General features: G+C 59.2%; 17 protein-coding genes and 1 non-coding gene across 23 annotated transcripts; 8 read left to right on the top strand and 10 right to left on the bottom strand.

Moving 5' to 3' along the window:
- The first annotated feature begins 562 nt into the window (after positions 1 to 562).
- Positions 563 to 634, top strand: Trnaq-uug. Its single transcript has one exon. It is a non-coding gene; the product is annotated as a tRNA-Gln (tRNA).
- A 12,076-nt stretch (positions 635 to 12,710) lies between these two features.
- On the bottom strand, positions 12,711 to 23,502 carry LOC117644079 (homeobox protein HMX3-like). Its single transcript, XM_034383312.1, is given in 5 exon segments — positions 12,711 to 12,767; positions 15,697 to 15,968; positions 16,051 to 16,538; positions 16,629 to 16,811; positions 23,354 to 23,502. Coding segments are annotated over 5 exon segments (1,149 nt in total).
- An 18,325-nt stretch (positions 23,503 to 41,827) lies between these two features.
- LOC117641189 (thioredoxin, mitochondrial) lies at positions 41,828 to 44,874 on the top strand. Of its 4 annotated transcripts, XM_034378343.1 has the most exons (4): positions 41,899 to 41,962; positions 42,409 to 42,612; positions 42,878 to 43,356; positions 43,449 to 44,874. In XM_034378343.1, exons 3-4 carry the CDS (start codon positions 43,069 to 43,071, stop codon positions 43,758 to 43,760), a joined length of 600 nt encoding a protein of 199 aa, XP_034234234.1. In that variant the 5' UTR covers positions 41,899 to 41,962; positions 42,409 to 42,612; positions 42,878 to 43,068; the 3' UTR covers positions 43,761 to 44,874. The 4 variants fall into 4 exon arrangements, with proteins under 4 accessions (XP_034234227.1, XP_034234234.1, XP_034234252.1 ...); XM_034378336.1 differs by lacking the exon at positions 42,409 to 42,612 and having other exon boundaries at positions 41,828 to 41,962; XM_034378361.1 differs by lacking the exon at positions 42,409 to 42,612 and having other exon boundaries at positions 41,952 to 42,035.
- Positions 44,875 to 44,966: 92 nt separating this feature from the next.
- On the bottom strand, positions 44,967 to 54,780 carry LOC117643976 (mucin-5AC-like). The gene is made up of 4 exons (XM_034383198.1): positions 54,775 to 54,780; positions 48,379 to 48,600; positions 47,807 to 48,297; positions 44,967 to 47,725 (listed from the first exon to the last, which is right to left on the bottom strand). The coding sequence occupies exons 1-4, from the start codon at positions 54,778 to 54,780 to the stop codon at positions 45,265 to 45,267; spliced, it is 3,180 nt and encodes a 1,059-aa protein (XP_034239089.1). The 3' UTR covers positions 44,967 to 45,264.
- A 2,784-nt stretch (positions 54,781 to 57,564) lies between these two features.
- Positions 57,565 to 61,524, top strand: LOC117639957. Its single transcript, XM_034376061.1, has 5 exons — positions 57,565 to 57,963; positions 58,342 to 59,757; positions 59,841 to 60,039; positions 60,115 to 60,426; positions 60,517 to 61,524. The coding sequence occupies exons 2-5, from the start codon at positions 58,400 to 58,402 to the stop codon at positions 60,754 to 60,756; spliced, it is 2,109 nt and encodes a 702-aa protein (XP_034231952.1). The 5' UTR covers positions 57,565 to 57,963; positions 58,342 to 58,399; the 3' UTR covers positions 60,757 to 61,524.
- A 112-nt stretch (positions 61,525 to 61,636) lies between these two features.
- On the bottom strand, positions 61,637 to 65,896 carry LOC117639948 (85/88 kDa calcium-independent phospholipase A2-like). The gene is made up of 14 exons (XM_034376048.1): positions 65,660 to 65,896; positions 65,270 to 65,547; positions 65,101 to 65,191; positions 64,896 to 65,020; positions 64,528 to 64,705; positions 64,091 to 64,456; positions 63,832 to 63,995; positions 63,400 to 63,657; positions 63,148 to 63,323; positions 62,895 to 63,045; positions 62,623 to 62,814; positions 62,372 to 62,543; positions 62,154 to 62,249; positions 61,637 to 62,069 (listed from the first exon to the last, which is right to left on the bottom strand). Exons 2-14 carry the CDS (start codon positions 65,494 to 65,496, stop codon positions 61,854 to 61,856), a joined length of 2,412 nt encoding a protein of 803 aa, XP_034231939.1. The 5' UTR covers positions 65,497 to 65,547; positions 65,660 to 65,896; the 3' UTR covers positions 61,637 to 61,853.
- A 3,853-nt stretch (positions 65,897 to 69,749) lies between these two features.
- On the top strand, positions 69,750 to 74,412 carry LOC117641770 (hyaluronidase-like). The gene is made up of 6 exons (XM_034379387.1): positions 69,750 to 69,898; positions 71,577 to 72,210; positions 72,284 to 72,532; positions 72,611 to 72,780; positions 72,865 to 73,057; positions 73,352 to 74,412. The coding sequence occupies exons 1-6, from the start codon at positions 69,816 to 69,818 to the stop codon at positions 73,646 to 73,648; spliced, it is 1,626 nt and encodes a 541-aa protein (XP_034235278.1). The 5' UTR covers positions 69,750 to 69,815; the 3' UTR covers positions 73,649 to 74,412.
- A 5,077-nt stretch (positions 74,413 to 79,489) lies between these two features.
- LOC117639287 (cuticle protein 7-like) lies at positions 79,490 to 84,549 on the top strand. Its single transcript, XM_034374822.1, has 5 exons — positions 79,490 to 79,599; positions 81,625 to 81,723; positions 83,310 to 83,534; positions 83,852 to 83,984; positions 84,059 to 84,549. The coding sequence occupies exons 1-5, from the start codon at positions 79,576 to 79,578 to the stop codon at positions 84,238 to 84,240; spliced, it is 663 nt and encodes a 220-aa protein (XP_034230713.1). The 5' UTR covers positions 79,490 to 79,575; the 3' UTR covers positions 84,241 to 84,549.
- A 969-nt stretch (positions 84,550 to 85,518) lies between these two features.
- Positions 85,519 to 86,795, top strand: LOC117643892. Its single transcript, XM_034383088.1, has 3 exons — positions 85,519 to 85,536; positions 85,603 to 86,340; positions 86,389 to 86,795. The coding sequence occupies exons 1-3, from the start codon at positions 85,519 to 85,521 to the stop codon at positions 86,614 to 86,616; spliced, it is 984 nt and encodes a 327-aa protein (XP_034238979.1). The 3' UTR covers positions 86,617 to 86,795.
- A 1,242-nt stretch (positions 86,796 to 88,037) lies between these two features.
- On the top strand, positions 88,038 to 90,093 carry LOC117643820 (cuticle protein 19-like). The gene is made up of 2 exons (XM_034382962.1): positions 88,038 to 88,202; positions 89,884 to 90,093. Exons 1-2 carry the CDS (start codon positions 88,038 to 88,040, stop codon positions 90,091 to 90,093), a joined length of 375 nt encoding a protein of 124 aa, XP_034238853.1.
- Positions 90,094 to 91,111: 1,018 nt separating this feature from the next.
- LOC117643738 (pupal cuticle protein Edg-84A-like) lies at positions 91,112 to 91,791 on the top strand. Its single transcript, XM_034382842.1, has 3 exons — positions 91,112 to 91,126; positions 91,229 to 91,303; positions 91,375 to 91,791. The coding sequence occupies exons 1-3, from the start codon at positions 91,112 to 91,114 to the stop codon at positions 91,789 to 91,791; spliced, it is 507 nt and encodes a 168-aa protein (XP_034238733.1).
- A 3,781-nt stretch (positions 91,792 to 95,572) lies between these two features.
- LOC117643670 (GATA zinc finger domain-containing protein 14-like) lies at positions 95,573 to 100,307 on the bottom strand (the record flags this gene model as incomplete). Its single annotated transcript, XM_034382726.1, has 6 exons — positions 95,573 to 95,641; positions 96,484 to 96,976; positions 97,109 to 97,189; positions 97,317 to 98,405; positions 98,508 to 99,553; positions 100,254 to 100,307. Coding segments are annotated over 6 exons (2,832 nt in total), but the record flags the coding sequence as incomplete, so codon positions are not given.
- Positions 100,308 to 104,215: 3,908 nt separating this feature from the next.
- Positions 104,216 to 105,799, bottom strand: LOC117641589 (protein takeout-like). Its single transcript, XM_034379057.1, has 6 exons — positions 105,639 to 105,799; positions 105,469 to 105,561; positions 105,015 to 105,162; positions 104,804 to 104,937; positions 104,578 to 104,727; positions 104,216 to 104,501 (listed from the first exon to the last, which is right to left on the bottom strand). Exons 1-6 carry the CDS (start codon positions 105,703 to 105,705, stop codon positions 104,350 to 104,352), a joined length of 744 nt encoding a protein of 247 aa, XP_034234948.1. The 5' UTR covers positions 105,706 to 105,799; the 3' UTR covers positions 104,216 to 104,349.
- Positions 105,800 to 106,647: 848 nt separating this feature from the next.
- LOC117643594 lies at positions 106,648 to 110,234 on the bottom strand. Its single transcript, XM_034382605.1, has 5 exons — positions 109,890 to 110,234; positions 109,615 to 109,752; positions 109,308 to 109,546; positions 107,461 to 109,239; positions 106,648 to 106,666 (listed from the first exon to the last, which is right to left on the bottom strand). The coding sequence occupies exons 1-5, from the start codon at positions 109,986 to 109,988 to the stop codon at positions 106,648 to 106,650; spliced, it is 2,274 nt and encodes a 757-aa protein (XP_034238496.1). The 5' UTR covers positions 109,989 to 110,234.
- A 2,239-nt stretch (positions 110,235 to 112,473) lies between these two features.
- LOC117641600 lies at positions 112,474 to 114,300 on the bottom strand. Its single transcript, XM_034379068.1, has 3 exons — positions 114,070 to 114,300; positions 113,681 to 113,976; positions 112,474 to 112,850 (listed from the first exon to the last, which is right to left on the bottom strand). The coding sequence occupies exons 1-3, from the start codon at positions 114,169 to 114,171 to the stop codon at positions 112,505 to 112,507; spliced, it is 744 nt and encodes a 247-aa protein (XP_034234959.1). The 5' UTR covers positions 114,172 to 114,300; the 3' UTR covers positions 112,474 to 112,504.
- A 475-nt stretch (positions 114,301 to 114,775) lies between these two features.
- Positions 114,776 to 115,995, bottom strand: LOC117641380 (39S ribosomal protein L14, mitochondrial). Of its 3 annotated transcripts, none has more exons than XM_034378647.1 (3): positions 115,770 to 115,995; positions 115,183 to 115,396; positions 114,776 to 115,088 (listed from the first exon to the last, which is right to left on the bottom strand). In XM_034378647.1, the coding sequence occupies exons 1-3, from the start codon at positions 115,803 to 115,805 to the stop codon at positions 114,835 to 114,837; spliced, it is 504 nt and encodes a 167-aa protein (XP_034234538.1). In that variant the 5' UTR covers positions 115,806 to 115,995; the 3' UTR covers positions 114,776 to 114,834. The 3 variants fall into 3 exon arrangements, with proteins under 3 accessions (XP_034234538.1, XP_034234547.1, XP_034234556.1); XM_034378656.1 differs by having other exon boundaries at positions 114,835 to 115,088; positions 115,700 to 115,992; XM_034378665.1 differs by lacking the exon at positions 115,770 to 115,995 and adding an exon at positions 115,469 to 115,624 and having other exon boundaries at positions 114,835 to 115,088.
- A 198-nt stretch (positions 115,996 to 116,193) lies between these two features.
- On the bottom strand, positions 116,194 to 121,328 carry LOC117641372 (jouberin-like). Its single transcript, XM_034378634.1, has 15 exons — positions 121,098 to 121,328; positions 120,975 to 121,027; positions 119,984 to 120,896; positions 119,738 to 119,910; positions 119,518 to 119,663; positions 119,280 to 119,434; positions 119,021 to 119,212; positions 118,744 to 118,944; positions 118,512 to 118,667; positions 118,304 to 118,432; positions 118,083 to 118,222; positions 117,827 to 117,988; positions 117,441 to 117,725; positions 117,143 to 117,327; positions 116,194 to 117,056 (listed from the first exon to the last, which is right to left on the bottom strand). The coding sequence occupies exons 1-15, from the start codon at positions 121,224 to 121,226 to the stop codon at positions 116,317 to 116,319; spliced, it is 3,759 nt and encodes a 1,252-aa protein (XP_034234525.1). The 5' UTR covers positions 121,227 to 121,328; the 3' UTR covers positions 116,194 to 116,316.
- A 316-nt stretch (positions 121,329 to 121,644) lies between these two features.
- Positions 121,645 to 131,882, bottom strand: LOC117643515 (regulatory protein zeste). Its single transcript, XM_034382481.1, has 3 exons — positions 131,859 to 131,882; positions 131,736 to 131,756; positions 121,645 to 123,126 (listed from the first exon to the last, which is right to left on the bottom strand). The coding sequence occupies exons 1-3, from the start codon at positions 131,880 to 131,882 to the stop codon at positions 121,690 to 121,692; spliced, it is 1,482 nt and encodes a 493-aa protein (XP_034238372.1). The 3' UTR covers positions 121,645 to 121,689.
- Between the last annotated feature and the right edge of the window lie 522 nt (positions 131,883 to 132,404).

Raw genomic sequence — 132,404 nt, 5'->3', positions numbered from 1 at the left:
TCGGTCTTACATGGGCTTTTAGCTCCCGATGGCCGATATGTCCGCCGCGTCCGAGCGAGGCCCGCGTCCCCGAAGCGTCGCTGTTGGCGGCGTCGCGTGTCTGGGGACTCGGCGCCGCGACGCCGCGGTCGTGGAAACTGAAAACGCGGTCCCAGGCGGCCGCCTGCCAAAACACACCCGCCGCCCCGCGCCGCCCGCCCACAGACTGGCAAATAACCTATAAAAAACTGACCACATAAAAGCCAACTTTTTTCGGACACTTTTATTTTCAAACTGTCCAGTCACACAGCTTTTTTTTCGTCCTCTTTTGCAGTTTTTGCTCTTTGCTTCATCTTCCCGTCCTTCTTCTCCTTCTTCTCGGCCTGACTAATAGAGCTCGTGACCACGGGCGCGCTACGCTAGCGACGCTGTAAGCCGGCGATAATCCACCAGGGCGTGCTCGCAGTGAGGCGCCGAGGCCCAAGGCCGCCCTGCTGCCGTGCAGCCAGAGATAAGGGACTCCGCGGCGCGGCGAGGCAGCTGTCGACATTGGCAAGCTGCTAGATACCGCTCGAGGACGGGCGGTCCCATGGTGTAATGGTTAGCACTCTGGACTTTGAATCCAGCGATCCGAGTTCAAATCTCGGTGGGACCTATGACCACCTCTAATCTTTTTTGTGCCCACTCACTGATTTTTTATGGCGTTGTGATTATCTTCGAATTTTTGATTGGTTTTTATTTCTTAAGCTTGTTAACTGTGAAATATCCTCTCAGAAGCAGCCGTCACCGGCGTGAAACGAAGTGCGTTCCAGTGTGTGCGATTAATACGCGCCGTTCCGCGTCGGGATTGCGCGAGTCGCGTCGATTAAATTTGAATAAACGCCATTAATCCCAATCATTCCGTGTTTACAATACACAAGCCGCAGTGTTAATCTGGCGCCCCGCCGCGCATCCCCCCTCCCCCTTCCCCTTCCCAACCCCCTTCGGCGAGCCTCCCGGCGCGTCGCCGAGCCCGCCTGCTTCAAAAGCACCCACCAAATTAGACCGACGGGCCGCGGGGCCGCGTCTGAGGTTTGGCCTTCCCTCTCCTCCTCTCTCTCTTTCTCACAGACACGCGGCAGCGGGAGAGAGAGAGAGAGAGAGAGAGAGAGAGAGAGAGAGAGAGAGAGAGAGAGAGAGAGAGAGAGAGAGAGAGAGAGAGAGAGAGAGAGAGAGAGAGAGCGGCGGACGCGCCCCTCGCGCAGCGCAACAACTGCTACCGGAATATGGTAATGAGCGCTGCAGAACAGGTTGCCTACCGGCCGGGGCCGCGGACTGGCACACTGCTTTCTCTCCCTCCCTTACGCCCCGTGAGTGCGAGAGAGACAGAGTCGGCTGGCAGGTGCGAACTCGGTGTGCAGTGGTGGGGAATGGCGATGGCGCGTCCTCTCCGGAAAAGCCGGGAAAAACTTTCCGCCGTGAGTTTTCCCCAGTTTCCCCGCGCAGGCACGAGGACGCGAGCGCGGGCGTGACCAGACGGTCGGTGCGCTCGCTCGTGTTTGTTGTTGATGGTATCAATGTGTGATCACTCCGATTATCCCATTATGCCGAGCCAAGAGGCTCCGAGAGGCTCGCTGGAGGGGTGCTTGGCAGTGTGCTTGGCTACGCGTCGCGTGGGGTTGAATGCATGCGGCCGTGTGGACTTGCAGTGGTGGTACTCCGTCGGGCCAAGGTCCAGAACCATCCACATTTTCGCATCTATTTTCGACAAATATTAGGTTTCCTCCTGCTCGCTGAAAACCATACGAAAGCATTTTGAGCTATTTAGTTTGTTACACGAAGAATTCATCTGTAAATTACGAAGTATTTTCTTTGTAAGCTTACATGCTCACTGAGAAAACCTTACAAACTATTTTGGGTTTTACAAAGAAAAGTAGTTTGTAAACAAAGTATTTTGAGCATACATAAGCTTACAAAGAAAATACTTCGTAATTTACAAACTACTGTATTTCTTTGTATAACAAAGTATATTAGTTTGTTTATGTATGCTCCAAATACTTACGACAAGCTTCTTTTTGTTTGTAAAGCCCTAAAATAGTTTGTGAGGCGAGTGTTGCCAAAATGCCTCTGTCCCTCCGAATCGCTTTCTCCAACAGTGCGGTAATTATTACCCCGAGAGGCAGCGACCGCGGCCCGGCCTCATGGCCCGCCCGGCGCCCGATCCTCTTTCGTCGAGCGGCCGCGAATCGGAAAGTGTTTCCAAGTTTCTCGCCAACGGCGAAAACAAAGCGAGAACCATGGGAACGGTTTCGGGCGGCTTGCTCCACCGCTCGCTCCGCTCCCCAGTTATTGTTGCCGTCTCGTCTCGAGAGCTCGAGAGGCATTGCGGGCATTGTCGACGGGGTAATGGGGTGAATTCACCGCCCTCCACATTATAATGGCAGCGCGGCCGGCACGGCACGCGGCATTTAGGGAAATGTTTCACAAGGAACGTTTGCAGGGCGGTGCTCTGCTGCGCTCCGCACCGCTCCGCACGCATCGCTTCGTTATCAAGCTTGTTTTTCTCTGATTAATAAAGTTGACGTGGTGAATGGGGGCAGCGCGCAGCGCACAGCAGCGCCATGGCCGAAGGGGAACTACTGTGTGCTAACGAGGGCGCGCGTGTCGGCTATGTGATTTAAACATTTTCCATCGTGCTGTACTTTGGACACATTGCCGCCGAGAATAACTCTTTGGGCCTTCGCTTCTTTCTGCTTCTGCTTCAGCGCAAAATTTTTTTTTGAGGGTTCATGTAATGTGCGTCCTGTGAGGGCTGGCGTCAAAACGGTGTCGGGGTCCAGATCTGGCCGGCCACGTGTCCAGAGGTAATTCCTCGAAGTGTATACACGCCCTGGGGGCGGATTGGCCGTACCCATGGCAACGCTACAGCACCTCTATTGGCCGAGACGAGACGCCGACAGCGATGCGATGTGCGGATTGCCTGACAATCGGGCGAGTCGAGGCAGGGCGGCAGGGCGATCCACACAATCGCCGTGCTGGGGGCATTGTCTGCTCCGTCCGGGCGTCCGGACCGATCCGGGCCCCTTGTCGACCGCGCAGCGCCCCAGAGCGCCCCAGCAGCGCCCGACTGACTCTACGCGGCAAATTCACCTTCTGGGCCGGGGAAGCGGCGGAAAAGTAGTTTCCGCATCAGTAATTATATGCTGCTGGATTTTCGTGCAACTTCTGTTAATTTTGACCCCATTCAGTTTCATGTCCTGCAAACGAAAAGTTGAGCAGCACAATAGCGTCCACGGGATCAAGTATAGCGCCCAATGGAAGGCGGAAAACTTGACTTGAACATCACTTCGAGATGGAAGGCGCTAGCAACTAGTGGCGCTTTCCTGCGGCTTTCAGAAGTACCAACGGATCATGGCGGGAGCCTGCGCCGGTCCGATCGGCTTTCGGAAAGCCAGCGTGAGCCAAGCCAACTTTGGATTCGAGTTTGTTTTTTGGCGCGCCGCGTTACACGCTCTGCCGGCGGCTGCGCGCTGCGCGGCCCGGCGCGTCCCGCCATAGACCATAGCACACACAATGCTGCCAACTCCAGGGCCTAAATGCCCCCGCTTGTTCGGCACCGCTCGCCTGGCAAAGTGCAGCGCTTGCTTTCGCGTCAGTTGGCAGCAATGCGGAACCGCCCAGCAATCCGCTACTCTGGTTGTTTTGCTTTTATTCCGCACTGCAGGCTTCAGGCCCGGCACAGCCCGGACGGGTGCATTTGCATTGTCTGGCTGCATGCGAGCGCGCAGGTGAACAACCGTCGCACAGTGGGCCAGAAGACCGGTGGAGGCGGCCAAAACGCTAGACGCGTTTTGAGCCCTAGAGTCGCTACATGGGGCTTGAATCGAACGTGTGACCCCACCAATGATATGCTCTCCGAACGAGGAATCCATTGGTGGGGTCACACACCCTGTTCGAGTCCCATTTAGCGGCTCTGGGGCTCAAAACGCGTCTAGAGTTTTGGCCGCCTCCATTGGTCCCCTGGCCCACTGGGCGTCGCTCTTCCAGCGCGGTCAACCATGGAGGACTCGCGTTCGGCTAGAAACACGTTCAGGCTGAAGATCAGTTTGGAGCTTCAAACCGTTGACCACTCCGAGGGATGTTCCACGTTCCGCCAGGTTCCACCGCCAGGCAGCCACCCCCGCACGGCCCGCGCGGCCCGCACCCTGCTCTGTTTCTCTGGGCCGAATATGTCTTTGTCGCTCCCCCGCTGCGAGCTCTCTGATCCTGCTGCCGCCGCCCAGCCCAGCCCAGCCCCGCGTGCCATTTGGCGTTATTACTTGTTATAATGTTAAAAGCTTTTTCATTACGTCGGGGCCGTGAACCTTCGCACGTTTGAGTCAGCTGACTCTCAGTCCGCAGCTACCTTTGACTTCAATCAGACACTCAATCGTGTTTACGACTCATTTATCGCCTCGAATTGAAAAGCAACTTTTACAACTCGTTGGCTTGGCTCGCTCGTGTCCAAATTAGAAACGAATAGTCACCTGCAGCGACTTCATCAGTCGGCTGATGGTATCGGGCGGGGTAGTCGAGCCACTTGGCTCTGGAGGCTTTAGAGCGAGAGCGAGAGCGAGAGAGAGAGAGAGAGAGAGAGAGAGAGAGAGAGAGAGAGAGAGAGAGAGAGAGAGAGAGAGAGAGAGAGAGAGAGAGAGAGAGAGCGCGCGCCAGATGGCGATGGCGAGGGTGGCGGCCTGAAGGGGTGGCTCCACCAGCTCGAATCAACAGCATTGACCTTATTGAGGGGAGCTGAGAGATGGCATCAGCAGACTCATTCCAAAGAGTCGGCTCTCGTCGCTCTGTCTCTCTCGCACCCCAACGGGACGCCCGCGAGTGCGAGAGAGACAGAGCGACTCTCCGAAATCGCCCGGCAGATTCTCTAAATTCCCGGCCACCGTGTCGTTTGACGAGATAATCCGGGCGAGCTGTGCTGTGTTTCGTTTCACTGACTTCTCTCTCTTTCTCTCGCGCTCTCCGAACTGGAGTGCGCAGATCACCCGGAGGAGGGAGGGAGAGAGGGAGGAGGGAGGGAGGGAGGGAGGGGGATGCTAATGAGATGACCGGAGCCTAGTTTGTGTTTTTTCATAAGGTGGACTCCGCTGCTGTCAATCGTCACACGCGCCTTCTCCTCTCTCCTCCGGATTCGCCTGGCGATAGCCCAACGCAGACCCGCCTCCCGAAACCGGAAGCGACCGGAAGTAGCAGCAACAAGCGGCACGCGTCGGGGTAAGAGGGTACTTCCGGAGAGCGCGGCGCAGCGGTACCCTACGGTACCCGACCCGGTACCTGGGGAGGGGAGGGGAGGGGAGGGGGTGTCGTCGTCGGGCTGCTCGACGCACTTTTCACGGTCCGCCGGCGCTGCGCTGCGTGCGCAGTGAGAAGCTGTGACACGCGCGCGTAAACACACACACACACACAGTGCCAACACGCTGTCGTGAAGGGGTGCGGCAACAGGAGTCGTCTCAAAGTTTCAAACTCGCGCGCTCCGCGCGAATCAAACCAACACGGCGCACAGCAGCAGGAATTTTGACGCGGCGCCAAGATGGGCGCTTCAGTTTCCTGCCGCGAAGCACCGCGAAGCACCGCGAACGACCGCGAAGCACCGCGAAGCACCGCGAAGCACCGCGAAGCACCGCGAAGCACCGCGAAGCACCGCGAAGCACCGCGAAGCACCGCGAAGCACCGCGAAGCACCGCGAAGCACCGCGAAGCACCGCGAAGCACCGCGAAGCACCGCGAAGCACCGCGAAGCACCGCGAAGCACCGCGAAGCACCGCGAAGCACCGCGAAGCACCGCGAAGCACCGCGAAGCACCGCGAAGCACCGCGAAGCACCGCGAAGCACCGCGAAGCACCGCGAAGCACCGCGAAGCACCGCGAAGCACCGCGAAGCACCGCGAAGCACCGCGAAGCACCGCGAAGCACCGCGAAGCACCGCGAAGCACCGCGAAGCACCGCGAAGCACCGCGAAGCACCGCGAAGCACCGCGAAGCACCGCGAAGCACCGCGAAGCACCGCGAAGCACCGCGAAGCACCGCGAAGCACCGCGAAGCACCGCGAAGCACCGCGAAGCACCGCGAAGCAGGCGCAGCGACAACAACCCCCGCGGGCCCCGCAGTGCAGGTGACGGGGGAGGAGTCTGCGCGAGGCAAGCGGCAAGGAGCCCGCCACACTGGAGGGGCGGCGTCGCGGGCTGCCGGGCCTAATGGGGCCGGGGTGGTTGGCTGCCCTGTTGCGGTGACGGTCTCTAACGCGCCGCTCGGGGAGTATAAGGGTCGTTAAGTTGGTAATGACGAAAGCTGCGCGAGCATCCGCACTCTCATCCCCTGTGCTATTAATTTTTTTTTCGTTCAAAAATGAATTTTGCGGCGAGGTTTATGCGAGGCTTTCTCCCGGCATCCTGGGTATCAACTGTGTGTGGAGGGGGGATAGAGAGAGGCTGCGCTGGTTCGCCGGGGTGTTCTCTCTCGCAGAAATTTTCTCTATCGAGTTTCGTTTCATTTCTGTTGCTCTGCACACGTTTTTGTGAAATTTAGCCAGGTTCTTCAAAGAAAGCGGACAAACGATACACCGTGCACCCTCCTCTCCCCGAAGCAGTGCGGTGCGATGCAGTGCGATGCAGTGTGTACTTACAGTGTGAGTCAACCTCGGACGACACGCTTCATGAACCGCGGAGCCACCGCGGAGGAACCTGCGAGCCAGTTGTTGGTTTTTGTGTCGCCGTCGTGGTAATAAACTCGATGGATTTTACCCCCTCCACCGCTCCTGCCCTTGCGGCATTTATTTTCGCGGGTTGAAAAGTGCAACGACCACGCATCTGGCGACGCGGAAGGAAGGTGACAGACAGGCGTGCGACACGACGGCGAGGAGAGAGAGAAAAAAGCAGCAAACGCGACAGACGCATCAAGACATAAACGTCAGGCCAGCCACTCGTTATAGAGATGAAAGGACTGGTCAGTTTGCGGTCACTCGGAACGCGGCGCGCGGCGCGCCCCACCTCGCCGTGGTCAATGGAACGCACCCCTTGCAGCATAACCGGAAGGACAACCTGAATTTTACTGCGACATGCATCGCAGCCTCCACACACCGCGGCGAGGAGAAGCAGGAGAAGAAGAAGCAGCAGACGACTATGCTCCCCCTCGGCCGCGCCCAGGACCGCCAGGACGGCGAGGACGGCATCCATCATAATGTGTCAAACGCCACGTGATTTGGTGGCGTGAGCGTGTGTGAGTGCGCCGCAGAGGGTGCGGGGAAGCACCAAACACACACACACACCAACACACACACACACGTTTGCAACACGCACGCTGGTTCGTTGACACGCGGTCGCGTGTGTGTGTGTGTGTGTGTGTTTTGTGGTGAGCGACACACGCGGGCGGCGCGAAATACGTGGAAAAATAAACAACAATCATAACGCAACTCTATTATACATCCATTTCCATTACAAGCAGGACGTGGCGTCGCTTCCAGCGTGCTTCCAGCGTGCTGCCCTTCCAGTGTGCCGCCGGAGTGACGCTTGCTGTTCACTCCGCAGCACACGGCCCCAAGTGGCGAGGCGGACTACCTTGGCGACGCGGCTATCTCGGCCCCAGCCGGTAATTGATTAGACTGCTTTGATTGGTACATCAAAGGGATTGCCTTCGTCTGCTTCGCCTTGGGCTCTGCGGGCCGCGGCCCCGCCATGGGTGCCCCGCCCAGCCCCGCCATGGGTGCCCCGCCATGGGTGCCCCGCCCAGCCCCGCCATGGGTGCCCCGCCATGGGTGCCCCGCCATGGGTGCCCCGCCATGGGTGCCCCGCCATGGGTGCCCCGCCATGGGTGCCCCGCCATGGGTGCCCCGCCATGGGTGCCCCGCCATGGGTGCCCCGCCATGGGTGCCCCGCCATGGGTGCCCCGCCATGGGTGCCCCGCCATGGGTGCCCCGCCATGGGTGCCCCGCCCAGCCCCGCCCAGCCCCGCCCAGCCATCGGCTAAAAAGACCGTATCGGCAACCGTTGCGCCGAGCACGCTGATCTGGAAACATTTCAAACGTCGCTCCTGGAGGCCCTGGAGGCCCTGGAGGTCGTCCCCTCGTTTCCCACACCACCGCCACCGTCCATGGTCCGGACCCCCTTCTCGGGAGTCCTTCCAGCTAATGCCCAGGTCGGGTTCGAGTTCATCCGACGCCTTTTCATTCTCTCCGCTTGTTTTTTTATTTTTTCTTTATTCCTACGTCGGGCTATTACCCCGTCTCTCTTTCTTTCTCTCTCTCGCGTCATTAGCGGATCAGCTCCGGATAAGCATCAGTTTTGACGCTTATATTTGGTGCGATCAAAAGGTGCGCTAAAACAACTCGGCCTGGCCCGCTGCAGGGAGGGACGCGGCGAGGACGGCGAGGAGGACCGCAATGGCCGCCGCCGTCGTTGCGACACCGAGGCCACGCCGTCATGCCGGGGTTGCCGTGCCACGCCGTGCCGAGGTGCAATTGCTTATCACAGCGAAGCGAAGCCAGCGAAGCCAGCGCACTGTATCGAACTTTTGAAGGTTCCCACACCCCGCCCCACCCCGCCGCGCCCCGCCGCGCCCCGGTTTCACGTGTCGTGTGCTCGGCCTGCTCGGCCTGCTCGGCCCCCCGGTGCGCGCCCCTCGGACGCACGCACGCCGCGCCGAGTCCGGCCAACTGCCGCGCCGCGGCCGCCGAGTTGCCGTCCTTTTCCCCCGCCAGGAAAGCTGACCCAAGTGACCCGCTGCCCTGCATGCCAGGTGAGGGCTACCTGGCCGTGCGCACGCGCATGTGTGTGTGTGTGTGCGTCTGTGTGCACATGTGTGTGTGTGCGTCTGACAGGCAGCGGAGCGGATTCAGCAGCTCTGAGGTAAAGCTTCTCTCCGATTTGAATGCCGAGCCGAATAAAGTGCCGCTCACATTGTCTGCCGGGGGCGCGTGTTCCATGGAAAGTTGTTTCGCATTGACGGATTACGGGGCCAAGTTGCGACGCGACACTGCTAGCGACGCCAGCGACGCCGCTTGTAGGGCGCGCCGCGTCCGGGGACACCCGCTGCGGAGACCCAGGAGCTCGGAGGGCCGCAGCACAGTGGGCCAGAAGGCTGGGGCAGGCGGTCGAAATCCCGGACGCGTTTTGAGCTTCAGAGTCGCCAAATGGGACTCGAACCGAACGTGTGACCCCACCAATGGACTCCTCGTTCGGAGAGCAATCCATTGGTGGGGTCACACGTTCGGTTTGGGCCCTGTTTAGTGACTCTGGAGCTCAAAACGCGTCTAGAGTTTTGGCCGCCTGCGCCAGTCTTCTGGCCCACAGTGCGGCGCAGCCATGGCGCGGCTCGCTCAAGGACGGCCAATTCGACGTTTTCCTGCCGATCGTTTTTCGTGCCGCTGCTGATCCGTTGATGACGATAATGATGATGATGACGGCGATGCTCGTCGGCGTGCTCTGAGCGCCGCGTCGGCCGCCCCCCTTGGAGCTTGCTCGCCGCGCTGCTGCGCTTGTCGGTGCGGGCCGGGATGGGACGGTCGGGACGGGACGGGATATCGACACCGCTAACTGGCCGGCCGGCACGGCTGCGCGTGATTATAATTAATGGCCGCCGATCCTCTTTGGAATGAAAGGTAAAAGGAGTGATCATCCCGGCCAGCATTGTCCACGCCGCCCGCGCCATTGTGCCTCCTCTGTCTCTCTCGCACCCCCACGCCGCGGCCCGTGAGTGCGACAGAGACGGGGCGTCGAACTCTCCGGGCAATCAGTCCGCTGGCCGGGGTTACCTGAGTGACGCTAATCACACCGTCCACGGCCTCCACGGCCTCCACGGCCTCCACGGCCTCCACGGCCAGGATCACGGCGTGCAGGGGTTGGCGGGCGGACGCGCCGTGCGCCCTCAACGCCGTCCTGGTGGGCGATACCACGAACGGTCCCAACGCGTCTGGTGCGCGCCTTATGTGGATCGCAGGTCCCCGCGGTGGCCACCCCGCCCCGCCCCGGCCCCGCACAGCACGGCGGCGCCCCTAACTCAGACAGCTTCGTGCCCTTCCTTCGCCTCCTGCTGCTGTGTGGCTGCGAACGCCTCGCGCCGCCCAAAGTGTATCGACTACTTGAGCAGAAAGAGTCACAGGAGAGTAGGAAGAGTCGGGAAGGGGAGGCGAAGGGAGGCACTACTGTATGTGTCCGTGTTTCCAACTGTCACAGGCGGTGGGGAGAGATGGGGAAGGCGTCTCAAGCCGAGCCAACTTCCTCGTTCGCATATTACGTAATACGTGCATCTCCACGGTCGGTTCGAGTCCTATTTAGCGACTCTGGAGCTCAAAATGCGTCCAGGATTTTGACCACCCGCACCGGTCTTCTGGCCCGCTGTGCGCCAGGATTTCCTTCGGCGGGAAGGCAAAGCTATCAATCGTCCAGATAGCGGCAACACACGCGGCGGCCTGGCGGGTCCGACCGACATCGGCAAGCAGTCGGGGAACAGAGAGCGATCGGCAGGCGTCGTGAGTCTCCCCGAAGTGGAACAGCTTCGGCCACCACTTCCCCCCAATCACTGGATAAGAGTTTCCGCGATTAGGGAATCATAAAGTTCCCCGGCCCCGCGAGAGAGAAAGGGAGAGAAAGGTAGGGAGGGAGAGGGGAGGAAGGGCGTGGCATCGATTACCTGCTCCCGCTATTGGCCTCCCCCTCAAGGTGCGCCTCGACGGCCTCGGGGCTGGAGAGGAAAACTCGCCGGCCGAAGTGTAGTTAATTTGGAGGACTGCATTGTGCTCGCTGCGCCGGACAAGTTCAAGTTTGGCTAGTTGGAAATGGAGATGTTTGAAACGAAGCCGAAAGTTCGGGTCGCGGCGGAAAAGAAGCTCGGTTCACTCGGGCTGCTCTGCCTTGATCGTCCCGCAAGGGACGTGAACTGAAGTGCTGCCGGTCGAGGGAAGGGCCTGCTTCGCCGCTTCGCCCCGCCCCGCCACCGCCGCGCCCCGCACGTCGCGGCGCCCCCAGCCCCCCGGAAGGCCCCCCGCGGGCGCCGTGCTCGCTCGCCAGCTTTGGCGGCGGAGTGCTGCTCGGCGCAAAGATGTCGTATTAAATATTGACGCGCCCACTCAAGACACAGCGCCAACAATTCGCCACCACTTAGGCTGCTCTGCGCCACGGCGGCAGCAGCGCGGCAGCCCGGCGCAGCCTTCCCCGAGGCCTTCCTCCCCGCCAGCACCGCGATAGGTTTACGTGGGCGTCTCCGGGGCCCTGCTAGCCCCGCCGGCCCCGCCGCCCTGCATCTGCTCCAAGGCGATGGCCTCGGCGCGGCTCCCAGGGGGACGTCTTCTGGAATCGGTACTGCGACGCCATGGCGCCGTGGCGTGCCAGCGCGAGGAAGCCCCGCTCCATCTTCGCCGTCCCTTCTTCCTCCGCCTGCGCCGGGAGTTTGGAGTGCGCCTGCCTATCAGGCCTCGGACACGATCTCGGCTCGGACCGGGAGATGCCGTGGGCCACTTTAGCCGGAGTAGTAGCGCCCGCCCCGCCCCGCGCCTCGTCTCAAACTTGTAACTTGAGACGGGCGCATCAATTTTGCACGGCAGGCAAGGAAGAGCAGTTCGACCCGGCCGGCGTTCGGTGGGCACACGGGGGTACACGGGGGTACACGGGGTAGCGGCGAAGGGGTTCTACAACAAGCGGATGCCTCAACTTTGGCGTCGTCCACCCCGCTCGACCTCTGGCGGTAAACTACACCCCTCCACCCTGGCCATGGCCTCCACTCCCCTGTGCGACAAAACCGCACGGAGCGTGGGGTGGAAAAAGGCTGGAGGCGCGGGTATTCGAACTCAGGCCCAGAGGCTGACGAGACCAATTCCGCAGCGGATGTGGCGGGGCATCACGGGGCATTTCCATATCTGAACGCGCTGCCTTTTATTCGCCTCGTTCTGCTGCTTCGCCCCCTCCCCCCCCCCCTCTCCGCCTTTTGATCCCGATTGTGCCCGGAGCGGAGTAGCGGGCCTGCCTGGCCTAGCGGTCGGAAGCCAAGCAGAGCGCGGGGCCGTTGGCCACCATCATCGGCCACCATCGGGCACCATCGGGCACCATCGGGCCCCGAGGACTCAATTTGTGCACGATCACATTGTAGCAGAACTCTTGATTGGACTCGAGTTGGCAGTGGTGTTGCCCTTCCCCGCCGCGTCTCCGCCCACTCCAAGTTGCCGTTACCGTTCCGACGCGTTCCCCGCCTGGAGCCTCGACGCACAGTGGGCCAGAAGACCGGTGGAGGCCTCCAAAATCCCAGACGCGCTTTGGAGCTCCAGAGTCGCTAAATGGGACTCGAACTGAACGCGTGACCCCACCAATGGATTGCTCTCCGAACGAGGAGTCCATTGGTGGGGTCACACGTTCGGTTCGAGACCTGTTTAGCGACTCTGGAGCTCAAAGCGCGTGTAGAGTTTTGGCCGCCTCCACCGGTCTTCTGGCCCACTGTGCGACGGGGTCGCGTCCCGGGCGAGGTCCCAGCAGGCCCCAGTCGGATCCCGATTCCCGATCCGCGACGCGCTGCTCCACCTCGAGGCTGTGGCACCGCCAGGGCCGCCAGGGCCAGGTCGCCATCGCGTACACTTAATTTAGCGAAATGGGCTTCCCTTTGAAAGCCCCGCCTAGCGGCCTCCAGGCGCTCCAGGCGCTCCAGGCCCTCCAGGCCCTCCAGGCCCTCCAGGCCCTCCAGGCCTAGCAGCTCAGCTCACGCGAGTCGGCCCGGAGTTTAATGTCTTAATTCAGCACTCAGGCTACACGGATGGGGTGCCGGATAAGTGCGACGTGTGCGGGGGGCGGGGCGGGGCGGGGCGGGGCGTCTTGGAGGGCGTCGCGAGGCGCCGCGCTACGCGGAGGGCAAGCAGCAAACAGCGCGCCGCCGAGGGGGCGAGGCGAGTGGCGGCGACACGGCAAGTAAATGAGATAAGAGCTCGCACAGTTTTGCGCACAGCGCTTCTTACTTACAAACACACAAGTTTGAAAGGCCTTGGGGGCGCGTTCTCGCGCTGCGTCGTCGCCGTCGTCCGAGGCGCTCTCTCTCTCTCTCTCTCTCTCTCTCTCTCTCTCTCTCTCTCTCTCTCTCTCTCTCTCTCGCTCTCTCTCTCTCTCTCCTCTCTCTCTCTCTCCTCTCTCTCCCTCTCTCTCTCTCTCTCTCTCCCTCTCTCTCTCTCTCTCTCTCCCTCTCCCTCTCTCTCTCTCTCTCTCTCTCTCTCTCTCTCTCTCTCTCTCTCTCTCGCTCTGTCTCTCTCTCTCCGTCTCTCCCTCTTGAGCCGCGATGCCCCGGCGCGGTGAAGTTGGGAACTTCACTCAACGTCCAGGTTACGGGCGAAGCAGCCGAGCGGGTTGCCTATGCTCGACTCTGCGGGCGCACTGGAGTCGTCCAGGAGAGATACTTGCCCCGCTACATCGACGCAGAGCACCACCAATTGCTCTAAAAAGCTGTATTGTATGACGTATAGAGTGTACAGTGTACAGTGTATGAATTGCATAGAAGATATATTGCACAATTTTTCATGAAATGAGACAAACGCAGAAATAAAAAACGACCCTGCACGAGACCTGTTTTGTTTCTACGAGGGTTTTGGTTTCCACAATGTGCCTCATAGGAGATCAAATAGGTCGGGTAGAAGGTCTTCGGCCCCCTAAACAACAAAATACAATTTCGGGGGGTTTGCTTCGAATGCCTGCTAGACGCGGTGGGGCCATGGAGTGGGCCGGTGCTCCTGGAAGCTGCCATGCCAGAAAGTGAGTAGAAAGTAGAAAGGGCTGGGATAAAATTTTAATGAGTAAATCCCAGCGGGCTCGTTCTCGTGCACTACCAACACATCTCCGTCGTTTTGTCCGCCCCGCCCCGCCGCTCCCCGCCGCGCCGCGCCACGCCACCAGACCCGGCCTCCCCGGCCTCCCCCGCCCCATCAAGGCCCTGAGTAGTTCTCTCGGCGAGTTCCAGCGGCCTGCCTCCATTTCTCCAGGGCCACCCCGCCCACCCCCACCCCGCCGTGGTTTTTATCTCTCTCTCTCTCTCTCTCTCTCTCTCTCTCTCTCTCTCTCTCTCTCTCTCTCTCTCTCTCTCTCTCTCTCTCTCTCTCTCCCTCTGCTGAATTTGAGCCCCGTGTCCTTTCACTTAGCGCTGCGACGCCCGAGGCCCGCCGGCCTGGGCTTGTCCGCGCTGCCACCTTCGCTTTTTAAGCGGCGAAGCGGCGGCCCGCTCTCCTTTTACTTTCTCATCTGCCCGGCTCGGCCCGGCTCGGCCCGGCTCGCTAATTGGAGGTAATTCCCCTCGTTACGTTCAACTCGAGCAACACCGTGCCACCGTGCCGTGCACACTCCGTTCTACTTATGTTTTCCGAGGGGGACCCAACACCGCCGCGCTATGAAAACAGACGCTACGCAGCTCGGGGTGTATAAAGTGCAGTGACGACGCGGTTCCGCGCAGCCTTGCAGAAATTGGATACCAAGCGCCGAAATGGCATACGATCATATGTGGTCTAGCCCTTAATGGTAATGGTAATGGTGGGTACGAAGCAGGCAACCCAACGTACACTTGTGCAAAACTCCCCCTGGCGCTCGGGGGGCTTGGGGCTTGGGCAGTCTGGCCCGGGTGGCCACCGCTACACTGCGCCCCCGCCCCGCCGCAGCGCCCCGCCTTTCTGGCCACGAATATCTCACTTTAACTTTAAATGGCCCACAGCGGCCAGTGCGATTTGTGCCGCTCGTAGTGGAGGGCGAGGAGGGCGAGGAGGGCGTGGGGGCGGGCAGCGCCCACTGCGGACTGCGGGCTGCGGACTGCGGTGGCGTGCAGGCCCAAAGGACCCGACTACCCTCCTCACCTCGTTCAAGGGGAGAGAGAGAGAGAGAGAGAGAGAGAGAGAGAGAGAGAGAGAGAGAGAGAGAGAGAGAGAGAGAGAGAGAGAGAGAGAGAGAGAGGAATCCTGCGGGGGAGCTTGGGGAGGCAAAGCGTACGGCACTCGTCCTGTGTGTAGCGCTCCGCAAATATAAAGACTAAAAAAAAATGAATAAAAACTTTTGGCGCTCTCATGTATTGTGCCTGAGCGGCAGTTTTACTAAATAGTTTTTGTTGACGGTGTTCTTCGGAGTGGACTGCATTAACTCGCCGTGCGTTTTGATACATTCTTTTTATTGTTCCTCCATTATAAGGCATCTTACACTCTATCCAAATCACAATAAATAACGAATCAATAATAACATAACAGGAATAAGTTTATTCGCACACAATATTGTGAGAGAGACTCTACCTATCACAGAAGAGGTGGGGCACTGAGCAAATTGAGCAAACAAAAATAGAACAAAATTACTTTTAAAATAATAAACGAACATAACAAAGCTGTAAAATGAAATAATATTTCGCCAAGAAAAGCCAGAAAAGTCTCATCTCATGCATGCACCATAATACGAACAAAGCAACGAAACTGTACTGGACTGTGCTAGGAGCCCGTGTGTTGTGTTCTTCTCTTTCTTTTCTCACAAAACGAATCGAAATAATATAACAGATAAGCGAAGTGCTTGGTAACTTAAGTAATTACAATGAATGGCATTGAAAGCACACGCTCCTACTTTCCTACACAGCGGACGTTGGCCTCGACGTCGTGCTCGAGGACGAGGTGGCCGTCCGCGGGGCCTAGCGCGCCGGAGGGCTGGCGGTCCGCGGCCCGGAGCTCGCCGACGAGGAGGTCGAAGTCGTCGCCACGGACGAGGGGATTGCCAGCGGCACGCCCTTGCCGGGCAGGTGGGTGGCCAGGTGGTGCGCGGGGAAGTACAGAGGCTGGTCGCGGGGGTCGCGGACATCCCGAGGGTCCCGGAGGTCCCGGAGGTCGCGGGGATCCCTGAGGTCGCGGGGGTCGCGGAGGTCCCGAGGGTCTCGGAGGTCCCTGGGATCGCGGGCGTCGCGGGACTCCCGGCCGTCGTCCAAGTGGGCGCCGCCGAACGACGCCGTGGGCTTCTTGGGGTGCTGGAAGGGCGACTCGTGGGGGTTTCCTGTTGGCACAGAGAAAGGAACGTTAGCGGTGGAGTGCAAAAGTAGTACAGTCTTGGTTCGGTTTGATCCAGGAGCACTCACCATAGGCGGCGGGCTCGTGGTAGAGCACGGGGACGGGCACCCTGACGAGCCTCTGCGCGGCGTGCGCGGCGTGGGCCATGTTGGCCATGTTAGCCATGTTGGCCATGTTGGCCATGTTGGCGGCCTCCAGCTCGGCGGCCAGCTGCCTCTTCCACTTGTTGCGACGGTTCTGGAACCAGATCTTGACCTGCGTCTCCGTGAGGTGCAGCGAGGCGGCCAGCCCCGCGCGCTCCGACGAGGACAAGTAGCGCTTCATGTCGAAGGTGGACTCGAGCTGGAAGACCTGCGACCGCGAGAACACGGTCCTCGTCTTCTTCTTCCTCTTGTTGGCGTTGGCGGCCGCGCTGGCCGCGGACCCTCCTTGGCCGCCGGAGCTCGCGGATCCGCCGTCCTTGGCCGCGTCGTCCTTGCCGGCGTCGTCGTCGTCATCGGCGGACTCCTCGTCCTCGATGTTGATGTCCACGTCCTCCGCGGCCGACGACGCGGGGCTGTGCGGCGCCGCGTCCAGGGCGGCGGGGGCTGGCGCTGGGGGTGGCTGGCGGGCAGGCAGCGCGGAGGCGGCGGCGGGGTTTCGGTACTGGTCCAGGTACGAGTCGTAGCCGAACAGCAGGAACGGGTTGTAGTACGGCAGCCTGACGGGGTAGGGCGGCACGGCCAGCGAGGCCGCCGACGGCGGCGCGGGCCCGTCGTCCTCGCGGGGCCGCTTGCGCCTGCCCTCGTGGTCCGAGCCGGCGGGCGACCTGGCGGGGCTGGCGGTGCCGCTGCGCGGGCTGCGGGGACTCCGCGGACTCCGCGAGCTCCTGGGGCTGCCGGGGCTGAGGCACCGCGGCGAGCCGCGCGGCGACGGCGACCCTAGGCGGGAGCCGCCCGGACTGCAGTCGTCCGGCGTGGACAGGGAGCCGCCTGCAACAGGAGGAGGAGGATCAGCACACTCTAACGGACGCGTCGACAAGCAGCAGTCATTTGTCCACTCGGCTCCCGGCTAAGACGCTGATGGCGTTCTTTATCTCCGGCCAAGCGGAGCGTGAAGCGGCAGCTCCCGTCCGCGGCCACGCAGGCCGAGGAGAAGGAGAAGCAGGCCGAGATGCTATCGCCCGCCGCAGACTGTGCCGCAGCGTCGCGCTCGCTTTATCGCGCTGCTGCTTTTTTCCTTTTCCCGAAACGCGTCTTGCACCTGATTTGGCAGCAGCCGAGCCACTCCGGAGAGCCGTTTCGTCACCCTGTCTCTCTCGCACCCCTAGGGGGACGCCCTACGAGTACGACAGAGACAGAGCGACGAAGCGAATCTTCGGGATCGGTTTGCTCTGCGCGCATCGCATTGTCGCCCCGCCCCGCCCCGCCTCGGAGATGGGCCGATAGGCCGAGGGCAGGGCGGCCGGGCCGGGGCGGCCGGGGCGCGCTGCGAAGGGGGTTGCTTGCTGCTTTGTCTCGCGACGCCACCCCGCAGCCCCAGCCCCGCCCCGCACCGCCCCGCATCGCGATAAGGGAGCGGCCCAATGATGGAATGGAGTTGTCACAACAGCCTGAGTGGCCAGATAAAACAAGGCGGGCCGGACAGGTAAGCCTCGCGCTGAGCGAGCGAGCGGCACCCTGCGTCGAGGTCACTGGCACCGCCACCGCGCCGCCACCACCCCGCCCCAGCAGACTGATTCCGAGAGTCGTCGCTCTGTCTCTCTCGCACCGATACGCGACCCTCGATGAGCGCGAGAGAGACAGAGCGACGAAAACGACTCTCGGAATCAGTCTGCAGAGGTGTGAGGCCGCCATTCTTTCGGCACACAATGCCGCGAGTAATGAACTCCCCGGTTTGTTTGGGAGTGTCACTGCGGAAGGCTGCGGCAGAGTGCGACACGGAGACACTGTGAAACACTCACACTGCAACGCCAGTAACGAGGACCAGTGCTGAGAGGCGCAGCTAGCTTCTTTTCACAAGCAGCGCAGCCTGAGAATGCCGTCTTTTCGATCCACTCGGAAAACGGGCCAAATTTTCGCTGATTTACCGTTTCTTTCTCGCGAAGATCAAAAACGAAGTGCAGATTATTCTTTTGAAAGTCTGTCAGCCACCTATGTCGGTTTTTTTCTGGCGCAAACAGCGAAGCACGGCACGTAGAGCGACCGCCACTTCAGCCCTCGGCACCTTGGCGCCCCGCTAAGCCAATTACACCCCCTCCCCTCCCCTTCCCCCTTCCCCCTCGCGCTGAAAGGCATCGCGGAAAGAGGATTTGTTTGTTCCTTCTAGTGGCCGCACTCTGGCCTTCCCTTGCTTCGGTTCGTCCCGCTGGTCAGGACGGCGCTGGGACGGCCAGCAGGGTGGGCACCAGTGGGCAAGAGGAGGGAAGAACGGGGCAACGGAACGTGTCTGTCTCGGGCTGTCCGTCCGGCCAGCCGAGTGGTCACCCTAGCCACACTGCTGCAAAACCATTGACGGGGCGTTACGCCTGGGCGGCATGAACTGGACTAGGCCGCTTCGCCGCGCTTCGTCTAGGGTGCCCGGGTGGCCCCAGGGTGCTGGCTGGCTGGTGGCTGGCTGGCGCTGGCGGTGCTTCCCCCGCGCGCCCGCCCCTTTCCACTAAGCCTAACTGTTTCTGTTTACGTGCGGCGTGAACGTGAACTCTGACGGCTTGTCGACGGAAGCCCCTTCCACAGCGCAGCGCGCGCGGCACAACACGGGGCGGGGCGGGGCGGGGCGGGGCGGGGCGAGGCGGGGCGGGGCGGGGCGGGGCGAGGCGGGGCGGGGCGGGGCGAGGCGGGGCACCCCAATCCCAATCACGCCCACGATGCGAGCCCTGCCCAAGCCGGCACCGTTTCTCCGCTTTCGCGGTCGGCCCGCACTCGGCTCGGACTCGGCGGTGACGGCGACACCGCATCGTCGGCGTCAGAGAGTGCCCTGTGCTGGACCCGGGGAGTTTCACCCCGGAAAGGGTTGCTCTAATGGGAAATCTGCCCTCCACGGGCGGCCGCCGCGGCCCCCCTCACGTGCGCGCGCGCGCGCGCGTGTGTGTGTGTGTGTGTGTGTGTGCGCGCGCGCGCGCCACGCGCCGCGTCCTGCCATTCGTGGTGTCAGTATCTGTAATTGAATCACACTGAACGCCGCTGACAGGTATCGGATTTCGACCGTACGCCCACGCCGCGCCCCGCCGCGCCCCGCCGCCGATGGCGACCGTCAAGCTGGCAGGCAGGCAGGCAGGCAGGCAGGCAGGCAGGCAGGGAGGCAACCCCCTTCCACTCGGCCGGTCGCCGAGGCAGCCGAGGCCCCACAATATCGGGCACGCTCAAGTGCTGGTCAATATGCTGCCTGCCCACGCGGCCGACGCCCGGCTGGCGAGCTAGCCGGGGGTAGCGAGGTACACTCCGACCCGAAAGCATAGCGCGGTTCGTGCGGAAGATTCGTGACAGGGCAGAAGTTCTAAATGGTCTTTTCCTCTTTCACCGCCCTCTGGTGAATCCGAGCTCGGGGCCGAGAGGTTGCCGGTGCGGGGGGATGCCGGGCGGGCATAGCGATTTCATACGTGCCAGCGTGACCCAATTCCCAGTGCGGCTGCGGGCCGCGCGCCACGGCGCCGAGGTCGCTGCGGAGGCCGCTTGGGGCGCTGCTGGCGTTGCTGGCGCCGGCTTGCAGTGCACCGCGCGCTGCTGCTGAGCCAGCAGGAGGCCATGCAAATGTCAATCGCTGCAGTGTAACCGGTGTGGCCTAGTCTGCCGGGGGCAGTGCGGCACTTGAGGCTAACCTGCCGGCCAAGCGCCTCGCAGTGCAGCGCCCTGCAGTGTAGAGCCCTGCAGCGCCCCGCACAGTGGAGCCGCTTAAAAATCCCGGAAGGGTTTTGAGCTCCAGAGTCGCTAAATGGGACTCGAACCGAACGTGTGACCCCCAATGGATTGCTCTCCGAACGAGGAATCCATTGGTGGGGTCACACCTACGGTTCAGGTCCCATTCAGCGACTCTGGGATCAAAACGCGTCTGGAGTTTTGGCCACCTCCACCGGTCTTCTGGCCCACTGTGCGTCGGCACGGCGGCGACCCAGCAACGCAGAACTGTTGTTCGCTCACCTTCTGACGTCGTCCGATGGCGGGCCGCGGGCGGCTGCTGGTGTCCGAGCCCGAGGTGGGCGCCGCCCTGGCCGCCCTGGCCGCCCTGGGGGGCGTGGGCGGCCCGCAGCCCCGGCCAGGGCAGGCCCAGGGGGTGCGGGGGCCCGGGGGCGCCTGGACGGAGCGCGGCTAGCTGCGACATGAGCCCCAACCTGCAACACAGCGGAGGGGTTTGTCAGGAGGGGCACGCCATGCGCCAAGCGCCAAGCGCGCCAAGCTGCAGCACTTGAATGACGACGCCACCGACACTTCCAGTGTGATGATCCAGCCGCACGACACTGCGCCGTGTCGCCGTGTCCGACGCCCCGTGTCCGACACGGAGACACGCTAATGGAGACAGATGGCGCGTGTGTGAGTGTGTGTTCGTGAGTTCGTATGTGTGTTTGTGTGCGTTGCCAGCTCTGCCTGGCCGCCCCAGCGACGCTAACCTGTATTAATAGCGGGGGCATCAATCGTCAGCATGTGCACCAACACACCCACGCTCCACGTCACACACACACACACACACACACACACACACACACACGAGTGAGTGTGTTGCGACGACCGCCGCTGTTAATTTTGAGCGTGTTCCACTGGCACTGCCGGCTAAAGCATCCGTTTTACGCGCGCGGCCAGCGCGGCCAGGTGAAACGACATCTGGAGGACGCTGTCCAGCCCCTCCAGAGAACTGTCCGCCGATTCATCGCGACGAAAGGGGATATGAAATGTTGACGGAAAGTCATCGCCGACTACTGGGGGATGTAGATTAATGTTGCATCGCGTCCAGGATCAAGTTGTCGTCCAGGAGGAAGGACGGGCGGGGGAGGGGAGGGGAGGGGAGGTGTCCCTGGCGCTAGGAAAGGGACTTGGTAAAAGAGCAACGGCGGGAGAGTCGCTGACGGTCCTTTCGAAAGGACGCACAAAGACAACCCTTTACTGCGCGTCGCCCCTGTCCGGGGCGACGGTGGGAGGCAGTGGCGGGGCGGGGTGGGGTGGGGAGGGTGGGGCGGGGCGGGGCGGGGTCGCGTATTGATACGATAGGGCCACTCAAGGCAGGCCGGGGCTGCCGAGGCAAGCAGACACCCTGTTTGATACAACTCCAGCGCGTGGCCGGCGCCCACCCCGCCCGTCGCCACGGCCTGGCGCAGCCTGGCGTCCTGAAAGGCCCGAAGCCTTACACCATTAACCCCCTCCCCTCCCTTCCCTAATTCTCTCGCCGCCTGTTCGGTGGCCTTACGCCCGGGGGCTGCCCGCCCCGCCCCGCCCCGCCCCGCCCCGCCCCGCCCCGCGATCTGTCCGTAAGACGAGCCGGCTGCGGTAAGTGGATCGCAAGGCAGTGATTTGGGCCGCGAGGCGCGGCGCGTCCGGCGAGGCGGCCGAGCTCTGGGCTGGGGTAGGCTGGGGGTGGCGGAGTGCGAACCCTCCCGGGGCCGAGCGACGCCGACGCCGCCAGGAGGGGGTGGCCGTGGCGCCGTGGTCGTGGCGCCGTGGCCGTCGGGGAGGCACGCCACGGCACGCCACGGCACGCCACGGCACGCCACCGCGCATGATTACCGATATCTGGCGGCGATAATTTGCGTCTCTGATTTACGGTCAAACTTGGCGGTATCGCCGGCGGGGGGGGGGGGACTCTACCTGGGGCGGCATGGCGGCACAGCGGCGCGGCGGCGCGGCGGCGCGAAGGAGGATCGAGAGCCCCCGGGGACGACGCCGTCGCCACCGCCTTGGAACTATACGCCCTCGGCCGCTGGGCGACTAGTCCCTCGGCCACGTTCGGTTTAAAGGGAGGGTCCACCCCACTGCATGCAGTGGGCCATGCCGTGATGCTGCGGGGCCATGCGATAAACAGCGACCTCTCTGCTCTCTACACGGCACGATCGGCCGCCGCGGCAAACTGGGCGGTGATTCAGCGCGCACCTTTTACCCAAATCAGCTTCCGGGCGGCGGCGCGCGCGCTACGCTCCGACTTTCCGGCAACTCTTTCGCCCGAACTAGCCGAAAAGGGCGGTCAAACGAAGCGCACTAGTCTGCCCATGCACATGCCATTTAGTTAAGTGTGAGCGTGTGTGTGCGCGCGCGCTCTAGTTTTACTATGAAAGGGCGCCAAATGCAGCAAAGCCGTGCGGGGAATAGCGAAAGACGAGAGAGAGTTGGGCCGGGCCTAGGCCGGGGGCTCCCAGCCAGGCCAGGTCGCGCGCGGTGCGCGGTGGGATTCCCTGGCCAGCCGGAGCGCCCACTACGCTACGGCCCGGCCCACCGGCACCCACACTGTGGCACCCACACTGTGGCACCCACACTGTGGCACCCACCACCGCGGGGCCGTCCGGATTTACAGCGCCGGCCGGGCAGAGGGCCGTAACCAGAGGGCCGTAACTGGCCGGCGAGCGGCGCGCACTTGCGTGGATGAGAGCGCGGGGCCGGCGGGGCGAACGGCCGGCCGAACGGCACGCAATGACTGGCCGAAGCGAGCCGATTCACAGTGTGGAGTCGAGTCGATCTCGCACCGCTTGCGCGGCTGGCACCGCTTTGCCGTGCCGTGGCGTGGCATGGCGTGGCGTGGCGTGCCGTGGCATGGCGTGGCGTGGTGTGACCACGGCGTGCTCGTCGCGGTGCGCTCGTACGCATGTACATTACACTTTCGCTCAACATGTCAGTGGCGCGGAAATACCTGGATTACCGCCTCGGGCCGCGAGGGGAAAGAGGGGCGGGGGGGGGGGGGCAAGGGGGGGCTGCGGAGCTCCGCGACCCGCTCCCCGCCGTTGTCACGCGGTGCTAATGGCAACAGAAAGATGCGCATGCACAGAAATAATTTTCCGCGTTTGTTAGCAAGTTTTGTCTGCGCGTTCCGCGCGCGCAACAAGGCCCTCCTGACGCTGAATGGCGCTGGAGGACGTGAGTCAGCGGGACGCCCTTCCCTTTCACGTGAAGGTGATGGCCGCGTGCATGTGGGCGGCCAGAGCAATTAAACCCCGGACCATTATTTCTCCCGATTGTTCACCACTTCCTCCGCGCTCCGCGTCTGCGGCGTTTTCCCCAGTGTGAGTCATGCACAGTGCCTCAGCGGCCTGGTGCTCGGAGCCCTCACCTTGACCAGACGGCGGTGGCGTCCAGGACGTCGATGGGGCCTCGCGCGGCGCCGCGCGCCACCGCGTCCCCGCGGTCGCCGTGGAGGCCGTCATCGCGAGCGTCCCTCGCGGCGCGGCCGGCCTCGGCGTCGGCGTGGTCCCTGCTGGACAGGTCCCTGGACAGGATGCTGGAGATGGAGAATGGCGAGAAGGCCGCGGCGGCGGTCTTGTCGGCCAGGGGCAGCGGCCGCAGGGGCGCCGTCAACCTGGTGAAGCCCTCCAGGGGGAACGGCTTGTTGAGCGCCTCGGGGGCGGCCATCGCTGGACGGCGTGCTCACAGCCTCATGGGGGTGGCGCGGCCCTCGCGGCCCTCGCGGCCCTCGCGGCCCTCGCGGCACGGCACGGCGACGCGGCGCGACGACGCTGCGTGCTGCGGCCTGCGCAGGCTGGCTTGCACAACGTGTTGCTGGTGGTGTGTGCGGACAGGGACTCGCCGCCGTCGCGCGCCGCCATGGCACCGCGGCGTGCAGGCCGTGCAGCCCGCGCGCGGAGGGGCGGCACCCCGCCTCCCCCACCAGCACCAGCGGGCCGCCGTCGGGGCTGGCGGTGGGGGAGGCCCGCCCCTCATTGGCCGCGGCCGCGGGGTGGGAGCCGCGGTCTGGCGGCGAGCGCGGCCGCGGGGAGGGGGAGGGGGAGGGGGAGGGGTAGGGTGGGAAATCTCGGAGTGTCGCTTCGCCTCGACCACCCCTCTGCGCGTGCTGGGCGTGCTGGGCGCTGGTCCCGGCCAGCCCGGCCCGGCAGAGGAACGCGGCCCGATCATGTCCTTCCATTCTGCCCATTCAGCCGCCGCAACACCGCAGCTTGACACCACGACACCCCCGATGCGCACAGCGCGCCGCGGCGCCGCACACAATAATGCGCACGGTTTCATGCGCCCGGGACACATGTAGTGACGCGTTGTCCTCACGGCACCAAGTCCGACGCCCGAGCAGGCCAAAGCTGCTTGCATTCATTGTTCAAACAAACATTGCACGGGGCTCAAGAATGTGTGACTGTTCCTTGGGGTCTGGGGGGGGGGGGCACAATCACCCGGCGATGATCGACCCCCCCCCCCCTTTTCCCTCCAGATGATGCATACGGTGCAGTATCGCTTCATCGGGGTCTTTCCTCGTGTGCGTGCGTGATGGCCGGGTCACGTCCGACATCTGTTTCGACTGAGGCGTCCATCCGCGGCGAGTTGGAAAAGGGGAGGGGGAGGGAGACCGCGCGTTCGGTCCGCTTTCATCAGCCTTGGCCACCTAATTGGCCGACGCCCCAACACACCCTCGGGGCAAAGCCCACTCAGGGTCCACTCAGGACCCACTCAGCGAGCCCCGGCCCCGGCCCCGGTCCCCGGCCCCAGCCTCGGCCGCACTGGCACCGCGTAGCCCGCGGCCGAGACGCCTTGCCTCTCTATGGGAGTTTTAAGAACAAAAGAGGCAAGAAAAAGAGGCAAGCCTGCGACAGCGGTGGTGGGGATCGAACCCGTGACCTTCAGAGTGGAAGCTCGAAGCGATATCGCGTGTGCCACTGAGGGGCCGTTCACGTGACCAGGTGATTTATCCGCAAAAGGGGTCGCCGAAAAGAAAATAATCCGGCCTTGGCGACTGGGTCTCTTTTGCATTGCAAGCACGATTGAGACAGATATCGCCGGAAAGGTGAAGCGGATTACTGTGCAGCCGCGCGTCGCCTCGGCGCCTGCGGTCCGTGGGAGGCAGGCCCGCCCGGCGCCGCGGTCCGCGTGTTGCCTACACTGTCTCCGCAGGCGCACTGCGAACAGCGCCCGGCCAGCCGTCACACAGAGGGCGCCGGCATCATCGCCGGCGGCCAAAACTCTAGAAGCGTTTTGAGCTCCAGAGTCGTTAAACAGGCGTATCGAACGTGTGACCCCCACCAATGGATTCCTCGATCGGAGAGCAATCCATTGGTGGGGTCACACGTTCGGTTCGAGTCCTGGTTAGCGACTCTGGAGCTCAAAACGCGTCCGGGATTTTGGCCGCCTCCACCGGTCTTCTGGCCCAACTGAGTCGGAAGGGAAGACCGCGGAGAAACGGAAAGAGCGAAGGGTTTCTCTTAGTCCGTGCGGAGCGGATTGGCAGTGGCCTTCCGCCTTCCTGCCGTGTCGCTCGATCCAGGTCCCAGGCATTGCGCTCTGAGAGGCGTTGGAGCGCGCGACCCAGGAGGACACGTTCGCTTTTTATCTCTAGTCGATCGGCACCTGTCCTGTACGTGCCGCCACGCCGAGGCGGGCCAACGCACCGAGGGCGACACTTTGCGGCTGCCGTCGGTAAGCCGGGCTCTCCGTCGAGCCACTCCCAGTCGGCGAGTCAGCCCCGCGAAGCGTCAGGCGGAAAAACGAGGCTCAGTGGCCTGAGAAGGACTCCCAAGGACTGCTCGCTTGGAAATGGACTGGTCGACAGCAATAATTAGTGCAATCCGGTGGTCCCGGGCGTCGTCCCGGCCTCGCGGCGTAGGCGCCCGTGCCACCACCCCGCCCCGCCCCGTGCCCACCAGACTGGAAGTGCTATGTGTGTGTGTGTGTTCGAGTGATGCCGGCCGTGCACGCCGGGCGGTGGGTGGTCTTTGTTGGTCATTGTTTCTGCACTATGCCGTGTATGACGGGGCATGACAGCTCTCACAATCTGTTTCACGCTCAGTTTGCGGTGTTTAGCGCGGTGGCGTGCAGACTGGCTGCTAGTACACTGCATGGCGGCGCGGTGGCGTAGCGGCGGCGGCTTCGGGGCCTGGAGGAGGGAGGCCAGAAGCAGAGGCCAGAAGGGGGATCGGGCGGTGTAGAGTGGCGTAATGTAATAGAGATCGCAGTAAACAGCGGGAAAACGGGCCCACCGGCCAGACAATCGTTGCGACCGTGTGTGTGTGTTGTGTGTGTGTGTGAGTCTGGCGCCGGGGCGGCGTGGCCAGACACAGAGGAGGCCCGCGTCTTGTATCGCATGATCCGTGTCGGAATCAGTGTGAATACGCATTACCTTTTCAAAAGATGAGATCTGATTCACCGCCTACTGCCCGTCTCGCCACCGCCGCCGCCGAAACGTTGCAAAGGTTCTCACGGTGGTTCAGCAGCGGCAGAGGGCGCTTCGCTCCGTGGTGGCTTCGGACCCAGCGCACAGTGGGCCAGAAGACCGGCGCCGGAGGCAAAAACTCGGGACGCGTTTTGAGCCCCAGAGTCGCTGAACAGGACCTCGAATCAAACGTTTAACCGGGTTCGACCCCACCAATGGCTTCCTCGTTCGGAGAGCAATCCATTGGTGGGGTCACACGTTCGGTTCGAGTCCCATTTAGCGACTCTGGAGCTCAAAACATGTCCAGGACTTTGACCGCCTCCACCGGTCTTCTGGCCCACTGTGCGACGCGGCCAGGGCCGAGGCCAGGGCTGCCTTCTCCATCTCACGGAATAAGCACATGCCGGGAAGACGCCACTGCAATCTTCGCTCCCCTTTCGCCCCGCCCCGCCCCGCCCCGCCCCGCCCCGCTCCCCTTCGGCCCCTTCGCCATTCAAATGCACATCTGCGGGGAGCAAGCATCTTTGTCGCCACCACTCAAACGTCGCGGTCTGAATGGAGCGCGCCGCGCCGCCCCTGCAGGCCGTGTCGCCCCTGGCTGCCTTGCCTGCGTGTGCCCTGCCGCGCCGTGCCGTGCCGTGCCGCGCCGCTCGCGCTCCTTGCGAAAAGAGAGCATTCTTGCAATCTCACAGAGTACCCGAGCAGCCAACCCGACCCACAGAGGCCGCCGCTGCCGCCGCACAGGCCGCCGTGGCGGCAGCCCCTGGCGGCGCGGAGCCAGCCAGCATATCAAAGAGGGCATAGCATTAATGTTTTCGAGTCTAGTCTCGTGCGACGCGCCAGCGGACAGACGCCCAAAACAAAAGCATCGCTGATTTTATAAATTGTCCTATTCCGTTTTCCAAATTTTGCAGCATTGCTTGGCTGGCTGTGCGGTTTTCGCCCGGAGGTACTTTAGGCCGCAATTCCGCAGACACGGTCGCGCATGAAGCGGCACTTCACAGGAGTCGCGCCGAGATTAAAAAGGGGGAGGGAGCGCTCTCTCTCTCTCTCTCTCTCTCTCTCTCTCTCTCTCTCTCTCTCCGAGGGGGTATGCGCTCTCTGAACCTGTGTACCGACTATTACGCTATTACGCTCTATTACGCCACAAATTAATCGGAATTTAGCTAAAAACGGCCTAAAACACACCAAAATTGATAAAATTTTGACATTTTCGGCTATTACGCGACTATTACGCGTGTTATTACGCGTGCTATTACAGATAGAGTGAACCGACTATTACGCGAGTGCATACCCCCTCGTCTCTCTCTCTCTCTCTCTCTCTCTCTCTCTCTCTCTCTCTCTCTCTCTCTCTCTCTCTCTCTCTCTCTCTCATGCCGCAGTCAAACACGGCGGGGCGAATTGGCGGAGAAGCGGCGAGGCCCCAGTGGCCGCCAGGGCGGGGGGGGGGGGGGGGGGCTGACGTCACCGCGGCCGGCGAGGGGGTATGCACTCGCGTAATAGTCGGTTCACTCTATCTGTAATAGCACGCGTAATAGTACGCGTAATAGTCGCGTAATAGCCGAAATTCTCCAATTTTTGCCAATTTTGGGGTGTGTTGGGGCCGTTTTTAGCTAAATTCTGATTATTTTGAAGCGTAATAGAGCGTAATAGCGTAATAGTCGGTTCACAGGTTTTGAGAGTGCATACCCCCTCGGCGGCCGGCCTGGCCTAGCCTGGGCGGCCATAGTGGCGCCGGCGCCGAGCCGAAAGTAGTGCATCATGTCCAAGTTTGCCAAGACACGTGGTGCCTGCTGGTCCAGTACGGCGAGGCCATCCTCGCTGGCGGCCACCAGCCACCCTCTGAGGGCTCCGCGTGGAGACCGGGGAATCACTGCAAGTGCTCCTCTGTTGGCCCGAGGTGAGGTTGAGCATTCTCTCCCTCTGTCTCTCCCTCTCCCTCTGGCGTTTTTAATACGCTCTTTCCCATTTTCCTTTCGCTGCCTTTTTGCCTTTCACCCGGCCACCCCTCATACGTTTGATCTCCACAATGAGCCGACGCTTCCCCGTCCTGCCCGTCCTCCGCGACCCCCTCGCCCTCGTCGCCGCGGTGTCGCCCGGCGCACAGTGGGCCAGAAGACCGGTGGAGGCGGCCAAAACTCTAGACGTGTTTTGAGCCCAAAAGTCGCTAAATGGGCCTCGAAACGAACGTGTGACCCCACCAATGGATTCCTCGTTCAAAGAGCAATCCATTGGTGGGGTCACACGTTTCGGTTCGAGTACACCATTTTAAGACTCAGGAAGTCAAAATGCTCCAGTTTGACCGCCTCCACTGGCCTTCTGGCCCACTGTGCGGGGAAAGCACGGCACAGCGATCCACTGCAGTGGACTACTTTGCAGTGGATAGTGCAGTACGTAGTTGGGGGCCGCGCCCGCCCTTTCATGTGCCGCGCTGCTCCGCGCTGCTCCGCGCTGCTCGGAGCCAAGCGCCACGCGAAACGCCGAGTGAAGCGCCAGCGAAGCGCCGCGTCGGCCGCCTCGCTTCGGCCTCGCTTCGGCCTCGCTGCAGAGCGCTGATTAGAAAGAAGCGCCGCGGGCCGAGTCTTTACGGAGCAGTCACATGTTAAGCTGCGCGCCGCTTTGAGCCGCACGCACACACTCACGCACATACACTCTCTCGGCCCTTAAAGAGACAGTCATCCATAACAGAAACAGAAACACACACACACACACAGAGAGAGAGAGAGAGAGAGAGAGAGAGAGAGAGAGAGAGAGAGAGAGAGAGAGAGAGAGAGAGAGAGAGAGAGAGAGAGAGAGAGAGAGAGAGAGAGAGAGAGAGAGAGAGAGAGAGAGAGAGCCATGGACCGCTTACTCGCGGACCCCCTCTAATGGCGCGTACTATCCGGGAAAAACAACAACGCTTCACCGCTGTAGCACTGTAGCCGTATAACAAGTTGGGCCAATTACGAGCCGCGCAGTGCGCTAGCGCCCTTCCCTTTTTGGATCCCATGGGTGCACATCCTCCACACGAAGACATTTTGGAACGCCACATAGCAGGCACGGCACACTTTGGGCGGCGACTGCGTTCGATCGAAGTCGGAAAAGGGCACTCCCTCTACGGGATGGTGGTCTTTGGAAAGTTCTCTGGCATGGCATGTCCTTGCTAGGGTATGCGATTCCCCGGCTTGGGGCCCAGCGATCTCCGTACTGTACACGGCCGGGACCTGGGAGGCGCTCGCCTATTTGAATGGCCCCGCTCCACTCTGCTGGCTGTGTCGGTCTGCGGTCCGAATGAGGGCTTCTGTGGCTGCCTGCCCTGCAGACTGATTCCGAGAGTCGTTCTCGTCGCTCTGCCTCTCTCGCACCTAACCGGGACGCGCCATGAGTGCGAGAGGGACAGAGCGTCGAAAGCGACTCTCGGAATCAGTCTGCTGGCCGCCAGCCCTGCCTGCCCGGCCTGCTCTAAAACGCCACCCAGATTGCTTGCGATCAGAATTAAACCGACGGGACGGCGGCAGGGCGCCCGGGTATTCACTGCTTGGAGGTTTGTAGTGATTTGGATCCAGCGCCACCACTGGAGCCCTCACTGCCCGCCCCGCCCCGCCCCGCCCCGCCCCGCCCCCGCCGTGTAATCAAGGCCCTCCCTCCCCCTCCCCGCCCTGGCCATTGGCGACCGAACGGCACTGGGGAAATCAAACACCTCCACCCGGACTTCCAGTGCCCCTTGCAGATGACAGTGCGACGCGGAGCTGAAAACCCCAAACCCCCAAACCCGCGGCCAGGCTGCCATTGTGCGCCGTGCCGTGCCGTGCCGTGCGGACGGGAAAATGGTGTGGGGAATAACCGGCCGCCCATTTTACAGCCCGTCGGTTGCGTTCGCCGTTCTGCTTTTCATTTTGATTGTTTTTTTCACGCGCATTTTTTTGTCTCCCGTTTCCGAAAAACGTCGTATTGGCCAACCGTCCGGTTGGGAGGCCATTTAAGTATTGGTCGATCGGACTTAGAGGGCTGCCTGATTATCCGTCCGGCAATATAACCCCGGGACGCTGGCGGGATGCGCGGGGAATCTGAATCCGCTCACTTCGCATCACGAGCATGAGTGCTCCATCTTTTTTTTTTCCTGGTCCAGTCAGTAGTCAGCCGGTATCGGCAGATTGTCCGATGATTGGTCAAGCAGAGTCCACCTTTGGAGTGGCCAGTGCCCCGGCAAGGGCCGCGGCAGGGCGCTAGGCCTGGGGCAGCCTGGGGCAGGGCGAGGGCCTGGAGACTCGATTTACCAACAAATAACAGGGCAGGCGGCAGCGGGCTTCATCCATGGTCCATCATGGAGGCCCTCGTTCACTTTGGCAAACTGCGTCCAACATAGCGGGCGCGTCTTCACACAGCAGGGCGGAAGAATAAAAAAAAAACTCGTGAGTTCTGAAAAGTTTTGAACGTTGACCAAAATCTGAATAGCCAGAAAACTTGAACGCTGATATCATGTCCCATTGTCCCTCAAGTGGTCTCGGCGGCCCCGCCGCCGCCGGCCGCCGCCGGGACAGTACACAATAAATAATTTCTCGAAAATAAAACGGCGCGGCGTCTTTGTTCTCATTGTGCAGTGGCGGACAATCGCGCTCGAAATTGACTCAACTTGCTAAACTGGCGTATCGCGTTTCCGCCGCGTTCGCGTTGCGTTCGCGTTGCCGCCGCGGGGATGCGCTGCCGGCGACGTGAAGTGAGTGATCGTCTGACAGAACAACGTATCTTCATAGGGAATCCCACGGTAGATACACTGTTATGTACGAAGGCCACGCAAGTGTGGAGTGGTGTGGAGGCTGCACAGGCTGCCCCCGCGCGCTCCGGATTTGGTTTCTGGACTGGTCGCGCCGCCGCGCCCGGTTTAGTATTTCCGCTTGTCTCTATCGCAGTGCAGCAGCACTTCGATCCTTGCGTTCGGTGCAACGCCGTAGTGGAGCGGACCGCTTGTTTTAATTACTTAGAACTGGGGTCCATAGAAACCAAGCGCGTGTCCTGGTAATATTGTGCATAGAAGGAAAAGGATACTTTTTCAACTCCCACGGACTAGTTTTGATGTCCCGCAGACTATTTTTGGTGTTCCACAGACAAGATATCCCACAGACTACATACCCCACAGACTCTATTGTTCGTTCAAAATGATCTCGGTGGACACTTGGAACGTAGCGAATGCAACGCATCATCCACTTTTTTCATCCCCATATTTTTATACGTCTGCTCTGATAAACTTCATCCAACAGCTTCATCGCGTTTTTCATCCCCTCCATCATAGCGACTAATTTCTGATATCGGCGCGGCCCGCGCGCACTCCTCGCAGATGATTGGATGCACCTCACACACACACATGCACACACGCACACACACTGGCCGGTCTGCGCGGGGAGCTCTCGGCCGGCGGGGCTCCTTGCCTCTCATGCGTAATCTTTTATTAGCCGCACAAAGATTCAGCGTGGCTCGAGCGGGCCGGGGGAGGGGGAAGGGGAGGGGGAAGGGGTGGGTAGCCGCACACAGAGGTAAATAACAGAGGCCCTGGCCGAGGCTAGCCCGGGGCTACCGGGGTAGCGGGGGCCCTAATCCACTTTGTGCGTGTATATCTATACGTCGCGAGTGTGTGTACGTGTGCGCTATCGTGTGTGCGTGTGTGTGTGTGTGTGTGTGTGTGTGTGTGTGTGTGTGTGTGTGAGGATCCTTCATGAACCCACAAGAGAAGCGCGACGCTCTTTGATCCGATTTTCAGATCTGTGCCGCAGAAAGCCAAGCAGACCGAGATGACGTCTTACTCTCCGCCGTTTAGTGGCGGAGCAGCGACTCTTGTTGTTGTTTTTCTTATTTGTTGTCGCTGTTTGCATGGGAACATCAATCCAAACATGAGGCCTTCTCGACGTATCCATGACCGCGCCACGTGGATGCCGCCAATGCCGCCGCGGACTCCGATACGATCGCGGCGTGGCGGTGGGCGGGCAGGGCCGCGCAGGGCAGGGGGATGGGAAATAGCAAAAATGTAATCGTGGGTTTTGGGTTTCACAAAACGTTTTGTGTGGTGCACCCCCTCTTTGGAATTCCCCCTCTTGGTTTCCGCGTGCACGTGACTCAACTTACTCAGTGGATTCGCGAGATTTTCTTTTTCATGCAGAGATTTAGGAAGGTCTTTAAAAGTCCTGGATAAACACGGCTGGAAATTGAATACTTTGACTTTTGTCAATTAGTCTTTTACAGTCAAGGGTTGCAAGACTTTCCTTTTCGTGGGACACAAAATCGGCCCCTAATTTCGTCTACGACACCACGAAGCGGCTCGCTTTCCCCTCACATCAGACCTGATTTCCGAAACAACAGTGGTTTTCGTCGCATGGACTGTCTCTCTCGCACCCAAGGCGCGATCCGAGCGGGGTGCGAGAGAGACGGAGCGGGCCACGTGCCGGGCGGTCCGCTCGCGGTGGGAAGTCGCGGCCAAATTATCCTCAGCTCGTCTAATTGTGCGGCTCTTTTCAGGGCGAGTCGCTATCGGGCATCGGGCCGCCGGGCCGCCACAAAGAATGTAATCAGCGCGATGCGAGCGGAGCACAGCGGAGCGCGGGGCGGCCGCCTGGAGCCGCCTGGAGCCGCCTGGAGCCGCCTGGAGCCGCCTGGAGCCGCCTGGAGCCGCCAGGGCTGTGCCAGCTCGGTAACTCGAGCCAGCAAGCTAGCGCAATCTAGCGAAAGCTAAGCGCAATCTAGCGAGGCCATTTCTTTGTCGAGTCGGTCTGGGCCGTCCAGCCACCCAGCTCGCGGGGGTGGTGGACGGGACAGCCGCGCGCTGCCTGGAACCGTCGTGCAGCGCGGACAGGATGTTGCAGGATCCCTGCAGCACCTCCAAATTACCGAGGCACCTCTTGAATGGCCTGCGGACCGCCGTCCGGGCCAATGAGGTTCTAAATGAGGGCCTCATCGGGCTGCTGCAAGCGGAGCTCGGACAACTGAAATCGCGGTAATTTGCCGAAAGATTTGCAACAGTGTACTGAATTGTACCATATGTAGTTGGGAGGAAGGCTTCTCTCTGAAAGTCGGAGTATTCGGAAATTTTCGAGATTGTTAGACAAGAACTGCAGCCGGTAGAGCGTCCCCGTGTCAGCTTCCTTCGTTCCAGATTCCAGACACAAGTGCACCCGCAGAGTGAACAGAGCACACACCATCACGCGATTAGATTCAAAATGGTGAAAATGTCACGCGGATTCCCCACCGTATAATCAGGCCTCGCGAACGGATGAAAGCCCCGCGGAGGTGGCGGGAAAAGAATTTGATGGGCAGCGGGGAGAGAGAGAGAAAGACAGAGCAGAACCGCTGTCCCTCCAGCGGGCGAAGCGAGTCGGTGGGAGAGAGCGCGGCTCTCTTTTGCTTGCTTTGCTTGCTTTGCTTCTGCTGGTGGTTCGCGCGTCTCGCCATTTCACCGGAGCCAGACACCACTCTATCGCCTTGGATGGTGCTGTTGTTGATGCGGGGCTCAGGACTTCGCGGAGCTGCGCAGGGCTGCGCAGGGCTGCGCAGGGCTGCTCCCCAACAAGATGAAAGGCACGAGGAAGGCGCGCTGCCTCTCGCTGTGGTGCCCTGTGGTGGCGGATGGCTCGCCCAGGGTGCGAACGGCGGTTGGGCGGATAACAGGAAGGGGGGTTCAAGCCCGACCGTGTTTTCGGAGCAGCATTATTCGCACTTGAGCCCGGCCAGTAGTTGGAATGAGAGGAGCAGCCTCGCACTCCGGCCCTTTCTTTTTGCCCTCTCTCTCTCTCTCTCTCTCTCTCTCTCTCTCTCTCTCTCTCTCTCTCTCTCTCTCTCTCTCTCTCTCTCTCTCTTTCATTTTGTCTGCGCTTCTCTGTCTTGCCTTTTCGCGCGGCCTGGAAAATGCAGTCATACTTTTGGCGCCTTTGCCGGGGGAAAAAGGCAGCGCGGCAAACAATTGAGGTGAAAATGAAGAGAGCCGCGGCGCCATCTGCTGAGTGCGGCGGGAACACCGCCACAGGGATGAAGCAAGCGAAGCCAGGCGGAGCTTCTTCGCGCCAAAAATTAGAGACGCGCGGGAAATTGGGAAATTTTAAGTTTCTCGTCACCAAATGGGACGAAACAAAGGAGTGTGGACGAAATGTGATATTTGGTGCGTGTGGTGACGTACCCACACATCGCCTAATCTCGGCCCGTTCCGCGCCTCAAAGGTTCCCGGGTTCAACCCCCGCCGCCGCGGCCGTCTGTTTTTCCGAGTGACAACAGCGGCGCCTCTACGGACGTGCTCCGGTTTATGATATTGCTTTCTCTCTCCTCCCCGGCTGGCTGCTCGCAGCCCTCGCCGCCCCTCTCCCTTTGCCTCACTCGTTTTCTCCTTTTACGTTTATGCCATTTCAGTTTCCATTTCATTTGGCGGCTGAGCCCCGCAAGGCCCGCAAGCCGAGCACCGCCACATTGTCTCGCCTCGCCGCCCCTGTGGCCCCGCAGCTCTTGCGGCGGCCCTGTGGCGGCCCGCGTCCCACGGGCCCCGCAGAAAGGGCCCAAGTCACAGGGCGCGGCGGCGCGGCGAAGGCGGCGGCGGATCACAGAGGCTTCAAGTCCTGCCGGACACCGCGCGGCCCTCCTTGTGGCCTCGTTGTTGGCGCGGAGCATAATGGCGAACGCGCCGCCACTCGGCTTGACACCAACGAGGCCGTCGTCGTCTCATCACAAACGGATCCGCGCCGAGGTACGCCGACCCCCGCAAAAAATCACAACAATCTCGAAAATGAAAAGGTTTTCGGGGTGCTTGAGAAATCTGCCGGCAGCTCATCCTGTTTGCGCACTCTGATGACGGGACCCCTGCGGTGGCGCTGCGACTACTACAGTACACTGGGCAGCGCGGCGCGGCGCGGCGGCACTGCAGGGGCCGCGCTGCAAGGGCCGCACTCCAAGGGCGCTCTAAGCCGATAGGATAACAAGCCGGCTCGACAACAATTACCTTTATCAAAACGACTCGCGCAGCCACCGCGTCTCGCAGCCGCGTGCCGCCCCCTCCCTCCCCCACCCAGCCCCGCTGATTTCCCAGCGAGGTGCCTGCTTTCCTGTTTGCCGGCGCATACTACGTAGGGAGTGCAGAGACACATTGCTATTCTGCGCGCGATGCGCCTCGGGGTGTCGTCGGGGTGCACGCGCGCTGCACCGGCAGCCCCCAGGTGTCTGATGACGCCGTGACGCGCCGTGACACGCTGTCGTGACACGGCCGTGACACGCCATACGATACGTGACTAGCGGCCAATCATGCCGCCGTGTCAGAGGACGCGTCGTCTGCAGTGGCGGGAAAGAGAAACAAAAACAAAGCTGTCGCATTCGGGCTCCTTTTTCCGGCCACTTTTTCCCTCCAGGCCGAGCAGCTCGCCGAGCAGGGCCTCGGCGTTGCCGCCCGGCCAGGCCCGGCCCCCAACCCTTTTTCGTGCCCGCCCGCCGTTTGCTGGGCCTCCCTGGCGGGGCGGGGCGGGGCGGGGTGAGGTGAGGTGCCCCGCTGCCTAATTTAGTTATCAAAGAGTTCCCGAAAATCGTCGTTTGCGCGCGAGAATCGGACCCCGAGCCGGCAGGGCAGGGCGGCACGGCGCGGCGACCATTTCATTAGGGTAATTAACTAATGAACGGAAAAGTAGAGGTCGTCGTCGCGCGGAGTTTGCGCGTCGCGATAACGAAACGAAACGCTCTTTGACGTTTTCTCCCTCCTGGCTGCCGGCGTACTTGTTGTCGAGGGGAGAGAGAGGGGGGGGAGGGAGAGAGAAGGGTTGCCACCTCGAGTTCCCCCGTCGCCGCTCCGCCGCTTCGCCATTGTTCACCTGTTAATTGTACAATGACGCCGTTGCGTTCCTCAAAACACGTCCCTGCTAATCGGGCGCTGCGGGGGCCGAAAAAAAAGGAAGGGAAAAACGGCGAGCAGCTGGGCAGGCCTTTATTTTGACACGTCGCACATCGCCCGGCTCCTAGAAGACGACAAGACGGCCGGGCCCTCGCCGCCGCCGTGGCCGCCACGCCCCGCCACGCCCCGCCGCCAGACAAGCCAAGCCCTTGCCCTTTTTTTCGTGCTCGACGAAGGGCTTCGTAAGTCGCTTCCCACCCCTCCCCTCCCCCGCTTTTCTGCGGCACCTTCCCCCCTCCCCTCCCCTCCCCTCGCGCCGCCGACGTGAATTCATCCTTGGGTCCGCGCGCATCGGCCGCATCGCGCGCATTGAAGCCCGCCCGCTCGCCCCCCGTTAAATAATCCCCTGCGAGCTCAGCTTAAACCCCTTCGCCTCCAAGTGGCGCTCCTCGCACAGGCGTCTTATTTTCTTATAACCCGCGCTGATTAAGCTTGGCGGCCTCATTGCCCATTTCACGGGTGGCCGCGTCCCGGCGGGTGGCGCCGCACCGCGCCGAGCTGAACCACCTCGCTGTTCCAGACAACCTCTTCCACCGCCCGGCGCTGCACGCTTCGCGAGCTCTGCAATGGGAGGAGAGAAAGAGAGAGTGTGTGTCCAGGAGCGCCCTTTACCCCTGTCGGCCCGCTGCGTGCAAATGCCGCTTGTGTCGGTGGAAGCGTTCGCCGCGGAGCCCAGCTGCCCTGCACAGTGCCCTGCACAGTGCCCTCCTGCATGCAGGATGCAGGGCACTTCAAGTAAACAAACATGACGCGCGCCGGGTCGAATCACTACACAATAAAACGCGTGCAAACCGGCGAGGAAACACGACAAAGCGGCGGGTTTTTTCGCTCCTCCATTTGAAACGCATCGCGCGCGGCTGGCGCGCCCGGCAGATAGGCAACGCGACTGCAGCTCGGCGCCTGGGTTGCCTACCGTGGGCCGTAAGGCGCTCTCCGGCCGCGGGTAGCCGCGGGGCCGCAGCTGCAGTCGAGCGGAGGCTGGCGGCTGGCTCCACCGGGCACCGCGCCGTCGCACAGTGGGCCAGAAGACCGGCGCCGGCGTCCAAAACTCTAGACGTGTCTTGACGTCCAGAGTCGCTTAAACATCACTCAAACCAAGCGTGTGGCCCCAGCAATGGATTCATCGTTCGGAGACCAATCCATTGGTGGGGTCACACGTTCGGTTCGCGTCCCGTTAAGCGTCTCTGGAGCTCAAAACGCGTCTAGTGTTTTGGCCGCCTCCACCGGTCTTCTGGCCCACTGTGCGTCGTCGGACAGCCCCGACGTCCCGACGAGAGGAAGCACAAATTGGTAGGTGTAAAGTTTTCCCGGCTCGGCAGCCCTCCCCTCGGCGGGGCTCGGCACGGCCCGGCACGGTCGTCTCGCACGACGAGCCGGCTAGTCTTCAAAAGAGCCAATCTCTTGCTTCTCTGCGCTGCTCCGTCCGCTCCGCTCCGCCCCAAGCTCCACCACGTCGCCTTGCAGGCCCGGGGCCCTTTCCTCCTCAACTCGTTTTTGGGCCCCAGGAGAAAGGCCCTAGATCCTAGATAGTGGGCAGGGGCGGCAGGGGCGTGGTCTAGCCTTGGCTGGCCGAGCCCGTGTCGGCCCGACCGACGGGCTGCGACTTACAATGTCCAGCTGTAAATCTCAAGCGCGGATCGGGCAGGGCGGCAGGGCTCTGATTAGGAGAGGAACTTTTGCTGCCGCCCGCGTCCGGCGGCGGCACGTCGTCTGGCATCTTGCACAACATCTGTCCTTGTGTGTTACCTTCTTTTTACAATGCCAATTTATCTCATTTTTTTTGCACAGTACTTTTTGGAAATGAAAACAATCCACCCTAAACTGGAACCGATGGTCATTTTTGCTTACACGCACTAGCCCATCAAATTCCCGGTATAGATACACGCTAGCCCTAGCCAGTAGTGTGTGGATCGCGCACGATCCACTAGCATAGCACGCGCACAAACGCACTCACGCACTATCACACACACACACACACACACACACACACACACACACACGGCATGTTCTTTTCGGGCCGTGGGTGGCCCGCAGAGGGCGCGGCCGCGCGGCTCGCAGTGCCTTTGAGGGGGAGGTGTACGCCAGGCTCGCGCTGCTCGCGCTGCGCGTTATACCAAAGGGGCGTTTCCCCGGGGAGCCATGTCGTGGGGAGGGGGAGGCGGGGAGGGCAGGGGCGGGCGGCTCAAGAATTAGATTGAGGCAAAAGCAGCCAAAGGAAATGCGGTGAGGCGCTGCGCTGCGAGGCGGGCCGTGCCCTGCCGTGCCGTGGCGTGGCGTGGCGTGGCGTGGCGTGCCGTGCCGTGCCGTGGCGTGCCGTGCTGGGCAGGGCTTGTTGTTCCGAGCCACGCCTCGCCCCGCCTTGGCTTGGCTGCCTTAGGGTGGATGAGGCCTTCTCATAGCGCTGCGGGAGCTGAGGGCGGATCAAGGCGTTAATGGTGGCCCAGTCTCGGTTTGGCGCCGCCCGCCCGAGCAGCCAGGCAGCCAGCAGCGCGGTGGAACTCGCGGCTCTGAAACAAAGACCCAATAGAATTCCCTGCTTCCATTTGGCCTGCCCTGCGCGCTGCCCTGCGCGCTGCCGTGCGCGCTGCCCTGCCCAATGGCCCTGCCCTTCCCGCCCCAGCAGTTCCCCCGTCCGACCGACGGCCGACGGCCGCGGGGCCTAACTGCGTTTTGCACCCTCTTCGCCGGGTTCTTGCTGATTTGTTCCGTCGTCCTTTCGGAGCCCTGGCGCCCGGTCCTTTCCACGCTCGCGCGAGTGCTCGCTAAACTAGTACGAGAGAAGTGTAACTGGTACTGTCTTGACGAGGCCGCCATCATTTTATTCGATGCTTAATTTTACTGAAACCTTCCCCGCGGCTGAGTGGCCAGTGTACGCGCTTCCTCTGTGTGGATTTGTGTGTGTGCGCGCAGTGTCACGCAAGCGTGTGTGTGTGTGTGAGTCGTAAAATAGGAAGCCCGTACTACAATCCCGGACAGGCCGTGGAATCCGTGAAATCCAGCGGTGGCGGCCCGGCGGCCCGGCGGCCTGGCGGGTGCGGCGGGGCCGTCCTCCCGCACGCAGGGCACGCAGGTCATGGCGTGCTCGGGGCGCGTAAAGGGCGTAAAGGCCGGGTGACGACCTGAATTACTTTGCGCGAGATACTGGCGTGCCCCTGCTGGCTGATTCCGCACTCCGCACCGCAGGCCCCGTCGGTCTGTCTCCGTCGCACCCACGCGGGGCGTGCCGTGGGTGTGAGAGAGAGAGAGAGAGAGAGAGAGAGAGAGAGAGAGAGAGAGAGAGAGAGAGAGAGAGAGAGAGAGAGAGAGAGAGAGAGAGAGAGAGAGAGAGGCCTGCTCGCACTCGGAATGACTTTGGCCGCGCGTCCAGCTGCGGCCCGCGCTGCGCTGCGCTCCCCAGGGCCGCGGTGCGGTGCGGTGCGCACGCCGCCTCGCCGCCGGTATGCAGGCCACTATCTCCGGAAGGACGAAATAAACAACCGACTTCTCGCCGGTAATCCTCCGGACAGCAGTTGAACGTGATACTAAACTGGAGGGCGGCGTTCCCGGCGTGCCCACACGGCGTGCCCGGCCTTCCCGGCGGGCCATCCGGTTATCACGAATATGGCCGCGCGGCCGTAGAGCCACGTAGAGCAGCGCGAGGCGCGCGGCAGGGCGGCGCTAACTGGCCTCGGCCACGACACGCCTGCCGCCCCTGCCGCCCCTGCCGCGGCATGCCGTGTGCGGGGCAAAATATTCGGCCGCCGTGGGCCCCAAATCAAGGACCTCGCGGCCTTGGCCGCCCGCCCGGCGGCGCGGCGCACGCGGCGTGAGCGATGGCTGGCCGCCTCTGGACGCGTTTTGAGCTCCAGAGTCGCTAAATGGGACACGACCCGAACGTGTGACCCCACCAATGGATTGCTCTCCGAACGAGGAATCCATTGGTGGGGTCACACGCTCTGTTCGAGTCCGGTTTAGTGACTCTGGAGCTCAAAACGCGTCTAGACTTTTGGCCGGCACCCCGCGCTCGCAAAGTGTTGCAGGTTGCAGCGGCAGTCGGAGTGCCATCCTCGCCGCGGACTTTTATCGAGAATGGCGCCGCGCTCAAGGCTCGCCGTTTACGGCGTCGTGGCCGAGGCCGCCGAGGCCGGCAGGGAGGCCGTGGCGGGGGCCATCGCCGCGCTCGGAATGGTCAGCCCGCACGGCCCGCACGCGCGGACGGCGGCCCGGACGGCCGGCGAGATGGTTAAAGACCCCCGCGGGGGCGGTGGGGCCGCGGCCGGCCGAGGCCGGTGCGCCGCGGCGGCCGTTCCCCTTTTACCTCGGCCAGACAGGCAACTCCAATCGGCCACCGTTGCGCGGCGCAGCCGACGAGGCAAACGCGAAATGGAGCCTCGGAACGACGGAACGACCTCGGCCGGCAAATGTCCCTCCCCTCTAGCCGCCCGCCGCCCTAGCAACTAAAGTGTGAATGTATGGCCGCAATGGCTGCAATGGCTGCAATGGCCGCGCAGACGCCGCGCCGCCGCCGTGAGGCCGCCCACCTCACTCGCGCCATAACGCTTTTTACTACGGCCCGACTACCGCCGACGCCACGGCACCGGGAGCAGGCCGCGCAGACCGAGCAGCGGGCCGGTCCTCGAGATGGTGATGGAGGCAATGTCGGCGAATCGGGGGCTCGAGGTAATTAATAGCAGTTTGCATTTCCTCCGTCCCCTCCTCCGTCCCCTCCTCCTTCCCCAGTCGTCCTTGCACTTGAGCCGTCATTTCCTCCTCCTCCGAAGTTCGCACCCTCCCCCCCCCCCTTCTCCTTTTCCACCCCCAGCCAACTTGCGACGCTAAAAGGGCGCGATGTGGCGCGGGCGGCGGAGAGAGGGCTTTTGCTTTTAGGCGCTAAATGAGTTTGGTGTGTGTTAACGAGCGTATAACGCGACACGGAGAGCTCCCAGCGCCGAGCCGAGCCGCTAAAGCTACAAGGGGCGGGGCAGGGAGTTGTCGGCCGGGGGGGGGGGGGGGGGGGTGCTAAGGGTTGAGCCAAGCTGCGTGGGGGCCCTTTAACGAAGTCAGCGGGGAGGGGCGGTGGGGGCAAGCGTGTGGAAAAGCAGCTGGGGAACGCAATTTGTGAAACAGCGCGCCTTTGCTTAAAAGAGTAAATTGGAGTACGGGGCGTTTAGTTTTTCACCTTTACGGGCGAACTTGCCGGGAATCTCCTCCGCTACTTCAAGACTCCAGGCAACGCCGAGGGCCCAGAATAAATCGATTCTCAATGGCCTTTGTCGACAGGGTCCTTACGTGAGAAAAGGCACAGCGAGGTTGATTTCGCTGCCCCTCTCTCAGCCCGCGCGATGGCCGCCGGCGAAGTGGGCAACCCAACTGGCGGCCACGTTGAATGGGCTGCCTACCTTCCCGGCGGCCGCCTCACTGGCACTGCCGTCCGCGATCGACTACCTTGCTGAACCAAAGTCGCGAAAATACGAAATGGAAGCATTCTTGCTTTCCAGGCAGCCAGCCATCTCAACAGGACATTTGTGCCAAACCTAGATCAACCGCAGTGGGTTATTTGAACTAAGAGCCACACGAAATGTGGAAAAAGGGTTAGCCTGAAAACAAAAAGTGTAAACATTTTTTTTTTTTTTTTTTGGCCCGCCGAAGAAACGCAGTTAGAAATTTAAGATGATTTTGTTTTGAATTTTACGATGGGCACAAAGTAACTTTTGAAAAGATTTGTAAGCTCCATTCTACAAAGAGGCTTATCTCCGCTACGGGGAGTTTCCTGTTTGACGGTTGGCTACCCTTCATTGAAAGAAAAACAAAGTTTACTACTTCTGGGTTCTGCTCCGTGGCCTTTCTGCTTATTTTTGGTAATAACTTTGTGTTTGTTTGTTGTGTGAATTGTGAACTGTGTCAGGAATTGCGCCGTACACATTCTCCTATGTTGGTTTATTTCGTGCAATGATCGCATGATAAATATGAGTGTAGCAGGTGCTTTCTTGTTTGATTTATCCTTCATTCATAATTTACGACCCACAGTTTCTTTCATTGTGACATTGGATCTCAATTTTTTTAAACCTTACCTTTTAAGTTCTCCCTTTCAAACGTTTCCCCACGCATTTCGTAACAATCTCGGGTCTACTGGCCACCCTTACATAACCTTCACTAATGGTCACTAAGCCCTCTGAGGTGTTTTTGCATATTTAATGCTAACTGACACTGACTCTAGTTCTTTGAGATGCAATAATTTTATTCGTTTTTCATCATTTAATCAAAGATTGTAGTGAAAAGTTAAGAAAATATCAATACATTTCAGGTCATGACATCGCTTGTGCTTGGCGTTGGATTCGGTCTCTTCCTCCTAGTAGGGATTTGGCTGGGTGCTTTGCTGGCTTGCTTTGTGTCGGCCCATACCCAAAAGAACTTAGGAGTTCATGCAGTTTGCCTTGCTGCACTCCTGACCCTAGTTCTCATTTTCATTCCGAGGGAATCGGAAAAACCTAATGAAGATGCAAATAAGGTAAAACAATATCTGAGAAATTGGCACCGTTTGAAAATCTCTTTCACAATGCCATTTATTTGGGACTACTAACCTAACCACCACCTTTGCACAATTTGAGTTCTTTTAACATCATATTGCAGCAACTGGTCATATATCAAACCTGTCATTTTTGTATGTTTCGCACGTTTTTATGCACATTGCTTACTGGAAAAAGTTTTTGGTATCTAAATTTCATAGACAGGGAATTTTAATTAATATTTTGATCATTTTTTTTCTTTTTCAGGTGTATGACACACTCTTTTTGTGGAGAATTGCGCTGGTGCTACTGCTTGGAATCTCTGCCGCTGGTGGTGGAGTCTTATTTTTGCTGAACCATCTTATGGAAGCTAGAATTGCCAGACCCATCAAAAGGTGGACGCTGTAGCCGTTTGTACTCTATTTCACCATTTGACTTCGTGATTCAAGAAGGCAGAAATGGCTCTCCGAAGTGTATCTACTTGTCTGCGCAACATTCGCCTGGTCCCAATCGTGGTGGACTCATGCTTGAACCCACAACCACTTCTCCACAGTACAACAGTTTCTCGTGGAGTGTTCAGAGGTCTGGCAAGCTCTAATGCATCGAGGAATGGTCAATGCACAGGTTCATTTTGTCTTCTACCGCAAAGGCTGAAGCCCAAGCCCAGTGGCCTTCGATACATATCACACTCTAGCTCTGTTTGCAAAGTATTTGAAGTATCAAACAATGACGACTTTATGGAAAAGGTGAGTCAAATTTCAGTCACTTAATTTATTTATGGAATTTTTTATTTTATTTTGTTTCTATCCCTTTTGACACCCTTTTCTTTTTTGCATAGGTCATGAACAGCAATGTTCCTGTGATAGTCAATTTCCATGCAGACTGGTGCGATCCCTGCAAGATTCTCACTCCTCAGTTACGGGCAATAGTTGAGAAGACTGAGGGGTTGGACCTCGCTATCATTGATGTTGAAGACAATGCTGAACTTGTTCATACATTTGAAGTCAAAGCAGTGCCTGCAGTGCTTGCCATTAAACATGGAAGAGTTGTAGACAAGTTCATTGGCTTGCAAGATGCTGATCAAATTGAAGGCTTGGTGGCAAAGGTTGCAAAAATGGCTGCATCCAGCACTGAAGGCGATGAAAAGTAAAGTTATAAACACTAATGAGAATTTACCCAAATTAACATTTTTGTTGTGATTCTTCTAGCTTTCAAATAGAACAATGTATGACCTGTTGTAAAGCTTACCCTCCTCTGTAATGTGAATATTAGGTGCTATACCGAATATTTCTTGTGTTAGTGAGCACAGATGTGCTAAAGACCTAGTGCAATTTTGTGAAAGTCAATTCTCATTGTTAGAAGTTTATCTTGGTGCATATGATGTGATATTAAGCCATGAACATTCCTCTACAAAGAATTAAGGCCTTCAATATGTCTTGTTAGGTTGTATAAGGGTTTAGGGAAGTTTTCTGAAGACATTAACTTTGCTTGTCAGGTATAATTAAAAGCTACCTAGGGCCTTTTTTATTATTAAAAATACTGTCAGGGAATAGTTTCAAGTAGTCCTTGCACAACTGTCTGTAGACTGCTGATCTAGTCATTCTGAACTCAGCTCAGATTTGTGCAGTGAAACTTATCAATTCATGTAGCTGTGCTACCAATTTTATATTATGGCAATATACAGAGTATTAAATTTCATCCTTGCAACTTTCACCTTTACTTTGATTTTACACTCATTGTGAAATAATTAAATCATTATTTCTTCTTGAAGAGCAATACATATTTTGTAAGTTCTAATGCAGCCAGAAAAGTCTGTTCAATTTTACTTGCATGCCCACCTGTCAAACAAAGCCAAATTTTGACAATAATTGTGTGATTTTACTCTGTACAGATGTACTTAAAAGATGCCTGTTGCCTCATGTAAATAATAATCTCTTATCTTACTTTATCCATTAACTGTCAAGATTGTTTTATAATTCATGTGTGATATCTACTTGCCTTGCTCCTTAATTTGTTTATTTTTTTGTTGTGCAAATATGTGTCTCTAATGACTTCTGATGCTCTTTGATTATCATACTTCTTTGAACTTTTCTTTCATGAAATTACTCATGCACACTGCAAGACTAAAAGAATAAAATATTGTTCAATTTTGTAGTGTGCTTTAAAATTGTTAATGAAAATTTCCTGGGGAAGTCCTCAATGGACCGTTAAGTTCGGCTGTTTTTAGCACAAGCCATGTCAATAAACGTATCAGAAAGAGCCAATCTTGTGTCTTTTCATTTTTCTCTCATTAACGATTATTGAGATGGTGTTTGATGATTTGAGGGTAAAGATTACAAAGTCACAGGTATATAAATAATATTTATTTTATGTTGTTCACATAAGATTACATCTTAAATTACTATATTTACACAAAATTTAAATAGACCCTACCATCACATTGAAGCACACTTAAACAGTGTATATTTGTAGTTGGAGAATGACTTCAGAAAATAGAGAGAGGCAAGTCACACTGCCCTTGTGTGCTGCAAGTATTACCATTTTTTATCGTTGTTTCAGACACTATGAAACGCAATGTATTTCACTCCTTTTGGTACAAAGAGGCTTTGAGAAGCCATCTGTTCAGTCAATAAAGGGCTTCAGGCTAAGGAGACTCAGGGAACTTTAACTTCTATAAATCTCTTTGGGTCACCGATGCGCGGGGCGAAGTTGAGCTTGACGGGGTTCTTGCCCTCCTCGCCCACGTTGAGGAAGGTGTTCCAGTCGAACAGGAAGTACAGGCCGTTGGGCCTGGCGGGGGGCAGCGTGTCCACGGGGGCCGCGATCTTTGGCCTGTCGCCATCCCCGCCGAACGAGGCTGCCAGGTCGTCCAGGTTGGCGGTCGGCGCCTCGGTGGTCGTGGTGGTCGTCGTCGTGGTGCTGGTGCTGGACGACATGGCGGGGGTCGTCCCCGAACTGGAGGCTGAGTCCCCCACGCTATCGCTATCACTGACTGTGGTGGGGATCTCAGCCGCATTTTCGTCGTACGCTGTTACAGCAGTGTCACTGCTTGACGACGAGGACGAGCTCGACGATGACGAGCTAGACGATGATGCGCTGCTTGACGAGCTGCTCGACGCGCTGCTGGCGGTCTGCTGGCGCTTCACTTCGTTCTTGGCGGCGTCCAGGAACAGGCGCAGCTCCTCGCTGGACAGCGGGCTGGGTCCACTGTCCTCCACCAGGCGGTGCTCGTCGTCCTGCTTCTGCGGCCGCCGGCGCCCCGACTGCTTCTTCTCCTTCTTCCTGAACCCGAACGAGGCCGTGGTGGAGGTCGCCGGCGTGGTGGCGCTGGTCGGCGCCGTGGAGGCCACCAGGTCGGCGATGATGTCCACGGGGATGATGGCGGTGCCGTTGGGCCCGATGGGCAGCACGCGGATGCTGGACAGCAGCTTAATGACCTTCTCGGCCTCGCGGCGGTCGTCCAGCTTGGCCGAGTGCGCCACTGGGTTGAACACGTGCTTCTTGCCCACGCCGTCGATGCGCTTGCCGTTTCTCGACGGCGCGGTCGCCGATGTCTGAGAGTCGCTCGTCAGCCCGAGGTTGTCCAGCGCCGCCTTCACGTCGTCCGGCAGCGACAGGCTTTCCAGCACCGTCGCGTCGGCGGCGTCGGCGGCATCCGCGGCGCCCTCGGGCAGCAGGCTGGCCGCGGTGGGCAGTGGCTCCTCGCTGCCAAGCTCGGCGTAGGACGTGTTGTCCGGGTCCGTCTCTGGTTCGGCGGGAACCACCGCGGGGGAGGCGTCCATCGCGGCATCCACCGCGGCGTCCTCCACGGCGGCGGCCTGCATCGCCTTGGCGCCACGTCGAGCCGACGACAGGTCGTCCATGTTGATGTACTCTTCGGGGCGGGACACGATGCGGGCGGACTGGATGGCCGGGACCAGGCCAAACGACGCCAGGAACTCCTGCATGTCCTCGCTGACTTGGCCGGTGGGCGCGGGCGGGCCGTCGGGGCGCTGGGAGGCGAGGGGCAGCGGCTTGAACTGCACGTAGGAGCTGGGGTCAATGGCGGGCACCACGGGCTGCGTCGTGATGACGGGGCCCTGCGACGCCGGCGTCGGCATCGCCCCCGGGACTGGCAGTGGCGGCTCGCCCTTGCGCGGCAGCAGCCCGATGGACATGAGGATCTCCTTCATCTCGGGCGTCAGCGAGTCAGCAGCGTTCGCCGCGTTGGGGTAGGGTGGCTCTGTGGTGGTCGTCGTGGTGGTCGTCGTGGTGGCCGTGGTGGGCGCCAGGGTGCTGCGCTTCGGCGCGACGCCCACGTTGATGGCGCCGGTCTTGAGGCCGATGGACGCCAGCAGTTCCTTGACGTCGTCGCGCAGGACGGGGCGCATGGTGGTGGCGGGCAGCATGGCGTTCTTCACGTCGTGCAGCGAGGGCAGCGGGGTGCCGCGTGGCGGTGCGGGCCGGGCCCCGGGCCCCTTTCGCTTGGCGTCCTTGCCCGGCTCGGCGGCCACAGGGTTCCACCCTCCGGGCGTCAGCTTCTTGACGATGTCCGCGTCGTAGTCCGGCTTGTACTTGCTGGCAGCAATGGCCTTCTTGGTGCTGGAGGGCACGGCGGGCGGCGGGGTGGTTCCTCGCCACGGCTTGACGGTGGGCTCGGTGTACACGGGCTTGTGGTTGCTGGGGATCACGGTGGGCTCCACCGTGCCTTCAGTTGGCGCCGAGGTGGTGGACGTGGTCGTGGTGGGCAAGGCCGTGGTCCTCCGCTGCCCCCGCCAGGGTCGCCCCGTGGATCCCGGGCGCCGCTTCTTGGTCGTGTAGTCCACGTCGTCCTCCTCGAAGGACGAGGCTTCCGGCGCGGGGGTCGGGGTGGCCGGCGCGCGCCACCGCTGCTGCTGGTCCGTGTACTGGGGCCGCTTCCTCTCCGGCGCCCGCACTCGCTGACTCGGCGGAGTGACGAACACCTCCTGCGCGGGGGGCGGCGCGTCGCTCTCCAGGTCCTCGATCACCTTGTAGTCGGCGAGCGACGACGCGGGGGTGGCAGGCGGCGTGGTCGTCGGGGCAGGTGTGGCCGTGGGGCGCCGGCGGTGCGGCCGCGACGACTTCCGCGGGGGCGGCCTGCTGGGGTACTCGTTGCTGCGAGCAAAGGCAAATACAGTTAGTAACAGTCGCACTTACTCGAGTTCGACTCTAAACCAATCCGAAGCCGCTACCCACCCTGGCTCGTCGCCTATGATACGCGTGAGCGGCGCCTTGGTGTACAGCTCCTTGATGTTGGTCTCGCTGAGGTTCGTGGCGCTGAACGGCAGCACCACCATGAGTTCCCTCGCGTGCTCCACGCGTCCCTTGGCGTCCGGCCCGGCCAGCCCCGGCGTCGTGGCGCTGCCGTCGGCTCCTTCCGGGTCACTGGTGGTGCTGACCACCATGGCCACGCCCCCCTCTGGCGTGGGCGTGGTCGGCTCCGTGGCGTACACCGTGTCCAGGCTGTCGGTCTGCTCGCCGCTCGCCGACCAGGTCGTCGTCAGAGAGGAGGCGGTCGTCACGGCGGCGTCCGCGAAGTCCGTCGACGACTTGGTGATGTTCTCCAGGATGGCGAGGATGTCTCCCCGGGACAGCCGCGGAAGCTTCGGGTGGCGGTCCAGGATCCTCTGCACCTCCGCGACGGTCTCCTCCGCGTCGACGGCGACACCGCGTGACTGGTTCAGTACCTGCGGCAGAAGTTCACCCGGAGCGCGTCAATAAGCAGTGCATCGAGTGGGACTTTTCGTGATTGGACCGGCCACGCTTACCTGTTCCACTGTACTGGATTGCTCGCCGCTGGAGACCAGCCCGTCGAAGTCGATGTCGTTCTCCAGGTCGCGCTTGGTGGCCGGCTGGTGGTGGGCGGGCGTCGCCTCGGTGCTGGTCGTGCTGGCGGACCGCGCGGGGACGCCCCTGGCGGTCGCGGGGTCGAGGCCCGCGCACAGCAGCAGCGCCGCCAGCAGCGCGCCGGCGGCCTCAAGGCGAACCATCTGCGGACAAACAAGTAGAACGTGAAACAGGATGTGCGCTGCGCCGACGCGCCGACGCCGAACCCGCGGCCGAACCGAACCGGCGGGCGCTGCGTGGCTGGCTGGACCAGGAGATGTAAAACAAAAATCGGAATCCTCCATAACAGTAGCCGCGTGGGCGTCGGCACGCCCTGAATGACGCCGCCACGCAACTCAGTTTTTCTCCCCGCAGCGCAGGAAGCTGCAAAATAGTTCCGCGCCTCTGCCGGCCCGGCCGGAGGCTGCCCTATGCAGCCGGCAGCCCAGCCAGCCGGCCCTGGAGACCGAGACCGAGGACGACGAAGTTACGACGGTGGCGGCACTTCCCTGCACTTGGCGCGCGGACTGTGATGACTGCCGCTGCAAGGAATAGAATAGAGTTCCGGAGGCCCGGCCCGGCGCCCGGTCCGCGGCCTGCCCGGCTGCCCGGCTGGCCGCAGGGACAAGAAGTGCATTATTACGATAATGGCCGCTGTCCCTGTCGAGGACGAGAAAGCTCCGCGGGCTGTTCGGGGAATTAACATGACATCACGGACCGCGGCACCGCGGCGTGGGAGGCGAGGTGATCGACCATCGACGTGGCCGTCGTGTCTCCGCCGCGCTCCGCCGTTCCGCGTGCGGTTACGAGGAAGGACGAGGACGAGGCGCCCTGCTCGATGAGCACGCCGATGACGGCATAAAGGAAAGGGGTGGGAAAATGTGAGCGCGTGGACTGGAGGGGGGATTGGTCAGCTGTTGACCGTGAGGTGAGCGGGCGGCGGCGCGGTGGGCGGAGAAAGTGCTCTTGGAGGCGGGAGGGGAGGGGGAGGGGGAAGGATGGGACGGACGCGGCGCGCGGAGGGGCCCAACTTGGACGCGCCAGCTTTGCTTTCCACGACGGCGGTCGGCCGGACTCGACGGGTAGGTGGACAAGGGCAGTGACACGCACACACACGCACGCGCGTGCACACACACACACGGTAGGCATATTGGCAGTCGGTCGGCGTGGCTTTTACTTTCCTCTGGGCTGGGCTGGCCATGCCCGGCGAGGCCACGCTCGAGTGGCGGTAATCCTGTAGGTAATCCGGCGGCGCATATCGCCTGCCGAGCCGTTCGGAAGGACGAGCACACGGGCCTCGCGGCCTCCCCGTGCATCGTCTGGGAAACTCACACAGCGGTCCCTCGACACGACGCGATGCAAGGCTCACGGGCGCATTCGCGGGCGGTATGACCGCCAACGGCGTACTCGCTTCCGAATCTGCCGGATGGCTGTTCACTGACCCCTGAACCGCAGGCCTTCAGCGCGGCGGGTAGGCATCCCGCACTTCATCGACCGACGCAGCGCGCACCGAGCCCCTTGAAGCAGAGCGTCCGTCACGCCGTGCTGGCTGCCTGGCTGCGTGGCTGCCTGCACGGCTGGCCGCTGCCCTAACTGCGGGTGGGCGGCGAGCTCGTAACGTTACGCACCGCGTTACCTAACGCCCTCCACGGCCACTGCAGTGCCACTGCCCCGGACAATGTCATCCATTCATCGCTGTCGATGTGCCGCTTGAAGAAGGCGCAGCAGGCCGGTGGCGGGGATTGAACCCCTGAACTCGTCTTTCACGCTGGAGTACGCGCGCCAGCGCCATCGCCATCGTTGGGCAACCTTCGCTGCTTTTTCGAGACCTAATGCATGCGGCGCGGCCCGACCCAGATTATCAAATGGATTCATGCAGGAAGGTCGCATAAAACCCGCTGCAGCAGCGTGTGAGTGCCGTGTGTGTGTGAGTGCCGTGTGTGTGTGTGTGTGTGTGTGTGTGTGTCGCTAATGATTCGTCAAGGAGAACAAGCGAGACGCGTATGCCTGGCCTGGCATTGCCTGGCATGGGTGCGGCGAAGAAAGTCGTCGCGGGGCGCAACGGCCCAACGGGGCCGCTACCTGCGCTGCGTCGCTGCGTCGCTGCGTTACAGGAGGTTTTCCTTTCCTCACGAGTCGATTCCCGCGAGCGAGGATTCAGAAGGCCTCGGCGTGAAAAAAAAAAAAAGCTCCAGGGTGGCAAATTAGAAATGGCCGTCGTACCACTTTTGCCGTTTTGCTCGTTTTCCGAGTAATGTGCTAAGCCAGCCTCCTGCCTCGGACTGCGTACTGTACCCTAGCAACTGCAGTGTGGCGCCACGCCTGCCCGCGGCGCCGTCCTAGTGGTGTCCTCGGGGCATCTCGGGGGACGCACGACGCTGCCGTCTTGGACTCTTCGACGGCTGCCCCTCAAAATAAGAAGATCCTTCCCGTGCCCGTGCAGTGGCGGTTCGGCGCGAAGCGAACGCAGCCTCAAGCAGTAGGCCACCAGCCCACCCGGTTCACCTCAGGCGCCGCGCCGCCACGCCGCGGCTGGGAACCTCTCCGGCCCGGTCCGACATGGGGCCCGGGGCCCGGGGCCTGCTGGCCCCCCACCAAACGTTTAGTTTGTGGCGACAAAAAGGCAGGCGAAGCATAAGGCGCGGCCCTCAGGCGGGTACCGCCGGGTACCGCGAGCCCCGCGAGGCGAGCGTGCGTGCAGCGTGTCACCGGCGGCGAGCCTCTGCCTACCTCACCTCACGCGTGACAGCGCGCAAGGCGCCAGGTACGCAGGCTCCAGCGGGGCACCGCGGTGCCACCGCAGAGACCCCGCGGCCCGCGGCCCTGGGACCGCGTGTCAGCGTCCCGATTCCACCGTGCTCGTGCCACAAACAACAGAACACCGCAGTGCGTTGCTAAAGGAGTCAGCCAATAGTGCACACTCAGAAACGGCGGCTCCCCTTGGAGGTAGGCCGCCGCTGGTCCGCGGAGCGCACGACGGCGTGCCCAGAATGAGGTCGCCTTTGCAGCAGCGGTGGCACTCGTCGACCTTGGCCCTGGAGCCTTTTTCGTGTGTTGTTGTAGCGGCTTTTTTTTTGGATCAAAACGTTTTTTTACATTTTGACGGTGACATGGTCGTCTGCGGTAGCTGTCGAAGGCAGTGCCTTGGGTTGAGCAAGTGTCCTTCAGAGAAAATGAACACCGATGTCCTCTCGTCTCCCTGACGCTGACACGTAGTACATCAAGCAAGCTTGCCTAATTCGCCGCTTTCACGACAGCCGCGGGTGCTGGCCTGCTGGGCCTGCTGGGCCTGCTGGCTGGCGATGACGCACTTGTTGACCTGGAAACGGAACGGGCGTCCAGCAAGCATCGCGTTCCGCGGAAACGGCCGGCCGGTGCGGGATGCGGCCCGGGGCGGGGCGCCCTCCGAACAATGATTGCAGTGGCGGCCCCGGAGGGCGGGCAACACGCCGAGCACGCCGTCGAGTCCGCCGCCGCCACACCGCCGCCGCTGTCACCGCCCAACGCGCGCGCGCGAGGACAAAGCCATTTCTAGCGGTAACTTATGACCGGCCCCTTTCTGCCGGGGCACCAATAGTACACCTGCCGGGGGACGACGACGTCAAGGGAACGCCTCGCGGGAACGAGAGGGCCGTGCAACCAAGGAGGTCACACACTCACACACACACCACGCATGGCGACGCGCTGTTGTACGTTGTGCTTCTTACGCTACCATCTTCAAATCTGGCACAGGCGTGCATACTCACGCACTCACACACACGCACCTGTCCGTCGAGGACACGCATGCAAATCATCCTTCATCTCCAACGGCGCTGTCGCGGCCGCCGCCAGGGTACGCCGGGGGGGTCCCATTCGCCCGGGTGACACAACTGAGGCTCCGCGTCGACGACAAAGAGCGCGCGGCCGGGCCGCCGATCCTCGAATCCATTTCCATTTTGGCGGCCCGGCCGCGACAGCTGATTGACTCTGACGGCGCGGCGTTTTCGGCGACGCGATTTCCCATCTCCGTAACGTGGACGCCCCGCCGCGGAGGGTGCGGCACGTGGTGCGGCCCCCGGAGCCCCCCGGAGGTACAGTCACAGTCCAAAGTCGCGCGCGTGCCGACGGAGAGATCCACGGGCATTTCCTCCGCGCGGGCAGGATTTCGACAAAGCGGCCGGTGCGGTGCCGTCTGGTCTGCATGCTGCCCGTGCAGCCCGCGTTGCCCGCGTTGCAGCGTGCCCAGCATCCCCGAGGCGTTGCCCAACGAGGCGGCCGCGCGCGTCTCGCCGAACGGAACTCGCCACTCGCGGTACAGTACAGTGTACACATTGTGCCACGGCGCCGTACCACAGTGTGCCAGAAGGCCGGTGGAGGCGGTCAATATCCCGGACGCGTTTTGAGCTCCAGAGTCACTAAATGAAACTCGAACCGAACGTGTGACCCCATCAATGGATTGCTCTCCGAACGCGGAATCCATTGGTGGGGTCACACGGTTGATTCGAGTCCTGTTTAGCGACTTTGGAGCTCAAAACGCGTCTAGAGTTTTGGCCGCCGGCGCCGCCGGTGCGACGTCAGCAGCAGCGGCGGAAACACACAGCACAACATGCTGTCCGTCCGGATCATGCTGCAATAATACTAACTAATCCTAGGAGCAGCGTGCCTGCACTGTGCCTGCACCAAATTGCTCGCGGCGCCTAATTAAAAACCCAAATCGCAGGGCCGGCCGCTCGTTGGGGCGTCGGGCTTACGAAAGCGGTTCGCTGCGAAGCAGTGCGCGGCCGAAGGTAAGCCGCGGGGGAAGCTGGAAGCACCCCAGCCAGCCAGTGATACCCGGATGGCAGCCCTGCTCGCCATTGTCAAGCCGCGGGTTCCGGCACCTTCCGCAATCATTCCCCAGCCACTATCGGCGGGAGTATCGGCAACTGATTGCCGCGTCCGGCAGTCCGGCAGGCAGTGCAGCGGCAGTGCGGCGAATTTCCCGGTGGCATTATGCCATAAAAGAGAAGGGCGTCGCCGCGTAAAAAACTGCAGACGCGGCCGCTGCTGCACTGGAAGACTCGTAGCAGAGCAATTGACACAGAAAAGTCGGACTGGGCTTCGCGCCGGGCGCTTGGCGCGGCCGGGCCTTCTCCTTCTAGGCCTTCTAGGCCTTGTCGGTAATGACGATGACGGGGCGATGGGAGCAGGGGATCTCCGGTGATAAGGGTGATGCAATGCCGGCCGGCCGCCGGGCCGGAGCCTAGCGGAGCACACCGTGGCTGGCACTATACTAGACTATGCACTCGGCGGCGCACGCGCACGCACGCAGCGGACTGCAGCGCGCCAAGCGTGCCCGCGACGTCGTGCACACCATCAAGCACACTGATTTCGTCGTTCTGCCCCTCTCGCACTCATGGGGCGTCCCGTCGTAGGGCCGAGCGACGAAAACCCTCCGTGTGTTTGCGTTTTCGTGGACTGTCATCACTGCTTACTCGGGGGAGGCGTTTGTTGGCTCTGCCGCGGGCCCTGTGGCCGCCTATGGCACTCGGACTACCATAGACGGGCTCGACTGCGCGTGTGCGCTGGGCGTGTGCACTGCCCACGCCCACCGCCACCATGCCCCCCGTGGTCCCCGTGGTGGCGTAAGTGCGCGCAAGAGGACGCTGCCCGGTTCCTGAGGCCGGCGGGCCGGCACTGCACTGCGCAAGTGGAGAAAGGGGCGGAATGGACGACACACTGTAGGCCGTCGCTCTGTCTCTCTCCCACCCACACGGGGCACGCCATGAGAGGGAGAGAGAAAGACAGCAGTGCAGACGACACCACGCTGCGGGCGACACCGAGGCCGCCTTGGCGCCTGCAAGGCCTGGAATTTGGTGGCGCTCGCGGGCAAGGCGTCAACCAGCACACTGATTCCGAGAGTCCTTTTCGTCGCTCCGTTTCTGTCGCACCTGTACTCGACGCCCCGTGAGTGCGCCAGACACGGCGACGACAGCGATTCTCGGAATCAGTCTGGTGCACCGATTCGGTCCACCGATTTGCATACAGGACCTTGCCCCACCGACAGCGCCAGCGCTAAGCCAGCGCGCCAGCCCCTGAAGACCTTTTTCTTGGCCAGTGGTCAACGTGGGGCTGGGCGTCGCTGCGCCTCACTGCGGCTCCACATGCAGTCACTGGAAAGTCACTCTATTAACCCTCTTGCCATCGGCGGCGAGCGAATTACGCACTCTGTGTCGTAATCTAGTCCAATCCGCCGTGGGAGGTGCAGAGCCGGTGCATCGTCAATCACGCCCCCAGGTTCGATCCCCTGCGCCGGCGGGTCGTTTTCCGAGGCGTTGCGTCGCGACGCCGACAACAACCTCACCCTGCACGTGTCTCACCTTCATGATGGGTGGCTGGATGGCCCCGGACTCCGGGACTCGCCGGGCGCACCCAGAGGGGCACCCAGAGGGCCGCGCCGGTCAGGGCGCGCCACCGACCACTTGCACTTTCCGCCCAGCAGTGGGTGCGAACGACAGGTGGCACTCTGGAGCACGTACACTAACAAACACACACACACGCGCGCGCGCGCACGGGCACAGCCGCGGTGCCCGTTAGTCCCCGTTACAGTTGTAGGACACTGGCGCGGCGGCGCGAGCTCGCGAGCACGTTGGCGGCGCGGACGGCGGCGCGGGCGAGCGGCGCGTGTGTCTGGAGCGCGGCGGTCTGTTTGGCGGACGACGACGACGGCGCCGTGTCGGCACTGGGTCGGTAGGGCTGGCTGAGACGAGCCGACGCCGCCAGCGGGCCGCCAGGACCCGCGTCGGGGCAGGTGGGGCCTGGTGGGGCAGGGCCTGGTGGGGCACAAACCGGGCCGGGGGAGGGGGGGCGGGGGAAATGCTGCTTTCTTCCTCTCCTTCCTTTCCTCGCCCGGATCAGGTGGTAAAGGGGGAAGGGGGGCTGACCAAGTGGCCGGGCTGCCGGGGCTGCCGGGCTATCCCACGGGACCACGCGGCACGCGGCGGCCAGCGGCGGCAAGGACGGCCGACGACCCTGCGGGCAGGCCGCCGTCGGTACTGTACCCGTAAGTGCAGCACTGCACGCCAGTGTACAGTGTACTGGTGGCCAGTACGGTACCGCGTCCAGCCTGACGGCGGTGGCGATGACCGCGGCGTGGCCCAGGCGAGGCCCCCCCGCGCGCACGTCGCGCGTCCTCCATCAGGATGTCGGCAAGACCGAGCCCCTCCCCGTCATCCTCAACGCGATTGGTGTCGTCGCAACGCATGCTGCTGTACTGTGTTCGAAACACTGTCGCAACGTTCGCTGACAAAGGGGGGAAATCAGGAAAAAAGTCCTCAGGCGCCTGGAGGCAGTGCGCAGTGCAACCGCCAGCCCCAACTCCGCCTCCAGCGCCTCCACGTCGCGCCGCGAATTCCGGCGATCCGTGAGTGACGCTGGTGACGCGCTGTTCAGTTTCCGACAAAAGCACATCTGGTCTGCAGCACTCTGCACCGGTCCGGTCCGAGGTATTGTTGCCGTGCTGCCCTCGCCTCGGCCCGGTTTTATGACTCGCTAATGAAACAAACACAGGAGCCGCCGGCTCGTCCTTGGTCCGGAGTGGCCCGGAGACACACTGCCACCGCGTCACCGCCACCGGTCGACGACATGCTCCCAGGATCTGCTAATCCCCCCAGACATCCTCGTGGCCCGAGGTGGCCCGAGCGACGCCAGGCGGACAAGGCGACGAGGCGGGGCGACGGGGCGGGCACCTCGCGCTGTCCCTTTCAAGAAATGGCTCCACTGCAGGTATGAAGGGCCGGCCGGGCATCGACATGCAAACCCCCATAACCAGTCGATAACCCCTCGGGTGGCGAGCGGCGCGCGCAGGGCGCAGACCTCCAGGCTGGCCTTCTCCGAAAGGAGACCTGAACGCGCTTCGACGGAAGGCTGCTTCGGAATTTTCCCAGCCAAACGACGCTCTCGCTCGGCGGCTTCGTGATTTTTGGCGCCCAACGTTGATGGGGCCCGAGTGCAGTTCCTACCGGAAGGCAGGACGACGCTGTCGCCGATTTCGGTTTCTCCGTCGTCACGACGGTGTGGGTGACGCGGCGTCACGATCAGTCACGACCGCCGCGGAGAGCGGCGAGGCGACGCGACACGCGCCAGGATCACTCCCATCCTCCCGTCCCAATCCATTCGCTTTACGGCGGGTCTTTCGCTTCGCGCGATTGCGCTGCGCGACAGGATCATTCCGAAGAGACGTTCCACCGCTCTGTCTCTGTCGCACTCAAGGAGTGCCCCGTATGTGTGTGTGAGACCGACAGAGCGATGAAACGAGTCCTCGGAACCCCCCGCCGCGAGTCGCGCCCGCCCTGGCCCGCCCCCGCGCCGCGGTGGAGGGCGGAGGGACCGCCACACTGCACCGCCTTCCCTTTCGGAAGCGGCTCTGAACGCGAACGCACCAACGCGGCTTGCGGTTAGCGAGCCGAGCCGAGCCAAGCCGCCGCAAGCCTGCGTTCAGGAACGCGTTTCGGAACACGCCAAAACAAAGCTCAGACCCAGGAGGAGGAGGACACACAAAGTTTGCGAAGTGGTCCTGCACCGGGAGCCATGCTTTCGTGACAGGCCCCTGCGCTGCGGGTTGCCCCCGACTCCGACTCGCAGGGCTGCTCCGGGGGTCCGCGTGCCGCTGGGTGTTTATGGCCTTTTACTGGTGGCCTGCAGCATGAGGTCTAACAGCACAGTTCGCGCGGCCTGTTCGCCCCGCCCACCCCGACCGTAACCCGTTGAAATTAGCTGAGCGATCTTCAGCGCCCGGGTCTCGGCCTCGGCCCCTTCCCAAAAGCTGAGCAGACGATTCTTCTAGAAATTTTCTCGCGACAGTATTTGGTTGGTTGGACGGACGAGTCCGGGAGGGGGAGGGGAGCGCGGAGAGGTGAGGCGATTGCGTTCGGGCGTTCGGCTCGATTCGGCATTCGGCCGATGCGTTCGGGTTCGGGTCGGGCAGTTCGGCTTCGGCGTGTCCTTCCCTCTGCTCTGCAGCCTCCGCTGCAGCCTCCTGCTGCCTGCTGCTGCTACTACTGCAGCACCGCCACCGACGTCGGCCCGGCGGCGATGCTGGCTCGGCTCGGCTCGGCAGGCCATTGTTTGGACTTACCCCTCACCCCCACCCCCACCCCTCCGGCGTGGCTGGCTGGTGCTGGTGCATGTTGTTGTGGTTGAGAGTTGTGTTGTTGTCCACCGACGAAGGCGGGGAGCAGAGCAGACCGGCGACCGGCCGTGTGTTTTGGTTTACTACAGCCCCTCGGCGCGTCGTTAGCCCGCAGTGTCCGGAACGCACTTTTCGTCTAGTTCTCGCTCATGTGGATGTGGATGGCTTATTAGATGCGATTTCTGAAAACGCCGCCAACGGCACGGCGCGGGTTCAATCCTGAGTCCGTGGTGTCTGTGGTGTCGGTGACCGTGGGAGCGACCGCCCCTTTGTGCTGATCTGAGAACTAGCCGACAACCAGGCGTCACGATTCGATGCTTTTCGAAATTGGAAGGACGTAGATTGTAGAAGTGTCTACTCGCCGATGCGTTCAATGCCGGTAAGTCCATTTGCCTCTTTGTCCTGCAGACCGATTCCGAGAGTCGTTTTCGTCGTTCTGTCCCTCTCGCACTCATGGGTTACCGCGTATAGGTGCGAGAGAGACAGGACGAAGAAAACGACTCTCGGAATCAGTCTGCTGAGTCGTTGCAATTTTTGGAAAGAGTTTGGTGTGATCCGTAGCTCAAATCTCGCACTCTGTGAATCACACGCAGCGGTAGCGGTTTCGTTGCCATGGCTTATAGACGCACCGGCATTTTCTGTGCAGTTTGAACTGTACTGGATAAGTCAGTTCTTTGGCAGTGTTGGTTTTGTCTTGGACTTGATTGCTGTTGGCTGGCGATTCTATACTATCTGTAAAACCTGTTTTTTGTTACAGGTGCTCATGTAATCTAGAGGCCAGCACAGAGTCGTCCTGCATCATAATTTTCTTGACTATGGTAGATTTGGACAGCTTAGACACGATGCCTCTCACCGGTTTGCTTGAAGAGTTTGTGACCCAAGATGCAACTCTAGATTTGAATTGCAATGTAGTTAAAAACACGACACAAGACACAACAAATATTCCAGTCATAGATCTTAGCAGCGATGATGAGGATTCGGGTCTTGAGTTAGGTTCTTGTCAAGAGACAAATAATCAAAATTTTGATGTTGACTTATCATCTCCTGTTAAAGAAACATCCCCACAATGCTCTCCCTTATCCCATAATTTGGAACCACCTGTAAGTGTGTCTTGTCATAGTGTTAAAAAAACTGACGTTAGCATCAATGTTAGCTCTCCCAATGCTTCTTTTTCGTTAAACAGTCTTCCAAGCGTATCTGAACTTTCTAGTTTAGGGGTGAAAAATGTTTTGGCTTCCTATTTAAATTATAAACCAAGTGCAGAATTGCCCACTACTACTTCTGAAAATGAATTGTCTCTATCAACAAGTACCGAATCCTATATAGACCTTGAGTTGTCCAAAACCGAAGAGCTAGAAATCCTTCAAGAATTCAAGTTCCCATGTGCCGATGAACATTCTCTATCCTCATTGGACTCTGGAATAACAGTTCCCTCTCCTGAAACTGAAGCAATTTTATTGGAAGAGTCAGAGCAGTTAAAGCCCTATGAATTATCATCTGGGTGCTTTTCAACCTGTGCTTCCTTCTTGGACTACAACAAATGTCACAAAGTTGCAACCCTTGAGGCTGAACATCTGGAATCTGATGTACCCAATTCTGTTACATCAGATGTAGAAGAGCTTGGGACTGCCTCTGCTCCCACTTGTGAAACTTCAGACTCAGCATTTGTACCATCACCTCCAGCCTGTCAGCTTTTGGAAAAGGCAGATAAAGATTGTCCTGTAGTGCTGTCTGGATCAGAGGTGACCCACCTCCCAGCAGCTTCTTCTTTGCAGTCCTTAGATGAAGAAGTCCAAATTGAGAGAATTGTGACGGCACAAGCTAAATCTTTTGTTGAAGACACTACTGAAAGTGCTGAGGATTTATTATCAAATGGTGACTTTATTCTGGATGAAGTTTTGCCCTTGCTTCTTGAAGCAGAGGCGGCCTGTTCTGTTGATGCTGATCCAGTTATTGAAAATGTTAATGATACTGAACCAGTTGAAGAAGATACTGATACATTAATATTAGACAGCTCTTATAACATTACGTTAATACCAGATAACTCTTTTGATACTGACCTAACTATTCAAGACCATTCTGCTCCAACAAGTGTTGATACTAGTGCTGATACTAGCACAGATGCTAGTACAGAAACTAGTACAGAAACTGCTCCGGAGGGAACTCAACCAAAGTATTTGTCTCTTTATTGTTATTTTATCTTATTTTAACTTAAATAGAATACAATACCACATAGTTTGCATATTTTCTTTCCAGACCATCATGGGCAGTGCCATGGATTAGTACTGACGATGCTGAAAATGCTGACAACAATGATCCAGAATGGGATCTAATGAGGAAGTTGGAAACAGATGAGGAACGGTATCGAGTAGTGAGAGAGCAATGGCGGCAGATGACCATCCCTGATCCCAGAAGAAACCTCACTTGTCATAATTTCAGAAGAATTTCATCACGGGTATGTTGATTGAGTTAAGTATCTTTTGTTTGTTTGACAACATTTCATTGAACTGGTTTTTCCCCCTTCTTTCAGCGTGCAACAACAAATAATGCTACTCAAGGACAGTCTAAGAAGAGAGCAAGATCCCATGATGATTGTAGTGATGTTGATCATCCGAGCAAACGAAGGAGAACGTATTCTTGTGTCCAGATGTTTGAAAACAAAATTAATAGTTTGCATCAACAACTGAATAAGAACTTGGAAGGAGTTCATGCTGAACACGAAAGGAAACTGTTTGCTTTAAGTGACCGTCAACTGCAGCAACAACAAAGCCTAATGAACTCCACTGCACCACATCACATTGTCAGAAGACAAATAGATGACTTGGCGTACCGTCAGGAGAAAGTAAGCTGAAGTTGTCATTGCTTGCCAAATGCTGTTTTATTCTTCACCAAGTTGCATGAATTATTTTGTTTTGCATAATTTTAATTGCAGGAAGTTGATGGTCTCCAGGCTGAATTTAATGAAGAGGTTCATCATGTAAAAAGAGACACAATGCAAACCATTAACATTCTGCAGAATGCTAGTCAGGAAGTTCTGGCTTTCAATCAATTCTACACCAATTTAGGCGACTCTGATGACAATGATCATTGCAACATTTCAGAAGAAGAGTTACAACAATTTGAGGAGATGGAGCAGATGTTTGAGGCATTCGATCAGATCTATACTGGTTAGCTCAGTGGGCCTTTGCTTTCACCACTAATCAGTATTGTCTTTAATTTGAAGACAACATCCTGTTACTTTGCTGGTGTATTTGCTTTTCTTTCAGTCAATATGTAATTCTATGACTAATGTTTCTTTATTTATCTGGAAACTACTGTATTTCTTCATCATCAGGCCATGCTATACATACAGCATGGTGTCATAGTTGAGTGCAATTGATTATCTATTGTGGCGTGGATGGTCTGAAATATTTTTCTCACTCAGGGTATTCTCAGTTTGAAGGCTGTGATACTTTTTGCCATTCATATGTACCTGTATAGCAATGGTAAGACTTGACAATAGATTGTAACTTTTTGTCATTTAAATCTAGTTATAAAAATATAAATTACATCTTTTACTTAAATTTTTCTCCAACTCCTTGGCCAAATCTTTACTGTGTTCAATTTTATGTTGCTCATAGTATAAGTTACTACTTTGATTTGTATTGTAGTACTATTCTGGAGTATACAGTAGGTTGCTGGCGGTGATGGTATGAAGTTCCTTCATTCATAAATTTACCTAGAATGGTTATTGTACAAATGTTTTGGAATCTCTCTAAAGATTTATTTCTTCTTTGATGAGCCTATTGTGGTATTTTTTGTTTTTATGCTAGGTATTTTTATTGTTTTTATTTTTCAGCTGATAAATGTTACCAAGTTTGACATGTTTTCGTGCAGTTGTTTTTAAATATCTGTGCTGTTATGAAGATATGTAGAAATATATTTACTAGTTTTAGACACATCTCTCATTGTTTCACTGCTAATCAAAATTTCCAGAATGTTAAAGTTTGCTCTGAAATTCATGGAAACTGCTATGACACTGTGGTGGACATGAAGATAGATTAGACTTGGCACACTTTTCTTGTGCTTAGAGCACATGTTTTGTATTTATTTCCATTAATTGTTAAAAATACAATAGGAATGGATAGAGATGAGCCACATATACTTTATTAAAAATTGAACAACATTAATTTCTTGGGACTACAGCTAAATGCTTAGAAAAACAAAACTGCCCTTAAATTATAACATTCCAATTATTATCAACTCTTATTTCATTAACAAAGCATTCTCTTAGCCTTTGAGCAGGGAAGCTAATTCATTGACAACGCTGCGTTGGTCGTACATATAAGCTTGACATTCCCACACCATGTTAACTAGCTTCTCGTCATTTCTTTCATTGATGTCAATCTCTTCACTCATTTTGGGTGAAAAGCGGTAATACGGAACACCTATCATTGAACACCATGAACGTGCTCTATCTACCACTCGTCCTGAGCTCTGTGTAGCCTGTGAAAAGTATGAATTAAAACTTTCTGCTGGCGCCTCACTCAAAGGATTCACAAATTACTATTTAATTTTTTTTTTACTCACTTGATCAATTATGAGAGTGCCCAATTGGGCAATCCCAAACACCAATTTAGTGGCACCCAAAAAGCTGTCTGGTCTAGTAACATCAATTTCTTTGAGCTTAAGAAGAAAAATAAAGGCAACAATCAGAATTCAGATACTTTTCCAATTGGAAGACTACATATTACACTAAGCAAAGAAAAAGGGGGGAATTTATAAAAAATGATTATTAGAATAATTACCTCGGTGACAGGAATTTCTCCGGTTCCTAGAGACACTACTAAGGTAGTGGGTACCATTTCGTACTGAGGATCCATTGCTTTCATAGCCAAATTATACTCATGAATTTCTGTTAAGCAGTCTAAAGTAGGATTATTTGCAATCAGTCCACCATCTAGAAATCGACCAAAGGCACTGCAAAGAAAAAGTTAGTGGTAAATTTCAAACTGAGGAAAAAAAGCAATTGTTAAAGAAATGGAACCAAAAAGTAAACCTGAAATATGTTGGGGCAGCACCAGAAGCTCGAGCAGCCCTCCACATCAACTGCTCCTGAAAATGAGTTGGCTTCACAAATTTACAATTTGCATATTCATCCTTTCCTAAAATTTCACTGGGAGAGGTGTAATTTCTAAAAATGTGTAGGTCCACAGGCTTCCTATCAGCTAGTAAACCTGTAATTACTAATCTGCAAAATAAAAGATTCATTTATAGAAATTGAGAGTAATCAGTTCAATTAAAAAAGGCAATTTAGTTTGGTTTTCTTACTTTGGATGACTAACATCAGCCATGACAGTGTCAGGACCATAACACTCTCTCAGCAGTTGCTCAAGCGGTTCATTGGCATAAGGCCGTTTGCCAACAAATGTGATATCTTTCATTCGAAAATATAAACAAAGACACTCATGTAATGACTTTCCTACAAAAGAAAGATGAAAATGTTAATACCAAATCAAATACACTAAAGTAGACTAAAGAATGTTACAATACACCCAATCAAAACACATCTAGGAGAACTTACCTACAGCTAAACCTAATGCAAGAATGCCACCAGTAGAAGTGCCCGACACCCAGTCAAAGCAGTGCAAAATAGGTTTCCCGACAGCTCTCTCTAAATCCATAAGCATGACAATGAGAAGAAGTCCTCTGATACCTCCACCATCTAGACACAATGCGTGACAACGTTTTCTCTTCCTACTGAAATGAAAACACATTTTACTTTTCTTTGTGTTATCTACAGAAAGACACTTTGGTTCAGGTAGAAGTTACAAACCTTCCACTACTGTGTGACGCCAAATCCATTGCATAAGTTGACAGCATTTGATCCAGAGCATCTCTAGTGCAACCTCCAGGGGGTGAAGGAGGTGGTGTACCATTTAAGGTCCCATCATAAGCACATCCTGCAGAGCAGCCTTGAGTGTCTTTGGTACATCGCTCAGCTCCAACTGCATGAAGAATGTAGAGCATTTTATTTGCCTCAGCTGAGCCATCAGCAGGTATTATATGTCTTGCTGTTGCTCCACTGTGGTTTCTGAAAACAAATGTGTCGTCAATATTCCAACCAAGAGTCTTCGCAAGAAGGACTCAAAAGTCACATAAAGATCAATTTGACTCATCAGAAACAACTTTGGTCAGAATTGTTTCAAGTCACCTTCAAAACAATCACACTTTGATATATTATGACATCCTCGACTGATTTACTTACTTGTACTGGAGATCTGCACCAAAAACAATTAATGCTTGAATTATTGGCACATTGAGATTTAGAACAGCTAAATGAAGAGGAGTGTTGCCATCACTATCACCAATGTTCATGTCTGCTCCACGACACAAAAGTGCCATCACACATTCCAGTCTGTTCCTCAGTACCTGAGGAAAACACAAGAAATATCCTTTTCCTTTTCACCCCTTCAAAATAAGGCTAAAACTTAAAATTTTATTCTTTACTGTTAACTTGCTCATACCATGATATGTAAAGCTGATCTTCCATCAAAGTTGAGGGCGTTTATGTGACAATTCATGTCTAGCAAAGAATCTATAACTTGTCTAGAACATGACCAATGTAATGGTGTGCCACCATACTTCATATCTTGCGCATAGAGTTTGTGAGAATTCTCCTCCATAAAGTTTCCTACATTGCCAGCTTGTCTGGAAGTTCTATGGGAATCCAGTAAATTTCCAGTGTCAGCTGAGATATTGCAATCAGCACCGGCCAACAAGAGAGCTTTCACACATTCTGGTTTGTCTGCTAAACAAGCCATATGGAGAGGTGTGTGGCCTTTAGAGTTACGGTAATTTAAACATTTTATCCGATCCGTTGGTGCCAAAGCCTGAAAACAAAGCCGACTTTGAATTAGCATGTTCAAAGTTCAACCATTCCATAGAAAAGAAAAATCCTTACAGAAATGACATCTTTGTTAGTGCTGGCTGCATAGTGGAAGACAGAGTTTGCCTCATGGTCCAAATGTTCCAGAGAGGCATTTTTTGAAACAAGCACTTTGATAGAAAGAAGATTTTGAGCCTGAATGGCTACAAGCAGTGGTGAGACACCAGTGTTGGGGTCTGAGGAGTTCATAAACCTGAGACAGAGAAAAAAAAAAGATTACAGGCAACAGGAAAATAAAGTAACAAAGTCCTCTCAACACTAGTATTATAAAAAGAAAAGATACGAAATATAATTACTATAAATTTTCCTACAGTGTGTGAGGTCTTATAGTTATTATTTCACAACAATACAGAGAGCAGGAGAAAATCAACTCAAATACTTACACTGAGATTTTTTCAGAATTAAATGCAGCATGTAAGTCAAAATATGCTGCCAGATGGGCAACACTCCATCCAGGGTTTAGCTCCATCACATCACACATTTTTTGTAGCATTGCTGGGTAACATGTCTGAAAATAAAATGGTAGTGTCACTCCACTCCCTCTCCCTAACGCAGTAGAAGGAAAATAATGTTGAATGATTTACCTACCTCTTTAGCAACATCTGCAATCACTGGAATTTTGTCCTTCAGCTGAATAAACTTATTTTCAGCACTTTCTAAATTGTCTGACCGAAACAAGCTGTAACAAGAAAAGCATAAATTGGAAAATTGTGTTATCTACTGGTACCCCTACAATGACGACGAGGCGGAAACTAACCTGAATGCCTTGTTCATGGACTCAGTTGTCGGGCGGTTCATCACAATCTCAAATTTATTGTCTGTCGGTCCGAACAGGACGATGCCATCTTCTCTACACCTTACAACACGGTGGCTGTAGCGGTCCTGTCTCACTTCCAAGACTTTGTTGGGGTTAGGGTCAGAATTGAGGATTGACCTCAGGATGCCCCCCGCAGTGGGGGCGAGCATGTCAAGCCACCCCGACATTTCGAAAACTGTTCCCCAACTTAATCAACTGAAAATATTCATTATTGGTGTCTGCGGGCAGTTTAAAAACATTTTAGGAAGTCGGACTTTGGCGATTCAGAACCACTCTTTTTCCAGATTATTACACTTCAGCAAAGCAAAACCGTTCTCAGTCTCCACTCACAAAAATGCGTTTATCAATATCCACAGTGATATTACAACAATGCGTAATCGTTCAAAAAATTTCTTGACTAAACATGAATTTGCTGATGATCACTTGCAGAAACGTCAAAAAACAAGCAGACAACACACAGCTGTTCGCCCGTTGGTGGGAGGGGAGGGGGAAGGGGCATGTGGAGGGGGACGACTGCCTATAACGCATCCTCCCCCCTTTCCCCACATGCCCGTTTTGAAGCCCCGCGCATTTTTAAACACATGCAATGGTACTTTTTTTCGCGCCTTCTATTCCGGCATTTTCTGCCAAGAGCTTTCCTTCCTCTCCTCACGGCAGCAGCAAACCGACTCCGCTCGTCGGTCGCTGCCGTCGCTCTGTCTCTTTCGCACTCATGGGGCATTCCCTTATTGGTCTGAGAGAGACAGCGTCGAAACGCGGTGCTGGCTGGATCAGTGTACAAGTTGACGGGCACCTTGAGGGGCACCTTGACAAGCCCCCGCACCGCGCTGCCCGCCCGTGCCGCGGGCCGCGGCTTTGGCGGTTGTGGCAGGCGCCAATAATAGGGAGGCCTGCACTGCACTCGGCCGCTCGGTAGTGGGACGTGGGTGCGCGTTTACAAACAAGCCGATGAGCGTCTGGGCCCTGGGCGCCCTGGGCGGCGCGGGGCGCGGCGTGGACCAGGCCAGGCCGCGACTTCGCACCTCATCGAGGGCCGCGAGTAAACGTGCCCACCCGTAAACACAGAAAACACCCTCCACAACGGCAGCCGAACGGCAGCCGAACGGTGTATCCGTCGCTCTGTCTCTCTCGCGGCCTTCGGGGCGCCTCGTGAGTGCGAGAGAGGCAGAGCGACGAGACCACGGTTCGGAATCAGCCGCGGCTGCAGCATCTTCTGGCGGGCTCATTTATCCGCTCCCTGAGGAGGCCGAGGAGGCCGAGAGCTCCGCAGAGTCAAGTCCTCGACGCCGTGCCGGGCGGACCGCAGCAGCGGACCGCGCCCAGGCAACATGATGCTGCCCCAGTGGGTGGTGTCCGTGTACCTGTCCGCCGCCCTGCAGCCCTTACAGCCGCCCCAGCACCGCGACGTGGCCGCCCCCGCCCCCGCCCCCGCCCCCGTCCTCGTCCCCGTCCCCGTCGTCCTTCTGCAGATACCTGCCAGCTACCTCCACGGGACGTCGTCGTCCACATCAACCTCTGGCAGATTCGGTGACAACGCTTGTGGGATCAGCCCGGCGCACAGGGGGCTGCAACCCGTGCAACCCGTGCAACCCGAGGACCAGTTTCAAGCAGCACCACAGCATCGTTTTGCAACGACTGCGCCGCCTTCCCCGAAAACCGAAACCCCTCCTCGTGCTACTTCACGGCCTTCAGGGCGCGGCGCCATCCTGGACCGCTTTGGCGCCGAGAGGACCAGGGGCGGGCCCTCCTACGTGGTGGTCGCCGACGAAGACAACAACTTCCCGCCGTTGCCGGAGGTGCCGGAGGTCCGCGACGACGCGGTGGTGGTGTCGGCGACAACGCCGCCGCCGCTGTGGACGCCGGAAGCGGCACGGGGCGGCGCCGACCACCCTAACGATATCCGGTGAGTTGAGTGACACCCTATCACGCGGCCCAAGCGAGTGCCGTGCAGGCAGTGCAGCGAGCGGCGCGAAAACCAAGTGCAGGGTGCAGCCGTGCAGCGCCAGATAGTGCGCTTTTTACTACGCCCAGTTTTTAACGGCACCTCGTCGGGCGGGAACAACAGCAGCCCGACGTCACGTGACATGCGAAGTTGCGAAGCAGGCGGGGGCGCCTGTATCACCGCCTGTATCGCCGTCGCACCGGCCGTTCAAATTTTACGCGGGTTTTCGCGCGTTTCAAAGTTTACGCGGGCCGCGCGGCTTCCTGGCTCCTCGCCTATGCTCTGCGCTCAGCCGCCGATACCAAAAGCCCCGAGTCATGCAATGCGGGCCTGGCGGGCCTGGCGGGCCTGGCGCACCTGGACCTGGACGCACGGTGCGTAGGCACTGCGTCACGCCAGTGTTTACCGGCCGCAGGGCAAGGCAAGCCAAGGACCCCTGGGCTGGCTATCCTATCGGTTTCGGCAGGACGCAGGGCTTACAGCGACACGCGACACTCCGTCGACGGCGGCCTCGCGCGCTGCACCGCAGTGCGTTCATGGCGATGACCCACTCAGCGCGCCTGCGAACCGTAGGGTAGGCAGACCCGCCACGCAGCGGCGCGCAGCGGGCACGGCCGTGGCCACGGGGAGGGCGGGGGGCGGCGCGGGTAGAGAGACTCGTAAGGGCGACAACTCGGGACGCTCACGGCTGAACCACCGAATCACAGCGCTCGCTCGGCTGGTCTAGCCAATGAGAGCGCGCTGACGTCACCGACTTGTCGCCTCTCTCCCTACGAGTTTGTCTAGGGGCGGCGGAACGGCCTCCATCGCGCCGCACATGGGCTCGAACAGCGCGGCGCGGTCTTAATCAGCCCCAGCAGGTCCCCGCTGACCGGCTGACCGGCTGGCCGGCTGAGCGCTTGACCCGCGAGGTCCTCCTCGCGTCCTCGACCCACGCCCTTGCCCTCGGTGCCTTCGGGGCCTTCGGTCCACGCCGTGACCCGGCTCACGCGAGCGCGAACGCCATACGGCGCCGCGCCGCCGTTTCCGCGAAGAAAGAAGTTACGGTATGCCAAACATGAGGTGAGGTGAGCATCGAAACCGGGTTAATCTGAGGTACCGGGAACGTTCAAGGTGACGACGTGCGTTACCAGCGCGCCTAATCTCTCTCTGTGCGGTGACTCGCTCTCAGATCTGGTGATGAGGCGATGGGGCGATTTCGACGGCCACTTCCGCGCCCTTGCCTGATGACGCATCGCCGTCCTCGTGCGCACTCTGCATATCGCCAGGGCCCGAAGGGAATGACCACTCTTGAGAATGGTCGTGTGTGTATGTATGTGTGAGTGGGTGAGTGAGTGTGAGTGTGTGCGAGAGAGAGCACCGCTCCTCGGGCGACCTTGGCCGTGGGAATCCCGCGCGTGGCTCCCGCGAGGCATGGAAAGGGGCAAGGAGGGAAAGAGGGGGGGGGAGGCAAATGCGGAAAAGCAATGCGGGCTTTCACTTTCTTTACGACGACGACGACGACGACGACGACGATGTCCGTCGTGCACATGGGGTGCAGTGTCCAGGAGCACGTCGTCGTCGGCGTCCTGGCGGCGGCTGGTGCGCGCGTTCTTGGATCCGCAAGGTGCAAGGGCAAGGGCAGCGCGTTGCTGCTGGGGAATTCTGCTCGGCCGGTGCCTGGGCGCTGCACGGCCCGTGCACGGTGCTGGGTTTGTCCGGCGGTCCGGCGGCGTGGCTGCAAGGTGAACTACATGTCGCGCCGGCTCCGGCTGGGCTGCTGCTCCGGGGTGCTTCACCCGGCGCTTCCGCCAGCCGGAAAAATGAAACGTGTGCGTGGCGGGGCGGCCTATCACGCGACACTGCACGGGGTGCCCTGTGTGCAGTATGTGCAGTGGCCGCGGCCCAGGGCACTGAAAAAGGAAGATACGTCTTGCTGGTGCTGGCCACCCGAGGGGTTACCCACTCCGGGAATCGTGTGTACACTCAGTCCGGGAATCGTTCGTGATTTGCTCAAAATTTTATCGAAAATCTTAAAAGTTTCAATGGAGAGGGATATGTAATAGACACAAAACACTCAAAAGCTAAGAAAAATCTTCAAAAACCTCTCCTTAATGCAAGATTTGTTCAGGAATCGCGGGAATCCGGAATCGTGTGTACGCCCAAGTACCGAGTGGGTAACCCCTCGTGGCCACCGACCCCGGTTTGATTCGCTCGCGACGCAAAGCAAATCAGCAATCCTACATCTCACTGCAAGTGAGGCCTGCGGCACAGCCAAAATGCAGTGGGCTGCGAAATCGGCGCCTCTGCCATGGACCCGCTGTGACTGGGCAGGCTGGGCCTGGGCACGGCGCGTGGTGACGTTCCTCGAAGCGCTCCTGGGCGAGGTGGTGAGGCGGTCGGCGCGGCGCTGTGCGGGGGAGGGGAGGGGGGGGGGAGGGGGGCGCGTCGCGTTTAAATGTTATGGCGGCGAGGGGAATCGGCCAGTCCTGTGCCGACTCGCCACGCCTCGCCACGCCTCGCCACGCCGATCCGCTGTGCCGCGACGACAAGTAGTGCCCCAGGATGACGCCCTCCGTCGTCTTCGCCACGCTGCTGCTGCAGGCCATGCTACTAGCCTGCTCCGGCGCCCCCGCCGACGTAGACAAGTGAGTGTCCTCAGCGACCGGCGTCTCTTGCGACGAAACCTGTACTTCCTGCCGCCCTGGAAAATCAAGAGACCCTTAAGAGCAGTTCTCTATAAAGACCACCCGGTGTGGGGTATCTTTCCACTGCTCATACTGGCCACTTAGCATATCCAGAGGGACCGGGGGCGCTGCCCCGCCATCACGGAGAGCTTGGACGACGTCGTCTGGAGTCCAGTGCACCCATTCCTGGCGTCCTTGCAGGGCCTAGGGCCTAGGCCTAGGGCCCTGCTCCACGTTTCAACACTCACACACACACACTCACATCCTCGCATACTTAGACACACACGCGCACTAACACACTCGCACGCGGGCGCGGCGTGCCGGCGGCCAGGCCAAGCAGTCCCTCTGGAATATCTTGGGGTTTCCGGTTGCGCGCTGCGCGCTTGGCTTGACCCCTCGGACTGGCGGACTGGCCGGCCTGAAGCCATACACCACGCTGTCACTGTTGTCACAGCCGTTTGTAATGAGAAAAAGGAAGCGACTCGCGAGCCGCGCTTCTCGTTTTGTTGGGTTTACTCATTTGGCCGTGACCGTGGTGGCTCGGGGCGAGCTAATCTTGGATGGTCTCACGCCGTGGCCGGCACGGCACGCCATGGCACGGCACGCCATGGCACGGCACGCCATGGCACGGCACGCCATGGCACGGCACGCCATGGCCCGCGAGGAAGCAGGAAGGCGAGCCCGCCGCGCCATGTTTGGCGGATGCAGAGCGGTGCAGTGCCTGGAGTAGTGCAGTTTATTGGACACTAGAGCCAATTCATTCCCCTGAGGCGGGGAGGAGAGGGGAAAGGGGGGGGGGGAGGTGCCGGTGCCTATTGTTCTATATCCGCGAGCGCGCTCTCCGCGACTCTCTGCTTCCTGACCGACGCCCTTCGGTATGAGTCACACGAGAGGTGCAAAGATGACTGGGGACATTCCGCCGCACTAATTCAGCGACGCGTTCACGCAGAGCCAGATAAGGCGGCAGCAAAAGCGACAGGTGGGGAACGCCTGATTACTGCACCGCCGAAGTGTCGGGTGTCCGCGAGGAAGTACGACCGAGATTGCCGGCGAGGAAGCGCCTCGCGCCGCCGCCGCCACCGCCACCGCCGCCGCCACTGAGACAAGCCGACAAGCGACATCGCGGGCGTGCCGGTTTGGCGGGCTCGCCGCGACCTGCCTCGACGGACGGGTCGGGTCGGTCGGGGACGCCTGCCCGGGGCCTGCCCGGGGCCTGCCCTGCACTTACGCCCCAAAGGACACGTGCAGTGTGCGGTGTGTCCACGCGGAGCCATTGTTATCTGCGGATTATGCATTCGGGTTATCGCGTTTATCACTGCACCGCACTGTAGGGACACTGTAGGGACACCGGACGGCGCGTGGCGCCTCGCGGTCTAACTAGCCGGCGCGTCGGCCAAAAAAGCGACGCCGTTTTCGGGCGGCGAAGTCGCCGCGGCGGTTCATTTGTCACGGCACGACAAGGGCGCCGCGTTATCGGCACGGTGCCGCACGGTGCCGCACGGTGCGGACACGGCGACGGGGAGCTTGTCGGCCAGGAGCAAGGCCAGGACGCCGACATCAGTGCCGCGCCCACCGCGAGGGCCATGCTGCCCACCGCCCTAGATGGTCCTGTCCTGAACGGCCTGTTCTCTGCTTGCAGCAACATCTACCCCCTGCAGGGGAGCCCGCCCCCTGACCTGGGCCCGCAGCGACCGCACGGCCAGTTCCCACCGAGCGCGGGTCCGCCGTACGTCGTGGACCTGGGCCCGCAACGGCCGCACGGCCAGTCCCCGCCCAACGACGCCGTCGTGGAGGTGAAGGCGCTGGCCGGCGGCACGGGCCCGCACCGCCCTGCCGGGCCCCGGGACCCCAACCTGACCCCCAACGACGACCTGTCCAAGGCGCAGTCCGACCCCGGCTGGCGTCCGGTGCGTCGCCCGTCGGTGGACCTGGGGCCGCACCGCCCCGCCGGCATGACCGACCCCAACGGGCCGCCCGGCTCCAACGGCCCGGTGGACCTGGGCCCGCAGCGGCCTTCGGGGCAGTTCCCGCCCGGCGCGCCCCGCCCCACGCCCCGCCCCCAGCAAGACGCGGTCCAGGACGACGACAGCGCCGCCTCCGGTTTCCGCGTGTACTGGAACGTGCCCTCCTTCATGTGCCACAAGCACGGCTACCCCTTCAGCAACCTCTCCGGCCGCTACGGCATGGTGCAGAACGAGGACGACGTCTTCCGCGGCACCAAGATCACCATCCTGTACGACCCGGGCCTGTTCCCCGCGCTCGTCGACAACGACGTGAGTATGAGAAATTGGCTTGTCGCGGTGAGGGTGCGAGAGTGGCTGACCGCGCGCTGCCTCCGCTGCGCAGGGCTCCGTGATCGCCCGTAACGGCGGCGTGCCCCAGGAAGGCAACCTGGAACTGCACCTGCAGCGCCTCAAGGCCTCCATCGAGGACCAGGTGCCCGTGGACTTCGACGGCCTGGGCGTCATCGACTTCGAGGCCTGGCGGCCCGTCTGGGCGCAGAACTTCGGCACGCTGCGGGCGTACCAATCGTACTCCGTCGAGGTGGAGAGGGCGAGGTCACCGACGGCCTCCAACAGCACCCTCACGGCCAGGGTGAGTCCGCGCGCCCCCTCAAGTGCACACCGGGTATTCAAATCTGTAGATCCAAGAAAATGATTTTTTTTTGCGCAGGCGACGCGGCGTTTTGAGGCGGCTGCCAAGGTGTTTTTCCTGCGGAGTCTAGCGCTGGCCCAGCAGATCCGCCCCAACGGCCGCTGGGGGTACTACGCCTTCCCCTACTGCTTCAACAGCAACGATGACAACTTCGACTGCTCCGACAACCTGCGCACCCAAAACTCCCAGTAAGCATTCCCCACCCCACCAGAAAAAAAATGAAGAAACCACCCCGATGAAATCACTAACTCTCGACTTTCCCTTGCGCGTAGGATCCAGTGGCTGTTCAACGCCAGCACGGCGCTGTTCCCCTCGGTGTACCTGAGCCAGAGCGGCCGCGACCGCGACGCCGAGTTCCTCTTCATCCAGGCCAAGCTGAAGGAGGCGAAGCGGGTGGCGCAGGGCCGCAACGTCGTGTACCCCTACCTGTGGTACCGCTACCGCGACGCGTCCTTCCTCTCCGACGTGAGTAAACCGCCACGTCGACTTCACCACTCAGTGGGCCAGAAGAGCGGCGCCGGCGGCCAAAACTCTAGACGCGTTTTGAGCTCCAGCCCCATCAATGGATTCCTCGTTCGGAGAGCAATCCATTGGTGGGGTCACACGTTCGATTCTAGTCCCACTTAGCGACTCTGGAGCTCAAAACGCGTCCGGGATTTTGACCATCTCCGCCAGTCCTCTGACCCTCTGTGCACCGGATTCCACCCACCGGCCTTCGCGGCCCTCGGCCACCTCTAACACGCTCTTGTTGCTCCGCAGGACGACCTCCGCAGCAGTCTGGCGCTGCCGCGCGCCCTGGGCTTCGCCGGCGCCATCATGTGGGGCTCGTCCGGCGACATGAACACCGCGTCCAAGTGCCAGACGCTCAACACCCAGCTGGAGGACCGCCTGGGCCCCGAGATCCGGGAGTACTCCGTGACGCTGTCCAACCAAGCCGTCCGCGAGTACGTCCAGAAGAGGAACGAGTCGGCCACCGCGTCGCGGTCGCGCGCCCAGGACGAGATCCAGTTCTCCGACCAGCGCCCCCTCTACCCCCTGCAGTACTCCACCCTCTAGAGCCACTGCTTAGCCTGCTTCTGATTTTCACTCACTCCGCGCGCTTTGGGCCAGCTGGAGTGTTGGCCCGGATACACCAATGAACGTACTCAACCTCATGAAACTCACTCAAATCTCATGGAAGAGCGTCACGTTGGCCCGAGCAGCTGAGAGTGGACGCCTGCTCCACCTGCTGCTTCGGGATGAAACTGTAATGAAAGCTAGTCAATATTTATAGAGAAGAACATGGATTCTAAATCCAGTCGGGTGCTTGTAATTTTCCTCATGTGCTTGATCGTTGGCCTGAGACCAAAGTAAATCCTGTTTGACTCTTTAAATATTTGCGAATAAACTTGTAGTACCATTTAGTGTAGGAAAGCACCATTAAGTTAGTGTAACTTTATTTTATGTCTCGTACCGGGACATTTCGGTATTGTGTGCGCGTGGTGGTCGTGTGCTTTTGAATGTGACTGTCCTCACCTAATTTATTCTAACTCTAATTAAATGTTAACGATCTGCCCACCGTTGACAATAGTACCGCGACGTTTACTCAGTGACAGTATTGTGATCTTACATAGGGTAAGTGCTTAGGTTAATTTATTTTTGTGATCCCAATGACTGACTGGTGTGTGCATCGAGTGTTTGTGAAGGTCAAGAGTGTCTGCACAGTTTTCTTTAGTTTGTAGAAGTGTAGCGATAGCGGTGAGAGTGTTTTGTGTGATTGTGAGTTTTTGGCGCACCAACCGGGACACTATTTTCTGTCGGGAAATAAACAATTTAACCAATTCGTTTGTGTCCTTTCGAAACCCTGTCCTGCCCTGCCGGTCGGAACACGAGCCTGCGCGTTGGGTTGCCCAGCCTGCGGCCTGCGGGGGCGCTGCAGGCTGCGCGTTGGGTTGCCTGCCTGCCGGGGCAGGATGGGTCTGGAGGCTCTACACTGGAAACTGGTTCGCTGCTGCGTGCGCGTTGGGCTGCCTGCCTGCCGGGGGCAGGATGGGTCTACACTGGAAACGGGTTCGCTGCTGCGTGCGCGTTGGGCTGTCTGCGTACCGGGGGCTGCCTTCGTCGTGCCGGCGCCGCGCCGCGCGCCTGCACGCGTCCGTCCGTTGCGGCAGGACGCGGCTGTGGCGCTCAAGGACGCCGACAAGGGCCTCATCACGACGCCGTCCTGGTCCTTAGTGGTCGCCGCGTCGCCGCGCCGCGGGACTTGCCGCCTGTAATTTGAATGCGTTTCCTCTGCACTGTGGGGCCAGGCAGGGGCCAGGCAGGGGCCAGGCAGGGGCCAGCGGCCGCCCTTCGCCGGCGGCGTTCGGACCGAGATAAGGACAAGCCAAGCCGGCGGAGGAGCCTGCGCCGCCCGCTGTCTGTGGCCGCGACGGGGACGCGGAACGACGGGCCGAGATGGAGGCAGCCCAGAGCGTCACGACGGAGTCACGCGGCGTGTCACGACGGCGTCACGACGGCCGGACATTGACAAGGCATTACGGCGGGGTCAGCCGCGACATGCCGGTCGTGTAGTGATGCAGCAAAGCGGGGCGGCCGCGGCGGCCACGGCGACGGCACTGATTAGTGCTGTCGGCCCCGGACTGTCCGGACCGACCGCCAAAACTTCCTCCGCCAGTGCCACTGTAGGGATCTTCGCACAGTGGGCCAGCATGCGACCCCACCAATGAATTGCGTTCGAACGAGGCATCCATTGGTGGGGTCACACGTTCGGTTCGAGTCCCATTTAGCGACTCTGGAGATCAAAACGCGTCTTGAGTGTTGGCCACCTCCCCCGGTCTTCTGGCCCACTGTGCACTGCGCTGCCCGCTTACCTCACCGGTCGGGACACGGCGGGGCCGTAATCTGGAATATCGTGGGAACCGGTAAAGGCGGCGCGGCTTTCCGAACACCACAGCCAGCCTCAAATTTTCGTCTTCCTTGCTTCCTGCAAGGTAAAGGGCTCCCAGCAGAGACACCCCACTTCCGGGAGCACTGCGCGACCTCCTCGGCGCGGGCCGAGCTTCGAGTCGAGCTTCGAGTCGGCCCATGCGGGCGACGCCGCTACGCACCGCTGTCGCGTACCTCACAGGCGCCTGTGAGGTAGGCCTCAGCAACACACCGCTGTCGCGCATTGCCTACCTCACAGGCGCCTGGGAGGTAGGCCTCAGCAACACACCGCTGTCGCGCATTGCCTACCTCACAGGCGCCTGTGAGGTAGGCCTCAGCAACACACCGCTGTCGCGCATTGCCTACCTCACAGGCGCCTGGGAGGTAGGCCGCCGCAATACACCGCTGTCGCGCATTGCCTACCTCACAGGCGCCCCGTAAAGCGCCCCGGAGCCAGAAATTTGAGTGTCTTCCCGCGGAACCAAGAAAGTCCCTCCACAAGCCCTTTTCTTCGGACAGGCCTCGGCAATGAGTGGGAACCCGATCCCCGGCGAGGCTCCCGAGGTGCGGACGGCGATGATGTACTGCGCGTCCAGGGGCCTTGCCTGCCTCGCCTGCCTCGCCTGCCTTGCCCGTCCGCACCCTCTGTTTGTTTACCATGATGCGAATGCGGGATTAAAGCGTTAATAAGTGTGCGGCCCGTGGCCCGGCCGGCCAGCCGCCAGCACTTCCAGAAAGGCGTTCTCACCGCCTGCCGCCGATCGGACGCCTGGCGCCGCCACGCGAGCCGCGGCCCCTTCGCTTGGATACCGCCAGAATACGATGAATAGGATTTAGAGGTGAGGCTGGCTGGGCAAATTTCTACCTAATGGGTCAAATATTGGCCGGCAAGGAGCACAGTTCCGCACCAGGGATCACATTTTGGCCGCCAGGAAGAAGAACCCTCCAATTTGATGATTCTTAGAACGTGACGTTCGGTGCGGGAATTGGGACTTTAATCCGAGCGAAGGCCACGCGACGTCGCCGCCGTGCCGCGGGGCTCCGGGCTGCGGGCATGCCCCGGGCCGGGCGCGTGGGCGGAGGCTCAGGGATGACTCCGCGGCTCCGCCATCCGCCAGGGCTCCGCGGCGCCGCATTGTCTCAGGTGTGGGTCAAGGCGCCGTCGGCGTGGTCCGGCCCGACCCGGCCCGCCGCCACGGCGCGTGTGTGGCGGAGTGCTCACGCCGCCGCCGGCCGGGTTGCCCAAAGCGGCTCCCCTCCGGTGTGTCCGCTGCGGTCAGCGCGGACTCCGCCGCCTGCCTCTACTTCATGTTCTCGGAGCGCCAAGGCCGCGAGGCTCGCTATCACCGTCACCTTGTCGCCGGTTTGTCGCCGCTGTCGCCGCGCGGCGAGCAGGAGATCGAGTCCCAGCGCGCGGCCGGCCCGCCGCCGCCCGGCCCGCTGCACCGGACTGCTCATTGTGCCTTAAAACGTAAACGTGGGAACGGCCATCCGTCACCCCGTCACCCCGTCGCCCTGTCGCCCCGCGTGGGCCGCGTGCTCGAGGGCCTGACCCTGCCCGAGGTCCGCGACGCCCTCGAGACCCTCGGCGCCTTGCTCGGCGCCGCCATCGCGCGGGAATCGCTGAATCCGGGACAGCCCGCGGCGCCGCGCAGCCGCGCAGCCGCGCCCCGCCAGGGAGGCGGTTAATCCGCGCGAATAAAAAGTGGCAAAAACGCAGCGCCTCGCCCGCGCCCGCTGTCTCTCTCGCACCGCTGCGGCACGCCGCACGAGTGCGAGAGAGACGGCCTGCTGGCGGCGTGGCTCATTGGGCAGGCGTCGTTAGCGCGGCCGTCGAGATGGAGGGCCCGGAGGACCCGCAGGGCCTGCAGGGCCGGGCCGAGGAGAGGGCTGCGGCGCTGCGATTAGCGCCACTGCAGCAGCCTTGGCGCCTTGGCGGCTTGGCGGCGTGAGCGATGAACCACCTACGCCCAACAAGTAGTGCATCGAAGAGGAGGAGGGAGGGGAAGGCGACGCAGAAATTTCGCGGTTCCAAAATACGTTAGCAATGAATGTTTACTCACATACACACATGTGAGAGTGTGTTGCGGCGACTGTGTCCGCAACGCGCCGGCCGGGTCCGTTTTGGCTCCCAAGCCTGCTTCGCGGCCGCGCCGCCACCCCGCCTGTTTTCGTCGCGTGGCTTTTTCGGCATTGTTCTGATCCGCGCGGCACGAAGCCCCTTACCTTACCCCTGCTCCCTATTGCGTGCAGGCCATCCGCTCCACACGCCAACGCCGCCGACGCCGACAACGAGTACCCGGTTGCGAAGGGCCAGGCCGGCCAGCCCGGCCAGCCCGCCCTGGACTAACCTTCGCCGGAATGGGTCCACGGCGGGTGCCGCTCTGGCCTGCCGGCTGGCGGCGCTGGCCCGCCGGTGCATACATTACCTCGCAGTTTCTCACACGTATGGCACGGTGTTGCCTGCGCGGCCCGCGGCCACGCCCCGCCCCCGTATTGATCCCACGGGCAGAGACATAAACGAAGGAAAGAAAAAAAACAAGAAAAAAGGACTGCGAAATTTTATTGATGAAAACAGGTGTGTTTACACATTTACACATTTACAATTAGGTATAAAAAATACCTGAAAATTGACTGAATCCTGTTTTTCTTTTTCACCCTGCCGAAGGTGACAAGCAAAGTGGCGAGTTATTTTTATGCCGAGTAAGGCAAGAAATTAAAATCCCAGACTCTTAGATCTTTGAACCCATCCCAGAACCGGCCGAGGACTCCCTCGTAACCGTGGCTGGCCGGCTGAGCCGCCACCGCCTTCACACGGCCAGCGGGCTGACGGCGGACGCATAAGGCCTCTAACTGCGGCAGCCGAGCTGTTAAACAACACCCCGGCACCGCGGCACCGCGCGCCAGTCCGTTATGCAGGCAGGAATCCATAGTCCGCCAGGCCGGCCGTTTTTCCCTGGCGAGGGGCGGTGCAGTACGGCCCGTGCGGCCGTACGTGTGAGGGCGCCGAACGTTAACGACGTGGCAACGACTCGTTCAACGAGCCGCGAGCACGCCGTCGTCGCCCCCACCATCAAGTGCGCCAGCGAGGAGCGCGGCGGCGGACGCGGTCGCCGTCACTGACAAGGAAATCGTCCTCCACGACCTCCCACTCAAGACACTCTTTTTCTTTGATTGTTTTGGATAAAAGAAATTCAAACAAAAATTGCCCGGGGGCGGTTGGCGGTTCCGGGGCTAATCCATGTCCAATCCGCCCCTTTCGACACGTGGCCGGCCGTGGGAGCGAGGCGAGCGCGCGCACACACACACACACACAGACACACACACACACACACACTCGTGCGCCGTGGGACTGTCCGACGGAGCGGCCTGCTGACCTGCACGCCCCGCCGTCGTTTTTTTTTTCGAAACGACGAAAAATCCTTCATCCATGTCAGTGGGTTTAATTTCGCAGAGAAAAGGCACGGACCTTTGAAATGTGACTGCCAGAATCGTCCACGGGATGAGAGGAGCGTCCAAGAACAATCGTCGCGGTTTACACGTCTTCGTGCTTTTGACTTGCCTCGTCCATCGCCTTCAAGGCGTGAGGTAAGCCCCGCGCGCGGTCCGCGGGGGGTCGAACGCCTTGCACTGCTTCGCGCTGTTTCGGACATGAACGGCCGGAGCAAAACAAACGCAGGGCGATAGGAAAGGGAGAGGGAGGAGAAGGAGGAGGAGGAGGGCAGGGCGGAGAGGGCAGGGTGGGGCGCAGAGAGGTGGGGGCGGCGCGTTCTCATCGGACAATGGGCCGCGTGCCCCGTGCTGCCGGCGCCGAGGTTTGACGGTCATCGCGAAAAAAGGTGCCCGCGAGGGTGGGCAGCGTGGGTGGGGGAGGGGCGGCCAGGGTCCGGGGAGGCTGCACTCCGAGCCGGGTCCCCCGCGGTCCGCCGCGGTCCGCCGCCCCTCCATATATAGGAGTGCGTGCAGGCGCCGCAAGTTCCAGTCGGGGTGTCTCCGTGCGACGGTAAAGTCTCGAGTGCAGTGCGGTGCGTGGTCAGTGTTTTGTGGTGCTCCTCCTCCATCTCCTCAAAGAAGACATGGCAGTCAACGGCAAGCTCCAGGTCGGCGGATTAATAAGTGTGCGGTGGAAATACGGTTCAAGATCAAATTTTACATCCGATTGCGTGTTGTTTTTCTTAAATTTGATGGCCTTTCTCTGCAAAAGCAGGTTGTGCGGTTCAAGATAAAGAGTATAAAGTAAAAATCCAGTTTATACTTCTGCAAAATGTTATTTCTTTGTTATGATTAATTTCACTATATATATTTTTTAAAGGTTTCTGTTATTTACTATCTGATCAGTTCTTTCAGTCTTTGAAATATGACGACAGTCTAACGACTGTTCACGAGTCATTGTGTCCCACTAGGTTGATTATGTCACTTTGTTCCAACCTAGAGGTGAAGTACTGTGGTTAAATAAGGTGCCACATGCCGCCATTTCATGATGCAAAAAATCTCGTTTGCAATTCCGGATACACTTGTCAAAAACAGTAAAGATACAAAGACTTTGACCTTGTCTGTTGCTAGAAAGATAATCGATCAGTCCAACAATGTCCCTTCCGAAACAGTCAGACCGCAAATGTTTGGAGATTTAGAGTCCACTCAATAATAATGAGGGCACGGTCGACCGCCAAATTGGAAACCGATCGACTGTTTACGTTTTATTGACCCACTCATTTAGCCTCGCGCGAGGGCCGCAATTTCGAACTGCGATTTCGACCGCACGCCGTTTGGTGGCTAAGGTAACTAGGTAGCCCCCCCCCCCCCACCCCACCCCGCCCCGCCCGCCACGCCACGCCACGCCGCGCCCTTGGCCCCCCGCGGCGCCGCAGCCTCACGGCGAGCCTCACGCCGGACCACTTCTCTTCTCTAAACGCGAATTAGCACTGCGTGGCTGCGTCGTGGCTGCGTCTCGCTGCGTCCGCGTCGAGGAGGCATTGTACTGCTGGAGGCTGCGCCGCTGCGCCACGCCGCCCAGGCCGTCTAGGCCGTCCCAGCGCCCCGCCGGAAAGCCAAACTGCAACGGCCCGTCCCCCAGTGCATGTCCTCACAGGGACCGCAGTCAGACTGCAACCGGTGTAACAGTCTCCCGCACCCCCACTCCCCACCAAAAATAATTGTTGCAAGTTTTCGTGCAACGCAATTTTTAGTTGTCATTTTTTGTTGCACTTTTTGTTGCAGTTATTTGTTGCAACTTTTAGTTGCAGTTATTTGTTGCAACTTTTAGTTGCAGTTATTTGTTGCAACTTTTAGTTGCGTTTATTTGTTGCAACTTTTTGTTGCAACTTTTAGTTGCAGTTATTTGTTGCAACTTTTTGTTGCAATTATTTTTTGCAATTTTTTGCTGCAAGGTTTTGCTTGGCATTTTTTTGTTACAAGTATGCTTGGGAATTTTGTTCCGATTTTTGGGCCCCCTTTCATGTTATTATCCAAGTCTAGCTCTAAACTCGTTGGGAGGTGACCCAGAGGCGTGCTCCAGTTGGTGGAGACTTGAACGCCGAGCTCGGCCCGAAGCGCTCTGCCCAGGCCCTGCAGCGACCCAGGCCCGGGGCCCAGGGACGGCCTTGAGGGGCGCGTCGGCGTTACGTCTTCAAGGACGAGGCCTGCTTCGCGGCGCTTCGCGGTGCTCGGCGCTGGCCGCGACACGACAGCCGGGGCGGCCCATTAGCAGAGACAATAAACGCGCCGACCGGGCGGCCGGACAGCCGGACAGAACCCTTTCTACTATTTCCTGGCCGACGAGTCCGTCTGCTGGCGTAGCTGGCGCTGGTTCTGTTTGTTCTGGCCCACTGTGCGCTGTCGTCACGTCCATTGAGCCGTTGCCGCCGCCAAGCTGGCATGCCATTGTATGCAGTGGCCGTCTGAAAATTAGGCGGCGTAAAGTTTACGAGGCCGCAGCTTTTTCTGGCCGAAGTTGCGCGGCCGGTCCGAGGCGGGGCGCCACAACGAGCCTCGGGGAAACAAAACAATCTCTTTTTCTTTTATAATCGGGGAAGAAAGCAACTGCAGTTTCGGCGGTATTTTTGTGTCTTGCTGATTAGTGGTTGCGTTGTGGCCGTGACCGTTATCTGGCTGCTGCTTCCTTCCAGGCGGCGGCCGTCCTCCTCCCGGCCGTCCTGGCCATGCTGCACGTGGCGGCCGCCAGGCCCGGCTACGCGCCTGTCCCCGTGCACAACGTCGACTACTACGTGAGTATCAACAAAGCGCTTTTCGCTCTGGCGGGTCTTTTTTTTTCTGCTCAAAAATGGCACTCGTAGATACACGACACCGTAATGAGGAGGAAATCCTGCTTCATGATTCACCTTGGCGGCCGATGCTGCTGGCGCTGCTCACATGCAGCATGAGAACGAGGCGAGGCCATCAAGGCCTTTGTGTGACACGGAGTGCACGAAGTACGAAGGCACAAGGTTTGGGTCGGAATATGGACTCGGCTATTCGGCCCGGGGAAGGCCGCAGCGTTTCTTCGCTCATGACTGCATCACTTTGCACCGGTAATCCGTGAATGAATCGCATTCCTTCCACCGCGTCCACTCGTTCCAATTAAAGGTTGTCCAATTTGACGTTTGAAAAGCGTGAAAAGCGACACGCCGTTTAGAGTGTTTTTTTCCGCCGCGGCGGGAATGAGTGTGTGTCGTGTCCGCCTTTTGTCCGGCGCCGGCGGTGCCACGGTCATAACTCCATCAACACCCTCATTGTGTACGGGCGGTGCTGTGCGGGTCCCTCCGCCAGATCCGCCACCGCGATAGTCGTGATAGCCAAACCCGGCTCGGCCCGCCAGGCCCGCCAGGCCCGCCCTCCCTCTCCGCGCTTTCCGCGCCCGAAATTTCCGCTCGGCGCGTGTTGTGCCTGCGATTGTTGTGCTTCGCAGGCTTCGCACACCCCGGCCGACTGGCTGCGCACTGAGGTGCCAAGAGCACCCCGACGCACTCCAAGCGAGAGCCGCGGTCAGGTTAGCGTCCTCAAGGACACGCAACGGTGGGGAGTCAACACGGCGGCCACTACACTGGAGGTTCCATACTACTCATAGACAACATAACCTCTCTTGCCTCTACTCAAGGTTCAAGAAGGACTCCCACTATCACTAAGTGAGGTTGACGAGCACACTGGGGTCCCTTAGTACTGCGGGAGTGAAAACGGCGGCCTCAGCATTCGGACATCTATACCACGCACCACTGTGCGCAACCCCGGCGCGCGCTCGGACAACACCGCCTTCCGCACTTTGCGCCACTCAGTATTAAAAATTCATAGCGCGCCGTTTCATTAGCACCGTATCCCCTTACCGTGAGCAGCTCGAATCAGCATAGCGCTCCCCGGCGTGTTGTCGGTTTCCATTGCCGTGTGTGTGTGTATGTCTGTGTCTGTGTGTGAGCGTGAATGTGTGGTAGTCTGTGCGAGTCCCGAAAGGCCCTAATTAGCGCTACAGAATGCGAATTACGTCGGTCTGCATAAGGCGCCTGCAACGCCCGCCGCGCGGCCTTTGACGCACAGGGGTTCACACGGCCCGGAGGACCTACTTGTGCAGGGCTGGCTGGCCTGGCTGGCCTGGCCGCCATAGGGCACGCGCGCCGGCAGGCTGGACCTCGCCGGCCGGGGTGTGCGTGACCGAGCACGTGTGTGTGAACCGAGGTGAACCGAGCACAATGGCCCGAGATACAAGGGGAAAAAATGAAAAAATGTTAGCATGCATGTAAAGCAACTGGCTGTTGCAAAACGATGGAAAAGAAGTTGAGGTTGATGCGTTTTGAGTCTTGAAACTGAGATTGATTGCCTGCAGAGCCACCCGCGGTACGCGTTCAACTACGGCGTGAGCGACCCCCACACCGGTGACCACAAGCACCAGTCCGAGACGCGCGACGGCGACGTGGTCAAGGGCCAGTACTCCCTGGTGGAGCCCGACGGCTCCGTGCGCACCGTGGACTACACCGCCGACTCCGTCAACGGCTTCAACGCCGTGGTCAGCAAGTCCGGCCCCGGCATCCACGACTCGCCCGCCATCAAGGTAGATATCAGCACCGGTCACAGTTGGCCAGAAGACTGATGGTGGAGTCGACCAAAAGTGTAGACGCGTTTTAAGTTCCAGAGTCGCTAAATGGGACTCGAACCAAACGAGTGACACCACCAATGGATTCCTCGTTCGAAGAGCAATCCATTGGTGGGGTCACACGTTTCGTTTGAGTCCCATTTGGTGACTCTGGAGTTCAAAACGCGTCTAGAATTTTGGCCGCCTCCACCGGTCTTCTGGCACACTCCGGTGCTCTATGGTTTGCGTTAGAAATGAAAAAAAAAACACTACAATTAATTGAATTGGTTTCCCAGGTGCCCGTGGCCGTGCCGCTGGCCACCAAGGTCGTCCAGCCCGTGGCCCCCGTGGCCGTGGCCGCCAAGCCGTACACCACCATCGCCGCGGAGTACAGCGACATCGCCTACGCGCCCGCACCGGCGCCCATCGGTAACAGACGCCCTTCTGATAAATCTTCTCCTCCGCAGACACGTTTCTAGTCCGTTTTCTTGTCTCCCTCGCAGTTGAAACAGCGCACCCCCACCTGACGCACGCCGCCCTCAGCGCCCCGGCCGGCCACTTCCAGGAGTACGACGTGTACGACGAGGCCGGCAGCTACCTCGGCCTGCTCGGCAGCAACGGCCACTACACGGCGGCGGCCTCCGCGCCCCACGAGGCCTACTCGCAGTACGACGGCTACTACTAGTGCTGCAGGCCGCCGCGCAGGGGGCGCTGCAACAACTCGCCCCCCACCGCCTTCAAAATAAGTCTGTGAAGCTGTGTGCAGAGCCGCGCTTAAGTTATACGGGTGTCCGCGTGTTGAGTGTGTGCATGTGCGTGTGCGTGTGTGTAGACTAGTAATGTTGTGCTGTAAATACAAGGCTTTCCGTTATTATTTTTATTATTATTATTTATGACGCGCAACAAACGCCCAACCTCACTGCCCCGCTGTCTTTACGATTTGTACTGTCTGTTATCGAAATTGCGAATTAAACTTGGTTTTACATCACCACGATATCCTGCCCCTTGCCCTTCGATTCCTTTCAAGACGAGTAGTTGGCCCTGCAGGTGACTGTGACTCAAAGCGACGCGTCGATCCTAAATCCTAAAGAATCTCGGCATTTCTTTCCATTTTTCAAACGCCTGCATCTCCGCACGTCGCTAAAATAGGAGAAACTACGCCTGGTCCCGGCCAAATGTTTCTTTTCCGGGACCAGATCGCCGTGGATGGCGTTTTTCTCTGCGCGGCGATACTCCCCGCTCGGACTTCCCCCTGGCGCGGGGTATCGCCGCCTAATTAGCAGTGCCGCAGGCCTGGCAGGCCGGCTGCTGGCGGCGTGCCCCGGGGACGGCACGAGCGCGGTGCCTTCGCCTTCACTTTCTTTGGAGGCGCGGGATGGCGTTCCGCTTGGCAGGGGCGGAGAAGAGGAGGGGGGGCAGTGATCTCGACAGCGAGAGTCCGTGCCCGCCAACCGCCACGGAGAGACGCTGCGGTCGGCATGCATGAATCCGAATCAAGTTGTGGCGGACGGTTGGACTTGTCGCTGATTGGCGGCAGGATCGACTTTTTCAAATCTTGGGTCGGGACGGCGGCGTCGAAGGAGGAGCGGTGTTGCCTAGGTCAGACCGAGCCAGACGCAACACTCTGGCTGCCTAGCCGGCCGTAAAACGAGACCTAAATTAAATGAGCGAAGGAAATCCGGGCGCTGCTGGGCTGCGCTGTGCCGCGCTGGGCCGCGCTGGGCCGGCCTGGCGGTGGCGGGGCAAATGCCAAATCAGCGTGCTTCCGCGGCTCGCCGAAGCTTTGCCTGGCTTTGCCCAATCCGTTTGCCCGTTGGCTCGAGGGCCGTGTCGCGGGGCCATGGCGGGACGAACCGCGGTCCTCCGGCCCTTCGGGTCAGGCCTGCTCTTATAAAGGGCGGCCGGCGCGGCGGTGGCCATTTTGCCAGGCGCCCTTGCCGGCGACGGTGATCCAGTCGACGCCATGATGGACTCTGTGAAGGTGAGCTTCGCATCATCTGCGTGCGTGCCGCCAGTGCGACATGGTTCACGTTGGTGTTGTGCGCAGGTCGCGGTGACGGTGCTGCTGGCCGTGTCTTGGACGGCGGCCGCCGCCGCGCCCGGCGTGGTGGGCATCGCGCCGGGCCTGCACCGCCGCCTGGACGGCGCCGGCTTCACCAGCCCGCAGGAGGACGACTTCTTCGCGGACTACAAGGACCTGGTGACGCCGCCCAAGGACCTGCTCGAGACGCCCAAGGACTTGTTGGATACGCCGAAAGACCTGGTGGAGACGCCCGAGGACCTGGTGGAGACCCCCAAGGACCTGACAGACACGCCGAAGGACCTCCTCGACGAGGACCTCGAGGAGTACGCGCAGCACGGCAGCAGTGGCGCGCAGCAGGAGGAGGAAGTGGACTCGTCGCACCCCAACGACGACGACACGGCGGCGCACGACGAGAAGGCCGAGCTGAGCCTCGCCAAGCACCTCAAGGGCATCGACGTCGAGGGCGGCTCGGACTACGACCACGACGCCCCCGCCAAGACGGAGTACCAAAGCCAGGAGGCCCCCGCCAAGACGGCGTTCTTGCCCAAGTCGCCGTTCAAGCAGGCGTCTCCCTACGACCAGGCGGATGTGCGCTCTCCCTACGCGGCGGTGACCCCCGCCAAGACGACCTTCAAGACCTACCAGCCGAACAAGGCGGCCGCCCCAGTGAGGGAATACCACACTGATCCATCTGCGTCGCTGCGGACCGGGTTCAGCGGAGGCCTGGGCCATAGGGTGAGTACAACTCGTGATGTTACTCATGTTCCGAAATGATTTCTTGTCATCCTGCACGCTGCTTGTTTTGTGCAGGACGGGCAAGCGGTGCGGCCCGAGTACGCGTACCGCTACGGCGTCCACGACCCCACGACGCGCGACGTGAAGAGCGCCTGGGAGCAGCGCGACGGCGACGCCACACGCGGCGGGTACGCCGTGATGGAGCCCGACGGGCACACCAGGGTGGTGGAGTACTCCGTCACCAAGAAGGGCGGCTTCAACGCGCGCGTCAAGCACCTGCCGCCCGGACACCACGGCCGCTGAGTAGCGCGATGTCATTTGTTATTTATGTTTAGTGTTAAATCTTTAGAAAGTCCCAAGTCCCAGTTAACGGGAACATCCTCGATGGCGACTCTCTTTCCCCCAAACTAGTCATAGACTTACTTGTTTTGAAGTAACTAACAGGCTGTAACCAAAATGTTTTAAACCAATGTTGTTTGTGATAAGTGTACGTAGTGAAACCTGCAATGCTACTGTTCTGAACAGTGAATAAACCAATCAAGATAAGAAAAAAATACTTTGAGAGTCAAACTTTTCTATCCCTAAACAACAAAAAATGATCACCCTTTTAATTTACAAAACAAGGGAAAAATGAGAACAATCATAACAATGATAAATAAAAACATTCTGTTAGTGCACCGGCCGTTACCGTCACGACTGCTTCGCTCCGAGCATCAATCGGCGCATTGAGACGAGGAGACGGAAACAAACAACAACGAAAGCAGTGACACGGAAAAGGAAAATAAAGGAAACGAGAGGGAAATATCGGTGCGGGCAAGCATGAAGCCAAGGAGCACGGCCTTTAGGACGACCGTGACATGGTTTTTGTGGAGATAGGGTAAAGACTTGCTACGCTGGCTGGGGAATCTTCACCCGCCAATGGTTTTTGTTGAGATAGGACGAAAAGCAGAGTCCATCCAGCACATCGAAACCACGAGGTTCCTTCTTCTGATCTTAATATCTTGAATTTGATACGTTGCGTAACTCGGGCACAATATACACTCTGCACTAAACTTAATTTGCGGGTCACTAAATTTCGTGTGTGTACGGAAACGTGTCCTTTGAATGCATCTCTCCGCCCTGGCTCTGCCGGTGAGGGTCAAGGTGGCGGTGGTTGCGGTGTATCGGCAATACCCCGCGCCGCGCCACGCCGCGCACCACTTGCTCGTGACCAAGTGGAAATTAGTGGACGACAAGGCTATGGTTGCGCCGCGCGCACCGATTTGAGTCTCCTTGTGCCACCGCGCCACCGCGCCAAAGCCCAGCAGTGCCCGGCCGCTGCAACCGACCGAGCGACATGAATCGACGCCGTTTCGACTGATCCAGGGGGTTAAAGTGCGTGTCGCTGCGGGGCGGGGCGGGGCGGGGCGGGGCGCGGCGGGGCGCGGCGGGGTGCGGCGGAACATCCGTGACCCTGGGATCGTCCAGTCGACCGGGCGGAGCCCCTTAAAACCGCCGCGGCACGCTGCCGGGACACCATTGACACCTCGGCGACCACGGCAGCAGAGCAGCACAGCGCGGCCATGCCTTCTCGACAGGTAAGTCCGGAGGAAGGCTCTCGAGGACGCCGACGACGACGTCGCCACTGAGAGCGCCTGCGGCGTAGGCCGGCCCGCCGAGCCGCCGTGTCTTGCAGAGCGGCCTACCCTCGCTTCCGCAGGCGCTCTAGAACGCCGTGTCCGCAGATGACGACGTCGGCGCTGCTGGCGGCGGTCCTGGCCGCCGTCCTCGTGAGTGCCGTCGCGCGGCAGGCGCAGCAGGCGCAGCAGCAGGTGTCGGACAACGTGCAGCAGGCGCAGGAGCTGACCGAGGGCACACTGGAGAGGTACCACCACCACGACGACCACCACGTAAGTCGGCACGCTTTTATCGCCGGGAAAACGAAACGTGTTGCCCGGCACCTCTCTGCCCGACTACCTTCCCGCTCGCGCGGCGCCGCGATAGAGTAAAAGCGGTGTGCCTCCAATAAGGAACGGTGGGAACGGGCCCGCTGTTTACTGGAGCTCGAGGAAAGAAAAGGCCGCACTTGTTCACAGCTGGCTCGCGTCGATTAACAGCGCACTTCCCCGGTCTCTAGTCCGACTCTAGTCTCTAGTCCGACTCTAGTCTCTAGTCCGACTCTAGTCTCTAGTCCGACTCTAGTCTCTAGTCCGACTCTAGTCTCTAGTCCGACTCTAGTCTCTAGTCCGACTCCTGTCTCTAGTCCAGTGGTTCTCAACCTTAGGGTCGCGACCCCAAGCGGGGTCGCGAAATTTTTTTAAGGGGTCGCGGCGATGCTGGGGTCGTGTTTTAGGCCGATTTTAAGCAGCCACTGCGTCTGATCCGAGGCGGGCATTTTGCTCCCTCAACGGGCAATCGGTCTTTGGACCTTCCTTTAGCATGCCTTTGTTACGGAGTGCAATTATCAGTCTTAGTTTGGGAGCAGTATTGTCTCAAAGTTGGCCGAAACGCTCAGAAATGTCTATGAAAAATCGTGTTTTGGGCCGATTTTAAGCAGCCACTGCGTCTGATCCGAGGCGGGCATTTTGCTCCCTCAACGGGCAATTGGTCTTTGGACCTTCCTTTAGCATGCCTTTGTTACGGAGTGCGATTATCAGTCTTAGTTTGGGAGCAGTATTGTCTCAAAGTTGACCAAAATAGTCACAACGATTTTTCAAAGACACTTGCGACCGTTTTGATCGACTTTTGAGACAATACTGCTCCCAAACTAAGACTGACAATCGCACTCCGTAACAAAGGCATGCTAAAGGAAGGTCCAAAGACCAATTGCCCGTTGAGGGAGCAAAATGCCCGCCTCGGATCAGACGCAGTGGCTGCTTAAAATCAGCCCAAAACACGATTTTTCATAGACATTTCTGAGCGTTTCGGCCAACTTTGAGACAATACTGCTCTCAAACTAAGACTGATAATTGCACTCCGTAACAAAGGCATGCTAAAGGAAGGTCCAAAGACCAACTGCCCGTTGAGGGAGCAAAATGCCCGCCTCGGATCAGACGCAGTGGCTGCTTAAAATCGGCCCAAAACACGATTTTTCAAAGACACTGCTGACCGTTTCGGCCAACTTTGAGACAATACTGCTCCCAAACGAAGACTGATAATCGCACTCCGTAACAGAGGCATGCTAAAGGAAGGTCCAAAGACCAACTCCCCGTTGAGGGAGCAAAATGCCCGCCTCGGATCAGACCCTGTGGCTGCCTTAAAATCAGCCCAAAACACGATTTTTCATAGACATTTCTGAGCGTTTTGGCCAACTTTGAGACAGTACTGCTCCCAAACTAAGACTGATAATTGCACTCCGTAACAAAGGCATGCTAAAGGAAGGTCCAAAGACCAGTTGCCCGTTGAGGGAGCAAAATGCCCGCCTCGGATCAGACGCCGTGGCATGTTAAAGGAGGGGTCCCGTGGGGTCGCGAAATTTTTCCTGGGGGTCGCGGAAATTTTTGGCTTCAAATTTGGGGTCGCGAGCCGAGAAAGGTTGAGAACCGCTGCTCTAGTCCCTGCCCTACGCAACTCATTTCTCTCCCCCCGCAGACGAAGCCGCGGTACGCGTACCAGTACAGCGTACACGACAAGCACACGGGCGACATCAAGGACGTGTGGGAGCACCGCGACGGCGACGTCACCAAGGGCGGCTACACACTGCTGGAGCCCGACGGCCACACCCGCGTCGTGGAGTACATCGTCACCAAGAAGGGCGGCTTCCAGGCCACCGTCAAGCGGCTGCCGCCCCACCACCACTGACGTGGGCTCATGATAGGTTTCGACAATTTAACCAAAATAATAAAAAAAACAAATCAGAGAGGAATGTGTGTTCTGTTGCTTGACGCCCCACAGTGGGCCAGAAGACAGTGGAGGCGGCTACATCTCTAGACGCGTTTTGAGCTCCACAGTCACTAAATGGGACTCATACTAAACGTGTGACCCCATCAATGGATTGCTCTCCGAACGAGGAATCCATTGGTGGGGTCACACGTTCTATTCGAGTCCTATGTAGCGACTCTGGAGCTCAAAACGCGTCTGGAGCTTTGGCCGCCTCCACCGGTCTTCTGGCCCACCCCCACCCCGCCCGATGTTCGCGGTGGTCTTTCTTCCATCAGACCCGGCGGGCAATAATCCGCGAGCACGCCATTGTCTGCATCGTCTCGCTTTCGCACGCCGGCAAGCAGGCCGACCAGGGCAGCAGCCAGGCCGGCAGCCAGGCCGGCAGCCAGGCAAGCCGAACACGACGCGGAAGCCGCGGCCGACACACAAGGCGGTGGCCGAAGCAGTCGCGCGTTTTTCGCGCCCGAAGTGACGAGCCGTGCCGCAATAACGACAAGATGCATGGCATTAAAATTCAATTTGTCGCTGGTTCGCCACTCGGTAGAGATTTTAATAAATTGAAAATAAAATAAAAACGGCGACGGCGCGACGGCGTCGCGGTCCGGCGAGCCGGCCAGCAGTAAAGGCAGCGCAGGGTGACACGAAAGCAAAGTTTTGACGGCGTTTTGCGAAATGCGTGGTGGCGGTTTGGTGGTAGCGGGCTGTCTTCTTCGGCACTAACGGCGAAATTGGTTTTTTGCTGGCGACATTGTGCTGTGGACATGGAGGAGGGGGTGGGGGCGGGGAGAGGGTTGGTGCAGCACTGCAGCTACACTGCAGCAGGTGGGCAGCGCAGGGCAGCGCAGGGCAGCCCAGCCAGGGATCGTAAATCGCAAGGCTGGTATAAAGCGCCGCGCTCTGCAAGTTTGTCCAACAGTCCCCGGCAGGCACGACCAGCATGGCACGTCTCACAGTGAGTCCCTCCTCCGCCTTGTGCTCTTTGGAACCGCGTTGTTTTCGTGGTTTTTGAGGTGTTCGATGACGGCGACGATCCCTGTGCTTTGCCTCGCCGCAGATCTTGGCGCTTGTCGCCCTCACGACGGCCGCCTGCGTGTCCGCGTCCCACCACGGCCACCACCACGACTACTACGTAAGCCTGCCCACCCGTGCACGCGGTCCGTTTGAACCGCGTCGGTTATCGTGAGTGCTGTCTCTGCGCAGGCCAAGCCCAAGTACCACTTCAAGTACGGCGTCGACGACCCCAAGCACGGCGACCACCACAGCCAGTGGGAGGAGCGCGACGGCGACAAGGTGAAGGGCGGCTACACCGTCAAGGAGGCGGACGGCACCTGGCGGCACGTCACCTACACCTCGGACAAGGAGAACGGCTTCAACGCCGTGGTGGAGCGCCGCGGCAAGGCCAACCACCCCTACGGCCACCACGGCCACCACAGCCACCACGGCCACCACGCCGGCCACCTCAAGGCCGACTTTGTCGACGGCAAGGCCGACTTCACGTCGACGAAGGCCAACTTCAGGGTGGCGAAGGCCGACTTCACGGCGCCCAAGGCCGACACCAGCGCCACTCACGAGTCCCTGGAGAACTACCCCGACGGGGCGTACGGCTACATATCGTGAGGCCCGCTGGCGACGCTGCCTCGTTGAATCGAGATCTGTGATATAATCCACGGACAGCCGGGCAAACTAGTAGCCCCCAATAGTTGTCTGAGTGTTTGTTTTTCTTGTTGTTTTTGTTGTTTCGTTACTGTTGAAAATAGACGAGGGCCTGCAAGGGTAAGCGGCATTTCATTGCATCCTGGTTTGGCGTAGGAGAGAATAGCTTTATTCCCCGGATAGTTAAATAACACAATATACAACAGCGATAATAACAGGTAATTGCAAAACTTCAACAAGTGACGGTCTTTCGCGGACCGTTAACTACTCACTAATTGCGCTCAATAAGTTAAAAAGCGGCGGCCGGTGACTCCCCTGGACTGGCAGTGCTGCACACTGCAGTGTTCCCTGAGTTCGCGAGTTCACCCTTCGCTCACACACACATTCACACACACACGTATCACAAGTCAATGTCGGTCGGTGTTGGATGGCTGGCGCTGCTCAGTGCTGCTCGGGGGACTCGACGTACTCGTAGGCGCCGTCGGGGTAGCCTCCCATGCCCACCTCCACGAAGCTCCGCTCGCCGTCGCCGGAGGTGCCGTGTCGGTAGACCCTGGTGGCGCGGTCGTCCTCGTAGCGGGACTGCTGCTCCTTGGCGGCGGCGGGTGTTGGCCGGAAGTTGGTCGTGAACCTGGGGAAGCCCTCCTCGTCCTCGTCGAAGTCCTCCTCGCTGGCGGCGCTGTGCACCGCGTTGCCCGCCTGGTCGTCGCCGAGCACTCGGGGGTACGCGCGCGTCGACGACGCCGTGGGCTTGGCGGAGGCCGACGAGTGCACCGGGGCGGGGTACACCTTGGGCCGGGCGGCGGCGCTGAGGCTGGGCTGGCTGCTGGAGTGGCCCGAGTAGGCGCTGGGGGCGGGGCTGGCGTGGCTGCCTGCGTACGTGCTGGGGAGGCTGTTGGCGTGGCTGGGCGCGCTGGGGTGGTTGTTGAAGGTGTTGGAGTGGCTGCCGTGCGGGCTGGACAGGCTGGAGTACGAGCTGGACTGCGGTTCGGACCCGCTGGAATACCCGGCTGCGCTGCTGGAGAAACCAGCGGCCTCGGCCACCCCCTGGGCCTTCTGCTTGAACACCGGGCTGGGCGAGGCCGCGACGCGCGAGTAGTGGCCCGACGACTGGAAGGCGGCCGACGACGGCGCCGCGTCGCTGGAGTGGCTCACGGTGCTGGAGAAGCCCGCCTGCGAGAAGGGCTTGGAGAAGGCGGACGCGGCGGGGGCGGCTTGCTGGCGTGGCTTGGGCGGCGGGGACTGCGTGGCGGTGCTGGCCTTGAACGGCGACGGCTTGGCGTTGGGGTTCACGCGCCCGGGGAAGTAGTGCGTCGTCGTGGACTTGGGTGCCGAGGCCTGCGCCTGCAGCAAGGCCGAGGCCGGCGCCGGCACGGCACTGGCGGACTGGCTGGAGGGGGCCTTCTCCTCCTCGCCAGCGCGCGCCGCGGGCTCGGCGCCGTGGCTCACGTGGCTCACGGAGTAGTAGGGCTTGGCCACGACGGCCTCCTCGCGCTTGGAGCCCTCGCCGCGGTGCTCGTAGTCATGCTCCAGATGGTGGAGAGTGGGCACGGACGGGTATTCGCTGAAAAACAAAATCGGTTACTGCAGGCGTGCATAGGTCAAACCTCACTTTTACGGGACGCGACGCACCTCTTATGCGGGCGGTGGCTGTCCAGGATGCGGCCCTCGTGGACCTTGACGTCGTGGTGGACCTCGTGGAGTCCGTCGTGGTGCTCGTGGTGCTCGGGGTGCGAGGCCTTGCCGGAGCGCGTGACCACGGCGTTGAAGCCGTTGTGCTTGTCCGCGGTGTAGCTCACGGTGCGGAAGGTGCCGTCGGGCTCCAGCACGGAGTACGACCCCTTGACCACGTCGCCGTCGCGCGTCTCCCAGTGCGACTTGTGGTCGCCCGTCTTGAAGTCCTCCACGCCGTACTTGTAGTCGTACTTCGGCTTGGTCTGCAAGACCAGCAATGAACGGGCGATAAAATAGCACCACCTCTGATTTAAAAAAAATAATCAAAAATTGGGGAGTTGACCCCTTGACTCACGTAGTAGTCGATGAGCTCGTCGTGGCCGTCATCGTGCACCTTGGAGGCGGCCGCCAGGACCACGCCTGCTGCCAGGATGGCCGCCACGCACGCCAGGCGTGCCAACAGGGTCTGGCGTGCGGGCAAAAGAAAGCAGTGACAATGGGACAGAAAGAAAAAAATAACACATTACGTTACGTCCGTGCGCGTTGCACGTCACAGTCCATTTTACTCCCTTTACGCGTGCGAACGGTTCGCCGTCGCCACGCCGTCGCCACACCACGCGAAATGTCTCTATCTGGCATTATTCGAGTCCTGAACCAGGCCACTGTAGCGCACCGCGTGGCCCGACCTGGCGGCGCGGACCTTTCCCAAGGCCTTGAACCGCCACAGCCGACCGACCTCACAGCACAACGAACGCGGGGCACCAAGGCGGAGCAAACACCACACGCAGCAGTTCGAAGTCACAGTATCCATGGGGCTTGACGTGTCACTGAAGCACTGTGGAGAGCGATCGCGGCGCACTGAACAGTCACAGTCACTTCTCGATGCTGTGCACTGACACTCCACCAACTCACCGGAGCGGGCATGGCGGCTTGGGGGAAAGACGGGGCACTAGTGATGCTCTCTCCGGGGAAGTGCCCCTTATATCCGCTCATCACGCGTGCCCTGGCGAGGCGGGGCGAGGCGGGGTGGGGCGGGCACCCCACCCGCACCCTCTCCAGCCCCTCCGATATGAAGAAGTGCCCGGTTAATTGTGGCAGCTCCTCCTCCCCCACAAGGCCCCCGCCATGGCCCCCGGTCTAGGCGCGGCCCCCTCCCCGGCGGGGTGGCTCTCTCCTAGCTGTGTGGGAACACATCATTGTGCCGGCCATCCCGTCCCGCCCGATCCCTGCTGCCGCCGCTGCCGCGCGGAACCAGAGGGAACTGGGTCCAGGATGACGTCCTCCTCGTCCTGCTGCCGGTTAGCCCGCCACGCCCCGCGTACCCGCGGATGCCGAATGGCGTAATGAAGTGAGGGTCCGGTCGCACGCGTCGCAAACGGCGCTAACGCGGAAAAGGCGTCAAGCGAAAAAAAAGGGAGAAAAATGTAACTGCTCACCGCGGCGCTCGACACGGTTCCCGGAGCGGCCCTGCAGTCGTTTTCGTCGTTCTGTCTCTCTCGTACTCACGGCGCAACGCTTGAGGAGCGAGAGAGACAGAGCGACGAAAACGACTCTCGGAATGAGTCTGCTGCCAAACACACACCGCCGCTTCGCCACTTCGTTACGTGTATTACATAGAGCTATCGCCTGGCCGGCAGGGCCGGCAGGCTCCAGGGAGCATCTCGCTGGAAAGGAATGCCTAGATAAGCGGTGAAACTGCAGGCCGGCCAGGGCAGGCTGCCCGCGGCATCGCGATGCGACGCGCACCAACGCGCGCGTGCGCCGGCGGGTAGGCAGCCCACGCGCCAAGGGCGCCGCTGGGAAATGAATGCCACGCGACGGAAGGAAAAGATACCTGAAAAAAAAAGAATCAATGATTTTCTTCGCCGGCATGGCTTGCTGCTGGAGTGGCGGGAAATGGAAAGCTAACCGGAGGAAGGCTCCGTGAAGTGCAATCTGCACTGCAGCGCGCAAGAGACAGGAATACATGGCGGAGGAACAATCGGATACTCCGAACCCACACCAGACAGCACAGCACAACGAGACTCGAAAGCAAACGATGCCTAGCTTGAAATCCTCTAGTCCAGCTCTGCTATAGTTGGGGGTTTCCCTTGGTTGACACACCAGACAGCAACAATTCCAAACAGTGATGAAAACGCATCTGAAAAGGGAGGTTTGAACCCGCGATCCAGATCCCGAAAACCGACCGCTTTGACCGCGCGGCCACGACGCGAGGCCGGACGCCGGGCGCGTATTGGCTCGCGGAGCACGCGGTTCACGTACACCGTGTTCGCACTCCTGAACACGAGGCTTCCGTGTAATGGGGCGTGTCGAGAGAGCCATCATTGCAACGTAACTAGCTGCCCCGCCACGCGCCGCTCGAAAGCGCACTCCGCTACAAAAAAAAAAGATTCGTCTGAACGCTGCCACTTACTTTTAGGGAAAAGAAACACGTCGGGTGGTAATGAGGCCTTGAAATGATCCGAGACAAATTGTTGCTCTGGAAACACGGAGCCACGCGAAGCGGCAACTTCGCCATATCGTTGTAGCAGACTGGTTCGGGAACGCACAACAAGCGCAAACTAAGCAGCTTCGTAGGAGATGCACATCTGGAGAGCTCTCTCGCTGGGGCCGGAATCTTAAACGCAGCAATGGATTTGCATCTCTCTTTCACACCGTCCCGGCGGTGCGCGTGCCAGTCGCCTCTCCCTTTCTACAGTGTCTCGGGGCCAAATGAAGCGCAGCAGGGGTATCCTTACGTTTTTATTGGTAACAACAAGTAGAACAGAGCAACAAGAATAATAGATACTTTGAGTCAGTCTCATAGATTTGATTGTCATAGAACTACGTCAAAATGGCAACAGTCTATAAATAAGTGGGCGGTTCCCTGGAGGAACCTCACGATGACTTGGGGGCTGCCCGGGGCGCGCCGAGGACGGCGTTGGCGGCGCCTCCGGGGGCGGCGCTGGGGCTGGGGACGGCGCTGGAGGCGAGGCTAGGCACAGCAGTCGTCTTGGGGGCGGCGGCCGCCAGGTCTATCCTGCGCAGCGCGGTGGCCACGGGTCCAGAGTGGAACGGGTCGCTAAACAGGAAGCCTCTGCCGGGGGTGGTGGGCGCGAGGCTGGGCGCGAGGCTCGGCGCGAGGCTAGGCGCGGGGGCGTACCGCGGGAACGGCGCCGAGTGCGCGGCTTGCTGCGAGTTGACCAGGCTGGCGTGGATGCGGATGGTCGGCAGCTCGCCCAGGGGGTCCACCAGGATGTAGCCGATGTTGCCCCTGCTGACGAGGCTGCGCGTGTGGTCGGCGTACACCCTGGCCTGGCCGAGGCCCGCCGCGCCGCCGTGCCGCTTGCCCTCCACGTCCCTCGTCACGAGGGTGGAGCGGTAGCCGCCCTTGTACCGCGGCGCGTCGTCCTCGTTGACCGGGGCCGCCGAGCGGAACCTGGAGAAGTAGCCGCCGCCGGCCGGCGACGAGGACGACGAGTACGACTCCAGGTAGCTGGACGGGCCAGCACGCCGCTCCTTGTGGAACGAGAAGCCGTCGTCGAAGTTGACCTCCTTGGAGGCGAACGAGTGGTCTCCGAAGTCGCGGTAGTGCACCTGGTAGCCCACGGCCCCGCCCGGCCGGTACGACTTGGGGCGGCGGCCGTGGCTCGGCCGGTCGGGGAAGCGGTCGCTGCTCGGCGTCGTGGACTCGGGCTCGGACTCGAATCTGTCAAGCAGCAAAACGGACGTAAAACGCATGCGACTGAGGGTTTTCAATTTCAGTCGACTGACATACATACTGGATCAGGGTGTGAACGTGCACGGGTGGGGGCAAAGTTGCTTTGCTATCTTACCGGGGCCGGTGCCCTGAGTTGCTGTAGTGGTTTTCGTGGTTGGAGTTGTAGTAGTAGCTGCGGGTGGTGGGGGTCGCGTCCTCCTCGTCCTGGACGTCGTCGCCGTCCTCGTCGTGGCCGCTGTCCGTCGCGCTCTCCTGCTCCGCGTAGTTGCCGCGGGACTCCTCCGTCGCGTAGGTGCCGCCGCCGGAGTCCCCGTCGGACTCCTCGTTGGGGCTGCTGCTGCTGGTGTACTTGTTGGTGTAGTTGAACTTGCGCGGGTCCACTTGGCGTCCGCTGTCGTCGTAGTGGTACTCCTTGAAGTGGTGGTGGTGCTTCACGATAGGCTTCTCCGAGGAGGACGAGTACCCGTCGCTGCTGGTTTCCTCATCCGCGTTGGCGGTCGTCGAATACTCGCTGGGGCTGTACGTCGAGTACTTGCTGGGGCTGTACGTCGAGTACTTGCTGGGGCTGTACGTCGAGTACTTGCTGGGGCTGTACGACGAGTAGGTGCTGTCGCCGTTGCTCTTGTTTCGGTGGTCGTGGTAGAAGATCTTGACCTCCTTGTCGTGGTAGTGGTGCCGCACGGTGGGGCCCTCCGACTTGTTGCGGTGGTCGTGCTCGTACTCGTTGTGGTAGTAGTGGTGCTTGACGTGCGGCCCGTCGGGGAAGTCCCCCTCGGACAGGTTGGCGGGCTGCTTGTGCACGATGGGGATGTACCGGCCGTCCTTGTACACGTGGTCCGCGTTGTAGTTGTACTTCTTGGCCTGCTGCAGCGAGGCGTAGGCCGCGTCCTTGGAGAAGGGCGCCGCCGTGGAGGTGTTGTCGGTGCCGTTGTAGTAGTGGTGGTAGTTGACGACGTGCCGGTAGTGATGCTCGCGGTACGTGTCGTTGCCGCCGTGGTCCTCGTAGTACTTGTACTCGGTGTTGTTGGCGCGGTTCTCCGTGTAAGGCTCGATGTACTTCTGCTCGTCAAAGTTCCGCAGCGGGGCCTTCTTGGCGGAGCGCTTGCCCTCGGCCGTGTAGGGCCGCTTGCGCTTGTACCGCGTGCTGCGAGTCCTCGGCCTGGAGGCGCCGGGCGTGGCCACCGCTTTGGTGTCGCGGAAGTCCCTGGTGTGCAGGTAGCCGCGCTCGTACCGGCCGCCGCTGTCGCCGTCCGGGGCCTCGGCCTCGTCGGCGTCCTCGGCGCTGCTCGGCACGCGCACCCTGGGCCGCGGGTTGCTCGCGTCGTCGTCCTCGTCGTCGTGGCCGCCGAAGGACTCGCCGAAGCTCGCGAAGGCCTTGTCGTGGTCGTCCGTGAAGGACGGCGAGGTCGAGCGGAACGGGGAAGTGTCCGAGGAGCCGAACGGGCTGACGGACGGGAAGAAGCCGGTAAGGAAACCGGTGGAGGAAGGCGGTGACTCGCTGGGGAAGCTCGCCCTGGGGGAACCGGACGCGCCGCCGGAGAAGCCGTCGTCGCCCGACAGGCGGGCAGCCCGAGTGGAGAAGGGGCTGCTGCTGGGGAACACTCCGGCCGAACCGCTGGAGAAGCTTGAGCTGCTGGAGGGACTGCTGGACAGCCCGCTGGAGAAGGCTCCACTGCTGGAGGACCCACTGGACAGCCCGCTGGAGAAGCTTGAACTGCTGGAGGGACTGCTGGACAGCCCGCTGGAGAAGCTTGAACTGCTGGAGGACCCACTGGACAGCCCGCTGGAGAAGCTTGAACTGCTGGAGGGACTACTGGACAGCCCGCTGGAGAAGGCTCCGCTGCTGGAGGACCCACTGGACAGCCCGCTGGAGAAGGCTCCACTGCTGGAGGGACTACTGGACAGCCCGCTGGAGAAGCTTGCACTGCTGGAGGGACTACTGGACAGCCCGCTGGAGAAGGCTCCGCTGCTGGAGGACCCACTGGACAGCCCGCTGGAGAAGGCTCCACTGCTGGAGGGACTACTGGACAGCCCGCTGGAGAAGCTTGCACTGCTGGAGGGACTACTGGACAGCCCGCTGGAGAAGGCTCCGCTGCTGGAGGACCCACTGGACAGCCCGCTGGAGAAGGCTCCACTGCTGGAGGGACTACTGGACAGCCCGCTTGAGAAGGCTCCACTGCTGGAGGACCCACTGGACAGCCCGCTGGAGAAACCACTGCTGGAGGACCCACTGGACAATCTACTTGATCCACCGGACAGCCAGTCTGATCCGCTGGACAGCTGGGTGATCGTGGAAGCGGTGCTTTTCGTGTCAGTGGCGGAGACGGGCCGATAATAAAATTTTGGCTGCGCCTAGGGACAAACACAAATTAATGATGATCTGACAATTTAATCGACTGGACAAAGATCCCGTTTGCCGTTTCGGGCCGTTCGCTTTCTCATAGGGCCGGCCGATTCGCGGCGCAGCTGCAGGCCGCCATTGAGGATGCTGCAGACACCCGCCACTCGCTTCTCGGAAGCGTTCACACAATGGGCGGCGTGCTATGAACCGGGCACAACGGGCTTCCTCTCGCCTTCCTCCTCGATGGCCGACCGGCCGGGCCGGCCTGATGTAAATGATGGACTCATTCAAAGGGGCGACATGGGAGTGGGAAAAGGTTTCCCTCGTTCGCAGTTCCTCGGTTCCTCGCCATCGAAGCCATTACCCATTACGGAACGGACAAGTGAAAAACGCAAGGAGAGGCGATTGCGTCGCTCACTGGCTCTCCAGGGAAATGGCCGCCGGATTTCTCATACTCGACGAGACGACGCACCACAGTGCGCCAGAAGACCGGTGGAGGCGGCCAAAATTCAACACGCGCTTTGAGCTCCAGAGTCACTAAATAGGACTCGAACCGAACGAGTGACCCCACCATTTGGATTGCTCTCCGAACGAGAAGTCCATTGGTGGAATCACACGTTTGGTTCGAGACCTGCTTAGCGACCCTGGAGGTCAAAACGCGTCTAGAGTTTTGTACCGCCAGCCGGTCCGCTGGCCCACTGTGCGACGCACCTTCTCGTCCAGGGTCTGCTGCTTGGCCGCCGCGTCGAACTTGTGCTGCGCCGCGCTGCCAGAGGCCTCCAGGACCTCCACCGCGGACGCCGTCACGGCCAGCAGCGCCACCTGGGGAAAGAAACACAGGCCCCATGAGAACTCTCTGGACTAGTATCCCGGGGCAGTGAGCGCTGAAGTACAAGCAGCGGGTGATGCGCCTGGGAGGCGGCAGCCCAACGTGCGCGCCGGTCCGTGTGCTGGCCTACGCAGCCAGGTGCTGCCGCCAAGGAGCACCCCCACTGCACGCCGCTGCCAAGGAGCTCCCCCACTGCACGATGCTGGCCGCTGCTGCAGACTGCTTCCGAACAGTGCCTTGTCGTGGTCCCTCTCGCACTCATAGAGCGTTCCGCTGGGGTGCGAGAGAGACCGCGACGCAGCACTGACTGGTGCGGCGCGTTACGGCCGATGGCTCCGCTCCGGCGCCCCTCTTAATGCCTCGTTGTGCCTGGCACCATGCCTGGCACCATGCCTGGCACTGCCGGCGCTGCTGGCTCCATGGAGACACCGCCGGCCGCGCCGCCCCAGTCCAGCGTCCCGCCCTTTACGATGTTGCCGGGGTCGCCGCGCGTGGCCGCGTGGTCGCGCCAGCCGCTGATTTCTCTGACTGCCAATAACGCGGCCCAGCCCAGGGCGCAGGGCGCGGCAAGGCCCGGGGCGGGGCGGCTCGATGCAACCAGCAGTCGGCAACCAGAGCGCGGACAATACGCTTCCTGCCTCGTCAAACCTCGTCAAACCTCGTCAAAACAAACCGCCAAACCGTGCGTCGCTCCCGGAGCGCAACGCGGCGGCCAGACAGCACGTCGCGTGGCAGGCTTCTCGGCTTGTGGTACGTTCACTCTCAAAAGTAATGTGCTCTGCGATAGTCTGTGCGCCAGGGAAGTGGTCCTCAACCTCGGGGCCTAGCGTCTAGGGCGGCATGGGGTCGCGGTGGCCGAGAGAATCAAGGCGTCGGACTCTAAACCTGAGGGGCGGAGGTTCGCCACCAGGTCCTTCCATGGTTTTTTGGAGGATGCGTTGGGTCGCGGGCATTCGTCTGTTGAGGACGAAGGTACCCTTCCGGCCGAGACTGTTGGCTCTGCACAGGACGGGGCGGCGAACGGCTGGCCGGCATTTTTTCTCCCCTCCGCAAGAAAGTCAGTCTTTCCCAGGATCGGAGGGAAAATAAACGGCGCCGCGATTGGGGGTCATAAAAGCGCGCGACGACGGCGTCTCAAAAAGTCTGCTTCGCCGCGGCCGGGCGCGCGCCAACTGATTGGGCTCTGGGCGACTCAATTTGCGCCGCCGGCTGTCTGCTCGCGGCGAGGTAGAGTCCGGTGGTGCACAGTGGGCCAGAAGACCGGTGGAGGCGGCCAAAACCCCAGACGCGTTTTGAGCTTCAGAGTCGCTAAACAGGCCTCGAACCGAACGTGTGACCCCACCAATGGATTCCTAGTTCGGAGAGCAATTCATTGGTGGGGGTCACACGTTCGGTTGGAGTCCCACTCAGCGACTCTGGAGCTCAAAACGCATCTAGGATTTTGGACGCCTCCAGCGGTCTTCTGGCCCACTGTACACCACCGGACTCTATCTCCCAGCTGTGCGGTGGGGGCAGCGCGGAAGGCTCGCGAGCAAGCCCTGCGCCAGGCACCGAGAGCACCGAGAGCACCGAGAGCGCTGCGCGTGCTGGCCATACATCGCGCACATCTGCGCGCATGTGCGGGACGCGTGCCGCGGCCCGGCACCACGCCCACCGAGTGCCGAGTGCCAGTCGGCCGGACTGTCGGTCGGCGCGGACAGGTGCACTATGAGATGCGCGATGCACACGCGGCGCGGCGAAGGCGGAAGAAAAGCACGGCTACTTTGTCGAGGCGCTCTGCCTGTACGTCGTTAAAAAGTTGCGTGAGATCCAAACGTAATTGATCGTTCCGGGACCGTTGCCAATTTGGTCCGCCGCAGATTGGGCGGTCGCGAAAAACAGGCCGAGTGATCCGAAGAGTCGTTTTGACGCTCTGTCTCTCTCGCACCCCGACGGCAAGCTCCACGCGCGCGAGGGAGACAGAGACGAGAAACGAATCTGCGGAATAAGTCTGCGGACCTGTTTGCGGACTTGTCTTGTTTTGGCTTGGCCAGGATCACGCATGGCTCGGTGTTTACATACAGCGGGAACAGATTCTGGTTCGGACTCTGAAAATAAAGAACGCTGCCTCCATCTCTACACTTGGTGGCGTGTGCGGGTCAGGGGATCAGGGGACTGCCCGCGGCACCGCGTCACGACACCAGAGCAACAGCACCGCGGCTCCGGGCCAACAAACAAGAGATAGGTGGAAAGAAAAATAATAAAGCCCGCCTTTTATTGTGGGAGAAGAGACGGTGCTTAGTACGGGGAGAAAGATTGGCGGCGGCGGGCTTTGATTGATTGATTGTTTGTTTACGACTCGGCGCGTGGCTTCACCGCGAAAATCGAAGATCCCTCAAAGTTTAAAATGACGGGAGTCGTGCCAGAGGTCGGACGAGGCAAACACCAGAAAGTCTGGGCGCGTCTGGTCCATCGGCTGGCAAATCGTAGCGAAGAATAATCGAAACGTAAGCACGAGACAGAGCCACTGCCCCTTTTCGTCGACTCTGCTGGACAGTAGAGGTACACTTACGGCCAGAGCGACGGCGGTCGTCGCCGTGCCGCCGGCGAGCGCGTGCCGGTGGTGCCGGTGGTGCCGGTCCCGGGGGTGCATGGCGGCAGTCTGCAGTGCAGTCTGCACCGCGGCGTGGCGTCGGCAGCACTGGACGCCGGCTCACGCCCATCTCGAGTTTTATATCGATCCGCTTGGCTGTTTCCGGCATATCCGGCCACCTCGGCCCTTACCGGAGCAGCCCCCTTCCGGAGCCGGGCCGCCCCTCCAGGGGCCGTCAACGCGGAGGGAGGGTGGCCGTCGACGCCGCCCCCCACGGCCCCCCACGGCCCCCCACCAGGCCACCGCGGCGGCGCCGCCCTCGCCAGGCACGGCCACCACATCCGGAAGGAGTCACACCCACTGCCCTGCAGAGCATGCACCACTTCCAGCGAAGCGTCTTGATCTTGATGCAAGCCACTACACCGAGGAGACGCGCCAGCCACGCCAGGGAAAAGGAGCCGTATTTTTCCACAAGGAGGTGATCAAATGTGGCGCATCGCGAATTGCGCACGGCGCACAGTGGGCCAGAAGACCGGCGCTGGCGGACAAAACTCTACACGCGTTTTGAGCTCCAGAGTGACTAAACAGGACTCGAACCGAGCGTGTGACCCCACCAATGGATGCCTCATTCGGAGAGCAATCCATTGGTGGGGTCACACGTTCGGTTCGAGTCCCATTCAGCGACTCAGGAGCTCAAAACGCGTCCGGGGTTTCGACCGCCTCCACCGGTCTTCTGGCCCACTGTGCGCGGGATCCCCTCGATAAGTGAGGAAACGCCACAACAGGCCGACGGTCGCGGACAATTAAACTACACTGCACGTGGCGCAGATCGGCCGCGTGCGGCACGCCGGCACGCCTCGTGTTCCTCGCGTGACAATTTCGGGCGGGGGTTCCGCGGTGGGAACCAAGACTAGGCGGGCCAGGCGCCAACACGCCGATCCCGAACATTGTCGCTCTCGCACTCGTGGGCCGCCCCGGAGGGGTGCGAGAGAGACAGGGCGACGCCGCTCGCGTGATGCGCGAGTCCTGAAGGATCCACGGTCATTACAGACGTCGCAGCCGTCGGATGTGGCGCCGCAGACCCCGTGGACGGACACGCACCATGCTCGAAAGAAGCAATTTATTATTTTTGGGCCCCCGATGACAAAAGTGGCTTCGGCCGGAAAAGTTCCTCGGCAGTGTTGCTTCGTGATTTCTGCGACGGTCTTTGCCGCTGAGAAGATGAGGGTTTGGATTGTGGCTCAACAGTGGTTCGAAAAAAATAGGCAAAAGTTTCAATTTTCTATAAATAGAACAACAATTTATTGGTTTTGCGAATTTACAAAGAATGGCGTGTTGGTATGAAACTCGAGGTAGGAACGTTGTGGTCGATGGAGGAGGATGCGAAGGTGACGTGGGGGGGTGACTTAGTCGAGGAAGATGTCGTTGATGGGGACGCGGCTGAACACCCGCTGCGCCATGCTCTTGAAGATCTGTCCGAACGCCTCCTCGGCGGGGCCCTTGATCTGCTGGAAGAACAGCTTCCAGTCGCTGTTGAGGAAGCCGTTGACCTGCTCGCCTGCAAACGGAAAGGAAGGTGTCAGTGACCGGGTCGAACTGGGTGCGCGGTTGCAGGAGAAGCCGCGGATACTCACTGACGGCGGCGTTGCCCTTGAGCAGCTCGTGGAAGTGGCTCTTCATGTGGGTGGGCGCGATGTCGATCTTGAAGTCGGTGATGTTCCAGTAGGTCTTGCCCTTCTTCTGGAACGGCTCGCCCTTGATGACGACGTCGGTGGTGGGGGCGTCTGCGGAAACCAGCAAAAGAGCGTTAGGGAGTGATTTTGGACGGTCGCAAAGCACCACAGTGTATCCGCAGTGTACCGAGCTCGATGTTCGCGGGGCCGTCACCCTTGACGGCGATGACGAGGATCTTGCCGCTGGCCTGGTACATGAAGTCCAGCCGCATGTTGGGCGTGAAGGCCTTCAGCTTGATCTCGTGCTTGTCCATGTCCACCCTGCAGGCAACAAAGCGTCAGCCAGACTCGCCCGTCGCGACCACCACCTTGACCACCTGGCTATCCGCAGTACTCACGAGGCCTCCTTGAACGTCGTCTTCTCCAGCCCCTGGAAGCTGATGTCCTTGGCGTTGAGCAGGAGGGAGAAGGGTCCGGAGCCCAGGTCCAGGGTCATCTCGTCCACCTTGAGCGGCCCGATGGGGTTCAGGCCGAGCTGCTTGTCGCCTGCAAAGAGCAAAGAGGTCAGTGCCGTCGCCCCACAGTGGGCCAGAAGACCGGTGGAGGCGGTCCACCCTGGACGCGTTTTGAGCTCCAGAGTCGCTAAATGGGACTCGAACCGAACGTGTGACCCCACCAATGGATTGCTCTTCGAACGAGGAATCCAATGGTGGGGTCACACGCTCGGTTCGAGCCCTGGTTAGCGACTCTGGAGCTCAAAACGCGTCTAGAGTTTTGGCCGCCGGCGCCGGTCTTCTGGCCCACTGTGCGCCCCGAAGCCGCGAGCACGCCAAGAAGTGCGCAGTCCCTTACCGTCCTTCAGCAGGTAGACCACCTTTTCGATGCTCGACGACAGGCACTTGTTGAAGTTGGGGTCCTTGTACTGGCAGGTGGGCCACGACCCGGCTGCAAGAGAGGGTGCGAATGAGAGCACTGGACCACAGCTTCGCAGTCTGTGACTGATGAGAGAGACGGGGACTCACGCAGCCTTGCGGCGAGGCTGGCTGCGCAGAGCGCGAGAAGCACGAGGGAGACGGCCTGCTTCGCCATGGCGGTCTTGGACTGATCGGCCGGACTGTGCGATTCGCTCTGTGCTGGAGGCAGCTGGAGGCTGAGGTCCCACTGTCAGACTGTCGCTCTCGGAAGCTGACCCCGTGTATATGTGTGTCGCCGATCCCCGGAGCCGGGCGCCGGCCGCGGGGGAGGGGCAGGAGGGGGAGGAGGGGGATGTAGGGGGGAGCGCGCCAGGAGCCGGCTTGGGACCCCCTAAAACGCCCCTCCCCCTCAGCCCGGCCGAGCCGGCCGGGCTGGTCCGCCTGATAGTGACAGTACATAGCCTCGGACATAATTGCCCGGTATTAGCGCGGTATTACCCGCAGTGCAATTATTACATCCGCCAGCCCGCGCATCTGCAGACTGATTCGCTCTGTCTCTCTCGCACCCATGCGGCACGCCCCATCAGTGCGAGAGAGACAGAGCGATGAAAACGACTCTCGGAATCAGTCTGCCGCAGACTGATTCCCAACGGTGGCGCTTCACTCTGTCTCTCTCGCACGGCCCCTGTGGACTGCAATGAGAGCAAGAGAGGCAGCGCCACTGTTCGGGCATGCGTGTAGGTGGCACGCGCGCGGCTCGTTGCAGCTGTGGCTCTATGAAATGAGCAGCCGAGCGATTCAGTCGCTCCGTCTCTGTCACACTCATGGAGCTCTCCATAAGGGTGCGAGAAGGGGAGAGCCGCCGTGGCGAGCGGCGTGCGCCCCGAGCTCACCTTATCGGGCGGCACGAACAGAGGCTTGCCGAGCATTGCCTAGTTTACCCAGGCCCGGGCGGGCGGCCTTCCTTGTGGGCGCTACTGTGCGTGGGGACTTGTCAAAACTATCTCAGCTCCATGGGAAACTGTAATGTTTCATTTTAAAATGCGTCATTTTTGAGCGCGGCTGAGAGGAAGCCGGGAACCAAAAATGATTGACTCGAGGTATTTTTTGACTTTCTTTATTTTCTTAAAATTAACCTAGGGAAAGCACACGATGTTTGAGCAAAGTAAAAACAACACATCACACGGAGGAGAACACGGCGAAAAACAAAAACAGGAGCCTTATTCTCATCAGGAACATTAACAAAGTCAACAACAAAATTCAACAATATTTTACAGAATATAAACAGTAGAGTCAGTCTTTCTTGGAATGTCCATGCAGGACATGTCGTTATCTGCACCCGGGCGTTTGGGGAGCGATGAAAACGACTCTCGGAATCAGTCTGCAGTGGCAGGCGGTGGCCGCCAGGTGGTGGCCGCGCAAGCCGCGCACTCGACGCCGAGGCGGCGGCAAGGCGGCGGGGCGCAAACCACGCAAACACAAGGCGATAATGGGAAGACGCACCTGTGCTTCTGCCATGTACTCAAAGGCCTGTTGGCCGGTTGACTCACCGACGGCCACCTCGGTCGCTAGAGCGAGGCCGCTGCGGTTTCGGCCTCTAGGGCTTTGGGTCTAGATGTCTGGGCGTCGGCCTGGGGTTGTTCCATGACGGAGGAAGCCCACCGGAGGGAACATAAATAAAGAAAGGTCGCCACCATCCTGGTGCGAACGCAAACGCCCGGGACTGGCCAACCCGTCGTGGACTTCGGACGGAATAAAAATCGGGGCTCTGGGATATCGCATCCCCGCTCACGTCACTCCCCAGGTCGAAACAGTGGAGGAGTACTCTCAGAACCACGACTGCTTCCAGAAGGCCTTGGGTGAGTCTTTGGCTGGCTGCTGCGCGGGCTGCTTGCTCGGCGCGCGCCTTCGGCCCCGCGGCGCCCCGGGCCTTCCGGGTGACGGGTCCCTGTAGGAGTCGGCGGCCTGCAGCGACGCGGTGACGGGCACCCAGCCCGAGTAGGACACCGGGCGCGCGCGCGAGTGCTGCCAGGCGACCTTGTCCTCCTGCAGCGCGTACGCCGCGTACCCCCTCGGCGGCAGCCTCCTGTCCCCGGCCGGGGTGGACGCCTCCACCTGCTGCGCGTGCTGCGCGAACAGCACGGGGCCCCTGTTCTGGTTCTTGCCGCGCTTCGACGGCGACGCTGGCGCCTGCTGGTAGGTCGGGTCCTCCTTGCCGCGCACCTTGGAGCCAAAGGACCACGTCGCCTCGGTCGACGGCGCTGCGGCGTCCTTGTCGCTGGGGTCGGCGGACCCGCGAAGTCGGTCGCTGGAGCCGAACGCCGCGCCGGCGCGCAACGACCCCGAGAACCGGCCGGCGCCGCGCTCGCCGCGCTCGGAGCCAGCGCCTCTCTGGCGTCCTTGGGCGGCGTCACTCTGCACCGGGCTCTGCGAGCCCTGCGCCGCGGCCCGTCTGCCCTTGCTGCGGTCCGCGCGCTCCCGCTGCGTCCACGTCGGCGAGTCCTGCGTGTCCTGCGGCGTCTCCTCGCTGCGGAGGTCCTGGCCGCCGAACAGGGGGAAGTCCTGGCCTTCGAACAGCGAGCTGTGGCTGGACACGATGCCCCAGGCGGGCCCCAGCAAGTGGTCCATGGACGTGTCGGCCAGCCCCGGCTCCCGCACTTGCGGCGACTGCAGCTGCTGTGACTCCTGCAGGTGGTGGACGTGGAGCAGCGGGAGGCGCGACTCCGGCGCCACTTGCAGGGCCTCGTGGTCGTGGCGCACCTGACTGCCTTGCCGCGCCTGCTCCGGGACTATCTCGTGGTCGTCGTCAGGGTTGTGCTCGCCGTCGTCGCTCTCCTCATCGCGATGCTTGACGTCGTCCTCCTCGTCGTCGTCCTGGGCCGCCTCGTTGCTGGACTCGTCCTCCTGGTGCTGCTGCACGTCGTCCGAGGCCGAGGCGCGGTACGGCTCGGACGACGCCGGGCCGTGTGGCTCAGCGAACTGCTCCGCGTCGCCGTCGGCGTCCTCGGAAGTCTGCGCGGGCGCCTGCTGGCTTTCGTCGGCCTCCTCCTGGTTCGAATACGAGTCGGCCGAGGGCGTGATGGTCGTCGTCTCGTCGGCGTCCTCCTCCACCTGCTCCTGCTGCTGCAGGGGCTGGCTGGCGTAGGCCGACGAGTAAGACGGCGGGGTGCGGTTGGCGCGGAGCGGCTGCGACCTGTAGGAGGCGGAGAACGCCGACGCGCCCAACGTCGACTGCTCGCGGGGAGGCCTCAACGGCTGCTTGGCGAAGTTCGGCGATCTGGCGAAGCCGAAACCTGGCGCCTTCGTTGTGGAGTACGACGAAGCTGCCGGGCTGGAGAATCCGAAGTCGAAGCTCGGCGCCCTCGTGGTGGAGTACGAGGTCACCGACGTGGCTGGTCTGGAGAACCCGAAGCCCGGCGCCCTCGTGGTGGAGTATGAGGTCACCGATGCGGCTGGACTAGAGAATCCGTAGCCCGGCGCCCTCGTGGTGGAGTACGAGGTCACCGACGCGGCTGGACTAGAATATCCGTAGCCCGGCGCCCTCGTGGTGGAGTACGAGGACACCGACGCCGCGCCCTCCATGCCACCGGCCACCTTGGCCTTCTGCAGCGCGGGGTGGTTGTCCTCGCGCGCGCTGTGCTTGGCCGCGGCGAGCACGGACTTCCAGGTGGCGTCGTCCAGGGGCAGCGCCGTGTTGCCGTGCAGCTCGCTGCGCACACAGGGCGGTTCAAGCACACGAGCCGTCATGGGTAACACCAAAAGGTTGACGCCGCTTACCCCTGCTGCTGCACCAGCTTGCCGCGCCGGTAGAGCGGCCTGCGCTGCACGGTGGCGTAGAAGCCGGTGCCGTCGGCCTCGTAGTGCACGGTGCGCCAGCGGCCGTCGGGGTCACGCAGGAAGTACGCCCCCCAGACGTCCTCGCCGGCGCGCTTCTCCCACGCGCCCTTCACGTCGCCCGTCTTGCGCGAGGCCACGGCGTAGCGGTAGTGGTAGTTGGGCTCGGGCTGCGGCTGCGGCTGCGGACGCCAGCGATCAGTCTCAAGGACGGGGGTACCTGACCCTGGTCACATCGCGCAAGTCTTACCGCGTCGTGGTGCGAGGAAGTTGCCGCCGCCTGGTCGGAAAGCGCCCCGTCGGTCGCGGAGGAGGATGCCATCGCCGTGGCAGTGGCCTTCTCGGCCGTGGAGGCGACCCCGAGTGTCAGCATGACCAGGGCGGTGACCTGCGCAGCCGGTAAGGCGAGGAAAACAGAGTTCGAGAATGTCGGTGGTCAATGTAGCCAACCGGGCCAACGCACCGAGGCTGTCCTGTAGAAGGGCCACTGTCACAAGAACGAAAATAAAACGACCCCTCCGATACCTGTACCGACTCTGACCGACTCCCCCAGATTGAAACAAGGCCTCGTGGCCGAAGGCGAAGGCAGATCGTGTCAGAGTGTGTGCTGTCGTGCGACAGCATCGGTCGTAAAGGAGTCCAAAAAGGAGTTCAAAGGAGAATGGAAAAAAAAATCCTGTGACGCCGCCAAGCGGCTCCACCACCGCCGCCGCGCTGGTCAAGCATATTCTTCCTTTCTGGCCGGCGTGCCTCGCCTCGTCCAGCGAATGCAGCGATTCCTTATCACTACTCATTCCTCTAATTATTCGCTCGGCGTGCCTTCATCCTTCGCTTCCTTTCCTCCCTCTCACTTGTTGGCGTGCTTTCCGCATCGTCCCTTCCCTTCCGCGCCATTCTCCGCCCGACTGCCCCCCCCCCCCCCCCGGTGGTGATAGGCGCTGGGAGCCGCCGCTTGTGTCGAATTAAACGGCGTAATCGCGGAGAAATTGCTCCTTTTAAGAAAGAATTCATTGCTCTCGCTTCCCTCGCCTGGCCGTGCGGAGCCCCTGCAGACAGCGGGTAGGCCCGCCCGCAACACGCCGGAGTGCCGCGTGGTGGCCTACCCCGCCGTTCGCAGGCGTTCCGGTGACGCCGCCGCGCAGTGGGCCAGAAGACCGGTGGAGGCGGCCAAAACTCTGGACGCGTTTTGAGCTCCAGAGTCGCTAAATGGGACTCGAACCAATGGATTGCTCTCCGATCGAGGTATCCATTGGTGGCGTCACACGTTCGGTTCGAGTCCGATTAAGCGACTCTGGGGCGCAAAACGCGTCCATAGTTTTGGCCGCCTCCACCGGTCTTGGCCCACTGTGCGCCGCCTATCCCTCTCGGCCACGTACTTGGAGGCCTCGAAACGTTGTTTTATTCCCCCAACTCCGCCGTCACCACTGTCTCCATGGCAGCAGCACCCGGAGTCGATGACGCAGCCGAGCAGCGTCAGTGCCAGTGATGGCGTCGAGTCGCAGAACGAACCCCCAAGAGTCGCGTGGTTGTTCGCCACGTCTTTTTTTGCCAGATGTGTGTTTCCTCCGCCTCTAGCGCCAGACTGCGGTCTGTTCCGCTTTTGCTTTTTTGGCCTACCCTGCGGCTTGTTTGTCTTCGGCCCGGGCCGCGACCTGCCGCCAGTCGCTCACGACAAGCAAAGCCAGCACCGCGGCCGTCCGCGCACTTAGTCCAGAACACGATCTCCCAGAACGATAAAAAAAGAACGCGCGGCGATGGACGTCTCTACCACTAGGCGATACGAACCGTTCTCGTCGTGGTCCTGGCCATGGCGATGCTGGCGGCGAGCTTCCCGGCGCCGTGGTGCACTGGAGAGGCTTGCTGGAGTGTCTGGATGGGCGGGGCGCCTGCCGCACCAGCTTATAGTGAGTCGGTAAGCGCTTCTGGACGGCTCCCCTTCCACCCCCACGGCGCACGGTCTCTGCAACCCCGCGGCGGTGCGGGTGGGGCGGTGCGCCGAGCCCCCGCGGCCCCCACCCCCGCAGCGCAGTAAACGTATTCTGCCCGCACCTGTGCGTAACGCCAGTAACGCCGCGCTGCTGCGCTGCCGAACCAAGGAAGGGAGTTGGTCGGTGCCGCGCCGCGAAGCCGGCCGGGGGAACCCGGGGGAACCGGCGGGGGAACGCCGCACCCCGCAACTCTGGAATTATCATCGGATATTTGCCGCTCGATTCTAATCTGCCGCTTCCGCCCGTGCATTCCTTGTTGCAGTTGTGGGGTCTTCTCTGGTAACGCACGCGGCGGCACGCGGCACGGCACTGTACGGGCAGCAGTCATGCTCGAGGGTCTACTCGAAGATCGCCCGAGGTGGCGAGAAAGGAAATGCACCATCTCATCGAGCTCAAAGCTCAAGCGAGCTCAAAGCACCCAACTTGATCGCCACGTGTCGGACCGAGAGGCATTGTTGAGCAAGCGACGGTAATTTCATGTCGTCGGCCGCCGGTGTAGGACTTGTGTATTCAGGCCGACCGTAAATATAATACTACTGCAAAAAAAGTTCTGCCGAAAACGAGGAAAGACTGCAGCCGCCTCTCGCCGGCCAGCGTCGGCAGGCTGACTCCGAGCAGTCGCTCTGTCTCTCTCGCACTCGTGGGGCGGTCCGGAGGGGTGCGAGAGAGACAGAGCGAAGCGGCACTGTTGAGGGTGCAGTGCTGGCGGCCGCCGTTGTGGCGCAAAAAGCAAGGCGCCCCACGAGTGCGGCCAGCACACTGATTCCGAGCACTGTCTCTCTCGCACTCACGGGGCATGGCGTACGGGTGCGAGAGAGACAGAGCGACGAGACGACCCTTCGGAACCAGAGGCCAAGCCCTCGGCCCCTCGGCCAGGCCCGTGATTCCGAGCGGAACCGAAGTGAAATAAAACAAACGAACAAACAAACGAGCCTCGCGGTGCAAGCAGTGCCCCGCAGTGCCGAGCCCGGCCCGGCCGAGCCGCGTATTGTGTGGTACGCGCACTTTTATCGCCTGTGCGGTTCTTCCGTGCCACTACACTACATGCAGCACTACCGCGAACCAGGCGAAAGAAATTGGCGCGGAAACGCGGAAAGGGGAGGAGGAACAGACAGACTGTCAAAGGCTCAAAGGTGCGGTCTCTTTATCCAGTTAGCACTTCCAGCTGAGGCCGCGGTTGACGCCGGGGATGAAGTCCTGGCACTGCGCCTTGAAGCCGCTCATGGCCGTCTGCAGGGCGTTGTTGAGGTTGGCCTTGAGGGTGGCGGCCGGCACCAGCCGGTTGATGGTGGCCGAGACCAGGGCGTTGATGCTGCCGAAGCCCGACGTGCGCCACTGGATGCCCTGGAGCACGTCAACGGACACTTCCTGCAGGCCGAGGTAGCACACGTCGCCGTTGTAGAAGATGCCCGCGCGCAGCTTGATGCTGTTGTACGTGACGCTGGCGCTGACGTCGTTGTTCAGCGACAGGAACAGGTACTTGGCGTTGACCATGTAGCTGCGCACACACATGCCGGTGAGACAGGGCCCGACAGGGCGATACAGTGACAGTGACCGACATCATAATGCCCTGCGAGGCGCTGCAAAGTCATCTGAAAGTCGGGGCGGCTGCCGACCCGCCGCCACTCCGGAGGGAATAGAGACCCAGGGACCCTGCTCCGCCAGTGCGGTGCGCACACTGCCTCCGCGCGGCCCTGACGTCACGGCCTTGCCTTGGCGTGTCCTCGGGATCGCCCTCCACTCGCCGTCCGTCCAGTGTAGTGGACAGCCGACGGCCATGCCGGTGGCGAAGACTAACCCCGGAAGGCGCCGGTCGGCGACCTTTCCTTCCAACGCGATGCCTCTGCACACTGATTCCGAGAGTCGTTTTCGTCGCCCTGTCTTTCGCACTTACCGCACAGGTGCAAGAGAGACAGAGCGACGGAGACTCTCGGAATCAGTCTGCCGTGTGTGCCCTCTCTGTGTGCTCGGCAAACGTCAGACCGTTGTTACGTTTTCGCGCGCCGCTTCCGTTTTGTTTTTATTTTCCCGTCGGATTATTGGGCGTTCGGCTGGACCTGGCGCCTTGCACCGGAAGCGAGCCTCCGAACTTGAGCAGACCGGCAGCCATGCGCTGGCCGCTCTGCCCGAGATAAACGGCTCCTTTCCTTGCGTAATTGCACGTTTAAGACAAACAATCACTCGCCAAGTGAAGCCAGCGCGGCGCCCGCGGCACGCGACCGTCGTCGTCATCGGCCAGTGTACCGGCCGACACCGAGCCAGCGTCTCAAATCACCGGTCTTTCCATTTCGGCGCCCTTGTGCTCGCTTTTGCCGCCACGCCACGGACCTGATCTCGAGGGTCCTGAGGCTGAAGGCGGTGCTGAGGATGACGCTGCCGTTGCCGTACTCCATGAAGGCGCTGTCGGACCGGTAGAGGCTCGTGAGGCCCTTGATGATGCCCTGGGTGCCGGTGAGGGTGAGCCTGCCGCTATTGAGCGACACGTCGGGGAGCGTCTCCACGTCGACGCGCCCCTTGGTCATCTGGCGCTGCACCGTGAGCAGCAGGTTGTCCAGCAGGCTGTCCACCTGCAGCTGCTCCGAGTCGGCCAGCCGCTCGGCCAGCCGCTGGCGCTCTGGAACCACCTAGTACGACACGACGGCCCGCGGTTAAATTTAGCCGGCCGAAGGTTCGGCAGAACTCGTTTCAGTCGTAGTGGCGCTGTTTGTTTGTTGTACCTTGACGGCGGACTCGGCAGCAGCCCCGGTCCCGATCGCCGAATACGCCATCAGTGAGAAAAACACCGGCAGGAGGAGCCGGCCGCCGCGAGACACAGCCATGGTGTACGGGCACGGGGGCAGACAGCTGATTGATGTACCAAAGCCTGCGCGAAGCGAGGGCTCGTTTTCAATGTCGGCGAGGAGGGACGGTCCACTGCACCTACACTGAAACCAAAGTCGCCAGTGCTTCCAAGGTGCCTTGACGACAAGTGCGTCACGCCTGATAAAGCGTTCGATAAATCGAAGGCACTGAAGCACTCGAGCCTCAGACTCTTAAGATTGGGACTTGTAAAGTGGCGGGCATTCCCTCTTGAAGGAATAACAATAATGGACTGACCCGTTAAGATAAAAGGCCGATGAAAGATTGCCGCTGAATCTGGAACTCCAACCAGTCGAGATCATCGGACGAACAGCCTTGATGCCCAGAGGGTAGGCCACCCAACGCACTGCGGTAGCGGCTGCAGGCCGCCTGCAGGTGGGACGGTAGGCAACCCATTCGACTCATTTTCCCCACACCGTTGTGCTGTGCTGTGCACGTTGTTTCATGTTCAATGCGGCGAGGCGAAGGGTTTTGTTTCATTGTTGAGTACTACGCATTTCCATTCCAAAATGAGTTCAGTATGTTATCGTTGGCAAGGGGATAAAGACGTGTCATTCAAAAGTGTTTGAAGATATAACAATTTTTTATTACATAAAAAGAAACAAACAACACATTCACTCAGACTATATAAACCTAGTTGCAATACTCAAAATCTTAGTATAATCCGCCCCTTTGGCATGGGTCTTTTCTTTCAGGATGGTTCGTAAAGACGCAGGGACTGGGACAACAATTCGAGTTCCTAGGGGAGCACCATTGTCGTCAATCAAGACAACATTGTTTGAGTCTGTTCTAGGAATATAGGATGGCTGCTGGGCTTTGCAACCAACAATTACTCCCTTCTTCTTCATACCCTTGACGGCACATAAAACTACATCACCTAAGAACATCAGAACAAAATAGGACACAATACAATTTAAGTTTGAAAGAAAAGAAATACATTATAACAACATATAAAAATTGATGTGCCTTACCTACTGTACCAATGCCAGTTTTATTATATACATGGATGACTTTAGGTGGTTTGCCTTCCATCATCGCTTGCTTGCCAAGCTCACTGTTGTCAACCACTCGCAACCGTGATAGCTTTTGGAGTCGATGAGTTGTGGGGCTAGAGTGGAAGCTGCGCCAGAGAGCTGAAGAACAGCCGGAGCTCCGGATATTTAACAATACAGACATGGTTGTGGCCTGAAAAATAAATAACAGACTTCGTTGTTGTGAGGTACTCAGTGGCAGAGCACAAGTTGGAAGTTCCATTACCAAAGTTTAGATAGGATATAGCAAAACTGCAAATCTATTCTTGAAAATTTATGATGGAAAGGACGTTAATGACACATTAAAAGCCTTTCTTTTTCGACTTTTAATACAATTTGCAAAGACTCTTGCCATGAAATTTTGAGGTTATTTAATAGATAAACACTCTCGTACTTGAGTTACTCGTGCACGGTGCTATCAAAATAAATTCTAGAAAATAAAAGAGAGAAAACTGACCGAAACTCCTAAGTAACTCTTGTGACGATATTGAACAGACTTAATGTACGAAACTTAAATAAACACCCACCCTGCGTTCGAACACTAGCAGAAGTGATCTGAACATGTGTGTTTTACCAACCACTTCCACTAAATAAAAAGTGAACACAGCCAAGATCTTAAGCGATTGTGAATTTTTAAACTTCTCTAGCAGAATTGTATATATTTTCTCAATCCTGTTACATCATCTTCAAAAAGTTAATTTGCGGTTTATCTAATTTAAATACGTGTTTCCTTCGATTTTTTCTTTCATAATGCTACCATCCTGCTAGCAGCGAGGCCATTATTCGCAGGATCCGAGCCACCCGCCTCCCGCCTCTTCTCAAATCCGCTGCCGCTGTTGGGCCATGGTTGGGCTTGGGCGGGAGTTGTGCAACCGTTTTCCACGTGTGTCTTTAAACCCGGCCAATGTTTTTCAATTTCGTAGGGCGAAAAATGTAAACCGAAGAACATTGTGAGTTCAAGAAGCAACTTTATTTATAGTGCGTACAAAACACATCAATCCACCAGAGCAGATTGTTCCGCTAAGGACAGTTTTTCTTCCTAAACCAAGGTAAGTTTCAACTTCTAACAGGTTTTCATATCTTTGTTGGTCGATCGTCACTGTCAGATTCGAATGATGACACTTGATGAGGTCGATTTCCCACCTTGACCCTTTTATACATTGGCAATGGAGCTTTTGAATTTCTTCGGCTTTGTTCATTCTCTTGAACTAACTGATAAGGTTGAGGCATCACTTGCACAGACTTCAAAGCCTCTTCGTTTTCTGAGCTTAGTATCGATGTGTCTGTTGTTGATTGGTCAGGAATGGACTGTCGTCTGTCCACTCTTGCTTGCTTCGTTCTCCTGTGACGAGGCATGGGACGTGGTGGCTTCTCTTGAACATAGTGTAGTTCCACGGGTGAAGAAATGGGCATCTGTGCAGGTGACCTATCTTCTCTTAGGGACTGAGAGGATGTCACTTTAGACTCCGCCAGCTGTTGCACTAGAGGGTAAGAATGGGGCAGAGAGTAGGACACTGCAGTGTCAATTTCTTTGACAGGTTTTGCTGTTGGGTCACTTTCAAAACTTTCCAGTAAATTTGCAGGACTGGAGGGAACTTGCAAATATGAATCCGGAGTAACACTGTTGCTTCTTGGACTATTTGCATGCCGAGGTGTGACTATGCCAAGCTGCTCCTGTTTAGATGCTCTGCCGAGCTGAAGAACATAATCTAGCTGTTTGATGATGTATGAAAGGTGCTGTTTTTCCCCCTTCTTTGCTCTATCGTTGTCTTCACTCTCATGGCCTGCAATGACCTCCGGGGAGCTTTGAAAATCTGTAAGAAAAGATTATAGTGTTATGCATTACATTCCTCTCTATTAAAGATACCAAATTATGATCTTAATATTTTTTTATAGGTACCATTGGGCTCTTGTATGTTGTGCCTGTTGTGCTTGAGATGAATTTTTGACTTAATATTTGATACAATCAGAGCAGACTTAGTTATTTGTTCCATTTTACTATGTTTTACAGAACTTTCATTTTCAAGGTATTCACGCTGGTTGTCATGTTTAATTTGGAGGCCAATTTCTTTTCCTGATTGATCTCTGAAAAAGCAAATTTAAAATTCTCAAAATTGCATTGCGCAATGTAATTTTCAATGTAAATGTGCATTTACGAAATGTTAGTAAGACTAAAAGATCTTAAAATTTAAATTCACCTGTCATATTTGCACACAATCACTGGTGTGTGAGCACCATACAAGGCAAATGCAATTAAATGGTCAAAAGGGTGATAGTCTACCGCACCGCTCAGGATGGGGCTGGACATTTTGGTCCTGTGATTAGACCTGTCCTGATAACTTGCGTGGTAATTGGTGTGGAAGAGTCCAGAGTAGGATGCAACCAGGATGCCAGTGTCAGCATTCCAGACATGGAAAGTGCCATCCTCACTAGGTGAGAAAACTAAGCTCCCACACGGTGAAATGCACGCTTTACTATGAATCCTGAAAGCAAGAAATGAGTTAAATAGCAGTTATAATTGTATTCATATGCTGTCAGGTACTAGAGAAAGTGCATCTCAAGAAATTACCTTAAACAATCTTACCTGTGATTTAATGCTCCCTTGAACCATTGGATGGCAACACCTGTCCCAATATCTATCATCCTTAACAAACTGTCTCTAGTTAGAGCCAGAATGCGCTTGCCTCCTGGATGCAGAACTAAATGGCTCAGAACTACACCCTGCAGCTCCCGAACATTCAAAACCCTGGTGCAAGAAGAAAACAAAATCTTTTGAGAAAAACAGCCTTTTTTCTATAAATAATTATTCTGTTTAGAAGTCAGGAGTCTCTCTTGCATACCTGAGCCCTGTCCAAACTTGATTCTCTTCACATTGCCAAAGCCTTATCTGACCCACACTGTCTCCAGAAAACAACATTCCACTTGAATTTGTACAGAGTGTGCTAACATAGCCTTCATGGCCATTCAGTTCTTGCTGCAGCTAAAAATAAGGAAGCGCATATCTTAAAAACATTGATCATGATGGTAAGGGATGCTCTTTCATTCATTGAACGTATCAAACCTCAAAATTGCCTGTTTGGTCACTTCGTGTCCAGATCCGTATTACATGGTCACAGCAACCTGTTCCAAGACTCAAAGAATTTGTTGGTAAAAATATTGCGGAGTAGACAAAAGAGGGATGAGGCAGCATCTGAAAGGTAATATTATCTTATTATGTTGGATTTCTAAATACCAATTCAAAAGCCAATGTTCATCACCAAATTTATCACCTGTAATGGCACGTATTTCTGGCTCTTCATAGACCAAATGCAAGCAGTGCAATCTGCTGATGCAGAGAGCAGCAAATCATCACCTTGAGACCAGTCTAAATTGTAAACTATGCCTGGGTGGCCTTGAAAACGAACTATTTCAGAACCCTCTGGAATCTTTAAGGGGAACACAAATTATTATAATTATAAAAAAAAAGTTATAAGTTAATTAGATTGTGCAGAAATAAATCACCTTGTAAACATATATGTTGTGTAGAGTTTGATTAGCTGCACTGACAGCTAGATGATGGCCATGGTTGCTAAATTTTATGGAAAAATTTCCATTGAGGCCTGCAGGAAGATCGAACTCAGTTTTGTTTGGAATTTTACAGGACTGTGATGGAAGCCGAGACCAAACCACATCATCCGTCAAACTAATTGGTGTAGCACACCTCTAACATAGAAATTTTTTTTTTGTCACAAAATTTGTTAAATTTTATTTTAGAGTTATAATCTTTTAGAAAACTTACACTCTTGATGCTACCAGATGCATTATCAACAACAGCATCAGATGAATGAAAGCTCTGCCCATGCTCAGGCTGAAGTGCACAATAGGACCGTAGAGATGAGGGTATATCAGATGGCATGGGAAGGCCATAAACAGTAACATGGAGTGTTGATGGGTAGTGGATCCATCCTCCTTTCCTCCACCATTTGTATACCTAAAAGAGGAAATATTAGTACTATTTCCCCAAAAAATTATGATTGAGAAACGAATTGAAGGCTTACATCACATTTATCACAGTCACCATTGCCTCTGTAAGTCTTATCAGAACGAGGCCTGTACAGCTGGAGACGTAGCTTCTTGTCAATGTTTAAAATATTATTGGCACCACATGGCTTTAAAAATGCCCATGCTATTCTGTGCCATCCACTCTCTAAACCTTAGAACAACATAGGTAAAATTTATTTAAAACAAATATTTTTACTTGGGATTGAAGATTCTAATAAATGGAAAACAGTCTACCTAATTTTTGATGCCGAGCTATTGCTTCATCAAATGTAACACAGTCTAAAACTTCAAACAGAATAAGAATTGAAGATTGTGGTTGAAGAATGTGTTGTATGTCTTCATTCAAAACTAGAGTTTCGTCCCAAATTGGTGTCAAGGATCTAAAAGGAAAAGAAGAGCACTTACTCAAATTATCTATCTTTCAAATTTTGTTTTAATGAAGGCTTGTACTTACCTAGGGTCTTTAAACTGGCATGGCTGACTAGTTAATGGCTGAATATAATCAATTTCAGAGTTTTCTTGGTAAAATGATACATTTCTGGTAGCTTCACTTTTTTTCAAGTATTCTCCAGTGAGTGTGTCAAGCACATGTACACGAACCATTGGATGACGAATGAGACTGTCAATCTGAAACAGAACTATGCAACATCAATTGAGATGGTTTGGATGTAGGATGTTAAAACAGCCTATGTTTTCTTACCTTCAAACTGTCACAATGGTGTAAACTGATTCCTATAATTTTTTCATAATTATATTTAATGTTAGATTGGCTTTGAATGCCACTTTCAGTTGTGGCAGTTCTCTTTCGCCTCTGTTTAACAGGCTTTTGAACTCTATTATCTGAACTAGTATCTGTGTTGTCAATTTCTTTGTTCCCTCTGCGCTTGTGTTGTGACATTTGAAGTTTTGTCTTCTTAGTCTGACGGTTTCTTTTTTCGTTCCTAACAGCAGACTCATTTGATACTCCTCCATTCCCATCAGAATTGTGTCTTTCTGGGCTAGCAAAATAGCTCTGCTCTTCTAGAATTTCTTCATATGATGCTGCATTTGCCATACGGCTAGAGGTTTGTTCTATCAATGCTTTTGCTCCTTCATGTCTGTCAAGGCTTGTTTCATCAATTTCTTCATAGGACGGGGAGAAGCCTTTTAATGGTTTCAACTCATACATTTCTACCTCTCCATTTTTTGGACTTTCATTCTCTGGAGAGCTTAGTTTTATGCTTCTGTTAGGTGATGAAGCTTCAATGGCAGTCATAACAGAGTCTGAACTAGATACACGACTAGACGTTGTTTCTCTTGACTCATCCCGGGTAGAGTGCCGTTTCCGTGGCATAGGGGCGGGCCTCTTTGGGGGTGTCTCAAGAATATCAAGTTCTGTAACAGGATCTATTGATGGAATCTCCACTTCTTCATCATTGATTTTACTTGCTGATCTCTTAGGGGAAAGCGTCAATTCATCAGAACTAGAAACAGAGGTGAAATCTCGCACTTGCTCTAGGGTTGGACTTGCCAGCATTTTTGGAGAATATTCTTGGACGTCCATCTCACTTGAAGATAAACAGTCTTCTTCAGACACTAACATTTGGGTTGAACTACTAAGTTTCTTCTTTGACCTAAAATAAAAATATGTCACACAACAACAAAGTAACAAAAAAAGTACATCTGTTTGTAATTAAAGAAAGGGGACGAACCGTTTCTTGAATGCCTTAAGATCAGACTTCTTCACCATTTTCCCATCCATTTTCTACAATTGAAAAGAAGGCATGTGTCACAAAATAAAATACTCAGATTGATTTGTTTAATGTGCACCTCACCTCAACATCATCATCCTGGCTTTGTGCTGCTTTGAGCAGAGTGTCAAAACGAGCCTTTGTTTCTTGCAGAATTGTTGACTTTGACTCTGTCAGAGGAATCTTGTCCTCACTAGCCCTCTTTCGCGTCATTTTCGCAAGTGACTTCTAAATCAAACGTGTTGCCCCTAACACCTCAGCTTGTTTGGTCGACTGACCGTCAAATCAATCCAAACAAACAACAGCTGTTGCCATGACAACCAGGTCGACTGCCAATAAGTATGTGGCGCGGGTGCCATTCTGTAAATAGGCGAGATTCAAAAGTTTGGCTACCACTGTAGTGCACTTTACTTCTGACGGGGAGATTTCCTGTGCAGAGCTGTTAGGTTTCATGAAATGTGCGTGAAACTGCTCGAGGGAAGTAAAACAGTCACTTACAAAATAAAAAACAAGTCTTTTATTTTTGGTTTCCAGCTTAACCATCAATAATTATACATAAAATAATTACAATTAACTATAACACACAATTTAAATAAAACACAGATTGATAAACTACTATGTAACAACGTTTGTAACAACAATAAATTATTTACAGCGGACGCGAGGGGCGAGCGTTCTACGCGTCCTCCTGCTGCTCCACGGACTCCTTGTAGTCCTGCGGCGACATGGCGGGGCTCCTGTGCACCGTCACCTCGGTGCGTTGCTGCTGCTGGGCGGCGGCCACCCGCTGCCTGTGCTGCTCCTGTAAGATGGCTGCGACGGACGACGACCGCTGCTGTTGCTGTTGTTGCTGCTGTTGCTGCTGCACCTGAGCCTGGAGCTGTTTCTGCAGCTGGGCGTGAAGCTGCTGCTGCAGCTGGAGCTTCTGCAACTGCGTCGAGCTGTAGAGCGGGCTGGAGTACATGATGGCTTCGGGGTCCGCGGCGGCCGACACGTACTGCGGGGGCGCTGCCGCGGCGGCGGCCGGTGAGTACAGCTTGGTGAGGTAGTCGCGGAGGTACTGCATGTTGACGAGCGGGTACGGCATGGTGGCGTGGGCCATGGGGCTCATGGCGTGGCCGAGCGTGGCGGTGGGCGCCAGTGTGGTGGCGGCGTGCTGCGTGTCCATGAGGCGCACGATGATGACGGGGATCATCTGCGTGGCGGCGCCGTGCGCGCCGGGCGTGGTGGCGTACATGACGGCGGGCTGGCCGATGGCGTGGGCGAGCGGGCTCATGTGTCCGAGGGCGTGCTGGCTGCCGCCGTACATGGCCGCGAGCGACGGGCTGTACATGGCGGGCGCCGTGGCGGGGGCGGTGGCCGCGGTGGTCAGGTAGTACGTGGGCTCGGGCTGCAGCACCTGCTGGTACGAGTGCGGGGCCTCGTCGGCGTACTGCACGGGCTGCGCCGAGTCGCCGGCGGTCTGCTCGCTCTGCTCCACCTCGGGCTTGGCCTTGACGTCGTCCTCGAAGGCGAAGGGCTGCTGTTCAGGCTGCTGGGGCTGGGGCATCTGCTGCGGCAGGGTGCGGTACAGGCTGAGCACGTCGCCGTGCCCGGACGGCGCCTCCGTCACGGGCCTGGTGGCGGTCATGGTGTCCTGCTGCATCTCCTCGCGCTGCGGCGGCGACGGCAGGGGCTGCGAGAAGCGGAAGGGCGCGCTGCTGCCGGTGCTGGCGGCGCTGGCGGCGCTGCTGGGGAAGTAGTGGTGCGGGAAGCGCTGCTTGTACATGGGCAGCGCGGAGGGGCGGCGCTGCTGCTGCAGGTAGTGGTGGTGGCCCATGTGCATGTGGCCCATGGGGGGCATGACGGGCCGCAGCACCGTGTTGTAGCGGTAGCCGTAGCCCAGGTTGTGGTCGATGGTCCGCTTCGTGTTGGAGCGCTCCGGGCCGCCGTCCTCGTCCGCGGCCGCGGTGTTGTTGTTGGACGACTCGGCCACCTCCAGGGTCTCGGCGTCCTTGCCGGCGTCGCTCGCGGCCGCGACGCTCGCCGACGGCGCGGCGGCGGTGTCGACCGGGGCGGCGTCGGGGGTGGCCTCGTCGGCGGCCATCGCCAAGCCGGCCAGTGCCAGGCATACCTGTGGGCAGAAGGAAGTGGCGGTCAGGGCGCTGCACAGTGTGCTGCAGGGGCAATTTGGCGGGGAGCCTGCCCGGCCGGCATGCAGCAGGGGAAATGGCAAGTGATGTGTGACATGTGCCGTCGCCCCACAAGGAATGCCCTGCCGCCCCTGGACCGGAGTGGGGCCCGGCCGCCTCGAGCCGCCGGCCCGGCTGGATCCTAATAACCCGTTACGACAGCAACCCGCGGCCGCCGGCCCCGCCGCAGCCTCAGCCCGGTAACGCTCCTTGCGCCGTGGGAACAGATGTCTCTCCAAAAACTGCAGCGACCGCGGCGGCGGTTCGAAACCTCAACCCTCCCCGTTCTCGCCTCAGAAACGTCTTCCTCCCCGAAATGAAAAGGGCGCGCGGCAGTGTACGCCCCTGCGGGACGGGAGTGCTCGCGTCGGAGAGGCTGAGTGAGCCGGAGGGGGAAGGTTGGCGTCTCTCCGTGGCATTCCCCATTGCCCGGCCGCCCGGCAAGACGCTCCTCGGAGTCGTTGGGATCGGGTCGGTCGGCCGGTCGGCGGGAAGCGTCCCGGACGTCCATTTCGCCGAGCAGCCGTACGCCCGTTTTATTTCCGAAGGGCGGAGTGGGGGGAGGGAAGTCCGCCGCGACCGCGCTCGTACTTATTAGACCCCCTTCTTTTAGCCGATGAAAAAGTAAACCTGATTGCGACAAAAAGCCGCGACATGCGGCCGGTGTGTGCGCCTCTCTGGGCTCGCTGCCCCGCCCTCGCGGCCGTAACGTTCTCTAATTCGGCCCTGAGGCAGTCCGATTCCCCCCGACGCCATCTACGTCGAGATGCAGGTGTTTTCGCGGCCTCTCTCGCAGCGCGGGAAGGAGGATGAGTCAAACCGTCGCAAGCACCGGCTCCACTTAGTAGCAGCGCAGCGCGTCCCCGGCCGAATGGCTGGAGAGTGCCGCTGCCGTTCGAACGCCTGCACCTCGACGTAGAGGGCTCCCTTGCGACGCCGCGACGCGCCGCGGTCCGGAGGGAAGGCGCGGCCCGCCTTGCGCAATGGTGCAGCGCGGCGCGGACCGGCCGCCACGCCGTCGTTGCGTCCATTGCCGGATTTTTGCTCAGGACGCCGTCGAGGGCGTAATGATGCATGCATTCCACTTGTTGCGCGTTGCCGTTGCAGTGCAGGTCCGCGCTGCACCGCTCACAGTTCATGGCGGACAATGCGCGCCGCGCATGCGCACTGGCCGCGAAAAGGCACCGGACCGAAGAGTGCAGCGCAGCGCAGCGTCCCTGTGAGACTTTCGCCTGCAGCGGCCGGAGTGCGGATGGTGGAGCGCCCCCGCTGGCCGAAATATTAAGTATTGCTGATATCCGCGGCGCCGCGACGACTGCCGACTGGCCTCCGCCATGTGCTCGCCGCCGACGGCCGCGGGTGGCACGGCGGCACGTGTTTTCCAAAGTCGGCGCGCTTCGGCTACTTTCATCGAGATTTCGCTCCCGATCGCGGAATCGGCTGATGCGCCGCACTCACCCAGGGCGGCCCGCCCCGCCACGCCCCGCCCCGCCCCGCCCCTCTATCCCGAGTATCATCAAAAGCGGAAGCAATCTCGCGAGAAGCTGTCGGGGCGAGACGACGAACCGCGGCCCGGGCGGCGGGCCGGCGGGCGCGGCTGCAGCCAGGCTGCGGTCCGGGGCCAGGACGGCCAGGGCGGCCAGAATCCAGCTGCCGCAGCGGCAGCGCGCGCCGCGAAACTGGATCCGAATGGAATGGAATGAAATGGGATGGGATGGACGCTAAACGACTTTGGTGGTGTCGGGTCGGGTGTCGCGACTTGCATCACTCATTGCCCCGCCGCCGCCGACCTCCGCGCGGATAGCTTTCCGACTTCCCTGCGGTGACTTCATGACTTCCCCGCGGTGACTTAATGACTTCCCCGCGGTGACTTAATGACTTCCCTGCGGTGACTTCATGACTTCCTCGCGGCGACTTCATGACTTTCCGCGATGACTTCATGACTTCCCCGCGTCCCCGCGGTGACTTCATGACTTCCCCGCGGTGACTTCATGACTCCCCCGCGGTGACTTCATGACTTCCCCGCGGTGACTTCATGACTTCCCCGCGGTGCCTTCATGACTTCCCCGCGGTGCCTTCATGACTTCCCCGCGGTGACTTCATGACTCCCCCGCGGTGCCTTCATGACTTCCCCACGGCGACCTCATGACTACCCCGCGACCACTCCGCGATGCCGCGACGCACCGCACGCGGCCGGCCCGCCGTTGCCGAATCCGTCATCGGCCCAGGCCTGGGAAAGGACGACTCGGGGGTCACGTGGGTGACAGCCATCCGTGGGACCGGCGGCGCGTCGCGGCGCGTCGCGGTGCCACGCAACAAACGTTGGTTCCGTCTTTGTAGGGCGACCCCTTTTTCTCCCCGTTTGCGTCTCTGACCTAGGACAGCTCGGCGGCGGCACGACGCGGTCACGAAAACCGGGCGGCAGAGACAAAGGCCGGCTTGTTGAGGGTAAAAACAAAAACAGCCACACACGTGGAAAATGGGTGTCGCCTCATGTGACGAGGCGGCGCCATGTCATACCCGTCATGGGTGCGCCTTGCCGCCTCGCCGCCTTGCACCGAGTGGTGGGTGGCGGAGGTGGCGCCCCCCGGCCGCGGCCAGGGCGGCCACTTTCTCCCTCTCGCCGTGTTTGTCCAGAGGCTGCGCGTCGTCGGTGCATTGCCGATTCGCATTCTTTTCCGCCACGCCGAGCGAGCCGTTTGCACACTGTCATTCGGCACGTCGTCATGCTGCAGCTGGCTGCATTGCTGCACCGCTGCAGCCGCGGCCATCGAGTGCCTTGTCCTGCCTGTCGCAAGGCGCCGCGGACGCCGTCGTGCGGCGCGCGCCCTCACCAGTGGGGCAACAAAGAAGCGTCCTCTTCTTCTCACACTTGCGCGCCGTCCGTCGCTGTCACGGCGAGGCAGGACCACGGCACCCACAGCACGCTCATTCCGAGCCTCTTGCTGTCCCTCTCGCACCCACGCGGGGCGCCCCACGAGTGCGAGAGAGACAGAGACAGACCTGCTGGACCGCAGAGTGACTGGCGCGGGTCACTTATCTCGGTCGCGCGGAAGGGACGCCCCGGCAGTCCTCGCTAGTCCTCGCCCGCCGGCCGAGTCCGCGGCGCCTCGGTCGCTCCTTCCCTCTCGCGGGGCGCTTCGTAGGGGCGGGAGAGAGGCCGCGCGACGACGCGCCGTTTTGGAACCGGCCTGCTGGAACCCCATTGAATGCCGTCCTTGCGAAACGCCGCTGCGTTTTTATTTCATTTAAATAAGTCGCGCCGCTTTTTGCAGTGTGGCGCGCGGACTCCCACGTCGGCGCCGTGCCGCGGCACGTGCACGGACGGGCCGGGACGGCCGGCTCGATCGCCCAACAAACGGACAATAATGCTGTCGCCGTCCGAGCACTCCGGGCTCTCCGTCCACGCCGTCGGCTTTCCCATGCCGGCTAACTACTATCTTCATCGCGTTGGCGGACACCTGCAACGGCCGGCCGGCCCGCGCCGCCGCCCCGCGGAGGGCCGAAGGGTCCGCGAGGAGACCAACAAGAGCCTGCTAATGGAGAGGCTGGCCGACGAACGCCGCCGTGCCGCGCTCCGTCTCTCTCGCGCTCGAGGCGCGTCCCGCAGCGGTGCGAGAGAGACGCGCGGCTCGGAAGCAGCCCGCCGCGCCGGGGAAGTACGCCCTTTTGTTCCGCGCGCGCTCTCGCGGTCACTTGGCGAACTGACGCATAAAATTGGCCACGATTTATGATCGCAAAAAGCAAACAAACACCGCCGCGGCGCAGGAGGCAGTGCAGTGGCGCGCCTTGCGTAAGGCACTTACTCGGAGATCAGCGGGCAGCGCGCGGGCAGCGGGCCCGGCTGGCTGTTTTTAAGGACTACGCACGGACACGCGGCTCGCTTTTTAGGGTCTGCGGCAATAAGCAACTGTTTTCGCAGAAAAAAAAGCCGCGTCGTCGCGAGCGCAGTAATCCTGGACGCGAAGCACCCCGTGTTCCGCTAGCACAGCCTCCGACGTTGTCTCTCGCGCTTCCTTGGGACGCCCCATGAGTGCGAGAGAGACAGAGCAGTGCTCGGAATCAGCTTGCTGGGAATTGGCAGGTGATGGCCAGGGCGCCGCGCTCCCTGACATTATTCAATCCGGACGGGGACCCCTGCAGGCCCTTCCAGGCCCTTCCAGGCCCTTCCAGGCCCTTCCAGGCCCTTCCAGGCGCTGTCCGGACGCCGCTGGACAGGTCCCCTTTCCCGCCTGATATGAGTACGGTCTCGTTGTGCCGCTTCCCAGGCCGGGCAGCCCAGGCCGGGCCGGGCGGGACGCTCCACTTCCGTCCGCGACGCCGATGCTATCACGCGAGCTTCCTCCGCTGGACCACCACGCCGACGCCGGGCCGGGGCCGCATGCAGAGACAGTCAGCCGGCAAACAAAGCGTTCAGGGACTCGTAACGACGGCGGGAAGATTCAAAACGCCCTGGAACGCGAGGCTGCTGCTGCAGGACACACAATGCGCTCCCGCTGCTCCTCCTGCTCTACCCAGCGGCCCGCGGCGAGGGGCATCACGACGACGACCTCCACCTCGCCACTTTTCCACTCCCCGGCGCCCCGGTCCGCGGCTGCTGCCGTTGGCTGCCGTTGGCACGCGCCAGCCAAAGACGGGCTGAGGAAACCAGCGGGCACAGTTCGCGGCATGACTTTTCCAAAACGTCGCCGTCGTTCATTGTCTTCCGCTTGCGCGGCCCTGGCGCTGCCTGCGCGCAACACGGCGGTGGCCGCGGTGGCCTGGCGGCCCGGGGCGTTGGGCCACCACCGCGGCCACCGTTCCCACCGCCCGCACAGACGTGCCCTGGCCGCCCTGGCCGCTCTGGCCGCCCTGGCGCCGCCAGATCGCCGAGCGGCATCGGCCCGCGGCATCGCTGGGAGAAATGGGAAATGACGGGTCCTCGGCAGGACGTCCGGTGATAGGCCCTCGGGCGCGGGCCTCGACGCCGCGACGCCGCCAACCGCGCGCGGCCCACCCGAAAACCAACAGCTCGGTAGCAGACGTGTTTTCTCCCGCGCGGCCATAAGCACCCGGAAAAGCCGTCATCGGGGACCGGGGACCAGACCGGCCCCTGTGATCGGCGGCCGGCGGGGCGGGTCGTCCGACTGTTACAAAATAGCACCCGAGGTAGGCGTCACACAGTGGGCTAGAAGACCGGTGGAGGCGGTCAAAAACTCCAGACGCGGTTTGAGCTCTTAAGTCGCTAAATGGGACTCAAATCGAACGTGTGACCCCACCAATCGATTGGTCTCCGAACGAGGAATCAATTGGTGGGGTCACACGTTCGGTTTGAGTCCCATTTAGCGACTTAAGAGCTCAAACCGCGTCTGGAGTTTTTGACCGCCTCCACCGGTCTTCTGGCCCACTGTGCGACGCCCGCCTCGGCTCGGAGGGCCTCGCGCCCGCCTCGCCGGACGGGTGCGGAAAAAAGGGAGGACTGTCAGTCGAGCTCTTACTTATGGCGTGACGGTGTGAACTTGTTGGCAGGAGGCGGGACACTTTCTTCCGATTCTCTTTTTATTAAGATTTCCGCGCAATTGGATTCCACGGCACACGTCTTTTGACCTCCATGTCCTGGAGTTATGACTTATTATATTGAAATATTCGCTTCCGTCATGTTGTCATTTCCCAGAATGTGTCCTTTCTCCGCGCTTATCATGCCGACCAGGCCCGCCCGGCCCGGCGCCGCGCCGCACGTAGAGAACCAGCCGCAGGTTTGGCTGCGCTGCGCGCTGCGCCTCCGCGCCTCCGCTCGCCGGGCCGAGCGGCCAAGCCTATCGTTTGGCTTTCCCCGTACGCCAAGTACGCGTCCCTGTACGCGTCCCTGTACGCGCCCCTGTACGTGCGCCGGGTTATGCGGCGGTCATTTCGGCCAGGGCTCGCCAGGGCTTGCCAGGGCACACGGCGGCAGCTCGTCGGCGTGCTCTTGCCCCCTCCCCCTCCTCTCTTCAGGCTACTTCTGCTGCGCTAACCCGCCGCGTAATCTATCCGGGAGAAACAGAAGCAAGCCCTGGCGGCGCTAGGCAGCGCATGCGAGCCCGGACGCGCGGCAGCACGAGCGCCACTGTCTGCACACAGCATCCATCAGAGAGACTTTCACCAAATAATGCGAGTGTTACGCTCAACTGGATCGCATTCCGGGACGCGCGGCGGCACCGAAGCGCGGAAGCTGAGAGGGGGGGGGGGGGGGCTAGCAGTGCAGCAGCAGCGGGCACGATATGACATGACCGCCGCCCCTTTGACCCCAGCGACGTGGTCGTGACGCCGAAGTCTGCGTCCGCCGTTACGTGTCACGCACGCGTGTGTCACGCCGCGAGATGGGTCGTGAGATGCGGCGGCCGCGCGCGCTAAACTGGCGGCGGCGTGCTGGCCGTGCCGGCCGCGTGTTTTTTTTGCTTTTCGCGTTTTGGGTTCGTTTTGGCGCGCCGCGGTGTTACGTGGCGCCACGCCGCGGAGCGCGCGGCCATGGCGCGGCCGCAGCGCAGCAATCAAGGGGAAAATGAAGACGGGAAGGCGACGGCGAGGAAGGCGGCGAGTGATGCCACCGCCACTGGCAGCCGACGGCAGCCACCGGACGGACGCCCCGCGGCCCGGCGACAACAACACCCTCGTCGTCGGCGTGCTTGGCGCCGCGCCGCGCCGCTTCGTGCCGCCCGGCTTGTCGCGATCCTCGCAATAACGAGGTCCGCGTCGTCACCGCCGCAATCCGCGGCAATCCGCCGCCAGGGGGATTTAACTCCGCCTCCGCCGCCCCACGGCCGCCGGAGTAACAAAGCAAAACGCGCGCAAGTTCAAAGTTTGGCGGCGACCTGGCGGGCCCATGGTGGGCCTGGTGGGACGTGCCGCCTCCCCGTTTGCATCCTTGCGTCACGCAGCCGCCGAGTCCAAGGGCCTCGCCGGCGCTGGACAGGAAGGCCGGACTCGGAGGCGGCCCCATGTTTCCTGGCGGGTACTCCGGGTACACTACACTGCGCACCGACGCGTTTTGGCGTTGTCGGCGGCGTGCTCGGTCGGCGGCGGCCGCGGTCGGCGGGGACCCTCAATCCGGCCGTATTAGGGAGCCGCGCCAAAGAGGCGGGACACGCGTCGCCGCGGAGTGCGCCGCGGTCCGGGGAAAGGGAGGCCGTGTCGCCTCGCCGGACGGCGGCCGGGGCGTCACGAGGAGGCCGTCGACAAGAAACGCAACTCATACGGTCATTAGGCCCTGCCGGCCGGCCTGCGGGCTGATTCCGAGAGGGAGGCCCCGTCGCCCCGTCCCTGCCACGAGTGCGAGGGAGAGAGAGAGAGACCGCCCCCTCGGAAATGGTTCTGCCGGCCGGCCGCGGCGTGTATCGGCTCGACCGCGCGGACGCATGCGCGGAGAAAGGCGGCTGCAAAAACGGCGGGCTGAGGCTGAGGCTGAGGCTGACCACCGCGAGGAGGGGGCGGCCGGACTGCATCGCGGGGGACTCGGGGGACTCGGGCTGCTCGCCGGCTGGCGGCGGTCAGCGCGCAGATGAGGCGAGACTTGATGGCGTGGTGGCGGAGCACCGCGGAGCACGCCGAGCTGGCGGCGCAGGCCCGCGGCAGAGGCGCGGTACGGCGTGCATCGAGCCCCGCCGAGCCAGGGGGGCACCGCGCCACCGCAGCGCCACGCCGCGCCACACTCGCTAGCCGCGGCCCGCGGGGTGTTGTCCCGGCCCGGCTTCATTATTATCATTATCATTATGATCCGCGCGGAGAAAGGGAAGGCGAGGCGGGGCGCGGACAAAAAGGAGACGAAGACGAACCTGGGGGACGGCTTTCATTGCGTCATCGCGCGCGCGCCGCATCGCGCATGGCGGTAATGAATGTGCCGATACACTAGCATCCAGGACGCCCTGCTCCGCGCTCCGCCTGGCCACGCTTGCGGTCGCGGCCCAGCGGCCCAGCACGTGCTAATGGGATGCGCGGATGGATGGGAAAGGTGAACGGTTCGGTTCAGTTCCGCGTATCACATCGACTGGCCGGAAGCGAAAAGAAAATGATCGAACGTTTTCGGTGAGTTTGGTTGTTTCGACCAACGCGTTTTGTTGACCCCGGCCGGCCTTTCCCCCGCGGCGATGATGCGTCACTACACAAAGGCCGTCATTGCGGTGTGCCGAACGCGCAACTCGCGTTCGCACGCCTCCCCCTCCCCCCTCCCTCTGCCCCGAGAGGGGTGTGAACAAAGAAAGCGGTGCCGGCGACATTTCCTGGACACCTTCACCGCCGCGGACAGATGGCGCCGTGGCCGAGGGGGGGGGGGGGCGAAGAAAGGGGCGACTGTCCATTCACGTTGCCTTTCAGGACGGACGGACCCGGACGGACCGCACAGAGCACAGTCGCAGGGCGGAGCGCGGAGCGGAGAGTGTTTCAATCAGTGTGGCCGCGGCCGTCCGGCTGCACCGGCCGGAACCGACCCGCAGTCCCTTTCATTATCGTCTTTTGGACCGTTTTGTCTTTGCATTCGAGCGCTTTTAGAATGACAACAAACACAAATTTACAGTCTTGATTTTTTAGCAGATGATACCTTTACTACTTGAGAACATACCTAGAACAATACAAGACACATGAAGGTGTCAGCTAGTTTACAATTGTATATACAATCACAAAGATAGGAGCATACTGCCACAACTAGCACACAGGACAGTACCAGATGAATATCATCTGTTTCCATGAACGTTCCTTGCTTCAATTTTCCTCGCAACTTGTTTCTTTTACGTTATTTGTAAGCAGATGATACATTTGAAGTTTCCAAAAAATAAGGCAAGAACAGGCCCGGGTGATTTGGGAGTGAAACTTGAAATTAAAAACTTGAAACTCGAAGGATGGGGCCGCACCGTAGGGCCGCTACCTGCCGGGCTGTACCTCCGTCACTAGGGCCGAAACCTCGTCCGGGGAAAGAAGCTATAACTATACGGTGGGGCCAGCGCCGCCGGCAGCGATCCTTCTATGCGCTCGGTGGAACATTACTGAAGAATAGAGACGAATGACGAAAGACAGAGGAATTCTCCTGTAATGTTTCTTGCCTTTAGCAATTAGAAAATTTCTGTCGGCGGTGACTGAGCGTGACCTAAAGGGGCGGCGGCTCGCCTCGGACGCAGCGGTCAAAACCTAGTGGCGGAATAGGGCACCTCGGATGGTCAGAGGTCCTGCCGTGTGGCAGGGGCAATGGTGTCCCGCGCGGAGCTCTGGGTCC

This window comes from Thrips palmi, unplaced genomic scaffold (assembly GCF_012932325.1).
Source record: "Thrips palmi isolate BJ-2018 unplaced genomic scaffold, TpBJ-2018v1 HiC_scaffold_1, whole genome shotgun sequence".
NCBI lineage: Eukaryota > Metazoa > Arthropoda > Insecta > Thysanoptera > Thripidae > Thrips > Thrips palmi.
This window is presented reverse-complemented; position numbering and strand designations above follow the sequence as displayed.

Coding starts and splice junctions, on each gene's coding strand:
- LOC117641189 (XM_034378336.1), top strand. CDS start 43,069: ATGGCTCTCCGAAGTGTATCTACTTGTCTGCGCAACATTCGCCTGGTC. Junction 43,357..43,448: donor ATGACGACTTTATGGAAAAG/GTGAGTCAAATT, acceptor TTTTTTGCATAG/GTCATGAACAGCAATGTTCC.
- LOC117643976 (XM_034383198.1), bottom strand. Junction 48,298..48,378: donor AATCCAGTACAGTGGAACAG/GTAAGCGTGGCC, acceptor CTTCTGCCGCAG/GTACTGAACCAGTCACGCGG. Junction 47,726..47,806: donor ATCATAGGCGACGAGCCAGG/GTGGGTAGCGGC, acceptor CTTTGCTCGCAG/CAACGAGTACCCCAGCAGGC.
- LOC117639957 (XM_034376061.1), top strand. CDS start 58,400: ATGGTAGATTTGGACAGCTTAGACACGATGCCTCTCACCGGTTTGCTT. Junction 60,040..60,114: donor TCAGAAGAATTTCATCACGG/GTATGTTGATTG, acceptor CCCTTCTTTCAG/CGTGCAACAACAAATAATGC. Junction 60,427..60,516: donor TGGCGTACCGTCAGGAGAAA/GTAAGCTGAAGT, acceptor TTTTAATTGCAG/GAAGTTGATGGTCTCCAGGC.
- LOC117639948 (XM_034376048.1), bottom strand. CDS start 65,496: ATGTCGGGGTGGCTTGACATGCTCGCCCCCACTGCGGGGGGCATCCTG. Junction 63,996..64,090: donor GATCAGCTTTACATATCATG/GTATGAGCAAGT, acceptor TGTTTTCCTCAG/GTACTGAGGAACAGACTGGA. Junction 63,658..63,831: donor GGTGCAGATCTCCAGTACAA/GTAAGTAAATCA, acceptor ATTTGTTTTCAG/AAACCACAGTGGAGCAACAG.
- LOC117641770 (XM_034379387.1), top strand. CDS start 69,816: ATGACGCCCTCCGTCGTCTTCGCCACGCTGCTGCTGCAGGCCATGCTA. Junction 72,211..72,283: donor CCGCGCTCGTCGACAACGAC/GTGAGTATGAGA, acceptor TCCGCTGCGCAG/GGCTCCGTGATCGCCCGTAA. Junction 72,781..72,864: donor CTGCGCACCCAAAACTCCCA/GTAAGCATTCCC, acceptor CCTTGCGCGTAG/GATCCAGTGGCTGTTCAACG.
- LOC117639287 (XM_034374822.1), top strand. CDS start 79,576: ATGGCAGTCAACGGCAAGCTCCAG. Junction 79,600..81,624: donor CAGTCAACGGCAAGCTCCAG/GTCGGCGGATTA, acceptor GCTTCCTTCCAG/GCGGCGGCCGTCCTCCTCCC. Junction 81,724..83,309: donor TGCACAACGTCGACTACTAC/GTGAGTATCAAC, acceptor GATTGCCTGCAG/AGCCACCCGCGGTACGCGTT.
- LOC117643892 (XM_034383088.1), top strand. Junction 86,341..86,388: donor CAACTCGTGATGTTACTCAT/GTTCCGAAATGA, acceptor TGTTTTGTGCAG/GACGGGCAAGCGGTGCGGCC.
- LOC117643820 (XM_034382962.1), top strand. CDS start 88,038: ATGACGACGTCGGCGCTGCTGGCGGCGGTCCTGGCCGCCGTCCTCGTG. Junction 88,203..89,883: donor ACCACCACGACGACCACCAC/GTAAGTCGGCAC, acceptor CTCCCCCCGCAG/ACGAAGCCGCGGTACGCGTA.
- LOC117643738 (XM_034382842.1), top strand. Junction 91,304..91,374: donor GCCACCACCACGACTACTAC/GTAAGCCTGCCC, acceptor GTCTCTGCGCAG/GCCAAGCCCAAGTACCACTT.
- LOC117641589 (XM_034379057.1), bottom strand. CDS start 105,705: ATGGCGAAGCAGGCCGTCTCCCTCGTGCTTCTCGCGCTCTGCGCAGCC. Junction 104,938..105,014: donor ACGACGTTCAAGGAGGCCTC/GTGAGTACTGCG, acceptor TGTTGCCTGCAG/GGTGGACATGGACAAGCACG. Junction 104,728..104,803: donor CCCCGCGAACATCGAGCTCG/GTACACTGCGGA, acceptor TGGTTTCCGCAG/ACGCCCCCACCACCGACGTC.
- LOC117643594 (XM_034382605.1), bottom strand. CDS start 109,988: ATGCTGTCGCACGACAGCACACACTCTGACACGATCTGCCTTCGCCTT. Junction 109,753..109,889: donor GTCGGTCAGAGTCGGTACAG/GTATCGGAGGGG, acceptor CCGGCTGCGCAG/GTCACCGCCCTGGTCATGCT. Junction 109,240..109,307: donor AAGCTGGTGCAGCAGCAGGG/GTAAGCGGCGTC, acceptor CTGTGTGCGCAG/CGAGCTGCACGGCAACACGG.
- LOC117641600 (XM_034379068.1), bottom strand. CDS start 114,171: ATGGCTGTGTCTCGCGGCGGCCGGCTCCTCCTGCCGGTGTTTTTCTCA. Junction 113,977..114,069: donor CTGCCGAGTCCGCCGTCAAG/GTACAACAAACA, acceptor GTGTCGTACTAG/GTGGTTCCAGAGCGCCAGCG. Junction 112,851..113,680: donor CTCAGGACCCTCGAGATCAG/GTCCGTGGCGTG, acceptor GTGTGTGCGCAG/CTACATGGTCAACGCCAAGT.
- LOC117641380 (XM_034378647.1), bottom strand. CDS start 115,805: ATGTTCAGATCACTTCTGCTAGTGTTCGAACGCAGG. Junction 115,397..115,769: donor TGCTAGTGTTCGAACGCAGG/GTGGGTGTTTAT, acceptor TTTATTTTTCAG/GCCACAACCATGTCTGTATT. Junction 115,089..115,182: donor AACTGGCATTGGTACAGTAG/GTAAGGCACATC, acceptor TGATGTTCTTAG/GTGATGTAGTTTTATGTGCC.
- LOC117641372 (XM_034378634.1), bottom strand. CDS start 121,226: ATGACGCGAAAGAGGGCTAGTGAGGACAAGATTCCTCTGACAGAGTCA. Junction 118,223..118,303: donor ACCAAACAGGCAATTTTGAG/GTTTGATACGTT, acceptor CCTTATTTTTAG/CTGCAGCAAGAACTGAATGG. Junction 117,328..117,440: donor ATTGTGTGCAAATATGACAG/GTGAATTTAAAT, acceptor TTGCTTTTTCAG/AGATCAATCAGGAAAAGAAA.
- LOC117643515 (XM_034382481.1), bottom strand. CDS start 131,882: ATGGAAACAGATGATATTCATCTG. Junction 131,757..131,858: donor AAACAGATGATATTCATCTG/GTACTGTCCTGT, acceptor GTATTGTTCTAG/GTATGTTCTCAAGTAGTAAA. Junction 123,127..131,735: donor TATGTTCTCAAGTAGTAAAG/GTATCATCTGCT, acceptor TTCTGCCCACAG/GTATGCCTGGCACTGGCCGG.